The 121,896-nt window shown below is 50.1% G+C and overlaps 2 protein-coding genes across 8 annotated transcripts in view; one reads left to right on the top strand and one right to left on the bottom strand.

Annotated features, from left to right (window-relative positions):
• The first annotated feature begins 17,102 nt into the window (after positions 1 to 17,102).
• Positions 17,103 to 79,751, top strand: CERK (ceramide kinase). 4 transcript variants are annotated; one of them, XM_060188799.1, is made up of 13 exons: positions 17,103 to 17,234; positions 44,322 to 44,435; positions 45,118 to 45,240; positions 49,021 to 49,146; positions 51,760 to 51,823; positions 54,974 to 55,119; positions 60,201 to 60,275; positions 62,140 to 62,292; positions 64,593 to 64,698; positions 66,834 to 66,910; positions 69,240 to 69,445; positions 72,517 to 72,725; positions 77,383 to 79,751. In XM_060188799.1, the coding sequence occupies exons 2-13, from the start codon at positions 44,411 to 44,413 to the stop codon at positions 77,435 to 77,437; spliced, it is 1,365 nt and encodes a 454-aa protein (XP_060044782.1). In that variant the 5' UTR covers positions 17,103 to 17,234; positions 44,322 to 44,410; the 3' UTR covers positions 77,438 to 79,751. The 4 variants fall into 4 exon arrangements, with proteins under 4 accessions (XP_060044782.1, XP_060044780.1, XP_060044779.1 ...); XM_060188797.1 differs by lacking the exon at positions 17,103 to 17,234 and adding an exon at positions 19,159 to 19,413 and having other exon boundaries at positions 69,243 to 69,445; XM_060188796.1 differs by lacking the exon at positions 17,103 to 17,234 and adding an exon at positions 19,159 to 19,413.
• A 5,361-nt stretch (positions 79,752 to 85,112) lies between these two features.
• The window catches only part of GRAMD4 (GRAM domain containing 4), a 78,739-nt gene continuing 41,955 nt past the window's right edge, over positions 85,113 to 121,896 (bottom strand). For 3 of the 4 annotated variants that reach the window (XM_007522467.3, XM_060188794.1, XM_060188793.1), the window contains 17 exons: positions 120,968 to 121,088; positions 105,750 to 105,870; positions 102,281 to 102,342; positions 97,720 to 97,852; positions 97,212 to 97,237; positions 96,371 to 96,462; positions 95,577 to 95,668; positions 94,594 to 94,642; positions 93,854 to 93,925; positions 93,516 to 93,559; positions 93,333 to 93,442; positions 92,601 to 92,755; positions 90,501 to 90,645; positions 89,734 to 89,827; positions 88,406 to 88,490; positions 87,231 to 87,299; positions 85,113 to 87,138 (listed from right to left, as the gene is read on the bottom strand). In XM_007522467.3, the coding sequence (XP_007522529.2) occupies positions 87,034 to 87,138; positions 87,231 to 87,299; positions 88,406 to 88,490; positions 89,734 to 89,827; positions 90,501 to 90,645; positions 92,601 to 92,755; positions 93,333 to 93,442; positions 93,516 to 93,559; positions 93,854 to 93,925; positions 94,594 to 94,642; positions 95,577 to 95,668; positions 96,371 to 96,462; positions 97,212 to 97,237; positions 97,720 to 97,852; positions 102,281 to 102,342; positions 105,750 to 105,870; positions 120,968 to 121,088 (1,575 nt within the window). In that variant the 3' untranslated portion in view covers positions 85,113 to 87,033. Of the gene's footprint in view, positions 87,139 to 87,230; positions 87,300 to 88,405; positions 88,491 to 89,733; positions 89,828 to 90,500; positions 90,646 to 92,600; positions 92,756 to 93,332; positions 93,443 to 93,515; positions 93,560 to 93,853; positions 93,926 to 94,593; positions 94,643 to 95,576; positions 95,669 to 96,370; positions 96,463 to 97,211; positions 97,238 to 97,719; positions 97,853 to 102,280; positions 102,343 to 105,749; positions 105,942 to 120,967; positions 121,089 to 121,896 lie in introns of all 4 variants that reach the window. The other variant, XM_060188795.1, reaches the window with a different exon arrangement.

Raw genomic sequence — 121,896 nt, 5'->3', positions numbered from 1 at the left:
AAAAAAAAAAAAGAAAAGAAAAGAAAAAGGCACAATTTATCTCAGATTAAAATTGCTTCATTGGGACCAGAAAAAACAGCTCATGAGGAAAGTGCACTGCTTTGCCATGTGTACAACTCAGGTACAAGGCCAGCCTCAGTGCTGTGGTATCTTTCCTTTTCTCTCTCTCATACTCTCTCTCTGCCTTTTTGCCTCACTCTATCTGAGAAAGTTATCCTAATTTTTTTAATTAATTAAATAATTAAAATTGCTCTTTTGGCGTTCCTGAACTTTCAGTCTCATATACCCATTCATTCACTCAGCAAAACTGAATTCCCACAGTAGGAAGGGAAGAGAGTATAGTGGTTATTAAAAAAAAGATTTTCGGGAGTCCTGCGGTAGCGCAGCGGCTTAAGTGCACATGGTGCAAAGCGCAAGGACCGTCGTAAGGATCCCGGTTCAAGCCCCCAGCTCCCCACCTGCAGGAGGTCACTTCGAAAGCGGTGAAGCAGGTCTGCAGGTGTCTATCTTTCTCTCCTCCTCTCTGTCTTCCCCTCCTCTCTCCATTTCTCTCTGTCCTATCCAACAACAACAACAGCTATGACAACAATAACAACTACAACAAACACAACAACAAGGGCAACAGAAAGGGAAAAATAGCCTCCAAGAGCAGTGGATTCATGGTGCAGGCACCGAGCCCCAGCAATAACCCTGGAGGCAAGAAAAGAAAAGAAAAGAAAAGAGAAAAGAAAAAAAAAAAGATTTTCATGCAGGAGGCTTCTGTGTCCCTGGTTCAGTCACTGACACCATCTTAGCCCGAGTTAAGCTGTGCTCTAGTAAAGGGGGGGGATATAAAATGAATGCCTATGATTCACCAATGCCAGAAACATGAAAATGAATATGGTCAGTAAGACCTTGTTCTCCCATCTCATCTTTCTCATTGACATGCCTGGTGTTTTGTTTTTTTTTTTGGGGGGGGTTGTGTGTGTGTGTGTGTTTAATGAGAGAGATGCAGAGAGAAACATATACAGAGAGAGAGAGGGAGAGATAGAGTGAGAGAGGGAGAGAGGGAGAGAGAGAGAGAGTGAGAGAGGGAAAGAGAGAGAGAGGGAGAGAGAGAGTGAGAGAGGGAGAGAGAGAGAGAGGGAGAGAGAGAGTGAGAGAGGGAGAGAGAGAGAGAGGGAGAGAGAGACCAGACCACTGCTCAGCTCTGGTTTATGGTGGTGCTTGGGATCAAACCTGAAACCTGAGAGCCTCAGGCATGAAAGTCTTTTGCAGAATCTTTTTGGTCTTTTTAAGTCCATGAGTCTACTTAATACTTTAAAGTAGCTTCATTGGGGTGTAATTCACATGTACTGACATTCACTTATTTTATGTGTTCAATGTAGTCATTTTTAGTATAAGTCTCTCTGTAGGCGACATGCCTCTAAGCCTGTACTTTCCTCTCTTCTCTCTCCCTGCTTTGTCTCAATGAGTGCTCATCTCCCTGAAACACGGCTCTCTCTCTTGTGATTCTTCCATGTCGTGTCAGTCTAGTCCCAGTGGAGCCTACAGGGGACCTCTGTGCACTTTGTCCTATTCCCTCTTCCTCTCCCACTCCAAGTCCTTTCCTCCTCCAGCCCTCCACACTGCCTCCCACCTGCCTCTGCCTTGGCCTCATCTGATCTTGTTTTAGGGTGTACACGTTGGGGGAGGGGATCAGACTGAGATACAGTCTCTCTGGGAAAGGGGAAATGACGTGGCAAACGCACAGAAGGATGGAGATGGAAAGGGGCTTTTGAGGTGCAAGGGCAGTGAGAAGGGGGTGTGAGGAGGAAGACCCAGGAGAACCTTCTGCGGTGTCCTCCACTCTGACCTCAGCCCACCAAACAGAAGTTCACAAGCAGGGTGGGGCAGACAATGGCACTGCCTTTTCCACGACTTTTTTATTCCCTTTTGTTGTCTTTGTTGTTTTATTGTTGTAGTTATTATTGATGTTGTTGTTGTTGGATAAGACAGAGAGAAATGGAGAGAGGAGGGGAAGAGAAAGATAGACACCTGCAGACCTGCTTCACAGCTTTTGAAGTGACTCCCCTGCAGGTGGGGAGCTGGGGGCTCCAACTGGGATCCTTACGCCGGTCCTTGCGCTTTGAGCCACCTGCGCTTAACCCACTGCGCTACCGCCCGACTCCCTTTCCATGACTTTCAGAGTGGCCCTTGCCAGCTTTACCTCTGGGTGCTGGGTTTGGGACAACCTTGGTAAACTTCACCACACTCACCAAGATGTTTTACAGACATAAACACTGGCATCCAACCGAGAATGTGGCCCTTGGGGAACCCACACTCTGACTTGGATGATGGGCCATGAGTGAACACAGGCACATCTAGGTGAGCTGCTAGTGATAATGCTTCATGGGAAATAACGGCGGGGGTGGGGGGGGCAGCTAGGGAAGGGCTGATGGAAAAGTCACTCAGATTCCTAAACTTTTGTTTGCTTATTTATTAGAGAGAGAGAGAGAGAGGAACCAGAGCACTCTCTGGTTCATGAGAGGATAAGGGTCAAATTCAGGTATGGAAATTCTGGACTCTGCCACTTGAACAACTTCTCTGGCTACATATACATTAAGATTTATTTTACGGGAGTCGGGCTGTAGCACAGCGGGTTAAGCGTAGGTGGCGCTAAGCACAAGGACCCGCATAAGGATCCTGGTTCAAGCCCTGGCTCCCCACCTGCAGGGGTGTCGTTTCACAAGTGGTGAAACAGGTCTGCAGGTGTCTGTCTTTCTCTCACTCTGTCTTCCCCCTCCCCTCTCCATTTCTCTCTGTCCTATCCAACAACAATGACAACAATAATAACTACAACAATAAAACAATAAGGGCAACAAAAGGGAATAAATAAATAAAAATAAAAAGATTTATTTTACTTATTTCTTTTAAAAATATTTTTAAAATTTATTTTTGATAAAGAGAATGAAATTGTGAAGCATTCCTTCTGCGGGTGGGGCTTGAACCCAGGTCCTTGCACACTGTAATGTGTTAATGTGTGTGTTCAACCAGGCATGCAACCACTCCACCCAGATTCAGTTATCTCATAATCTGTAGAAAGAGAGAGGAGAGAGAGAGAGAGTGAGAGAGAGCACTATTAACAGCAGCAGGAGGAGGAGATGGGGAGAAGGAAGAGAAGGAGGCAATGGGGGAGGAGAATATAGGGGAGGAGAAGGAGGAAAAGAATGAGATGGGAGGAGAAGGAGGAGAAAGGGGAGGAAGAGCCAGAGCAGCGCTCTAGAATAAGCAATATGCTGGGATCAAATTTAGGACTTCGGGGTCCCGGCAGCAGTGCAGTGGGTTAAGCGCACATGGCACGAAGCTCAAGGCCCATGCAGGGAGCCCCCAGCTCCCAACCTGCAGGGGGATCAATTTCTCTCTGTCCTATCCAACAACAATGACAGCAAGAGCAACAACAACAATAATAACGCAGGGCAACAAAGTGGGAAAACAGCCTCCAGGAGCAGTGGATTCATAATGCTGGCACCAAGTCCCTGCAATAACCCTGGAGGGGAAAAAAAAATTAGGACTTCACACTAGCAAGCTCAGAGCTCTGCCACTGGGCCATCTCCTGGGCCACTTTTTTTTGTTGTTGTTGTTGAGGTAACCTCAGTGTACAACCCTAAGTTTTAAAAGCACGTATTTGTCCTACTGCAAGGTCACTCTCATTTGACATTTTAGCAAAACAATAGAGTGAAGGGAGATCCAGAAAGTTCCAGGAAGAGGAGTTGGCACAACCAAAGGCCCTGAAGTGAACTGGGTGTTTGGCTTGTCTGGGAGAGCTCCAGGGGGCTGGTTTGACTGGGGTGCAAGGAGGAAGGACAGGACCCTGAGGGCAGAGGGGAGAGGTTAGGAGGTAATCTGGAAGCCCCTGGGCAGTTGAGTGGAAGCAGGAAGGCCTTGTTCCAGGAGTTAGTGTTGAGATGTCTCAGTTCTCTCGAGTGTTTAACTATCTGTTCAACAGGTTCAGATGTGAATTTTAAGCTCAGCTTCTAGACCACAGCAATTTGCAGTACGGAGTTTTGGAAATAAATGCAAATCTTGTAAATTTCCCTAGACCTTTGTCTGCCAAAGGCCCCTGTCTCCCTGGAATAGAGGACAAGCAAAGCCAAGCAGCAAGGGACAACTTACTCCCCCCCACACACACACACCATGTAAACAATACCAATACTCTTTTCAGCTGAGAAGTTCTTATATGATTCTATAACAGCAGCAGCAACAGCAAAAAGATGTAAATGTTCTGCTCTGCATGCGGACATGCAGTCTGCCTGTGGAGACAAAAGGTACATTGTTTTGGCTCAGATAGAAGTGATCAGCTCAGGGCTAGGTGCAAGGAGTTGAGTGCACATGCTACAATGTGCAAGGACCTGTGTTCAACCCCCCAGCCCCCACCTGCTGGGGGAGGATCCTGACTGGTGAAGCAGTGCTGCATGTGTCTCTCTTCCTCCCTCTCCCTTTCTGCCTCCAACTTCCCCTCTCAATTTCTCTGTACTATTCATTTTGTTTTTAAACCAGAGCCCTGCTCAGCTCTGGTTTATGGTGGTCTAGGTATTGAACCTGGGAGCTCAGAGCCTCAGGCTTGAAAGTCATTTTGCAGAACCATATGCTGTCTCCCCAGTTCAATAAATAGTTTTTAAAGTAAGCTATAAAAATAAAAAAAAAAGACCTCCTCACCTACTTCCTATTACAGTTCTCTCACTCACTCCAAAGCTAATCTTAGCAAAGCAAGGACTTCTTCTTCTTCTAGCGTTTGCCAAAGCAAGGACTGAAAAATCTGAATAAGGGCAAAAGACTGGCATACTTTAACAATGACTCTTTAGTCACTATCAGGCCACCCCATCAGGTGGGGCCCTAGTAGGGAAGTCTTGAGATTCCCAGACATGATGGGCCTAGACCTCAAATAAATCCCTCTCTCCATTGTTACCAGTCATCTCTATCAGGAACAACAAAATAGACCCCTCTGAGGGCCCCCATAGGACCTTGCCCTCAACTTGGATCAATAACTGTAGAGAATATTCCATCCTCTGAAGGAAGGATGGACAACATACTCTATGTTACACCTGAGGAAGATGGGTCGATATTAGGGCAGCTTGGAATGTTCCTACTCATGACCACAGAATGTGAGTTCAGATCTAGAGGGATGCAGAGGTCATATGTCAGGGTTGCATTGCAGGAGAGAGAGAGAGACCAGGAACTCATGGCGGCATGGTAATACAATTCTTTATTGATGTGGACGTCCCAGAGTCAGGTGTGAGCATAGTGGGTTTAGGCCACATGGAGGTAGCAAAATGGCTGCCTCCTGCTATGCACGCCAGCCCTTCTCCAGGTCTTCTGCAGGTCGAGACTTGGAAGAGAAAGAGAGTGAAACCAGGAACAGCAGCGGGCTTTATAGGGTAAAAATGGAAGTGGCAAGTCGGGACAGAATTGGCTAGGGAAGAGGGTGGAGAAAAGAAAAAGGCATTGTGGGAACTTCCTTAGTTGTGGTTTCTGTAGGTTAGCTGGTGGGAGTTAGCAATACCCTGAGGAGATAACCAGGTGGGGGATATGTAAATAATACTTGAATGGAAATATAGTGGTTTGTGGGCCCTGCCAATGTTCAACCACATCTGTACAATATCCCAACAGTCACATAGGCTCCTAAGCTTAATATGGGCCCCAGGCCAAATCAAATCAGTGGAGTTTACAGTCAACAATATTTATACCCCTTCCCCATACTAGGGAGCTACTCTCTTCCCTGATCCAGCTTTCTGTTCCTTTTCCAGCCATGACATCATCTCCCCAGACAATAACTTAGATACACCTACATATCAGATTTCAGGCTCAGGGAAAAAAAAAAAAACTAGTGTAGCCACAGTCCCTTTGGAGTATAACTAAAATATGCTTATTAGTTATCTATAAAATGGAGGACACCCCCCCCCCACTCTTCATCTGCACTATTCCAGCCTTTAGGATCATGATTGGTCAACAATTCGTTTGGCTTTGTATGTTAACTCTCTTTTCAGACACCAGGTTCCAGATGCCAGCATGATGCCAACCAGACTTCCCTGAACAGACAATCCCACCAATGTGTCTTGGAGCTCCACTTCCCCGGAGCCCCACCCCACTAGGGAAAGAGAGAGGCAGGCTGGGAGTATGGATTGATCTGTCAATTCTCATGTTCACCAGGGAAGCAATTACAGAAGCCAGACCTTCCACTTTCAGCATCCCACAATGACCCTGGGTCCAACCTCCCAGAGAGTTAAAGAATAGGAAAGCTATCAGGGGAGAGGATGGGATATGTAAATCTAGTGGTGGGAATTGTGTGTAGTTGTATCCCTCTTACCCTATGGTTTTGTCAATGTTTCCTTTTTATAAATAAAATTTAAAAAAATAAATAAAAATAAAAAAGGAAGTTCTCCATGAGCAGTTCCAGCTGTTGATGCTTCTGAACCTCAAGTCCTCCTTCTGTGGAGATATTTGCTAGATGCAGAATGAGGTGTGGAGGGCACCACTCCAAGCTATTGCCCCTGAAGGGATTTACAGATTCCCTCCAGTTCCTGCTACCTGGGAGATACTTTCTTCAGGTAGAACTTTAATGATTGCCTCTGCCGAGCCCTCATATCTCTCCTTCCAGACTTCAGTTCAATTCCCTTCTCCCCAAAAGTTTTCCCTTCCCCAGGCTGGACCTCAGCTGGATGCTCTCAGAACCCAGAACCCAGAACCCAGAGAAATATTCTCTCTCTCTCTCTTGTAACTTTTTGGTATTATCTTTATTTACTTATTAATTTCTTGGTTAGAAACAGCCAGAAATCAAGAGGGAACGGGGGTGAAAGAGAGGGAGAGAGACAGACACCTGCAATACTGCTTCACCAGTCACAAAGCTTTTCTCCACAGAAAAAGGTGTGACCAGAGGCTAAAACCTGGAACCTTGCACATTATAACATGTGCACTCAGCCAAGTGGGCCACCACCCACCACATTCCTTTGTAAGATAAAAACAGAGAGGCAGAGACCACAAGACAGAAGCTTCCTTCAAGGCAGTGGGGAGGCTGGCTTGGACCTGGGTTGCACACAAGGCAGAGCAATGCACCGTCCACATGAGCTCTTACACTGGCCTCAGAGGGACACTTCTGTGTAGACATGAAAGAGACCACAGCACTGAAAGGCGCATTCTTCTAAAAGACAGATATCTTTTAAAAAACTTTATTCATGGGAGTCGGGCTGTAGCACAGCGGGTTAAGCGCAGGTAGCACAAAGCACAGGACCGGCATAAGGATCCCGGTTCGAATCCCGGCTCCCCACCTGCAGGGGAGTCGCTTCACAGGCGGTGAAGCCGGTCTGCAGGTGTCTATCTTTCTCTCCTCCTCTCTGTCTTCCCCTCCTCTCTCCATTTCTCTCTGTCCTATCCAACAACGACGACAACAACAATAACTACAACAATAAAACAACAAGGGCAACAAAAGGGAATAAATAAATAAAATAAAATATTTTTTAAAAAACTTTATTCATTTATTTATTGGATAGAGTTGTTTGTATAAATAAAGAGGGGAGAGGAGGATAGAAAGGAGGAGATCAGGTAGAGGAAGGGAGGAAGAGGAGAGGGAGGGAAGGAGGCAGAGAGTGAAAGAGACAGACAGAGAGAGAGAAAGAGAGACCTGCAGTACTGTTTCACCTCTAGTGAAGCTTTCCCTTTGCAGGTGGGAACTGGGGGCTTGAACCTGGGTCTTTTGAGGATTGTTAAATGTGTGCTTTGCCAGGTGTCTACTACTGGGCCCAAAAGGAACATTCTTTTTTTTTTTTTTTCTTTTCTTCCAGGGTTATTGCTAGGGCTCAGTGCCTGCACTAGAAATCCACTACTCCTGGAGGACATTTTTTTCCATTTTGTTGCCCTCGTTGTTATTGTTATTGTTGTTATTGCTGTTGTTGTTGGTAGAACAGAGAGAAATCGAGAGAGGAGGGGAGACAGTGAAGGGGAGAGCAAGATAGACACCTGAAGATCTGCTTCACTACTTGTGAAGTGACTCCCTCCTGCAGGTGGGGAGCCGGGGGCTCAAACCTGGGTCCTTGAGCAGCTCCTCGCACTTTGCACCATGTGTGTTTAACCCACTGCGCTACAGCCTGACCCCCAGGAACATTCTTTTTTTAATTTTTTAAAAATACTTATTTTATTTATTTATTCCCTTTTGTTGCCCTTGTTGTTTTATTGTTGTAGTTATTATTGTTGTTGTCGTTGTTGGATAGGACAGAGAGAAATGGAGAGAGGAGGGGAAGACAGAGAGGTGGAGAGAAAGATAGACACCTGCAGACCGGCTTCACCGCCTGTGAAGCGACTCCCCTGCAGGTGGGGAGCCGGGGTTCGAACCGGGATCCTTATGCCCGTCCTTGTGCTTTGCGCCACCTGCACTTAACCCGCTGCGCTACAGCCCAACTCCCCCCAGGAACATTCTTAACTGAACTAATTGATTCTGATTTCCAGGCTCTGAGGTCCCAAGTTCAATTCCCAGCACCACCATAAGACAGAGTTGAGCAGTGCTCTGGTAAAAGAGGGTGTAGAGAAAGAAAGGGAGAGAGGAGGAGAGGGAAAAGAAGAAGGAGCAGGGGAGTCAGGCGGTGGCACAGCAGGTCAAGCGCACATGGTGCAAAGTGCAAGAACTGGCATAAAGACCCCGGTTTGAGCCCCTGGGTCCCCACCAGCAGGGGGGTTGCTTCACAGGCAGTGAAGCAGGTCTGCAGGTGTCTGTCTTTCTCTCCCCTCTCTGTCTTCCCCTCTTCTCTCCATTTCTCTCTGTCCTATCCAACAATGAAGACAGACAACAATAATAGCTACAACAATAAAACAAGGGCAACAACAAGGGAACAAATGAATAAATATTTTAAAAAATTTTAAAAAGAAGGAGCAGAAGAGGAAGGAAAGGAAGAAAAGGAAGGGAGGGAGGGAGGGAGGCCTGGTTTCAGGAACATCTGCTATCTATGTCCAGCTCTGTACCTGGTCCTCGTGCCCTGCTCCTGCCTGCCAGCACCTGGCACAGTGAGGACTCAGTGAACTAGAGTCGAGTACTGACTGCATCCTGCACCTCAGAAGGCTGTCTGGTCTGTTGCCTCATGTCAGGGGCTGGGGAGCTGCCCTGGCTTCCCTGATCTGCACCTCAACAGCACTGTTCTTAGGTTTGTACCTGCCTTTCCCTCCCCTGGTTCTTGGGCTTCTTCCACAACTCCGACATCCCTTCCCCTGTCCACCCCTGCCGTCCCATGCTGGCTGGCCTTGGTTCCACGGGAGCAGGTTTCAGTGACCGGTGAGATCAGCTCATGCTTTGCATTGTTTCTACGCCTGTCTCCCCTTCTGTTGTTTTTGGACTCTACTATGTCTTTGTGCTGCAAAGGACTCAATACCCATTGCATTTGCTTTATTCTTCATCTTTAAGAATGTCTTTCTGGGAGTCGGGCGGTAGCGCAGCGGGTTAAGCGCACGTGGCGCAAAGCGCAAGGACCGCGCAGTAAGGATCCCGGTTCTAGCCCCCGGCTCCCCACCTGCAGGGGAATCACTTCACAGGCGGTGAAGCAGGTCTGCAGGTGTCTGTCTTTCTCTCCCCCTTTCAGTCTTCCCTTCCTCTCTCCATTTCTCTCTGTCCTATCCAAGAACAACGACATCAGTAACAACAAAAATAATAACTACAACAACGAAACAATAAGGGCAACAAAAGAGACTAAATAAATACAACAAAAAATAATAATAATAAATTTTAAAAAAAAAGAATGTCTTTCTGGGGCTGGGTGTGCACACATTACAATGTGCAAGGACCTGGGTCCTGGCCCCCTGTCTCCACTTATAGTGGGGGAAATCTAGCAAGCAGTGATCCCTGCTTGGTCCCTCCCCACCCCTCCTTCTCAACTTCTCTCTGTCTCTATCCAAAATGAATGAATGAATGAATGATTTTAAAAAGAAAAGATCCCCCCGGCTCCCCACCTGCAGGGGAGTCACTTCACAGGCGGTGAAGCAGGTCTGCAGGTGTCTGTCTTTCCCTCCCCTTCTCTGTCTTCCCCTCCTCTCTCCATTTCTCTCTGTCCTATCCAACAACGAACAACATCAACAATGGTAATAATGATAACCACAATGAGGCTACAACAACAAGGGCAACAAAAGGGGGGAAAACATGGCCTCCAGGAGCGATGGATTCATGGTTCGGGCACCGAACGCAGCAATAACCCTGGAGGAAAAAAAAGAAAAGAAAAGAAAAGAAAAGAAAAGAAAAGAAAAGAAAAGAAAAGAAAAGATCATCTTTCCTCCAGAGGGAATATTGCATTCTCATGGGTATGCTTGAAACAGGTTTCTCCTTCACCTGTCCCCTCTGCCCCCTTACCCAGGCCTGCCACCCTCTGCCCAGCCTTCTACAACCTAACTCAGTCAGGTGTCTGGGTCCAAGGCCTTGGTTATTTCCTCTTTCTCTCTTCTTTTTTATTGACCTCAAATATAAAAAGGCAAATAAACACACTGGGCAAGAGCCGCCCAGTCTCTCCTTATCGATCTCAAAATCACAGTTTACAGCTGCTATGCAGGGCCTGCCTCTGGCCTGGCAGGCTTCCCAGTCCTGAGGTCCCATTCCAACCTCCGGGGCATGCAATCTGACTTCTCGCAGGATCACAGATAGCATCGCCAAGGTGGGGGTGGGGGTGTCTCCTGGGACACTCCCAAACCTCCCAACCTGGACATGGTTGCACCCCTCAATCCCTGAAGGAGTCATCGTCATAATGAGTGAATGGACAATTTCCTGCACATGGCTGGGGTGGGAACAGGATCCCAGGCCTCTCACCTTATAGGTGGCCCCTCCCACAGTGTCTCCTGCTGGCCCCTTAGCGTGCTGTCCTGCATGCTTCTGCCCCCCAGACAGATGGCTCTGGAACTCACCCAACAGGCCGTTTTCTTCCAGCTGTCCGGATGAGGACTGTCCCTCCCACCCTGAGATGACCCCAATTCACTCACAGGAGCCGACTTTTCCATCCCACCACTGGTAGGCACTGCTTTCCCAAGGGCTCTGATGACCTACACAATGAGAGGGTGGCCCCCAGGTGTCACAGCCCCAAGCTCCCCCTCCTGCACTTAGATAGCCCCCGCCTAGGCCCCTGGCTTCCTCAGGGGGCTGTGTGCTCACCGGCAGAGCAGCAGCATTTGAGGAGTAAGTGAGTTAGTGCTGAGAGCACAGTGACAGACTTCCAGTTGGGACCCAAGGGACGCAGGACACCTGACAGGCCCGGGAAGCACACAGGGTCCAAGTAAATTCTGATGTAGCCTTTGGGGACCCTGCCCCTAAGTGGGATGGTCCCCCTGGCTCCCAGGCCTAGATTGTCTGCCACTTCCAGGTCATTCTGGGCTAGCTCCCTCCACTCTGCCTGAAACTCTAGCTCAGAGCCACTCTCCTCCTCTGAGGAGGTGAGCCTAGGTGGGGGCAGAGCCTTCATCCTGCAAGAGCAGGGCAGGCAGGGCGATGCAGCTTACCCAGCATGGCTTCAGCTCATGGAGGTCTCCAGTCTCATGTTTCTGATGCTACACACCCACCTGATGACTTCTCTGCATGACCTGGGCCAAGTCAGGTGATTTCCGGAAGACCTGGTCTTTCCAACTGTAAAAAAAATTAGTAAGGGGAGGCCTGGGTCATGGCACACCTGGCTGCGCACACATAGCTCAGGGGCCCGCATTGGAGCCCGACTCCCCACCTGCAAGGAGGATGCTTCACAAGCAGTGAAGCAAGTCTGTAGGTATCTATCTTTCTCCCTTTCTTTTTATTTTTCTCTTTCTTTCTTTCTTTCTTTCTTTCTTTCTTTCTTTCTTCCTCTCTTTCTTTCTTTCTTTCTTTCTTTCTTTCTTTCTTTTTGCCTCTAGGGTTATTGCTGGGGCTCAGTGCCTGTACTATGAATCCATTCCTTCTGGAGGCCACTTTTTTTTCCCATTTTTGTTGCCATTATTGTTATTGTTATTGTTGTTAATGCTGTTGTTGTTGGGTCGGACAGAGAGAAATCAAGAAAGGAGGGGAAGACAGAGAGGAGGAGAGAAAGATTGCTTAAGCCCCAGAAATAACTCTGGAGCCAAAAAAAATAAAAGAAAAGAAAAGGATTCATATGTCAGGGGCCAGGGCGGTGGTATACCTGCTTAAACACACGTTCCCATCCAGGACCCAGGTTGAAGCCCTCACTCCCCACTTGCAGGGAGGCAAATACTGCAGGTGTCTCTCTCCCTCTCTATCTCCCCTCCCCTCCCAAATTCTCTCTGTCTTATCAGAAAGAAAGACAAAAAAAAGAAGAAGAAAAATTGCCCACCAGGATCGGTGGACTCAGTGCCAGCACTGAGCTCTAGTAATAATCCTGATTAAATAAATAAAGAAAGAAATCACATGGCCAGCACCAGAAACATATATGACTTAGAGATGAGCATTTCCTAAATGAGCAGCTCACTTTCCCAATGCCTGGTCCTCTTTGGACCAAGGACCTTTCTCCGAGGCAGTTGGCCTTGCTGCAGCTGCTGGAAGGGTCCTCCAGCTAGGGAAGGAGGGAAGGTGGGGGTGCAGGGAGAGGGCCAGAGGGCAGAGGGCAGCCTTCTAGGCTGCTGTACCAGGTGCCATCCTGCTCCAGTCCCGCCCACAGCATTCAGTGTAGCTGGCTTCCTGGAAAGGATGCCTTGGGAAGATGAGTCCTTGTAAACAAGGCCAGGGAAACAGTTCAGAGGCCAGGTACTGGACGGTGCTGGAAGAGGCTGTCAGGTGCCAAAGCCCCCCAGGCAGTCATTGCTCTGTGGACAGCAAGGGCCAGTGGGCCTCTGGCATGGAGGACCTCAGGGGTGAGATCCTTGTGGATATTAGGTGACAGTGCTGTGGCCTAGACAGGAACTTCAGGGGCCAGGCACTGGCTTAGAAAACTTGTCCCAAGCCAGGCAGCAAGCCACTCAAGCCACCAGGCAGTAGTAGTCCAAGCCCACAGACTGGACATGGGAGAGTGGCAGGTGGTAATGCGTGACAAAATGGGGCACCAGGGTATTGGCTGGCGCACACTCTGGCCTACCTGGCAGCCGGGGCCTGAAGAGCTCCTGCAGGGTGAGGGCTGAGGTCAGCAGTGCACACACTAGGGCAGCTACTGGCAGGGGACCACATGGTTCTGCGGCCTCGCAGGCCATTCCTGGGGCAGCCTGGGGGACAGTCTCATGGAGGCAAGCTGCCAGGACACTCGGGGGCCCTGAAGGAGAAGGCAAGGAGGGGATTCCCAAGGCAGACCTGGTTGGGGCCAAGCTGGAAAGGAGAGAGTACCAGGATCTGGGAGGACATCCTAAACTCAAAGTGGGACGGCAGGGGTGGACAGGGGAAGGGATGTCGGAGTTGTGGAAGAGGCCCAAAAACCAGGGGAGGAAAAGGCAGGTACAAACCTAAGAACAGTGCTGTTGAGGTGCAGATCAGGGAAGCCAGGGCAGCTCCCCAGCCCCTGACATGAGGCAACAGACCAGACAGCCTTCTGAGGTGCAGGATGCAGTCAGTACTCGACTCTAGTTCACTGAGTCCTCACTGTGCCAGGTGCTGGCAGGCAGGAGCAGGGCACGAGGACCAGGTACAGAGCTGGACATAGATAGCAGATGTTCCTGAAACCAGGCCTCCCTCCCTCCCTCCCTTCCTCTTCTTCCTTTCCTTCCTCTTCTGCTCCTTCTTTTTAAAATTTTTTAAAATATTTATTCATTTGTTCCCTTGTTGTTGCCCTTGTTTTATTGTTGTAGCTATTATTGTTGTCTGTCTTCATTGTTGGATAGGACAGAGAGAAATGGAGAGAAGAGGGGAAGACAGAGAGGGGAGAGAAAGATAGACACCTGCAGACCTGCTTCACTGCCTGTGAAGCAACCCCCCTGCTGGTGGGGACCCAGGGGCTCAAACCGGGGTCTTTATGCCAGTTCTTGCACTTTGCACCATGTGCGCTTGACCTGCTGTGCCACCGCCTGACTCCCCTGCTCCTTCTTCTTTTCCCTCTCCTCCTCTCTCCCTTTCTTTCTCTATACCCTCTTTTACCAGAGCACTGCTCAACTCTGTCTTATGGTGGTGCTGGGAATTGAACTTGGGACCTCAGAGCCTGGAAATCAGAATCAATTAGTTCAGTTAAGAATGTTCCTGGGGGTCAGGCTGTAGCGCAGTGGGTTAAACACACATGGTGCAAAGTGCGAGGAGCTGCTCAAGGACCCAGGTTTGAGCCCCCGGCTCCCCACCTGCAGGAGGGAGTCACTTCACAAGTAGTGAAGCAGATCTTCAGGTGTCTATCTTGCTCTCCCCTTCACTGTCTCCCCTCCTCTCTCGATTTCTCTCTGTTCTACCAACAACAACAGCAATAACAACAATAACAATAACAACGAGGGCAACAAAATGGAAAAAAATGTCCTCCAGGAGTAGTGGATTTCTAGTGCAGGCACTGAGCCCTAGCAATAACCCTGGAAGAAAAGAAAAAAAAAAAAAAAAGAATGTTCCTTTTGGGCCCAGTAGTAGACACCTGGCAAAGCACACATTTAACAATCCTCAAAAGACCCAGGTTCAAGCCCCCAGTTCCCACCTGCAAAGGGAAAGCTTCACTAGAGGTGAAACTGCACTGCAGGTCTCTCTCTCTCTCTGTCTGTCTGTCTCTTTCACTCTCTGCCTCTTTTCCTCCCTCTCTTCTGCTCTCCCTCCCTTCCTCTACCTGATCTCCTCCTTTCTATACTCCTCTCCCCTCTTTATTTATACAGACAACTCTATCCAATAAATAAATGAATAAATTTTTTTTAAAGATATCTGTCTTTTAGAAGAATGCGCCTTTCAGTGCTGTGGTCTCTTTCATGTCTACACAGAAGTGTCCCTCTGAGGCCAGTGTAAGAGCTCATGTGGACGGTGCATTGCTCTGCCTTGTGTGCGACCCAGGTCCAAGCCAGCCTCCTCACTGCCTTGAAGGAAGCTTCTGTCTTGTGGTCTCTGCCTCTCTGTTTTTATCTTGCAAAGGAATGTGGTGGGCGGTGGCCCACTTGGCTGAGTTATAACCTTGCACATTATAACCTTGCACATGTTATAATGTGCAAGGTTCCAGGTTTTAGCCTCTGGTCCCCCCTTTTTCTGCAGGAGAAAAGCTTTGTGACTGGTGAAGCAGTATTGCAGGTATCTCTCTGTCTCTCTCCCTCTCTATCACCCCCCTTCCCTCTTGATTTCTGGCTGTTTCTATCCAAAAAACTAATAAGTAAATACAGATAATACAAAAAAGTTGCGGGGCGGGGGGGGAGAATATTTCTCTGGGTTCTGAGAGCATCAAGCTGAGGTCCAGCCTGGGGAAGGGAAGACTTTTGGGGAGAAGGGAATTGAACTGAAGTCTGGAAGGAGAGATATGAGGGCTGGGCAGAGGCAATCATTAAAGTTCTACCTGAAGAAAGTATCTCCCAGGTAGCAGGAACTGGAGGGAATCTGTAAATCCCTTCAGGGGCAATAGCTTGGAGTGGTGCCCTCCACACCTCATTCTGCATCAAGCAAGTGTCTCCACAGAAGGAGGACTTGGTTCAGAAGCATCAACAGCCGGAACTGCTCATGGAGAACTTCCTTTTTTATTTTTATTTATTTATAAAAACTTTTTTTTGTCAGTTTGTAAGTTCTTTTTAAAAATATTTTGTTTATTTATTAATGAGAATGATAGGAGAAGAGAGAGAAAGAACCAGACATCACACCAGTATATGAGCTGCCGGGGACCTCATGCTCAAGAGTTTAGTGCTTTATCCATTGCGCCACCTCCCGGATCACATATTTTTTAAAATTTTATTTACAAAAAGTAAACATTGACAAAACCGTAGGATAAGAGGGATACAACAGAGATTCATTTTCTTGTAATTGCAGTGCTCAGAGTCTGGCAGCCCAGGACTAAGGGCGGGCAGGGTGGACCTCTGATGAGGCCTCATCGTGACTGTCTTCCTGCTGCTTTTTCCTTCAGCTGCCCCTCTGTGCCTCAAAGCCCAGGCCTCTTCTCCTCCTCCTTCTCTTTCTTAGTTTAGGTCATGAGAGGAGGCAGAAACGGAGAATCACTCTAGTGAATTGAGGTCAGAGATCAAAACTGGGGCCTCCGGCATGTGGGCTGCATCATTTCCCGAGTCACCAAATTCCTTCTCCTCCTTCTCCTTCTCTTCCTTCTCCCACCCCCTCTTCTAAAATATTTATGATTGGGGGCTGGGTGGTGGTGCACCAGGTTCAGCATACATATTCCCAAGTGCATGGGCCAAAGGTTCGAGCCCCCTTTCCCCACCTGCAAGGGGGATGCTTCATGAGCAGTGAAGCAGGTCTGCAGCTATCTTTCTTTCTCTCCCTCTGTCTCCCCCTCTTCACTTAACTTCTCCCATCTAGTAAAATTTAGGAAAAAAAAACACAAAAGAGAAAATATAGCTATTGGGGAGTGATGGATTCATAATGCTGCCACTAAGCCCCAGTGATAACCCTGGTGGCAGTAATATATATGTGTAATAATATATATAATAATATATAATATATGTAATAATATATATATATTAGCATGAGAGAGAGGAGAGAGAACCAGCGCATTACTCTGGTATGTGTGATGCCAGGAATTGAACTCAAGACAGCATGCTTTTAAGTCCAGTGCTCTAGCCACTGTGCCACTTACTGGGTCACTCCCTTTTTTCTTGAGTTTTTTTTTTTTCTTCTCAAGTATTTGTCATTAAGTTGGCTAGTGAAATAGCTTGCTTGGATAGTGCACTGCTTTGCCATGTGCATGACCCAGGCTCCACGACACTGAAGAAACTTCTATGTTATGGCATCTATCTTGTCTCTATCTAAAAAAAAAAAAAAAAAAAATTAGTGAGACAGAAAGAACCAAAGTGTCCCTTTGGCATATGTGATGGCAGGGTATGAACTCAGGATTTCAGTCCTGAAGAATCCAAAGTTCTATCCACTGCTTATAGGGATGCCAGTCAGACTGGGTAGGGCCCAACCACATGGCCTTGTTCATTGGAGTTGGTGTTGTGGTCTCTGACGTTTCCCAGAGGGAAGGGCAGCATCTGAGTCCTCTCCGGGATTCCCACTCTGGCTATAGCAGCTTATGAGTTAGTGTGTGGCATTGAAAGATCACTAAATGAATGAGTGAGGTGGATAGGAGAAAGCCCAGGGAGGCCAACAAAGAGGTACCAGCAGGACCAGGCTTCCCAGAAGTCCAGCCATCCAGGGAGGAGGAAGGCTCAGCTTTGCTGGGCTGATCAGCTCACTGCTGGAAGATCAGGTACAGCTTGCCTCAGGGTGGGACCAGTACACACACTCTGCCTTGGGCCCTGACTTGCTCCTGCTGGGGCTGGGCTGGGCTAGGCGAGCAGTGAATCACAGAAGGCTGGCAAGGTAAGGCCTGGGTGTGCAGGGACCTGTGCCAGGCACAGGCGAAGAGTAGGCTCACACTTCCATGGCTTCAGGGAAGTCTCCACAGGAGAGCCCGGGGAGCAGCAAGGATTAGTAGGGAGAGTGGTGGGGAGGCAGGCTGCAGTCCTGGTCTGGTCTGGTCTGGTACTTTGGGACCTGGACCATTAGGCAAGTGACTTGACATCTCTGAGCTGCAGCTTCTGCAGTGGGGAACCTGGACAAAGCATTTGATACTTTGTGCTGAAGGTGTGAAGTGGGGGCTGTTTTCAGACTCTCAGGAAGGGGGACTCCCACCCACGATGGCCTGCAGACCCTTCCCCTCTGCTGGCACCCCAGTTCACATTCCTTGCCGGCTGGCCAGGAACTTGGACCGTAGATGTGGGTTGTAGGACCCCTAGACACTCTCTGCAGCCTTCTTACACACTCCAGGGTGGAAGTGGGGGGCAGTAAAGACTGCTCCCCCGCAGGCCCCTGAGTCACACCTTTACTACCTATCTCCATCATGTGCTCCTTCCTCAAGGGAGTCCGACCTCTGGGTGTACAGAGGCACAGAGTAGCAGGGATCCCTGTACCTTGACTGCCTAGTTCCAATGCTGGCTCCATCCCATGGCTAAATTCTCTGTTCTGGAAGTGACTCCCTACCCCAGGAACGTGGGGGTGCTCAAGCACCAGCCTCATCCTGGTCCCAGGATGGGCTCACAAGCAAAGGACAGAGTGGCCTTTCCAAGGTGTGTGTGTGATGGGGGCCAGGGCAGGCCTGTGGGTGTCTGCCCGCACTGTAGATTAAGTTCATCTCTGAAAAGAGGGCAGGGTCAGCCCAGGAGGGGGTAGAGGGTCCTGGTGCCCAAAGTCACCACATCAGATTGGCTAGGCCTCTCTCTATGTGCATACCCGTAGGACCAGGCCTGACCATCTGGTATCTGCTCACTGTCCTGGCATGCCCGCCCAGGTGGCATTGCTGCATCTCTAGCCTCCGCAGGGCTCAGACTCAGCCTGTCATTTACCACTTAGCAGGGCGGTGCCCCTGAGCTCCAGCCCACAGAGACTGGGGCCCAGCCTCAAACCAGGCTCCCACAGATATGTTCAGCAAGGGGATCTCCAGCCCAGGCCAGTCAGTTCCTCCCAATGTCCCTTTCTTAAACTCATGCCTACACTAACCAAGTCCTGGGCCTGCCCCCACTGTCTCGAGAGATGCCCACCCAACCCTTATCCCTCTCCTCACCTCTTCCCTGGCCACCCCCAGCTCTCCTACCTTGACCCCCCCCCGTTTTGTTCCCCCACTGGGTAACCCCCATTTAGGTCCCTACTCCACCGTCACCATCTCTCTCTAGGGTCCCTCCCCAGCCTTCTGTCCCACTCCCTGCACCTCCCTTCCTCAGTCCCCACTTCCCGCCTCTTAGGGTCTCCTTTGCTGCCCCCCACCGCCAGTTAGGTACGTCCCTTTCTCAGGACCCCCTCCCCGGACCTGTGTCCCCACTCTCGATCCCCAATTAGGACCTTTACTTGGCACCCCCTCCTCGAGGCCCATTCTCCCCTAGGCACCCCTCCCCCTGCGCATCCCTCTATTTCCCACCCCCTCCCCTGCCCCGCTCCCTCTCTCTGGATGCCCCCGCCTCCCTCTCTGCCTTTCTCTCCCGAGAACCCCCTCTCCCCGCTCCATGCGATGCGGGGTCCAGAGCTGCAGGAGGCGCCCGGCCCCGGTCCCCCGCCCCCTGCCCGGCCCGCCGGCCACCCGCGCAGCGCGTACGGGGTGACGCAGCCGCGCCCGCCCCGCCTGCCCCGCCCGCCCCGCCCGCCCCGCCGCCGCGCCGCGCCGCGCAGCGCCGCGCAGCGACCCTCCGGGCTCCGGGGGCCTCTAACGGTCCCGCGCCCCTGCGCCCGCGCCCCCAGCGAGGCCGAGCCTGCGGCCATGGGCGCGACCCGGGCGGCGGAGCTGCTGCGCTCCGAGCTGTGGGTGAAGCGGCAGCGCTGCGCCGTCAGCCTGGACCCCGCGCGGGCGCTGCTGAGCTGGCGGCGGAGCCCGGGGCCCGCAGCCCGAGCCGCCGCGGGTGAGTGTCCCGCAGGGGGAGGCGTTCGGCGGCCGCCTGCGGGGATCACAGCGGGGCCGCGCGGGGAGCCGGCGGGGCGGGAGGCCGGGCCGCGGGGGCGCGGGGCGCGGGGAGCCTGCGGGCCACGTCACTCAGCCCGCAGGTGTCCGCAGGGCGCCATCTGGGCGCCACTCTCGGGCTCCGGGGTGCCCGCACCTCTCCATCGGTTTCGTTTGAACCCAAGGGCAGACTTTTTTTTTTTTTTTTTTTGCTTAATTGTTGTTGCAATTTGCTGTGTTGTGGTTGTTCGCGCTGATGCGATGCAGAGAGGCACCCTTGGCGAGGGAGGGCTCCTGCGGCCAAAAGGGAGGAAGGGGTGTGGGGGAGGGTGCTTTTGGTGCAACAGGCTGGACTCGTGACCTCCGGAGGTTCTCGCCTTTGGAGAACTGTCATTTAGATAAAAATGGAAAGGACACTCCACCGCAAACTGCATGGGATGGTACTGGGCGCCCTGGCCCCGGGAGAGGGAGGCAGCACAAGCTCTTGTGCAGAGCTGTCTGGCGGCTGCTGAAGCTCTTCAAGGAGATGCCATTTGACGTGGGGGGGGAGGGGAGGGAGAGGAGGAGGAGGAGCGAGAGCAAGGAGGAAGATTGAGGGTGGCTGCTGGGCAGTGAGAGGAAGTCCAGGGCTGGCAAGTGCCGGGTGTGTTTCCATTCATTCATTCGTCTTTCGCAAGTTTTTACTGCGGGCTTGTTGGGAGGGCTGGCTGAGCCCCAGCCCTAGTTCTGTGCTTATGACAAGGTGCTGCAGCGGAGCCTTTTCCATTAGAGGGACAGGCTAGAGGGGACACAGAAGAGGGACACTGAGGACACAGACGCTGCAGGATAGAGGCCAGAATATACTACATGTGGTCTCTGCTTTCTTCATTCATAAGATGTCATTTACCAGAGATGCAGAGACCTGAGCATATGGGGAGAGATGGTTCAAGCAGGAAGACAGCAGGCATAAAGGCTCTGAGAAAAGCCCAGAGGCCTTCTTCTTCTTCTAGCTTTGCCCTTCTTCCGTAGCCAGTCAACAGCGTCAGGTTGAGCCTGATGTAAATCCTTTGAATCTGGAGAGGTGGCAGTCGTTGACTATGTGGGTCATAGTCTGTCTGTAGCCGCAGGGGCAGTTCGGGTCGTCTCTGGCTCCCCAGCGATGGAACATAGCGGCGCACCGGCCATGGCCTGTTCGATAGCGATTGAGGAGGGCCCGATCATAACGTGCTAGGCCAGAGGCCTTTGTGCTGAGGCAGGACCTGGGAGAAGGGGGAGGGGTCAGAGAGCAGGGGCTGACATTGCTACCTGACCTTTGGCGGAGCGCCATGGAGCCTCTGGAAGGCTTTGTCCTGAGTAACTTTATTTATTTATGGTAAAAATTGTTTGTTAATGAGAGAAAGAGGGAGCCAGAAAGAATATTTACATAGACATAAACACCAAATATTATCCATTGCTTAAGTGTAAGACTAAGTGTGATGCCTGTGCTTTCATGATTTACTAATCAGCAAAAATTACTTTCGTAAGCAGAATAATGACAGGAAAAAAAAAACCCATGGTTGGGTCTGGGCAGTGAAGCAACCAGTTGAGTGTACATGTCACCATATGTAAGGACCCGGCCCGAGTTCAAATTTCCATTTCTCACTGGTAGGGGTGGTGGCTGGGGGATGCTTCACAAGCAGAGAAGCAGGGCTGCAGGTGTCTGGCTCCCTTTCTCTCTCCTTCTCTATCTTCCCCTCTCCTTTTGATTTCTCTGTCTAGATCCAAATAAATAAATACACAAATGAAAATACCTATCTCTTTGGTAGTGGGTGTGGTGTGGAACTATATCCTTCTAATCTTCTAATCTTGTAAGCCACTACTAAATCACTAATACAAAATATATATATATATATTGTGGCTAGCAGCCCAGGAGATGGCACAGTGAATAAATTGTTGGTCCCTTGAGCATGACACTCCAAGTTGAATCCCCACGATGGAATATGCCAGAGTTATGTTCTGGTTCTCCCTCTCTCTGTCTCTCATAACTCAAAAAGGATCTTTGGGGCTCGGTGGTAGTACGGTGGGCTAAGTGTACATAGGGCGAAGCGCAAGTGGAAGGATCCCAGTTCAAGCCCCCAGCTCCCCACCTGTAGGGAAGTGGCTTCACAAGTGGTGAAGCAGGTCTGCAGATGTCTACCTTTCTCTCCCCCTCTCTGTCCCCTCCTCCTCGATTCTCCGTCCCGTCCAACAACAATAGAAATAGCAACAACAACGACAAGGGCAGCAAAATGGGAAAAATAGCCTTCAGGAGCAGTGGATTTGTAGTGCAGGCGCTGTGCCCCAGGGATAACCCTGGAGGCAAAAAAAAAAAAAAAAGAATCTGTGACTTAAGTGTTGCTGGGTATGTGGTAGGGAGCCTAGGGAACATGCTTTATGCATCCAGTGGTGGCCTGCCCAAGGCAGTCACCACCAGTCACACGGATGTGTATGTGTGTGTACACACACATACACACACACACACACTCCTTTCAGCCCCAGACTAAGAGGACACACTCAGAGTCCATTTCAGCACATCTGACTGCAGCCCCAGGGGGGTGAAACCCAGATCTAATTCCTGTGCTTGAAGTTCAAGCCTCGGCCAGGCTTCCTGTTCACAGGGAGCTCCCCTTTCAAGCAGCCTGGAGGCCCACAAATGCTTGCTCTGCCACAGCTCCCCCAGTACAGAAAACTCTGTGTCCCTAGAAATCTCTGTCCCTCGTGTGGCTGTGTATGGTGGGGGAATGTTACTCAGCTAACAGAATCCAATGTCCCCTGGACTGGCTCTGCTCTGCCCTGCAGACCGGGGCCATAAAGTCACCTGGTGTCTTCTGGGGTGCAGCATTATGAGGAGAACCCAGGCAAGGTGGCACATCAGGTGTTCTTGCACTGCTACCCCAAGAGGCTAAAGAGGCTCCATCCTAAGCAAACTCACTAGCAGGGCTCTGCACCCCTCATCCAAGGAGGGTTCAGATCTCTTGGCACACTTGTGGGGAGACTTAGAGGGGCCCCTCCAAAGACACCTTCCAGGTCGCCAACCTGTCCAGAAAGAATATAGGACAGGAGCTGTGGGCAGAAGCACCGGTAAGAACAAGTCCACCAAAAGGAGGTGCTGCTACATACAGCTTTTCTTGTGTGTTACAGAGTCTTGTGGGAACACACCAGTCTGTTCATTCAGTCGCTGTTGATGGGCTTCTGGGCCACCTCCAGTTTGGGCTCCTGAATATCAGTACTTTGGTCAGTTGTGTACAAGTCCTTTTGAGCACAGATACTTTGATTTCTCCTGCATATCTGTGCAGGTGTAGGAAGCTGAGCCATAGGGAAGTGTGTGTCTTATGACATGATTTCTATTGATTTGGCCTTGTTTTACAGCACAGACATTACAAATGCCTAATTAAAATTATCTGGATTAAAGATTTTCATGTAAAGGCAAATTACTACAAGAAAACTGAGGATGATTTATAGTCTTGGCAGGGGAGAGAACCTTCCTCACCAAGCTGGAATCCAGAATGAATAAAACTAGGTTGACTAAATTTTAAGAAAAATTTTGAGCAGAGGTAGCTTAATGGTTATTGCAAAAGACTTTCATGCCTGAGGCTCTGAAGTCCCAGGTTCAGTCCTCCTGAAATACGATAAGCCAGAACTGGGCAGTACTCCTGTTAAAAAAAAAAATGAAGAAGAAAGGAAAGAAGGGAGAAAGGAAGAAAAAAATGGGAGTGGGATAAGAAGGTGGAGGAGTGAGGAGGAGGGGAAAAATAAAGCAGTTCAAGAATGGAAGCTCGGGTTGAACCCTGGATTTATGTGCATATGGTCCTGAATTTGATCTGTGGCACCAGAGTCATGTACTGGTTCTGTCTTTCATAAATAAATAATTCTTTTTTTTTCCCAAAGGATTTTATTCACTTATTAATGAGAGAGACAACCAGAGCATCACCCTGGCACATGTGATTCTGGGGGTTGAATTCAGGACCTCACATTTGCAAGTCCCATGCTTTATCCACTGCACCACCTCCTGAGCCACAATAAAGCTTTTACAAAAAAATGGGTAATGACTGTGAATAGATGCCAAAACCAAAGTAGGGATCAGATGCTTGCTTGTCATCCAGTGAACTAAGAGCAAAATAGCCTGTTGATGGGAACGTGAGCTATGCAGAGATTTCGAAAATCAGCCTGGTAATATTATGGAGAACACCCTGAACATGCCTGGTCTCATGTGACCCCCTACCTCGGGTGGGGGGGTCACTTAGCAGTGGGCTAAGCGCATGTGGCACAAAGTGCGAGGACCGATGTAAGGGTCCCGGTTCGAGCCCCTGGCTCCCCACCTGCAGGGGAGTCTCTTCACAGGCGGTGAAGCAGGTCTGCAGGTGTCTCTCTTTGTCTCCCCCTCTCTGTCTTCCCCTCCTCTCTGCATTTCTCTCTGTCCTATCCTTGTCTCCCCCTCTCTGTCTTCCCCTCCTCTCTCCATTTCTCTTTGTCCTATCCAACAACAATGACATCAATAACAATGATAGTAATAACCACAACAATGGTAAAACAACCAGGATAACAAAAGGGAAAAAATGGCCTCCAGGAGCAGTGGATTCATGGTGCAGGCACCGAGCTCCAGCAATAACCCTGGAGGCAAAAAAAAAAAAAGAACTTCCTTCGACCCACCAATCCTGTTCGGTTGTCAAGTTGAAGAAAAAACAGTGACACTTAAGAGCTGTCTGTAAAACTTTGAAAGATACATCTTCCGTGTCTTTGTTAAGAGACTCCGATTTACAGTTTCCTGTCCCCTCTGCCCAATTTGCTTTTCTGCTCTAGTAGCCCAGAGTTTTGCATAGCAGACTCTCCAGAGAATGCAGTTGTCTTGTTCCTCTTGCTAATTCATGAACGTGTCCACTGGCCCTGGAGAAGGTCTGCCTCGCCTCTGTGACTTACTGCTACTCTGCTTTCAGGGATTAGCACCATGAAAGCATTCCTCTCATGCTTTCTCTGTTGCCCTGATTTCTCCTGAACTTTGCTTCCAAGTTTCTGACTATTCTTAGTTCACACTGGAGAAGCCGGCATCTCCACAACAGCTCGTAGCCTGGGTCCTTGGCATTTCCCACCAAACTCGGCTCTCTTCTGGCCATCAGCTGGTCGGCATGGCCTCTGCCCACTCCTGCCTCTGGCTTTCCCCCTTAACAGCCCATCTGACTTGCTATATCATCTCCATGGGACACTCCTGATGGAGCTGGACCTGAAGGTGTCTGGATGGGAAGTTTGGAAGAACCTCAACACACTTCTGTGGTGACCCTTATGTCTTGAACCCACCGGGGCCTCTTCACTGACGCTTGCTGACCACCTCCAGAATGTTCTTCCTCTAGCCACTTGCTAGAAAGTTCTTCCAGATGTTACTCACTGGCCCAACATGCTATCCGTCCCTGACTTGCATCCCAGGCTTCCACCGTTGGACCCTGATCCCATGGTCTAGGCTCATCCCTTGGCAGTCCAGCCCTCCTTCACCAGAACTCAGCCAGTGCTTTGCCTTCTGTTTCCTTTCTGTTTTTCCGTTTGTTGTACAGCTCTGTTTGTGCGTGTTTGCTCTGCTGGTAGTGTTCTTCTCCGGTGTGGTGTGGATCTTGCTTTTCTTCTTCCTTCCTTCCTTCCTTCCTTCCTTCCTTCCTTCCTTCCTCCCTCCCTCCCTCCCTCCCTCCCTCCCTCTCTCTCTCTCTCTCTCTTTCTTTCTGTCTTTTTCTTTGCCTCTAGGGTTATTGCTGGGGCTTGGTGCCTGCACCACAAATCTACTGCTCCTGGCAGCTAGTTTTTCCCCATTTTTATTGCCCTTGTTGCTTTTGTTCTTATTGTTATTGCTGTTGTTGTTGTTGTTGGATAAGACAGAGAAAAATCAAGAGAGGAAGGGAAGACAGAGGGGGAGAGAAAGACAAACACCTGCAGACCTGCTTCACCGCTTGTAAAGGGACTACTCTGCAGGTGGAGAGCCAGAGGCTCGAACCAGGATCCTTGCACCAGTCCTTGTGCTTCGCACCATGTGCGTTTAACCTGCTGCACTACCGCCCGCCCCTGCTTTTCTAATTTCTTACTTGTGTTGTCTTATCTTCCTGCCTTTTTGCTGAGGGGAGAATCACGGTCACCTTGTCTCTTCCCCCTCCCTGTCTGTGTACCAGTGTCACTAGATTAGCAATTGAATGGATGAGCATGTGGGGGAAGAACTAGCCTGTCCCTTGCTAAGCAGAAACGAGATAGCTTGGGTGCTCAGCTTGACCCGGCAGTTCTCCCTTAAGCTAGTGGTCAGGGGGCATGGGGGTGAGTGACAGAGTCACTTTTGTTACTGGTGTGAGACCTCTGGGAGTGTTTCCACTATCTAAGCACCTTTGTTTTCTATAAAGCCATGTGGTTGTGAGATCACAGGCACAGCTGGCATCCGGGGAGTTTGTGTGTAGGCTACTAATCCTAAAGGGTGTCAGGTATCCCCCAAGTGTGTGTGGGGGGCCAGTGAGCTGATCTGTGGCCGGGTGACTAGTTTCACCTAGTGTAGACTGTCAAACTCTGTCAGTCAAGCGACCTGTACTTTTGATACAGAGCCACCGCAGGACCTCTGACTAGGGCCAAAACGGCCCTCCCGCCTGCCCAGGCATTTTAGAAACAGTGGGATGCCTCTCCATGTTTGCATATGAGTCACTGCAGGGAGAGGTGTAGTGGCTTTTGCAGTTTCAAAAGCCAGTGTCAAGACGGTTCCTCCCATGGGGCCTCATCAGACACCTGCCCCAGTTCTTGTCACTTAACATTATTTAGCAGTAGGTCAACATGGTCATGAAATTGTAATTATTCTGAGATTGCCCCAAAGTTAACCTACCTTCCTTCTTTTCCCCCTCCTTTCTTTCTGTCCTTTTAAAAAATTTTTAAAAAAATATTAATTAATTTATTTTCCCTTTTTTGTTGCCCTTGTTTTTTTATTGCTGTTGTGGTTATTATTGTTGTTGTTATTGATATTGTCATTGTTACATAGGGCAGAGAGAAATGGAGAGAGGAGGGGAAGACAGAGGAGGAGAGAAAGACAGACACCTGCAGACCTGCTTCACCGCCTGTGAAGCGACTCTCCTGCAGGTAGGGAGCCCGGGGCTCGAACCAGGATCCTTACACCAGTCCTTGTGCTTTCCTCCATCTGTGCTTAACCCACTGTGCTACCGCCCAGTTCCCCCCCTTTTTTTATCCTTGTGCCACCAGAATTATCACTGGGGTTCAGTGCCTGTATGACTAATTTAAAGCTCCCAGTGGCCATTTTTTCCTTTCTTTTATTTGATAGAGATTGAGAGGAAAGGACAGAGAAAGAGAGATACTTGCAGCACTGCTTCACTGCTCTTGAAGTGTCCCTCTTGCAGGAAGGGAGGAGGGGCTTGAACCTAGGTCCTTTCTCATGATAACGTGTACTTAACCTATTGCTCCACCCTCCCCCACCCGACCCCTCTTTCTTTTTTCCTTTCATAATCGCATTATTGGGGAAATGTTGGTTTACAAGACTGTGTTATCACAGGTGTCCAATTTCCTATCTCCCCCATTCAAGGTTGACCTTTACTTGGCAGTGTTATGATTGGTCAGAAAAGATTCTCTTAAAGGGCCAGACAGCAAATGTCTTCAGCCTCGTGGGCCGCACTTTCTCCCATCTCTGCGGTTCTGGACCCAGCACAGCTAGAGTCAGCATGCACGTGAGTGTGCCTGGCTGTGTGTCAGGAGAACTGTATTTGCACAGGAGACGGTAGCTGTTTGGCTGCAGCTTGCCAATCCCTGGTCTAAATCGTTATTCCTGCAGCAGGAGGAACTGTGTGTGCGATGTATTAAAAAAGGAGCCACTTCAGATTTAAAGCACTCTGACCTTCAGAGTGGGCAGATGACCCAGGCTGGTCACCGGCAAGTACTTACTTAATGCTTCTGCGGCTCACCTCATCACAGACCCCTATAAGCGTCAACCCGGCTTTGACCGAGCACGTTATGATTGGGTCCTCCTCAATCGCTATCGAACAGGCCATGGCCGGTGCGCCGCTATGTTCCATCGCTGGGGAGCCAGAGACGACCCGATCTGCCCCTGCGGCTCCAGACAGACTATGACCCACATAGTCAACGACTGCCACCTCTCCAGATTCAAAGGAGGTCTCGAAACTTTACATCAGGCTCAACCTGACGCTGTTGACTGGCTACGGAAGAAGGGCAAACGCTAGAAGAAGAAGCTTGAAGAGCATCCGGGCGTGAGCTGTCTGTAGGCCGAACCCAGCCAGTGGGGGTCAGGCTCCTCTGATGGGCAGAGTGTCCATCTGCAGGCTGGCCTGAGCTGCCCACATCCCTGCAATAAGTCTACCCACATCTATCGGAGTTTGAATTAACTAGAGGAGGATAGTAGAGGCCCAAAGCCAAGGTCAGGGCCAACACACCTGTCAGGCCTGGCCAACACACCTGGAGGCTCCCCGGCCCCCAGCACCTGGCAAGGAGGACAGGATGTCCCCTCACTGCTGGTGGAAGCAGAGGGCCACTACTCTGAGCCAGAGAAGGATGTCAGGGCCCTTATCACACCCCCCAAGTGTGTGATATGAGGGGGTGGGGCAAGTGTTTCCTGTGAGCTTGCTGCAGGGGGGTGGCTGCCATCTAGCAGTTTCCTGGCCCTGAGAGGCTCTTTTTTCTGGTCCTCAGGTCCCAGAGAGCACGCCTTTGTGCTCACTGACATTTCTGGGTTTACTGCTTCTCCAGCTCCAAGCCTGAGGCGTAGGAAGCCCAAGAATAGCCAACAAACCTAACCAACCAGTCCTTCTCTGGGTCCTGAGGCCCCAGGCACACTGCCCTGTCTCCTGCCAGTCTTGCGTTGGTGTCATTTGTGACTTTGACCACCATCTCGGAATCAAAAGTTTCCTGTGCGTTTTTTTTTTTTATTGCCACCAGGGTTATCACTGGGGTTTTGGTGCCTGCATGCAGAATCCATTGCTCCTGATAGCCATTTTTTTTCATTTCATTGTATTTTACTTTATTATTTTATTTTATTTCACTTTTTCCTTTTGTTGCCCTTGTTCTTTATCATTATTGTTGTTATTATTGTTGTTGTTATTGCTGTCATCGTCACTAGATAGGACAGAGAAAAATGGAGAGAAGAGGGGAAGACAGAGAGGGGGAGAGAAAGACAGACACCTGCAGATCTGCTTCACTGCCTGTGAAGCGACTCCCCTGCAGGTGGGGAGCCGGGGGGCTTGAACCGGGATCCTTACGCCAGTTGTGTGCGCGCTTAACCTGCTGCGCTACCACCTGGCTCCCATTTTCCTTTATTTTTATTCCTATGTTTTGGATGAGACAGAAATTGGGTGAGAGAGGAGAGATAGAGACAAAGAGAAAAATCAGTGCTGTTTCTCCTGCTTCTTCTTCTCGCGTTGGCCCTGCTTCCGTAGCCAGTCAACAGCGTCAGGTTGAGCCTGATGTCAAGTTTCGAGACCTCCTTTGAATCTGGAGAGGCGGCAGTCGTTGACTATGTGGGTCATAGTCTGTCCTGCAGCTGGGGAGGACCTAAGGAAACTTCCCCTCTGTAGCTGGGGGCTGGGGCTAGAAACTAGGTCGTGCACATGGGAGCAGGTGAAGTCTTCTGGATGCATCACTGCCTGTCCTGGTTCATGTATGTGTGTATATAACACATATATATGTACATATAAAATATATGTATTAAAATTTTTTAATTATAGTTATTTTCCCTTTTGTTGCTCTTGTTGTTTTTATTGTTGCTGTTGTTATTGATGTTGTCGTTATTGAATAGGACAGAGAGAAATGGAGAGAGGAGGGGAGAGAAAGAGAGACACCTGCAGACCTGCTTCACCGCCTGTGACGCGACTCCCCTGCAGGTGGGGAGCTGGGGGCTCGAACCGGGATCCTTACGCTGGTCCTTGTGCTTTGCGCCACCTGTGCTTAACCGCTGTGCTATCACCCAACTCCCATAAATATATGTATTTATATATATATATAAAATATCCTCTCTCCCTCCCCCACCCCCCCCGGAATGATTGATTCCAGCTGACCTCTGTCTGACTTCAACCTTTGCTGTCTCTTATTTGGTCTTCTGCTGAGTTTCTTGTTTTAATTCTAGACTTTGTTTCCCTCTGGTAGTTTCTTATCACCCCTGAGAACTTCTGTCTTTCCATTTATTACATGATATAATCAGTCTCCCTGTCTGTCTGTCTGTCTATCTATCTATCTATCTATCTGTATTTTAGTTATATCTCACTGGGTCACAGTCATCGTGGCCACTTAAAGCTTCTTGCTGATTCCACCTGCTTCTAGGTCAGCTCAGATTTGACACCTGCTAATTGTTTCTTCCCCTGAGCATGTTGTTGCTTCTGGTTCCTAGTATATTGATTTCTTGATTAATTTTGGACTGTATCCTGGGAAAAATCTCAGAATTGTCAGACTCTGGGTCCTGTTAAAATCTTTCAGAGAATTTTCGGTTCTTAGGCAGGTATTGGGCCATAGTGGACACAGGTGTTAAATCTGGCTCACACCGAGTAAAGAGTCCGTATCTTCCTAGCTTTTAATGTCTTTGCCCTGCTGTTGGGGAAGGAAAGGGCTGCCCCTGGTGCTGTCATTTACAGTGAGACTGGTATTGTGGGTGGGCAGTGGATGGGGGACACCATTGAGATGTGTGCCCAGAATGAAGAAGATACGTTGTAGTTTCTACTGGTACTGTGTATAGTCTGGGGCCCAAGATCAAATAACGTTAAATGATTGGCAGGCACTTGGCATTATGAGTTTGGGGGCTACTAATCATAAAATTCCAGGTTTATTTGTGATCACTGCATTGTTAAAGCAAACCACTAAGAAAGGTAATTAATTACAAGTAGAAATTTCATTATGAAAATAGACCACTATATAGAAATAATCTCCACACCCCCCCCCCCCCAATAGAAATGGTGTCTGCTCTGGGTAGGTTTGGTAGGAATACTCCTTCTGCTTTTCTTTTGAAGATAATGGGTGGGGGGAGGCAGAAAGAAGGTGTGCCAAAGCATCATTCTATGGTATATAGTGCCAGGGATCGGAACTTAGGTCCTTGTGTTTGCATGTCCTGTGCCATTATGTTGTACCGCTCACCCCCCACTCCCCCACACACACACCTGGCCACAGACTTACTATTCTTCATTTACTCAAATAACTGATGGTAGTGACTTCGTAGACTCCTAAAAATCAATAAAGAGCTACTCTGGTCTATTCTCAGTGCTAAAAACCTAATTTCATTTCCAAGTGTTTGTGTAAGGCGAGCCTTGATAAAATGGCTGTGGTTGGGTGTGAAGGTTTCCTGTCACTATCTATCTGTCAGAAGAATTGGAATTAGTCTCACCAGGGGCACTCTGGATAAATTCAGCCTGCCGATAATTTTTCTGGCTTTTACTTTCCTCTTAAAATGGCAACCAACACTTTCGTTTACTGTTGCTGTTTGGCAGCATAATGAACCCAGGACCTCACTTTTACATGATACCACTATTGAGTGGCCTTCCCTGGCCAGTTTTTTTTTTCATTCTTTTATTAGTGGTCTATTTTTCAAAGCCAGAGAGAAGAAGAGGCCCCACAGCACTGCTTCACCACCAATGGGACTCACTCAGTGCTGTTCAAGTACTCTGGGCTTCAGCCTAGGGCTTTGGACATGGTGTAGCATGCACTCTGCTTGACGAGCTATCTCTCAGCCTTGTCACCAGCATTTTCAAACCCGGAGATTACACATGAAGACCCAGACTTTCAGAGATCTCCTCCGTGAGGATGCCTGCATGCAGTAAACAGGACCAGATGGGTGAGGCCCTCAAGGTTCCTCCCACCCCAGATCCTAAACCTGTAAGATTCATTTCCCAGCCCTATGCAACTTACTTACTCTCTGGGAGGGTAACTAGCTACACCGAGGAGAGGGCATTCCTGGGCATGCTCCGTGAGACTACCCACACCCTGGGCCTCTGTACCCTTAGGGGGATTCCCTGGGGAACAGCTGCCCTCTTGTCATCACTGTCGTCCCCGGACATTGTCCCAGATCCCAGGCCTGTGCTGAGTGCTTCAGTTAGGGATCAACCTGAGACTCGATTTCCACCAGATGTTGGGACAGTGTGGTCACGTGGTCACCGAGTGTCACTTGAGTTGATCCCTGGGCATGTGAGTGGTGTCACTGTCAGCAGGCTCTTTCCCTGGCTCTCATTCCACTCAAGACTGGAGTTGGGACAGGAGCGAGTCTAGAAACCACTGCCAACATTCACAGTCTGAGCAACAGAGAACCTCCTGACAGCATGCTAAGGCAGGCCTGCAGTGTCATGTCTGAGGAGTGGACAGCTCAACGCCAGGCTACCCTGTGTAGGGGTGGATGTGGCAGACAGGATAGGGAAAGTGGGTGAGTACTCTCCTATCTGCTATCCTCCTTGGTAGAAGTACTCTGACAGCACCTCCCTCTCAGGGCAGCTTTCCTCAAGAGATGGCAGGTATCCTTGGGGAAGGCCTGCTGCACAGGCATCACTGGGAACAGTGCTGGGTTGTGCGTTGCTGTACTAGAATGTAGGCCATGGACTGACTGCACACTCAGAACTCTTCCTTGGTGGCCTTTATACCTGGGGTCCCCAGAAGGTGGGGCTTGAGGCTCAGGTGCCTGTGGCTTCTAAGGCCTGGCCATCTTCAGGCCTCCCTGTGGACATGAGCCAGGCTTTCACACAGGGGACATGGAGCTCTGCTCTACTTAGGAATCACTAGCCAAGCCACTGCCGGAAGGTTTCTGGAACATGCTGGTCACTTGGTCACCACTGTTATTGTCTCCTTAGCTGCCCATCACAAGTCAGTCACATGGTTGTGAAAGAACGCTCTGGAGAGCCATATCTGTTGTCAGCAAAAGCCTTGAAACTTCAGTTTGAGATTTGAATACAAAATTTCAGCCCATTTTTGGAAAGAACTTTACTGTGCAGTTTTTTTTTTTATTTGTACCACTTGTACTATTTATTTGAACCTGTACTAATGAGCCCCATGATGGATTGTTTGACGAAAAGGAAAATGAATGGCCAACTGATATACTTGGAGACATGGTCAAGGTCTGACAGGGAAAGAGACGAGGGTGTTGACTCACTGTGAGTTTCAGATGCACTTGAACTTCATTCTGAAGTATTTGTTATTGTTTTTCTTTGTTTTGTTTTGTTTTAAATTATCTGTTTATTTACTGGATAGAGATAGCTAGAAAATGAGAGGGAAGGGGGTGATAGAGAGAGAAACAGAGAGACACCTGCAGACCTGCTTCACCACTCTCAAAGCTTTTCCCCTGCAGGCAGGGACTGGGGGCTCAAACCTGGGTCCTTGTGCATTGTAACATGTGTGCTCAACCAGTTGTGCCACCACCCTACCTCCTTAATCTATATTTCTTTTCCTTTTTTTTTTTTTTTGTTACTGTTGTTTTTTCAACAAAGCACTGATCTATGTTTTATGGTGGTATGAGGGATTGAACTGGGGACTTTAGAACCTCAGGCATGAGAATCTCTTTGCATAATCATTACACTATCCCCCCCCCCCCCCATGTGTCTGTATTTCTTTTAAACAGAGCACTGCTCAGCTCTGGAGATTGAACCTGGGACCTGGGAGCCTCAGGCATGTAAGTCTTTTTCTTTTTGCCTCCAGGGTTATCGCTGGGGCTTGGTACTTGCGCTAAGAAGCCACTGCTCCTAGAGGCTATTTTTTCCCTCTTGTTTTATCATTGTTGTAGTTATTATTGTTGTTGTTATTCCTGTCATTGTTGCTGGATAGGACAGAGAGAAATCGAGAGGGGAGGGGAAGACAGAGGGTGAGAGAAAGATAGACACCTGCAGATCTGCTTCACCACCTGTGAAGCGACCTCCCTACAGGTGGGGACCCGGGAGCTCGAACTAGGATCCTTATGTTGGTTGCGCTTTGCACCATGTGAGCTTAACCCGCCCGGCCCCCCAAAAGTCTTTTTAATAGCTATTGTGCTATCTCCTTGGCCTTGTTTATTTATTTATTTAATGTTTTTTTTTATTTTTTATATTTATTTTTATTTATTTATTCCCTTTTGTTGCCCTTGTTGTTTTTTATTGGTGTAGTTATTATTGTTGTCATTGTTGTTGGATAGGACAGAGAGAAATGGAGAGGGGAGGGGGAAGACAGAGAGAGGGAGAGAAAGATAGACACCTGCAGACCTGTTTCACCGCTTGTGAAGCGACACCCCTGCAGGTGGGGAGCGAGGGCTTGAACCAGGATCCTTATGCTGGTCCTTGTGCTTAGCGCCACCTGCGCTTAACCCGCTGCGCTACAGCCCGACTCCCGGCCTTGTTTATTTTTAATGAGAAAGAGAGGGAGAGGCCAGGCAGAGCTGCACTCCACTCTGCTGGATATGGTGTTGGGAATTAACTTGGCTGGGTCTGCCCTCATACTTGCAAGTCCTGTACTCCACTTGCTGAGCCAGCTCCCTGGCCACAACTTCAAAAGTACATTTATTTTATCTATTTCATATGAGATAAGAATTTTATGAGGTAGAGAGATAAGAAAGAGAGTGCTGGAGCACCACTCTGGGGCTTGCTGGGAATCAAACTAGGAGTTTCTGGTCTGAAAACCCTGTGCTCTACCAGTTGAGCTATCTCCTTGCAAAACCCAGTAAGATGACCTACCTAGGTGCATTATTATTTTAAGGTCTGGACCCCCCCCCCCAAACACACATGCAAGTCCTGTGCTCTAACATACTGAACTATCTTCCCTACCCCAGACTGATCATTCACCAAGATAGTCTTACAAGGAAAGGTCAAACCTTCTTGGTTAAAGGGATCCAAGCACAGTTTGCTACACTTGCAGTTTAATTATTATTAAGTGTAGATCTTCTTCCTTGCTGAGTCTGAGGGGTAAGTAGGCACAGCCTGTGCTGCAGTGGAGGCCCCAGAGTGGAGGCCAGGGACACAGAAGGTCCTCTGGGGAGCACTGCCTGAGTCCTGCCCTGCATGGTGCTTGGCACTGGAGCCGATGACTCTCAAATCCTAGAACTCAGGATGGGAAACTGTGATCTGACAAAAACTCTTAGAGGGCCCTGGCACTTACACAATGAAGATCTACAAAGTCTTATGCCGGTCTGGCCGGAAAGCTGGACTCATTGTACTTACCCCATGGGGATTGTTGTGAGGATGGGACACTCAGGGTGGACTGGGGGTGACCGGGACCCATGTGAGGTGAAGGATGGGGACACTCAGAGCTCTGAGTACAATGGCAGGGCTGTCCTCAGAGACACAGAGCAGTGTCCACATGCGGTGTGTGCACAGTAACTATAGGTGGGCCGGATGCACCAGCAAGGGCACGGGCACCTGAAAACCTCACTGAGCAGGAGCAGGAGAAACCTCTGGATAGGGTGGGGAGCTGCATGGGTGTGGATATGGTGTGTATATATATCGTGTGTGTGTGTGTGTGTGTGTGTGTGTATGTCTAGCTGGTGTGTAGACCATCACTGAAAGGAGCAGTGAAGTGAAAACTGGTAGGGCTTGAGGGGCAGATGTAGTCTCCGTGAGGTACAGGTTCAGAATGTATTTCACAAACCCAGCATGTTATCTGTGTCTTTTCAATCCAGTTAAACCTTCTAACGTCATTCACGCTACATTGGCATTTGTAAAATGTCAGGTAAGTGGTACACGTTATCACTGAGCAAGAGTGATCAAAGTGAGTGTCAGATCTTGCGACTGGTTTATAAGTCACATATTTATCTTGTTTACTTACATTTTGCCCTCTAGACCGGCCCTTTTGAAATAGAGACAGAGAGGAAAAGAAAGCACAGTGCTGAAGTTTCCCCAACTGCAGTGGGGACGGGGCTTGAGCCTGGGTCGCCTGTGTGACAGACCTGGTACCTTCTCAGGTACGCTGTCCTGTCAGCACTCTTGAATTTCAGGTAGGTACAGAGAGGGAGAGGGCGATAGAGAGAGAAGGAGAGACAACATGGCACCACTCCACCATTCTTGGAGCTTTCTCTGGTGCAGGTGCTCCTATGTGGGGCCAGGAGCTCAGACCCAGGATGCTGAGTATGGTAACCCCTGTGCTTGACCAGAGGGGCCATTGTCTGCCTCCTTTGTGCTGTTTAGTATAAAAGCAGGGCAAGTATTAAAATACCTATCTGTTTTTATAATTTGGTTGAAAACTTGCCTCCTCTTTGCCTTTTTTGTTTATTCATTTTGGTAAAGATTTATTTATTTCAGGGGGCCGGGCAGTGGCACACCTGGCTAAGTGCACACAGTACTAAGTGCTAGGACCTGTGCAAGGATCCAATTCAAGCCCCGCCCCCCACCCTGCAGTGAAGCAGGTCTGCAGATGTCTCTCTTCTTTTCTGTCTCCACTTTTCTCCAATTTCTGTCTGTCCTATTTAGTAAAAGAAAAAATGGCCAGGAGTGGATTTGTAATGCTGGCATTGAGCCCCAGTGATAAGCCTGAAGGCAGAGAAGAGGGAGAGAGTGGGAGGGAGAGAGAGAGGTTTATTTCATGAGCGAGAGGAACCAGAGCACCAGCCCAGCACACACAGCTCTGGGAATTCACCCAGGACCTCATGGATGCAAACTCTGTACCCTACTGCTGAGCTTCTACTGCTTAAATTTGAATTTGTTCAGTTTGTATCAACCTAATATTCTTAAATTCCTTAAATTTTAAAAAGAAAAGTCCTAAACTGGGGCTTGGTGCCTGTACTATAAATCTTAGAGGCCATTTTCCCCATTCTGTTGCCCTTGTTGTTACCCTTGTTGTTGTTAATGTTATTGTTGCCATTGCTGTTGGATAGGACAGAGAGAAATGGAGAGAAGACAGAGAGGGGGAGAGAAAGATAGACACCTGCAGATCTGCTTCACCGCTTGTGAAGCAACCCCCTGCAAGTGAGGAGCTGGGGGCTCGAACCAGGATCCTTACACCGGTCCTTGCACTTTGCGCCATGTGTGCTTAACCCATTACACTACTGCCCGGCCCCCGGAAACACACTGCTATGTTTTCCCTTGAGTTTTACTGTGTCTTTTTTTTAATATTAATTTATTTATTCCTTTTTGTTGCCCTTGTTTTTTATTGTTGTAGTTATTATTGTTATAATTACTGATGTTGTTGTTGTTGGACAGGACAGAGAGAAATGGAGAGAGGAGGGGAAGACCGAGAGGGGGAGAGAAAGACACCTGCAGACCTGCTTCACCACCTGTGAAGCGACTCCCCTGCAGGTGGGGAGCCGGGGGCTTGAACGGGGATCCTCACACCTTACTGTGTCTTTTTTAAGTTGACAGGAAAGAGAGAAATTGGGAGAAAAGAAGAGAGAAGGGAGAAAGAGAGACCTGCAGCACTGCTTCTCCATCTGTGAAGCTTCCTCTGCAGGTGGGGACTAGGGGCCTGAATTCAGGTTTTTGCACATGGTACCTCGTGCGCTTAACCAGGTGCACCACCACACGGCCCTGGTTTTGCTGTGTTTCTTTCCCTTTTAAGTGTGGCATCAGAGTGAGCCTACAGTCTCACTCATGTGTGATACCACCGAGCAGCCTCCCCGACCCAGTTTTTCATTTGTTATTTTTTGAGAGAGAGGGAGAGAGGAGAGATGCCATGGCATTGCTCCACCATCTGTGGAGCTCCCCAGGCGCTGTCCTTAGTGCTCGTATGCGGTGGTGGAGATTAGACCTCGGGCCTCACACAGGGTACGTTTGCCGGGTCAGTTATCCACTGACTCACTGAGTTTCACTGGACATTTTGCTGCCCTGGTTCTCATCCCTCCAAATGCTCTCAGGGGTCTGCTAGGCTTAATTATTTATTCTCCACATTCTTATATTTTACTGTTTGAATGCACATTGCTCTTTCAATACTTGGTCTTTTTTTTCTTTAAAAACATATTTATTTACTTAAAAAAAATTTATTTATAAAAAGGAGACATTGACAAAACCATAGAATAAGAGGGGTACAGCTTCGCACAGTTCCCACCACCAGACCTCCGTATCCCATCCCCTCTCCTGACAGCTTTCCTATTCTTTATCCTTCTGGGAGCATGGACCCAGGGTCATTATGGGATGCAGAAGATGGAAGGTCTGGCTTCTGTAATTGCTTCCCTACTAAACATAGACGTTGGCATATCGATCCATACTCCCAGCCTGTCTCTCTATTTCCCTAGTGGGTTGGGGCTCTGGGGAATTGAGACTCCAGGACACATTGGTGGGGTTATTTATTTACTTATTAACATGAGACGGCAGGAGAGAGAGCATAATGATTATGCAAACAGACTTTCATGCCTGAGGCTCTGAGGTCTCAGATATAGTTGCCCATATCACCATAGCCGGAGCTGAGCAGTGCTCTGGTAAAACAAACAAACAACAGGAGAGAGAAGGGGGGGGGGGGAGAGGACGCACACACACCAGAAGATCCCTTTGACACATGTAATGCTGGGGACCTCATGCTTTTAAGGGCAAAGCTCTAGTCACTGCACCACTTCCCTGGCCAATGTACTTTTGTCTTTTTAAATATATTTAATAGAAATCCAGACTTGACCCCAGCCCCCACTGCAATAAAGGAAGTTTCAGTGCTGTGGTCTCTATATCACTCTCTGTTTCTACCTTAAAAAAGGTTTATTGTGGAAGTAATGTTTCATGGCTGTTCCTCCTCCTCCTCTTCCTCCTCCTCCTTCTTCTTTGTCTTCTTTTTATTATTAATTAATAGTATCTCTACTGCTCTTTGTTTTATGACCACTTGTGCTTGAATCTCAGCTTCTCAAAATATAACTTTTGTGTAGAGGGTGGTAAAGTGATCTCTTTCAACTGGGTTTCAAATCAAGTCTTTTTTTTTTTTTTTTCTCTTTCCTCTAGGGTTATTGCTGGGGTTTGGTACCTGCAGTACGAATCTACTGCTCCTGGGGGCCACTTTTCCCATTTTTGTTGCCCTCATTGTTGTTATTGTTATTGCTGTTGTTATTGGATAGTTCAGAGAGAAATCGAGAGAGATGGGGAAGATAGAGATAGAGAAAGAAAAAGATAGACACCTGCAGACCTGCTGCACCGCTTGTGAAACAACCGATCCCTCCCCACCCCACCTCCAGCAGGTGGGGAGCCAGGGACTAGAACTGGATCCTTACTCCAGTCATTGCGGTTCACACCATGTGCATTTAACATGCTGCACTATCACCCGGTCCCCTCAAATCAAGTCTTTCTATAGATATATAGATATAATTTACTTTGGATAGAGACAGAGAGAAGCTGAGAAGGAAGGAGGAGTCAGAAAGGGAGAGACACCTGCAGCACTGCTTCACCACTTATGAAGCTTCCCCAAGCAGGTGGGGGTCAAGACTGGGAATCACTGAAACTGTTAGAATGAGCAGAAAGAACCTGAGTGATAGTCTCAGGGTCCCTTCATCTGGGTCTGAGAAAAAGCCCTGCTGCCCACTCAGCACCTGTAGTGCTGTGTCTGCTTGTGTGACAGAAATTTCCCTCTTATACACAATCTGTTCACTACGTTTATTGGGCCAAGCCATTCAACCGGTGGGGTGCCAGTTCTCAGAGTATCACTGTCTTGTCACAGTGGATTGCAGAATCCTTTGTAATCCTGTGCAAAGTGTAAAGTCCTGCGCAAAGTGTCCCCAGGATGAGCTCGTGCAATGAATTCTGCATTCTAGGGAAGCCCACCTAGGGACAGACCTCTTGTATGTGGCACTTGTCTTGTATCAGGACTTGCACAGAACTCAGAGACATGGAGCAAGTTCTTGGGAAGAAATCAGTGTGAAGAGAAAGGAGATGATTTTCATGGAATTTGTGTCAATATCACCTTGCAATGGGTTGGCTATCTTGGTATTGTTGTAGAACTTCTATTTATTTATTTATTTGTTTGTTTATTTATTTTTACCAGAGCACTGCTCAGCTTTGGCTTATGGAGGTGAGGTGGGGGTATTGAATCTGGGATCTAGCAGCCTGAGGCATGAGAGTCTGTCTGCATAATCACCATGCTGTCTCCCTCACCCTTGTTGTGGAACTTCCTCTCACAGCTGGTGCATAGGGGTGAAGGTGAGGCCAAAGGAAGGAGGCCTGGAAAAAATTTAGCCAGATGAGGGGGCAGTCAGGACTAGGTGGTCCAGGCTAAGCCAAATCACACACACACACACACACACACACACACACACCCCATTATATCCAGAGGAGGGAGGGAGAGAGAGAGAGAGAGAGAGAGAGACCTCCCACAACATTACTTACTGTGAGAAAAGAGAGCAGGTCATTTGTGCATTTGTACTGGAACTGGCTGACGCTTGGTATCACATGAATTTAGAACACACGATACATTCTCCTATGACACATTCTCCTGTTCTGTTTGACTCTGTGAGGTGACCCAAGTGGCATGCACACAAACCCACAACCCTCTGTGAAGGCAGGTGGGGCACTGTCAAGCATGGAAACCATCCCAAAATTCAGAGGAGCCACTCTGTGCCCACTCCCCAGATTTGTGCAGGACTCCTGCTGGGCTCTGTGAACTTCAGCATCGTCCATTCTATGTGGTCCTGCCCCAGTGTATAAGGGGGTGGTGGGGACCTGCCCCTTCTATGGTGACCCTCAGGCAGTGGGGACTTTGGATCCAGTGCAGGGAAGACCAGCATGTGGTGGTGTCACCACTAGCCAGATGGGTGGTTGGAGCGGTTTTATTATTATTATTTTATTTTAGTGAGAGAGAGACTTATCAGAACTCTGCTCGGCTCTAGTTTATGGTGATGCTGGGGATTGAACCTGGGACCTTATAGCCTCAGGCATGAAAGTCTTCCGCAAAACCATTATGCTGTCTCCCCAGCCCTGACTGGAGCTGTTTGGGCTCAACTCGGGATTCATTTCAAGACTTGGTGCTGCAGCTCAGCAGTGTTCAAAGTCACTAGCAACACTGCTGTTCCGGTTTAGTCATTCAGCACTCTGTGTGTGTGTGTGTGTGTGTGTGTGTGTGTGTGTGTGTGTGTGTGTGTGTTGGTCGGTGGGGGGGTGATAGACATGCCTGTGAAGGGCGAGGGTCCCACAAGGCTGGTTCATGATTTGCCTGAATGCATGTTTGAAAGTCCTCATGTCCCACTGTGACCCATGTACTTGCTATTCCAACAGTGTCTTTGCTTTGTGGAACAGTACGCAAGATTAGAATGGAGGCAGAGGGGACACCTCATCTCACTGGGGCCTTGGCCAGCTTTGCCCAGGTGGCAGGGGCTGGTGCGGGCCTGCCCCCTCTCTGGAGTGGTAATGAACTGCACTGAGTGAACGTGTAGCTGTGAGCACAGCCTCGAGGCTGGGATGGATGCCATGGACAGAGCCAGGCAGAGCAGGACTGTGTTCAGTCTATGTCCTCAGCCTTCAGTGGGTTGAAGTGGAGGATGACCCTTAAGCAAACTGGGGGCCACCAGAGCCAAGAAAGAAACCAGGCAGCCCCTGGGTCACAGAACCAGCATTCTTCATCAGGGGCCTGATGATGCAGGAGGAAGTTTCTGGAAAAGCATGGCAGAGGCATCAAGCTGTGAAGATTTGGATAGTTGGGTGTGAGGTGCCTGCATGACATCAGGTGTCTTGTCCTTGCCCCCCAGGGGTCTGTGCTGGAGGCTGTCTCTCCTGGTGCCTCCTAGGACCACCTCCATTAGCTCTGGTGTGTTTTATCTAAATGAAGGTTGCTAAGCACAGTAATCCTGAGGAAGTGACTCTCAGTGGACCACTTTACCTCCTATGAGTCCCTTGCCGGCACCTGCCCCTGGGACACCTGAGGAGAAGAAAGTTCGTGGGGCCGAGTCCATGCAGTGTAGGGAGGGAAGTGGCTCTGTGTGCAGGTAAGGGCCTAAGTCCCCAGGAGGTGGTGGGCCAGAACCAGGGGGTACCCCTTGGACTATGTGTAGTTGGCAAGCATTCCTCCCTTTCTTTTTAAAACAATTTATTTATTTTAAGGAGAGATACAGAAACAGAGAGACACCAGAGCACAAGCTCTGGCTTGTGGTGTGCTGGGGATTGAGCCTGGAACTTTAGAACCTGAGGTATGAAGGTCTTTTGCAGAACCATTATGCTGTCTCTCTGGCCCCACAGAGTTTACTTCCCTTTAAGGAATGTCTGCTGGCCTTCCATCTCTGTGTGACCCCTTCTCAGAATCCCTGGACTCTTATTTTTTTCTTTTTTTAAACTTTATTTATAAAATGGAGATATTGACAAAACCATAGGATAAGAAGGGTACAATTCCACACAATTTCTACCACCAGAACTCTGTATCTCATCCCCTCCCTTGAAAGCTTTCCTATTCTTTATCCCTCTGGGAGCATGAACTCAGGATCATTATAGGGTGCAGAAGGTGGAAAGTCTGGCTTCTGTAATTGCTTCCCCACTGAACATGGGTATTGGCAGGTCTATCCATACTTCCAGCCTGTTTCTCTCTTTCCTTCGTGGGCAGAGCTCTTGGGAGGTGGGCTCCAGGACATATTGGTGAGGTTGTCTTCCCAGGGAAGTCAGGTTGGTGTCATGGTAACATCTGCAAATTGGTGGCTGAAAAAGTATTAAGATATAAAGCAGAACAAATTGTTAGTTAGGAACCTAAAGGCAAGAATATAGCAGATGAGATTTGGGGTCTCGATTTTGGAAAAAAAGTAGTTTTATTTTAGGTATATTCCAAGGACCCTGTGACTTTACTAGTTTTTGCCTGTGCCTGACAGCTAACATGCAGGTGGGCCAAAGGCATTGTCTGGAGAGATGTTGTCAGAGTTGGAAATAGGACTAGAAAACTCTATCAGAGGGAGCTGGGCTATAGCGCAGCGGGTTAAGCGCAGGTGGCACAATGCACAAGGACCAGTGTAAGGATCCCAGTTCGAGCCCTGGCTCCCCACCTGCAGGGGAGTTGCTTCACAGGCGGTGAAGCAGGTCTGCAGGTGTCTATCTTTCTCTCCCCCTCTCTGTCTTCCCCCTCCTCTCTCCAATTCTCTCTGTCCTATCCAACAACAATGACATCATCATCATCAACAACAATAACTACAACAACAATAAAAAACAAAGGCAACAAAAGGGAAAATAAATAATGGTAAAAAGTTTAAAAAAGAAAAAGTACTCACAAATCCCGGCCACCAGCCCTGCAGTGGATGTGGCTCTAGTCAGCATGACCTTCAGCACCTTATCAAGTCACTACAAGTATGAGAAGGAGTTGCTTTTTGTTTGGCTGCTACAAAAATATCGTGTTCTTCCAGACACCAAGTTACAGATGCTACCATGACTCCATCCCAACTTCTCTGGGCAGATGACCTCACCGTTATGTCCTGGACCCTCACATCTCCAGAGCTCTGGTCCACTAGGGAAAGAGAGAAGAGACAGGCTGGGGGTATGGATGACCTGTCAATGCCTATGTTCAGCGGAGAAGCAATTACAGAAGCCAGATCTCCTATCCTACCTTCTGCTCTCCCAAAACAACCTCGATCCATTCTCCGAGCAGGGGAGAAGTGATAGGAGGATGAGAAGTGGTTTCTACACTCCAGCTCCATCAGCACCCAAGGAGAGAGAAGGAGAAAGAGAGGGACACATGAACGTAGTTTTGTTGTCATGAGTGGATTGGAGGGGAAGAGAGGATTGAGTCAGAAAAAAAGGGGGGCAGTCATGTTTAAACATGGTCAGATAGTTGTAAAGATGATGTCTAAAACCTTGGGGGAACTGTGGTGGCTTGCAGTGGGGAGACTGAAGATTCAGGACTGTGGTGGTGGGAATGGTGTGGATTCAAACTCCTGTTGACATATAATTTTGTAATATAAAAATAAATTTTAAAAAATATTGTGCTTCCTCTGTCTTGCTGGTCATATAGTCTGCCAAGGACTGACCCTCAAATTAGAGCATCTTCTGTGTGAAAAGAGATGTGACTTCCCCACAGTAATGCCCAAGGAAGCTGTGGGCGACAGCCTGTTCCCAAGGGGCTTCCTGTGTCCCTGTGTCCACTCGGCCTCCCCGTGTGTGTGATCCCCAGGCCAGTTCTTCCAGGACCCTGTTTCCTCCTCACCTGTCCTTTCAGCTCCCGTGCAGCTGCCTGTGTCCAGCCATACAGCAGGCTTTGTGTCCTGCCTTCCAGGTGCCTGTGAGGCACAGCAGTCAGCCCCCTGGGTGCTAGTAGACAACTGTGGGTCATCCCAACATCTGGGCCTTCTTTTTCCTCCTGCATCGGATGGGAGCCATGCAAGCCTTTCCTCTGCCCCAGGCCTCCACTCAAGTGTGTGGGCCTGACTCTCTGCATGCTCAGTGCCCTGGGATCCTGGTGGCCCTAGTTCCTACTCAGGTTTCTTTTTTTAAAAATATATATTCTTAATTTTTTGATTTTCCCTATTGTTGCCCTTGTTGTTTTTCATGGTTTTTTAGTTATTATTACTGTTATTGATGTCATTGTTGTTGGATAGGACAGTGAGAAATGGAGAGAGGCGGAGAAGACAAAGAAGGGGGAGAGAAAGACAGACACCTGCAGACCTGCTTTACCGCCTGTGAATCGACTCCCCTGCAGGTGGGGAGCCGGGGGCTCGAACCAGGATCCTTAAGCCAGTCCTTGAACTTTGCTCCATGTGCGCTTAACCCGCTGCACTACCACCTGACTCCCCCTACTCAGGTTTCTAAGCCAGGTGTGAAGCCTGTGGTGAACATTTCTCCCTGAGTCTAACCCAGCCACTGGGCTGACTAAGCTATGTGCTGTGTGAGTTATCTAGAAGTCACAACCCACACTTTGCTACTGTGGATAAAACAGCCGGCTTCTGAGAATGCCAGGCTTCCCAAGCTCATCCTTCTGAGCTTAAAGATTGCACCTGCCTTTCCCTGCTGCCTTGGGGTTTCCAAGGATAAGATGATAAAGCAGTGCATTCCCAGCACCAGGGGCAGAACTCTCCTCCTGTGACTCGGGCTCCTGTGATGTGCAAACGTGTTGTCTCCACAGATGCCTGGTCTGTGCCTGTGTCTGAGATCATCTCTGTGGAGGAGACAGATGTGCCAGGGAAACATGCCTCCAGCGGGAAGTGGCAGAAAATGGAGGCACCCTACGCCTTCACAGGTGACAGGCCCGGCTTGGGCATCTCCTCACGAGCCTCCATCAGCCCTTGTAGCTTCCATGGGAGGGGCTTTCTAGTCACTTGTTTATGAGGTTGTGGCCTCCTGGGTCTGTCTTTCTAGAACTGTTCTTGTAGCGTGCTTTTTTAACATCTGCTTTGAATTAATATTTCTGTTTTAGTTGTCTTATTCACATTGTCTTAATTTTTTAATTTTTAGTTACTTGCCACCAGGGTAATGACTGGGGCTCAGTGAATCCACTGCTCCTGATGACCATTTCCCCCCATTTTTATTGGATGGGACAGAGAGAACTTGAGAGAGGAGGGGGAGATAGAAAGGGAGAAAGAAAGACACCTGCAGATCAGCTTCACCACTTATGAAGTGTCCCCCCTGCAGGTGGGGAGCTGGGGGCTTGAACCCAGATCCTTGAGTGGGTCCTTGCACTTAGTGCTATGTGCCACTACCTGGCCCCCTGATCTTAATTATATATATGGGCTTAAAGCGAAATGTACCTGCCAGTACATCTTGGAAGTTAACTAGTCAGAGGAGAGACATCCAGTGTGTGTGTGTGTGTGTGTGTGTGTGTGTGTGTGTCCCTATGGTGTGTGTGGAGGGGGTGGGTAGGAGGTCATGCACCAATCACAGTGGCCCTACCCCAGCTACACTAACACTGCCTTCCTGTGCAGTGCACTGTGTGAAGAGAGCCCGGCGGCACCGCTGGAAGTGGGCGCAGGTGACCTTCTGCAGTGCCGAGGAGCAGCTGTGTCACCTCTGGCTGCAAACACTCCGGGATCTGCTGGAGAAGCTGAGTAAGTGACGTCGTGACACTCCTGTGTGTGCTGGCCAGGCCGGCTGAGGGGGTGCATGAGTGCTGTGAAGACTTGGCTCCTTCTCTCCCCCTCTCAGCGGTCTTCTGTCACCAAAGTGGAGAGGAAGAATCTGTACAGCCTGTCAGGAGTTTAAATCATTAGAGGGTTAGCATTGCTGCCAGAGAGCCAAATGTGCGGCCTGGAGGAGTCCTAGCCCCTTAGCGGTTTCAGCTGGGACACTGGGGGCAGGCCACTCGCTTTCTGGGAAATGGGGTATTTGCCACCTGCACTTGGGGTGCATGGAGAGTGCCCCAGTGAATATGGACAGGCTGTGTGGACATCGGAAACATAAGGCTGTCACACTTCTGTATCGGTGAAGCTGTTTTCATGGTTGTTGTTTTTTTTAACTTAGTTTATTTTATTTTTCATTGTCACCAAGGTTATCATTATCACCAGGGTTGGTGCCAGTACTAGGAAACTACCATTCTGTGTGGCCATTTGGCCATTTGTTCCTTTTTAAAAAAAAAAAAATTTTTTTCTACTTTATTTGGTAGGACAGAGAGAAATTGAGAGATGAAGGGGAGATAGAGAGGGAGAGGAAAAGATAGACATCTGCACCTGCTTCATCACTCGTGAAGCTCCCCCCGCTGCAGACAGGGAGCAGGGGATCAAACCCCGGTTCTTGCATATGGTAATCTGAGCTCTGAGCCAGGTGTGCTGCTGCCCTGTCCCCTACGTTGTTTGGTTTTGACGTTGCTGCATTCTGGTCATTTTACTACAGGCTTCAATGGTAAGGCCGCATGTGTTTAGGTCAGCTTTATATCTCTTGTAGTTAATCTGCCACCTACATACAAGAAGTATTTATTATTATTATTACTACTAATAACAATAATATTTTTATTATTATTTTGCCTCCAGGGTTATCACTGGGGCTCAGTGCCTGCACCATGAATTCACTGCTCCTGGAGGCCTTTTTTTTTTTTCTTTTTACCATTTTGTTGCCCTTGTCATTATTGTTACTGTTGCCATTGATGCCTTTGCTGGATAGGACAGAGGGAAATGGAGAGAGGAGGGAAAGACAGAGGGGGAGAGTAAGATAGACACCTGAAAGCAACCTCCCTGCAGGTGGGGAGCCAGGGACTTGAACCGGGATCCTTAGGCTGGTCTTTGGGCTTCATGCCATTTGTGCTTAACCCGCTATGCTACTGCTCGGCCCCCCTGCAGGTTTCTTTTTTTAAAAAAATATTTATTTATTTATTCCCTTTTGTTTCCCTTGGTTTTTTTTTTTTATTGCTGTAGTTATTATTGTTGTTGTTGTTGTTGGATAGGACAGAGAGAAATGGAGAGGGGAGGGGAAGACAGAGAGGGGTAGAGAAAGACAGACACCTGCAGACCTGCTTCACCACTTGTGAAGCGACTCCCCTGCAGGTGGGGAGCCAGGGGCTCGAATGGGATCCTTACACAGTCCTTGTGCTTTGCGCCACCTACGCTTTACCCGCTGCGCTACCGCCCGACTCCCCCCCCTGCAGGTGTCTGTCTTTCACTTTCCCTCTCTGTCTTTCCCTTCTCTTTCAATTTCTCTCTGTCCTATCCAACAACAACAGCAGCAGCAACTACAACAATGGGAGGAAAATGGTGGCTTCCAGGAGCAGTGGGTTCATAGTGCAGGCACCAAGCCCCAGCAATAACCCTGGAGGCAAAGACGGGAGGGGGCAAGAGTAGGGGGAGAGAACATGGGAGAGAGAAAGAGAGACACCTGCACCTGCAGCCCTGTTTCAGTGCTTGTGAAGCCCCCTCCCCCCCCCCCCCCGCCACCTACAGGTGGGGACTAGGGAATTGAACTCCGGTCTTATGCATGGTGACATTAGACTCAACTGGGTGCACCACCCAGCCCCACAAAAGGTAAATTCTAACTTATCTGGGGAAGGCATTTCCCATATGTTAGCTTCAGAAAGACATGCTTGCTAGAAAAAGTACAATTTTGAATTCTCTCTTGGGGGTCAGTCAGGTTCTGGGCTTTGATGCCATGGGGCCAGTCTGTCCCAGGTGTAGCCAGCTGGTTCCTACATCTCAGGCCTCAGAGTTTGGTCTCTGTCTTGCCCATCTTCCCAGTCAGCCTGTTCCAGGAAGTTTCCTCTATCTCTCTCCTTCATTTTTCTCTAGACTCTTTGTCTCTATACTCTTTCTCTCTCATGGCATGGGCCTTTTGTGTGTGTGTGTGTGTGTGTGTGTGTGTGTGTGTGTGTGTGTCTGGTATTTTCATTTCATTTCAGAAAGAGACAGAGATGAAGAGAGACACCACAGCACCTCACTAGGGAGCCTCCTCCCAGCCTCCCCTGTGCCACAACGCTCCCACATGGCACTGAGGCTCGAGCCTTGGGGGTTAGCCTATGGGGAGGGATATGTGCTCTACCAGATGACCTGTCCCTCGCCCTTCCGTCCCCCTCAGCATCAGCTCTCTCCCCTCCAGCTGTGCCCTGGTTGTTTTCACCAGATTCTGAGTCTTGGGTTTCAAGTGTTGTTCTGTAAGACTCTAAAAGAAAAGTCTCTGAATCCGCCTCCCATTGAATAATGAGGCTTTGGTTTTCCTTTGTAATTCACAGGAAAATGAACAGTCCTACATTTTATGTAGTCTACTTACATGTAAAACATGTGGTTATGTGGTTCCAGATATTTTGTAGTTTTACCTCCTGATTGTATTATACACATTCATGTGTAGTTAAAATGTAACATGGTTATGGATTTTCTGATTCTTTCTCTTCTATCACCAGTTAATAAATAAATCTTTAAAAACAAACAGAGGGCTGGGCAGTAGCACAGTGGGTTAAGTGCACATGGCACAAAGTGCATGGACTGACGTAAAGATCCCGGTTCTTTCCCCAGCTCAGCACCTGCAAGGGGGGTCGCTTTGCAAGCAGTGAAGCAGGTCTGAGGGTTCTTTCTCTCCCCTTCTCCGGCTTTCCCTCTCTGTTCTATCCAACAACAATGGCAACAACAACAATAATAATCTTCTTCTAGCATTTGCCCTTCTTCCGTAGCCAGTCAACAGCGTCAGGTTGAGCCTGATGTAAAGTTTTGAGACCTCCTTTGAATCTGGAGAGGTGGCAGTCATTGACTATGTGGGTCATAGTCTGTCTGGAGCCGCAGGGGCAGTTCGGGTCATCTCTGGCTCCCCAGCGATGGAACATAGCGGCGCACCGGCCATGGCCTGTTTGATAGCGATTGAGGAGGGCCCAATCATAACGTGCTAGGTCAAAGCCGGGTTGACGCTTGCAACAATAATAATAATAAACAACAAGGGCAACCAAAGAGGAAAAAAATAGCCTCCAGGAGCAATGGATTCTTTGTGCAGGCACCAAGCTCCAGTGATAACCCTGGAGGCAAACAAACAAACAAACAAACAAGCAGGTGTCAGGTGGTGGCGCACCTGGCTGAGCACACACGTTACAATGCACAAGGACCCAGGTTGGAGGCTCTGGTCCCCGCCTATAGGAGGAAAGCTTTGTGAGTGGTAAAGCAGAACTGCAGGTGTGTGTCTCTCTCTCCCTCTCTAATTCCCCCTCCCCTCTCAATTTCTGGCCATCTCTATCCAATAAATAGTTAATTTAAAAAGTTTAAAAAGAAAAACAAACAAAAAAACAAACAAAAAAAAACTTTGTTCTATCAGATAACCTGAAACAGAAGTTTAAAACCATTGTGATTTGATTTTGTTCGAGGGCTCAATTCTTACTTGTGGGAGTGGACTCCCCGTGACGTATGCCTCCTGCTCTTGTTTCGTAGCATGCAGACCAAAGCATTTGCTTGTGTTCATCAACCCATTTGGAGGCAAAGGAAAAGGCAAGCACATCTACGAGAGGAAAGTCGCCCCACTCTTCACGTTGGCTTCCATCACCACGGAAGTCATTGGTAAGCGGGAGCATCCTGATAAAAGTGCCCCAGCGAATCTGAGGGTGAGGCACATGCAGTCACCAGAGGAGGCTTGGACCTAAGAGACTGCTCTCAACAATATAGAATGCTTTTTAATATACCATCATGAGCTGACTATAAAATGAAGAATGCACATCCCACAATGACCTTGGGTCCATACTCCCAGAGGGATAAAGAATAGGACAGCTATCAAGGGAGGGGATAGGATACGGAGTTCTGGTGTTGGGAATTGTGTGGAGTTGTACCCCTCTTATCCTATAGTTTTGTCAGTGTTTTCCTTTTTATAAATAAAAAAATAAATAAATAAACAAAGAATGCAGTCCTTTCTAGTTAATTCTAAGTATAAAAAGGACTTAAAAATAAACCCACTCAGAACAAAATGACCATAAAACTACTCAGGAAATAAAAAGACAAAAATGATGGAGATGGGGGGGGAAGATAGCATAATGGTTATGCAAAGAGACTCTTAGGCTTGTGGCTTTAAAGTCCCAGGTTCATTCTCCTACACCACCATAAGCCAGAGCTGATCAGTGTTTTGATAAAAATAAAATAAGATAGGGAGTTGGGTGGTAGTGCAGCGGGTTAAGCGCACATGGCGCAAAGCATTAATGGACTGGCGTATGGATCCGGGTTCGAGCCCCTGGCTCCCCACTTGCAGGGAATCACTTCACAGGTGGTGAAGCAGGTCTGCAGGTGTCTGTCTTTCTCTCCCCCTTCTGTCTTCCCCTCCTCTCTCCATTTCTCTCTGTCCTATCCAACAATGACGACATTAATAACAACAACAATAATAACCACAACAAGGGCAACAAAAGGAATAAATAAATAAATAAATATAAAATAAAATCATTAATGGGCAAAACCCTCTATTCTTACAAATAGAGATTCAAGTAGTGAATACATCTTGGAAATGATTCCTCTAACGAGTAACATTTTTAAAAGCATAGTGTGGAAGGCTGGGTCATGGAACACCCAACTGAGCACATACATTACCATGTGCAAGGACCCAGGTTCAAGCCCCTGATCCCCATCTGCGGGGGTGTAGGACACTTTACAAGTGGTAAAGCAGATCTGCAGTTGTCTTTCTTTCTCCCCCTCTATTTCCCCCTCCCCTCTTGATTTCTGTCTGCTTATCCAATAAAAAGGAGAAGGAAAATAAAAGTAGGATAGGGTAGACACTAGGAGTGGTGAATTTGCTGTGCAGGCACTGAGCCCCAGCAGTAATACTAGTGGCAGGAAAGAGAAGGAGAAGGAGAAGGAGAAACAGAGAGCATGAAAGGGAGAGTGGGAGGGAGTGAAGGAGGAGAGGAGGGAGGGAGGAAGGAAGGGCATAATGTGATCTTTCGTTTGCATGTAGAGGCTTAGTGGGGGTAGCCAGTACTGGGGGTGAAGCAGGAAAAGTGTGAACACCCCATGCCAGGAATGGGGGATCTGGCGAAGGCCCTGTGAGTGCTTTGAGGATCTTTTGTAAATTGATTAAAGGTACTTGGTTGTGTGAGTCAGCCCATAGAAACGAAGGGTTTGCACAGTATGCCAGTCTTCTAGATCTTTCCTGGGAAAGCCATCCATTGTGCAGAGAGGTGAATGCACATAGATGTCCAGTGCCATTTATTTATTTATTTATTTATTTATTGCCACAAAAGTTACCACTGGGGCTCTGTGCCAGCACTGTGAATCCATCACTACCAGCTGCTATTTTCCTTCCCCCTTTTTATTATTTATTAGATAGGACAGAGCGAAATTGAGAGGAGAGAGTGAGATAGAAAGAGAAACACCTGCAGACCTGCTTCACTGTGTATGAAGGTGGGAGCAGGGCCTTAAACCCAGGTAACGTGAGCTCAATTGGGTGGACCACTGCCTGGCCCCCTGCCACATTTTGATAAGAGCAAAACATTGGAAACAACTTAAGGCCCTGGACAGAAAACACAAAAGATCAAGTTGTAGTGAATCTGAAGCAATAATATAGAGCATATTTTAAATTTTTTAAAAATTTATTTTAGATTGTGTGTGTGTGTGTGTGTGTGTGTGTGTGTGACAGACAGACAGACAGACAGACAGGCAGAAAGATACAGGGAGAGGGACCAGAGCAGTGCTCAGCTCTGGCTTATCATAGTACTAGGGGATTGATCCAGTATAGCAGTGGGGGTCAGGGTTGAATCTGGGGTGAACACCAAAGCTATTTTAAGGATAAAAACAGTGGTTGTATTAAATGGTGGGGGAAAGGCTACATAATTGTTTCTACAGCAGGTCTTTCTGTTACATTTGAGCATACAAGATTATATAGGTTTGAATTGCTTTTTTTCTACATTTTTGTTGTATTCTAAAATGTGCAATGTAACTTGAATCACAAGTAAAAAATATAAAACAGAAAACGTAATGTCTTTCAAAAAAAAGTCAGTATTTGTGAATTAAAGGCCATTGGATATGTTCTCTTTCTTAGCTAGTAGAAGGTAACTGAGAATGGTCAGCTTTCTCTAAAAGGAACTGAGGTAAGATTTCTAAGCAGAAAGTTCTGAAGACTTTATAAACCCCTATTAAAGAAGGATTTCACAGACTTAAATATAAACTCAGCCCTAAAATATTGTCTTTCCACAGTTACTGAATGTGCTAATCATGCCAAGGAGAGTTTATATGAGATCAATCTAGATAAGTATGACGGGTAAGTAGGCTTCTTTCATCCTGCCTTCAATAGTAAATTTGAGCCCAGTTTTACCCACTTGTCTTGTGTTCGATGCCTTTCCTTATATTTTAATCCCAGTTATATAAAAGTAAGCATGCTCCTTATAAAATTAGGGACTGGCAGAAAAGTTCAGTCACATTCTTGTGCCGCTTGGAGATAACCATTGTTTAGTAGTTTACTTCCTGCCTACGGACACAGATTTTTTTTTTCCTTCCTGAATCATTTGAAAATATGTTGTAATCATGTTCACATTTGCCCCTGAATGTTTCAGTTTGCTTCTTGCAGACATATCTGTTCTCCTACAAATCGAAATACAATGACAGGAACCAAGAAATTGCCACAGACAATCTACTGACTGTCCTTACTCAGATTCTGCCATTTGACCCTGTTATTTCTTTGTAGCCAAAGCATCTCCTGCACTGTGCCCCTCTGGTCTGTAGTCATGCAGCCCCCAGACTGTCTTATGCGGCTCAGTGTTTTACCACACCAGCCAGTTACTCTTAATGGTGTGAACCTGGGTTTGGATCTGTTTGATGCATCCTCCGTGTCAAAACCCGGTTTGCATTCAGTCACATGGGAGGGGTGGCCTACAACCCGTACAGAGGAGTCTTTGTGTATGGTTTTATTTTTATTTATTCATTTATTTTATCACTGGGACTTAGTGCCTGCACTGCGTATCCACTGCTCCTGGAGGCCATTTTTTCTATTTTGTTGCCCTTAATGTTGTTATTGCTATTGTTGTTGGATAGAACAGAGAGAAATTGAGAGGGGGGATAGAAAGACACCTGCAGACCCACTGCACTACTTGTGCAGTGACCCTCCTGCAGGTGGGGAGCTGGGGCCTCAAACTGGGGTCCTTTTACCAGTTTTTGCCATGTGCACTTAACCCGTTGTGCCACCACCTGGCCCCTTGCATCTGACTTTATATTCATGTGTGCCTCTGCTGAATGTCAGTGCCTGGTGCAAGGGCTGAAGGAGGGGCCCTGGGAAAGGTAGGTGAGCCTAGAGGAGCCAGACAACACTCTCCAGGAGGACCAGGCTTGCCTTGGGAAGGCACTTTAGAATGCCACAGGGAAGGTATGGGCCACATAGCAAGAGCTGCTGGAAGCCAGGCAGATGGTTACGGACAGTAATAGCCAGCAGGTGCACAGGGGCTGGTTTTCAGAATGAGTGGTCTCAGCAGCTGATTGCTAGGAGGGCATTGCTGGTGATGTAGTCAGTCATGAAGCAAGGAATGTGGGAGTTGGGCGGTAGCGCAGCGGGCTAAGTGCAGGTGGTGCAAAGCACAAGGACCGGCGTAAGGATCCCAGTTGGAGCCCCCGGCTACCCACTTGCAGGGGAGCTGCTTCACAAGCGGTGAAGCAGGTTTGCAGGTGTCTATCTTTCTCTCCCCCTTTCTGTCTTCCCCTCCTCTCTCCATTTCTCTCTGTCCTATCCAACAATGACATCAATAACAACTACAACAATAAAACAACAAGCGCAACAAAAGGGAATAAATAAATAAATATTTTTTTAAAAAGAAACCAGGAGTAGAAGGAAGTGGATTAAAAAAAAAATTAGGCCAGGTGGTGGCACACCTGGTTAAGTGCTCACATTACAGTGTGCAAGGACTGAGGTTCAGACCCCTGGTCCCCACCTGCAGGGGGAAAGTTTCACAAGTGGTGAAACAGGGCTTCAGTTATATCTATTTATCTATCTATCTATCTATCTATCTCTATTTCCCTCTCCTCAGTTTCTCTTTGTCTCTATCCAAAAATAAATGAATAATTTTTTAAATTGTATTTATTTTCCCTTTTGTTGCCCTTGTTTTTTATTGTTGTTGTAGTTATTGTTGTTGTTATTGATGTTGTCATTGTTGGATAGGACAGAGAGAAATGGAGAGAGGAGGGGAAGACAGAGAGGGGGAGAGAAAGATAGACACCTGCAGACCTGCTTCACCGCCTGTGAAGCGACTCCCCTGCAGGTGGGGAGCCGGGGGCTTGAACCAGGATCCTTATGCTGGTCCTTGTGCTACCGCCCAACTCCCAATAAAATATTTTTTTAAAAAAATCTATTTTATGAGAAACGGAAACCTAAAGCACTGCTTGGCTTTGGCATATGTGTTGCTGGGGATTGAACCTGGGATGCTAGGACCTCAGACATGGAAGTCTTGTGCTACCACTAGTGTTGTCTCCCAGGCCCAGGAGGCAGGTTTTGAAAGCACTGGGGCATCCAGTTTGGGAATGTCTTCAGCTGTGAGGGCAGGCCTTGCTGACCCTGCTTCCCCACTCCACCCACCTTGTGGCCTGGGGGCCTGTCCTTGCCCCCTCTATGTGCCTTACTGTAAGGCACAAAAAGTGGGATTCTAGAGTGACACCAGAATAGAGGTCCTGGTTATGTGGAAGACTAGATTTAAGAGTCACACTTTGGTGGAATGTGAGAGAAAGATCACTCAATAGAGCGTGCATATCACCATGTGCAGGGTCCTGGGTTCAGGTCTCCAGCCACCACATAGAAGCACCCACACAAGGGAAGCTTCATGAATGGTAGAGCAGTGCTGTGGTGTCTCTTTCTAGAAAAGAGGGCAGTCGCAAAGCAGGTTAAGCGCACATGGCGCAAAATGCAAGGACTGGTGTAAGGATCCTGGTTTGAGCCCCCAGCTTCCCACTTGCAGAGGGGTTGCTTCACAAGTGGTGGAGCAGGTCTGCAGGTGTCTATCTTTCTCTCCCCCTCTGTCTTCTCCTCCTCTCTCCATTTCTCTCTGTCCTACCTAACAATAATAACAACAACAAAAATGGGGGGAAATGGCCTCCAGGTGCAGTGGATTCGTAGTGCAGGCAATGAGGCCTAGCAATAATCCTGGAGGGAAAAAGAGAGAGAGGTCCCTCCAGCCCAGGCTCTTGGCTCTGGGGAGTCTCTCCTCACAGAAAGGGGGCACCATGGTGGTGAGGAGCTGGGGCAGGGAGGGCCAGCTCCCAGGGTTGTGCTCAAGGGCACATGAGTGACACCATGTGAGGGCAGGAACAGGAGCCTAAGAAACAAGCGGGCACTGAGTTGGCTTCCCCTGCAGTCCCTGACCATAGCCCCCACCAGATCCTAGGAGCTATGGGGTGTGACACCAGGAGCTCTGACGCCATGTTCTTCTCGCAGGATCATCTGTGTCGGCGGGGACGGCATGTTCAGTGAGATCCTGCAAGGTCTCATTGGCAGAACCCAGAGGGACTCGGGTGTGGACCAGAACCACCCCCGGGCTGCCCTGGTGCCCAGCCCGCTGCGCATTGGCATCATCCCCGCAGGTATGCACCCCCTCTTTCCTCAGGGACACCGGCATCTGGGGCCTTCAGCTCAGCAAGCACAGACCCTAGCCTGGGCGCTAACACCGGGGCTCCCCTTCTTGGTCGCACTCCACATTCAGTCTCAGTCCTTTCCTTAAACTGTGGCTGTGTGAGCACACAGCTCTGCACACGTGTCTTTGAGGGAGTCCGTGGCTGGTTGAAGGGCCACTGAGGTGTGCTGAGAAGAATCCTGGGGCCGGGCTGTGGCGCAGCAGGTTAAGTGCACATGATGTGAAACGCACGGACTGGTGTAAGGATCCCAGTTCGAGCCCCCGGCTCCCCACCTACTGGAGGTTTGCTTCACGGGTGGTGAAGCAGGTCTATAGGTGTCTATCTTTCTTGCTCCCTCTCTGTCTTTCCCTCTTCTCTCGATTTCTCTCTGTCCTATCCAACAATGACAGCAATAACAACAACAATAAATAACAAGGACAACAAAAGGGAAAAAATAACCTCCAGGAGCAGTGGATTCACTCCAGCAATAACCCTGGAGGCAAAAAAAAAAAGAAAAGAAAAAAGAAGAAAGAAAGAAAGAAAGAAAGAGAAAGAAAGAAAGAAAGAAAGAAAGAAAGAAAGAAAGAAAGAAAGAAAGAGGGAAGAATCTTGCCCCACTGTCCCAAATCCCTCTTTCCTGGGCATTGCCGAGTACATCTGCTTTTGAGACTGGCTGGGGGGAGATGACACAGGTGACCTGAACTGGGCCACTCAAGTTGTTGGTGGCTCCCAGCACACAGTGGAGAAGTCAGGAACTAAGGAGGAGGAGGCATTCTGGAAGGGGTGATGGCTGAACCTGGAGGGGCTGGGGGTGGAGATGGGAGAGGGCTGGGAGTATTGGAGTGTTTTCCTGTGTAAGCCAGGCCTGGAGACCCTGAAGCACAAGCCCTGCTCACAACACGGGCCCCTGGTCTCTGAGGTTCCTGACTCCTCCACTGTGCTTCTAGGTTCTTAGGCCTCACACTCTGGGTACTTTTCGCAAACACTGACTTTGAGAAAAGTGGGTCCCCTTCCACCCACTCCCCCTGGAGCATAGGTCTGCCCAAGGTACTCCAGGCTGGTGGTTCCTCCTTGCCCTGCCCTCTGCTTTACAAATAGCCTCTTCAGCTGTTTCTGAAGGACAGACGCCACCCTGGAGAGGAATCATCAGTACGGTCATCTTTGCTATGGCTGTAAAGTGATTCACTTTTTTTCTGCAGAACTACTTGAAGTTCCTTTATAAGACATTCAGCTTTCTTTCAATAATACAGAGCAATTTGATTCTAAATAGACTGGGTGTCAAAGAAGGTTTTGTAGGACTCTGCAGATTATAAGTAAACACTCAGCTGCGTTTTCATTTGAGGTCAGTCAGAATTGCTACTGACTGAGAGGTTATTAAATAGATGGGCTGTGTCTGATTCAGTGCATGGTGGGTGTGGCTGTCTGACCAGCATTTGTTCTAAGGGATGGTTTATGCAGAAAGGAAACAATGTAATAGGTTCATGAAGGAAGAAATGAATGCTGTGGAAACTCTGAAAAATTGGGCCAGGGATACAATACAGTCATAATGTATAGAACTTCTGTGCAGGAGGGCTCGGGTTTAAAAAAGCACCAGTAGGCAGAGTTAACATTTTTTTTTAATGTTGAGGCATGATACAAATAAAGGAAATGTGGGGGTCAGGTGGTGGTGCACCCAGTTAAACACACATAGTACTAAGCACAAGGACTCATGCAAGGATCTGGGTTCAAGCCCCTCGCTTCCCACCTGCAGAGGGGAAGCTTCACAAGCGGTGAAACAGTTCTGCAGGTGTCTTTCTCTCTCTCTCTATCACCTCTTCCCTCTCAATTTCTCTCTGTCCTGTCCAATAAAATGGAAAAAATGGTCACCAGAGCAGTGGATTTGTAGTGCCAGCACCCAGCCCCAGAAATAATCCTGGGAGCAGACAAACAAACAGATAAACAAACTATATATGGCTCTGGAGTCTCTTTACACTCATTATTTTGATCTAATAAAGCCAAGTGTAATAAATATATAACAAAGTATAATAATAAAGACAGAGTGAAACCTTATCACTTCTCTTAGATGCCATACATGCTGTTCTAAGAATAGTTCTGTAATCTTAAATATTTAATATTTTTTCACTTTGGGACTCATTTTTTAGAATGAGATGTCACTTATAAGGTTAGCAAAAAAGGAGGTTGGGCAGTAGCGCAGCGGGTTAAGCGTATATGGTGTGAAGCGCAAGGACTGGCATAAGGATCCAGGTTCAAGCCCCCAGTTCCCCTCCTGCAGGGGGGTCTTCACAAGCAGTGAAGCAGGTCTGCACGTGTCTCTCTTTCTCTCTCCCTCTCTGTCTTCCCTCCCTCTCCCCATTTCTCTCTGTTAACAACAATGACAGCAACAATAATAATAACAACAACAACGATAAACAACAAGGGCAACAAAAGGGAAAAAATAACCTCCAGGAGCAGTGGATTCATAGTGCAGGCCAAACCCCAGCAATAACTCTGGAGGCAAAGACAAAAACAAAAACAAACAAACAAACAAAAAGATTAGCCAAAAAAAAAAAAGGGGGGTGGTCCGGGCGGTTATGTACTGGGTTAAGTACACGTAATACAAAGTGCAAGGACCCACACGGGGATCCCGGTTCGAGCCCCTGGCTCCCCACCTGCAGGAAGGGGGTTGTTTCACAGGTGGTGAAGCAGATCTGCAGGTGTCTGTCTTTCTATCTCCTCTCTCCGTTTTCCGCGTGGGAGGTGGTGAGGTGACTAAAGTACTAGCCCCTCCATGTGAGGTCCTGAGTTCTTTCCCCAGCGACGCGGAGACTGGAGTGATGGCCCCCGTTCTCTCTCCCCCTGACTGTCTCTTTCTTTCTTTTTTAATATTTTATTTTGGATTTGGATAGAGACAGAAATTAAGAGGAAATGGAACACACACACACCTCTCAGCAGCGCTGTTTCATCACTCATGAAGCTTCCTCCTGAGTACTGGGGGTTTGAACCCAGGCCCTTCATTGTAACATTTGCTCTCTCCTTAGTCTGCTGCCACCACCCGGCCCCTATCTTTATTATTAGTCTTTTAATTTTTTTTTATGACTAGAAAAAAGAAAACAATAAATATGTTAAAAGTACATAATTGGGAGTCGGGCTGTAGCGCAGCGGGTTAAACGCAGGTGGTGCTAAGCACAAGGACCCGCATAAGGATCCTGGTTCAAGCCCTGGCTCCCCACCTGCAGGGGATTCACTTCACAGGTGGTGAAGCAGGTCTGCAGGTGTCTATCTTTCTCTCCCTCTCTCTGTCTTCCCCCTCCCCTCTCCATTTCTCTCTGTCCTATCCAACAACAATGACAACAATAATAACTACAACAATAAAACAACAAGGGCAACAAAAGGGAATAAATAAAAATAAATATTAAAAAAGTACATAATTATATCAGTCACAAATAATCAGCAGCCGTATATCAGCTTAGGTTAAATGATTAAGATCCTTCTCCGCTGATCTCAAAGAACCAGATAACTGTTAACTGAGAGACTTGTCACTCGTTCCTGGACCTGAGGCCAGGGCTCCTTTGCCTGCCTCCCCACTCAAGATGTTGAGTTACTTTTCTCAGCCTCATGCATTTTTCCTTTAGAGGGAAAGAGAGACCAGAGCACTGCTCCATTCTTTTTATTTTATTTTATTTTTTAAATATTTATTTTCCCTTTTGTTGCCTTTTTTTTTTCATTGTTGTTATAGTGATTATTGTTTGTTACTGTTGTCATCGTTGTTAGATAGGACAGAGAAAAATAGAGAGAGGAAGAGAAGACAGAGAGGGGGAGAGAAAGATAGACACCTGCAGATCTGCTTCACCACCTGTGAAGCAACTCCCCTGCTGGTGGGGAGCTGGGGGCTTGAACCAGGATCCTTAAGCCGGTCCTTGTGCTTTGTGCCACATGCACTTAACCCGCTGTGCTACCACCCGACTGCCTGCTCCATTCTTTTATGCAGTGCTGGGAATCAGACCCAGGGCTTCATGCACACAAGGTCTGAGTCCTACCATTGAGCCACCTCCCTGGCAGCTTCTGTGTCTGTTAACACCACGGGTGTCCCGCATCTTGGTCTTAGCGTCTGTGGCAACATGGTCGAAGTCTGTATACCTTCACAACTTATCCAGGAAATCTAGGCCATCCAGCAAAGCTGTTAAAATTCAAATAGCTCAGCCCCATCCCAGACCTACTGAGTCAGAACCTTGGGGGTGGGGCTGCAGCACCTCAGTTCTAAACAAGCCCCTGGGGGAGCCCTTGCCCACCGAGGCTGAGAACAGTGACCTGGGTCATGACCCAGTTAGAACAGGAACAGACCTGAGGAGGCAAGAGCAGTGCTGCCAAGCCCTTGGATTCTCTGAGATCCGCCCCCCTCCCCCTTACAGAAGAGAAGGCAGAGCTTGTCTGTAGGATGGGAGCTGTGCCCCCACACCCTGGGATGGGCCCCAGGGCACAGGGGGAGGCTGAGTGTGCATCTGCATCTGCGTCTGCGCAGTGCTGGCTCAGGTGGCCCCTGTGCTGCTCTGTGACCTTCCCACGCCCTTGCTCCGCACTTCCTCATGTCCAGGCACTCTCAGGGGTGGGGGGCACACACCCTGCAAGACGCTGAGCCTTCACCCCATTCCAGCAGGTATTTCTCAGGAGGCTCTGCTCTCCACAAGACGTTTCAAAAATAGTTTCTTTATTATTTATTGGATAGAGAGAAGTTGAGAGGAAAGGGGGGAGGGAAAAAGAGAGAGAGACCGACCGACAGACAGACAGACCCACAGCACTACTTTATGGCTTGTGAAGCTTCTGCCCTGATGGTGGAGATTGGGGGTTTGAACCTGGGTCCTTGTAATTTTGCCTTCGACCACGTGTGCCACCACCTGGTCCCCCCAAGGCTTTGTAAGGAGCCAGCTGATAGCACAACAGTAGACTGTTCATGCCTTCTTACTGAGCCCATGGCTGCAGAAGAGGAAGCAGAGCTTACCACTTACTTCATTCAAAACGTCTGGCGGGTCCATGTGATTATAAGGGCACTAAGGTCTTCTTTCCTGTTTTTTAAGGGTCAACAGATTGTGTGTGTTACTCGACTATTGGCATAAACGATGCGCAAACGTCGGCTCTACACATCATCGTGGGTAAGTCCCGTTCTTGGCAGTCATCAGCTTGCATGAGCTCTGTGCAGGGTGCTAGGTAGCTAGACTCCCTGGGGACCCCTCAAGGTGCTGTGGCCGCTCATAGTCCTCTGGTGGACTCCTCCCTGTGTCTGCCGTGACTTCCCCGGCACCTTCCCTCCCAGCCTGTCTCACCAGAATTTCAAAGGGGCCCTTCCAAAAAAAAAAAATTAACTCTACCTGGGGCCTTCTACTCCTTGACTAGAGTCTGGAGAGAAATCTGTGGTCCGCCCTGTGGGCCACTCCATTGTCTCATGCACATCCTATGCTCCTTGGTGCTGGGGACTCAGCCCCCTGTCACCTGTCAGGTGGACAGGCCTTCCTTTCCAGGCTGGGGTCCTGGACGCTCCTCTAGAACGCATGTCCCGGGACAGGACACCACCTAAGCCACTTGCCATAGGACTGGGTGGCAGGGGTGCCTGCCAGAGCTGCCCAGACCTGGGAGGCAGCTCTGTGACTCCCTCTGTCGTCTTTGTCCCTAACAAGGGTGCCTGATGTCACAGAGGTGTCATGTTTAAAAACTTTGGTCTGGGTCTGTGCATCTAGGTCTGCCGCCCTCTCACTTTGATGAGGCCCTATTCTTTTTACCAACTTACTTGAAAAAGATGATGCAGCCTGTCTATTTGCTGTTTCAAGCCTATGATATATTTTCGTGGTGGTTTGGTTCTAAAAAAAAATAAATACAGTTTAATGTTTCCTCCAAAAAGAAAGAAAGAAAAAAAAAAAAAAACCACCCGTTAGGGCTGCTGAGGCAGCTTAGGACAGTGCTTCTGCATTGCACAGCCCAGTCCGCTTTGGTGCTGTGGTGGCTCTCATTCTCTCACCACCCCCCATCATCTATCTAAAAGAAAGAAAAAGGAAAAAAGGGGGGGGGAGGGAGTGGAGCCAGGTGGTAGCTCACCCAGTTGAGCTCACATATTACCAAGCACAAGGACCTGGGTTCAAGGCCCCACTCCCCACCTTTAGCAGGGGATGCTTCACCAGTGGTGAAACAGATCTGCAGGCGTCTCTTTCTCTATCTCACCCTCCTCTCTCAATTTCTCTCTGTCCTAGCTAATAAAAATTAGAAAGGGGGGAGGGAGGAAAAAGTGGCCACCAGGAGCAGTGGATTCATAGTGGTGGCACTGAGCCCCAGCAATAAATCCTGGTGGCTAATAAGAATAATAACAACAATAATAATAATAGGAGGAGGAGCAGAAGAAGTAAAAATAAATTTAAGAAGGAAAGAAAAACTGTTCATCACAGCTGGATATTTCAAAATGCCACATACCTTTTCTATTTTTACTTTATTTTTTACATAAAGACAGAGAAGTTGAAAGAGAAATATATATATATATGTATATATATATATATATATATATACATACATATATATATATAGAGAGAGAGAGAGAGAGAGAGAGGGGAGAGGGAGAGAGAGGGGGAGAGAGACTTGCAGCACTGTTTCACCACTTGTGAAACTTCCCCCTTGCAGGTGGGGACCAGGTGCTTGAGCCTGGCTCCTTGCTCACTGTAATGTGCGCACTCAACCAGGTGCACTGCTCAGCCCTGCCACACAGCTTTTCTTCCTTGTCAAATCCACCTTCCTTTCAGTTAGTGACACTAACAAGTTTCCTGGGGACATTCCCCTTCATCCCTCCAGAGCGGCTTTCCAACCCCACGTGTTGCCTGAATGTTACATGCTTTCACAATGTTCACGCATTCGTTCGTTAGTTGTGGACTGTTAGTGGCCTCCGCAGTGCTGGAAGTGCTGCAGGGGACAGAGGTGAAGCTTGGGGTTCAGGAGCAGAACTGGATGCCCCCCACACCCCCCGCCTCTCTCCTGCAGGCGACTCGCTGGCCATGGACGTGTCTGCTGTGCATCGTAACAACACGCTGCTAGGGTACTCGGTGTCCCTGCTGGGGTACGGCTTCTACGGGGACATCATCAGGGACAGCGAGAAGAAACGGTGGATGGGCCATGCCAGATACGACTTTTCAGGTAACTTGGCGTCAAAGGCGTAGAATAAGGGCTTTGTGTGTAGACAGTGCCTCACTCCACCTGTGTGGGGCGGGCGGGGGGTGGGGGGGCTCACTGGGCGTGAGTATTATCTCCACCTGGACTCATACACAGGTGACCGCAGGCGAGACTATAGATGTCACAGGTCTGAAGAGTTGGGAGGCCCACACAAGTCACTCACTGTCACATCAGCTGGGTGCTGGGCAGCTGAAGAAAGCAGGAGTTAGTAAGGGGAGGTTGTGGACCCCGGAGCAGACAGAAAACCACAGCCTGAGTGTCTGAGGCAGTGTGGTCTGCTCTCCCCTTAACCCGAGTACTTGCAAAGCTCGGAGCTGACCCTCCTGGCTCACAGATAAGCTTCCTGGCTTGGGTCAGTGAAGCGCACTTATCTGGGTGCTGCCCCCTAGGGTTTGCTTTTGGGGAAACTTGCATTAAATTAGTTTCCAGAAACTAAAATCTAAACCCTTCTCTCTTGAGAAAAAGCCATAGTAAGTAACACGAAGAACTGAACACATTAAAATGGTCCACTTAGGGGGCTGGGAGGTAGCGCAGTAGGTTAAGCACACATGGCGTGAAGCGCAAGGACCAGCATAAGGATCCCGGTTCAAGCCTCTGACTTCCCACCTGCAGGGGAGTCACTTCACAGGCGGTGAAGCAGGTCTGCAGGTGTGTCTGTCTTTCTCTCCTCTTCTCTGTCTTCCCCTCCTCTCCATTTCTCTCTGTCCTATCCAACAACAACAGCAGCAGTAACAATAATAACAAGAGCAACAGAGAGGCAAAAAAAAAAACCACTTAAAGCTGCAGTGTGGGGGAAAAAAAAAGGAATGGCCAAAGTTCTATCTTTATTAAAACCTTAAGTAAGAAAAGAATGAGGGCTGGGGAGACAGCATAATGGTTCTGCAAAAGACTCACATGCCTGAGGCTCTGAGGTCTCAAGTTCAACCCCCAGCACCACCATAAGCCAGAGCTGAAGTTTGCTCTATGGAGGGGCTGGGGAGGAAAGAAGTTAGCAAATTAGAAGAGTCACAAGAGCTGTTGGTGCCACTTACTCCACATTTCCCGGGGTGGGGGGTGCCTGTATCTGCTAGCTCCTCAGGACCTCCACCCCACTCCCACCCCTTCACCTCCCATGGCCACCCTGAGTTCCTAAACCTTCCTGCAACACGTCCCGCTGCTGGGAAGGAGCAGTTGCTCCATCTGCATCCCCACCTGGTATCTGACAGGCTGTGTGTGCACCTGGCCTGGTGCCTTTCCTCCTGAAGCCGTGTCACATGAGAGGGAGAAAGGCTGAGTGTGGGGGCATGCTGCGTGCTGATGCCTTATTCCTCAGTGTCCCAGGGGACAGTGACACTATCAGACATGAGAGACACCAAGTGGTCTGGCTGTGCCCAGGGTGCCCTCCATCCACCATCCTGCTGGGGGATTTCTCCAAACACAGGCAGGTTCACAAGACAAAGCCAAGGCAGCAGTCCACCAGAGGTACCAACCACCATCTTGGTGCCAGTGCAGCCCTGGCCAGGTGACATAGCCCAGTCTAGAGAAAGCAGGTGTTCCTGTCCGGTGCCTTGTTGTTGTTAAAATTCGGAGGCTCCAGCTGGCCGGGCTAGCTTCACGGGCAGGTAACAGAGACGACCAGAGACGTACGGCTGGGCAGGGAAGCTGTATTTCTTTATTCAGGAACAACGATTCATAAACTAAGACAAACTAATCACCAAACAGAACTCTGTTGCCTCTTTCCCCCGTGGCGGCACTCAGCACTCTCTCTAACTCTGCAACTCTCTAACTCTGCAACTCTGGAACCCTCTCGGGGTTCCTTGGGGCGGGGCCAAGCGGGCCCGCAAAACTAGCAGGACTGATCCAATTTTCTTGGCGGGGGAGAGCTAGAACAACCCAATGTAAAGCATACAACACCTTGTAATGTGTCTCCTTTGGTTGTTTGGACTTTGGGTGTCACAGGCCACAACCTGCAGGACCCCTTAGAAGAATCAGGTCAGAGCACCAGGGCCACCCAGGGTCACCGGTGACTGGGGTGTCCACTTTGCCAGTGTTGGTGACCCAGTCCTGCTGCTACCACATGGGGACTTGGATTGCACCTGCAACGGGGCTGACACCTGGAGGTCGCTTCCCTAGCCATCACCTGCAGCCCTTGGGCTTCAAGCAACTCCCACCTTCTCGCGTTTTAGACAGACTTGCCTTTGACCACGTCTCTGGAGCTGATGATCATTGTGTCACCTGCCAGAGACGACCCTCTGGGTGTTTTTCTCTTTCGTCTCCATTCTCAGGTTTCAAGACCTTCCTCTCACATCACTGCTATGAGGGGACTGTGTCTTTCCTGCCAGCACGTCATACCGTGGGGTCTCCGAGGGATGAGAAGCCCTGCCAGGCTGGGTGAGTACATTTCTATTTCTGTTTCTGTTGCGAACTCCATGGCATCACATAGGACTGTTGGGGGGCATGGGGAGAGAGGGGTGCTCTGAGGGTGACAGTGACAACCTTGGGTTGGAGCTGTCAGATCTAGCAGCTTAGTAAGAGTGGGGGTTTGTGGACTCACAGCCCACAGAGTGGGCCCACGCCACACAGGAGACACCCAAGGAGATCAGACGCCCAAGGAGATCACTGTCCAGCTGGGAGAAGTCTTGTATCATACTGCGTGGTCTTCTTGGCTCTCTTTGGGGGTCTAATGGGTGAAACCCACATGCAAGAAATGATGAGACAGAACCTGCTTATTGTCAGCTCTGTGTGCTGGACATGATGGGGGAGAGTCAATGGAGGGCAGCCTCCTTCCCCCACTTGAGGCCTTGCCCATGGTAGCCCTCCCTGCAGCTAACAAGTTCCCCTGAGCTTCCAGAGAGGGAGCAGGACAGCAGGTTGGGCTAGGGTACAGAGAAGGTGGCCCTACCAGGGGACGATGAATGTGAAGGCAAAATATTTGCCCCATCTCTCCCTGTTCTCCGCAAGCTGTGGATCTGGACACTTCAGCTGACAATCACCTCTTTCCTCCTTCAAGTGAAGAGTTTGAGGTCATCAAATCAGCATATTCACAACTGACATTGTTTGGACTTCACTGAACTCAGTTGTTGATGAGTTAACTTTACCAGATAAACATCTAAGTCCAGCATGTCCAAGCCTGCAAATATTTTCTAGCTAAGAAATCTGTTCTGAGCTCACTGTCCTGCGTGATTTATTGGCTGGTTGTTGACTAGAATAAATAGTTTTCCTCTTATCTATAGTGGGAAAGTGAGTGAATTTTCAGCTCCATTGGTGGAATTTTGTAGCTCTCTTATCAAACACAGAGCCAGTAGAGCTGATTCCCAGCATTGTTTTAACTGAAAATGCTAGAGAATAATTCATGTACATGAGATTTGTAATTGTAGGTTTAATTTTGTAAATTCAAATCCATATGTCAATGAGTATCTTTTTAAATTCTGAATCTGATCATCTTCTTATATGAAAACAATTGGGAATACGTGTACATATGTCAAGCATATGCATTTTTTGGTAGAGTAACAAACTTCTATTTATTGTTTATTAATGATTTACAAAATAACAGGGTTATAATTCTACATCGTTGCCACCACCTGAGTTCTGTGTCCCTAGTCCCTCTATTAGGAACTGCTGTGGTTCTCCCAAGGTTACAGATACGGGTTAACTATCATTTCATATGTATATATATATAATTTTTATTTTTTATTATTTTTATAAATATTTTCCTTTTTGTTGCCCTTGTTTTATATTGTTGTTGTAGTTATTATTGTTGTTGATATTGATGTCCTCTTTGTTAGATAGGACAGAGAGAAATGGAGAGAGGAGGGGAAGACAGGGAGGTGGAGAGAAAGATAGACACTTGCTGACCTGTTTCACTGCCTGTGAAGCAACACCCCTGCAGGTGGGGAGCCGGGGGCTTGAACCGGAATCCTTATGCCATTCCTTGCACTTCACGCCACCTGCACTTAATCCGCTGCGCTACCGCCCAACTGCCATAATTTTTATTTATAAAAAGGAAACACTGACAAAAACCATAGGATAAGAGGAGTACGACTCCATGCATTTTTTAAAACTTACTTATTTTAATGAGAGAGATACAGAGAGAGAGACCAGAGCACTGCTCAGCTCTGGCTTATGGTGATGCTGGGAAGTGATCCTGGGCCTGGCCTTCGAACCTCAGGCATGAAAGTCTTTTGCAGGGAGTCGGGCTGTAGCGCAGTGGGTTAAGCGCAGGTGGCGCAAAGCACAAGGACCGGCATAAGGATCCCGGTTCAAACCCCGGCTCCCCACCTGCAGGGGAGTCGCTTCACAGGCGGTGAAGCAGGTCTGCAGGTGTCTATCTTTCTCTCCTCCATCTTCCCTTCCTCTCTCCATTTCTCTCTGTCCTATCCAACAATAAAACAACAAGGGCAACAAAAGGGAATAAATAAATAAAATAAATATTAAAAAAAAGAAAGTCTTTTGCATAACCGGTATGCTGTTTCCAGTGCCTTCAAGCATATGCATATTGAAGAGAAGGTGGTGACCTTGTCTTTCAGATGCTTTGTTTGCAGGCAAAGCAAACAACAGCTGGAGGAAGAACAGAAGAAGTCTTTATATGGCCTGGAGAATGCTGGTGAGTCCTGGCGTAATCTCAGGTTTCTTTACCTCTTAGATAGCACCTCAAGTCCACCTTTCCCTTCCTCTGCATCTTCTGACTTCAAGAGGCAACAGTTGGTTGCCATTTGTCAGATTTTTTTTTTTTAGCTTTCAATTTCTTTGTATTATTTTCTTTTTTTTTAAATTTATTTTTTATTTAAGAAAGGATAAATTAACAAAACCATAGGGTAGGAGGGGTACAACTCCACACAATTCCCACCACCCAATCTCCATATCCCATCCCCTCCCCTGATAGCTTTCCCATTCTCTATCCCTCTGGGAGCATGGACCCCAGGTCGTTGTGGGTTGTAGAAGGTGGAAGGTCTGGCTTCTGTAATTGCTTCCCCCGCTGAACATGGACGTTGACTGGTCGATCCATATTCCCAGTCTGCCTCTCTCTTTCCCTAGAAGGGTGGGTCTCTGGGGAAGCGGAGCTCCAGGACACATTGGTGGGGTCTTCAGTCCAGGGAAGCCTGACCGGCATCCTGATGGCATCTGGAACCTGGTGGCTGAAAAGAGAGTTAACATACAAAGCCAAACAAATTGTTGAGCAATCGTGGACCCAAAGGATGGAATAGTGGAGAGGAAATGTTAGGGGGATACTCACTGCAAACTCTAGTGTACTTCTGCTTTCAGGTATATATTTTGCACTAGTTTATGGATACATGTGAACATATGCTCTCTCACACAGAACCTGGTCTATATCTAGGTTTTGGAACTTTGTTAGAAAGTGAACCACTTGGGATGGAATTAGAGAATACTATGAAAGGAAAGGTCTCACCCGAATAAAGAAGCTGAAGGGTTGTCATTCCACACGTGAAGTCTCTGGACACAGTCTGAGCTGAAGCATGTTGAGGTGGCAATTGTTGCGTTGATTGGGTTGCAATCGGCAGATGCAATGTTATTTAATATGGATTGGGAGAGGCATGCGGGAAAGTGGGCCCTATCCTAAGGTTCCAGGACTGGGGGAAATATAGGCTCTGTAGTGGAGATGTGAGGTCCCTGCTGTCTTAGGGTTCCAAAAGACAAAAGTAGGTTTTGTGGGAAGGCTGTTGTGTGCCTTCTTCATCTGAATTGCCCTTGTGGCACCAGCCAGAGCCCCCTCTTTGTTGACTCTTCTAAAAGGGGAATCAGTCAGTGTCTGGATTATAGCAAAATCTTTGAACCTGCCTGGCATTCACTCTCTGTTATGACCACTCAGCTCTGTGACAGCAACCACAGAGCACAGAAAGGAAAGGACACACTTTCTTTTCTTACTCGCTTTCATTGCAACCAGGGCTATTGCTGGGCTCGGGGCTACACTAGGAATCCACCTCTCCCAGTGGCCATTATATATGTATGATTAGATAGGACAGAGAAATTGAGAGAGGACTGGGAGATCGAGAGGAGAGAAAGACACCTGCAGACCTACTTCAATTCTCATGAAGCATCCCCTCCTGAAGGTGGGGGTTTGGGGGCTTGAACCTGGGTCTTTGAGTTTGGTGATATGTACACTTAACTGGGTGTGCCACTGCCCAGACCTCACACTATGTTTCCAAAACCCTGTTTATGGACAGTATGATTTCCAAATGTCACAAGATCTTTTTTATTCAGCCATTTTTTAAATATGAAAATAATGGTTTGCTTACAGGCTGTATGAAAACTGATGGTGGGTCAGATTTGGTGACCAACCTCATCTAAACCACAGACCACAGTCCCCGTGTGAGGAGGATCAGTGGCTCAGCTCTGCCTTCAGGAGGTGGTTAGGAAAAACCCCGCAACATTACTGTCCAGTGTTGCAGCTCAAAAGTGATCAAACAACAAGACCGAGGCTGCATGGAGGGCAGGGAGTTAACGTTTATTTTCTGTGAAGGGTAATAGGTCGATTCCCACCAGACCTACACACCCTTGTACTTCAGCACCCAGATTTTACCTGTTTTCAAGCTGGGTGAACGAGGCACAAGCTTATTGGTTACAAACAGCATCTGTCAAGGTGCTGACAGTGAAGGTGAGAGCAGGTTGGCTGTAATCAGAGCCCGCCACTTGGGATACTGGAACGCAGAAGTGAGAGACCATCTACCGCAGTTTCTCTCACTCTTTTGCCTATGGATGCTTGATTTCAAGGTGACCCTCCTGAGGTCCCGTAGGGGTTGTGGACTGGTGCAGAATTTGTACGAAAGGTCGCCTCAGAATGACACCCCTGAGTATCCACAGCAGAGGGTCATTCAGGGAAGATCTTTCTCTCATCTCAGGACTCCCCCCCCCCCCAACACACACACCTTGGCTCCCTGCTTATTACAATATCCCTGTGGTTCTCTCTACCTCAGAAGAAGTGGAGGAGTGGAAGGTGATCTGTGGGAAGTTCCTGGCTATCAATGCCACCAACATGTCCTGTGCTTGTCCCCGGAGCCCCAGGGGACTGTCCCCAGCTGCCCACTTGGGAGACGGGTCTTCTGACCTCATCCTCATCCGTAAATGCTCCCGGCTCAACTTCCTGCGCTTTCTTGTCAGGCACACCAACCAGCACGACCAGGTAAGGGGCCAGGTAAGCGGGGTGCCTTTCGCACGTGCTGTGAACCAGAAAGCAATCTCTTTTGTTTGGGCAACCACCCACTATTTAACAGAAGGGGAAAGAAGGAAAGATTTTTCTTTTTGTTGGTTTGTTTCTTGACCAGGGGGATAGCGCCAACTGTATGTAGCACAATAGACTTTCTTGCCTGAGGCAGGTCCCAGGTTCAGTCCTTGGCACCACCATAAGCCAGAGCTGAGCAGCATTTTGGTAAAAAACAAACAAAAAACTTCTTGTTCTTGGGAGTCGGGCGGTAGTGCAGTGGGTTAAGAGTAGGTGGTGCAGCAGGTTAAGCGCAGGTGGCACAAAGCACAAGGACCAGAGTAAAGATCCTGGTTTGAGCCCCCAGCTTCCCACCTGCAGGGAAGTCACTTCACAAGCAGTGAAGCAGGTCTGCAGGTGTCTATCTTTCTCTCCCCCTCTCTGTCTTCCCCTCCTCTCTCCATTTCGCTCTGTCCTATCCAACAATGACGACATCAACAACAACAATAATAACTAAAACAATAAAACAAGGGCAACCAAAGGGAATAAATAAATATTTAAAAAATGTTCAAATCTATTTTAAAAAGACTTCTTGTTCTTCGACCTCATTAAATGGTGTAAAATCTTAGAGCCCTAAAACTAGGAAGCATGCACGTGTTTATAAATATCCACCTCTTAGTCGATTGCCTTTTTAAAACAACAAAATGACACAAGAAATTTCATGTTGCAGGGCCAGGCAGTGGCGCACCTGACTGAGCGCACATGTTACTGTTGAGGGACAGGAGGTACCTGGAGGGGAACACCCAGGAAATGGGGGTGGTGATGACAGGTGTGGCTTGGAAAGGTGGAGGCGGGGCTTAGGTGTTAAGAGGGAGACCTGTGGGCATGGCTCTGTCTGCTTGGTCACCACTTGAGTACAAGCTCTGCTCTTTTTTCTCTTTCTGTCTGAAGTCCCCCTTGTGAATAGGAGCTCTCAGGGGCTTCTCTCCCCTTCTTTCTTTCTCTCTCTACCTACGTGGGTGTCCTCACACTCTCCACCGGGCTCTCGGCCCTAGGTGAGCGTCCCATGAACATGTGAGTAAGAGAGCTCGGAGCCCCCCCCCACTCCCTTAACGTAAATGTTCTCAATTTTCCTGAATAAAATTTAAAATTCCTGACAATCATGTTCTCAATTCCTTGTTGAGATAATGTGTGACGAACTTTTTAAATGTTGGGGAAACAAGTGCTGGTCCCTCTTCCCCCAATACATTACCATGCACGAGGACTTGGGTTCAAGCCCCTGGTCGCCACCTACAGGCTTCACAATGGGTGGAGCAGCGCTGCAGGTGTTTCTCTTCCTCTCCTTCCTCCTCTCAATTTTCCTGCGTCCTGTCAAATAAAAGAAAAAAAAAAGTGGAAAAAGAAATGGCCACCAGAAGCGGTGGATTCATCATACAGGAACCAAGCCCCAGTGATAACTCTGATGACAATAAAAATTAAATTAAATTAAATTGAAAAGGGTCATGTTGCCCTTGAAACCGCTGATGATGAAATCTCTAGGATCCAGAACCTGCCTCTAGCAGTCTTCCTGAAGCCTGTGGCAACTTGCAACAAGCCACAGAGGGAAAAAGACTCAAGGCTGGTAATATCCAGAGACTGGAGTGTTAGTCAGTCTTGGAGAGTATCCAATTTGGAGGGCTTTGTTTCTTCCTAAATCATATATATACTGGTCTTCAGGCATATCACTGGGGCTTGGTGCCAGCACTATGAATCCACTGCTCCTGGAGGGTATTTTTCCCATTTTTGTCGCCCTTGTTGTGGTTGTTATTGTTGTTATAGCTGTTGTTGGATAGGACAGAGAGAAATGGAGAGAGGAGGGGAAGACAGAGAAGAGGACAGACAGACACCTGCACACCTGCTTCAGCACTTGTGAAGCGACCCTCCCCCTGCAGGTGGGGAGTTGGGGGGCTCGAACTGGGATCCTTACGCTGGTCCTTGGGGTTTGAGCCATGTGCGCTTAACACTGTGCTACCACCCAGCCCCCCTTAAATCATATTTAAGATAAAATCCAAGCACAAGTAAGTGCTTGTTCAGCACAGTGCTGGGGTATGCTACCCTGATGGGAGAGCAGTGTTTTGGTATCAGTTCCTCTCTCTGAAAAAAAAAAAAAAGATAAATTTGGGGCCGGGCAGTAGCACAGTGGGTTAAGCGCACATGGTGCAAAGCCCAATGACGGGCTTAAGGATCCTGGTTTAAGCCTCCAGCTCCCCACCTGCAGGGATGTCGCTTCACAAGCAGTGAAGCACGTCTGCAGGTGTCTTTTTCCCCCCTCTGTCTTCCCCTCCTCTCTCCATTTCTCTCTGTTCTATCCAGCAACAGCAACAGCAATAACAGTAACAACAACGATGATAAACAACAAGGGCTACAAAAGGGAAAAAATAGTCTCCAGGAGTAGTGGATTCATAGTGCAGGCACCGAGCCTCAGCAATAACTCTGAAGGCAAATAATAATAATAATAAATTTTTTTAAAGTCAGCCTGAAAGCAGTGACCTCTTGAATGCATGAAGACCAAACACCACCACAAGCAAATAATGCTTGTTAAAAAAAAAAATAAGAGAACTACTGCAGCTTTTTAAGAAGTGTTCACCATAGATGAGCCAAAATTTCCAAAAATTTTCTCTTTGTCTTTTTTAAATTTTTGTTTTGAGAGAGAGAGAGTGAAAAAGACCATAGCACCAAAGCTTCCTTCAAAGTATTGGGGGCCGGGCTTGAACCTGTGTGTCACATGGTAAAGCAGCACAGTGTCCATGGGAGCTATTTGGCTGGCTTTCCAAAAGCCTCAAGAGTGGTTTACCCAGGGCTGGGATGTCCCCTCCTCCTCCATGTTGTCCTTAGGAGCTGAAGGGGGGCAGCTGGGAGGCACTGCAGGGGGTTGTGTTGTGTCCTGAAGGTCATAGCCCTTGAAGTGAGGAGAACCCCCTTCCCCCCCAGGCAGAAGGGCTGTCCCTCCCCCACCATGACTTTAAAGAAATAGCCTCTTTTCCTTCCTCTATCTCTCCCTCTTCCCCCTGTAGTTTGACTTCACTTTTGTTGAAGTTTACCGAGTGAAGAGATTCCAGTTCACATCGAAGCCTCTGGAGGAGGAAGACAGCGACTTGCAGGAGAGGGGCAAGAAGCGCTTTGGGCAGATCTGCAGTGACCACCCCCCATGCTGCTGCCCTGTCACCCACAGCTCCTGGAACTGTGACGGGGAGGTTCTGAACAGTGCTGCTCTGGAAGTCAGGTGAGCGAGCAGCAGGCAGCCCATCCATCAGCTCTGTGCCTCCCTTACAGTTTGAACTGGAAAAAGGCACCAGTGCAAAGCTAAAGGTGCTTTCCAACAGCCGTTTCTCTAGAAGAGATGATCTTCATTTCAGGAAATGCTGATATGTGGCCATTCACACAGGATTTAGAAGTCTGCTCCTCCTTTTCTTTCACACCTGCACTCCAATCCTGGCCCCTCTCTGCCCTGGCGTGCTCTCCTCCTGACCAATAGGAGGAATAAGTCCTCCTCTTAGGTAGCTGCTGCTGCTCCTTTGTTTTTTAGATAGAAGGAGAGAGAGAGACAGAGACAGAGAGACAGACCACAGCATCAGAACTTCCTCTAATGTGGTGGAGTCAGGCTTGAATCCGGGCTGCCCGTATGTCATATGGCAAAGCAACATGCTGTCCAAGTGCATTATTTCCCAGCATACCTGTGGGCAGTTTCTTTTTTAAACTTTTTACTTTTTTTTTTTTTTTTAGTAGAGCACTGTTCAGTTCTGGCTTATGGTGGTGTGTGAGAGATTGTACTTGGGACCATGGAGCCTCAGGCATGAGTCTCTTTGTATAACCACTATGTTATCTACCCCTGCCCGTGTGGGCATTTTCTAAGCCCTGGCCTCACTGAGTCCACAAGAGTCTCTGTCTCCACCAGAGTTTAAGTTCTGTCCAGAAGCTCATGTCCCCTGCAGCTACCCAGTGGGGTCCTGGCTTGGTTTGGTCCCCCTCAGAGTGGCCTCCTGGGGGAATGTTAGTGACAGCCTAACACCTTTGTATCTTGTCTGTGGTATTAGAAATCTGTAATATGATAATACCCATTATATATATGACCGGGTGAAATAGAGTCTAGGGAAAGTGCTTTTCTCCATGAGGAGACTAAAAAGAAGTTGTTTTGGGGGATACTGTTGAATGAGATGTGGGCATTAAAGCTGCTGTGAGGACAGGGGAGAAGGGTAAAGTTGTTTGGGGGATACTGTTGAATGAGATGTGGGCATTAAGGCTGCTCTGAGGACAGGGGAGAAGGGTAAAGTTGTTTGGGGGATACTGTCGAATGAGATGTGGGCATTAAGGCTGCTGTGAGGACAGGGGAGAAGGGTAAAGTTGTTTGGGGGATACTGTCGAATGAGATGTGGGCATTAAGGCTGCTGTGAGGACAGGGGAGAAGGGTGAAGTTTGAAAATGACTCTGCGCCATTGGCAGATGTCCTTGACAGCTTGGTTTGCTTCAGGGAAGCCCACTGACAACCAGGAGCCAGCCCACGGGCCAGCATGCCCAGTGTGTGTGTGTGTGTGTGTGTGTGTGTGTGTGTGTGTGTGTGTGTGTGTGTGAAAGAGAGAGAGAGAGAGTAGAGAGCACGGACCCTCCATGTTCCCAGGGACAGTCTTCTGGGGAGCACGCACAGGGCTGTCTGGATTCCCCCTCAAATACCTTTGGCCCCCAGCTGCTGGTCCGAGGACAGTTCTGAACCCTGTACCACAGCATCCAAATGGCCACCAGAGAGAGGCAGCCTCACAAGCCTCCCCAAGGCCATTCTGTGTCCCTGTCCTGTCAGCCAGGATGGGCAATGTGGCCCTGGGAGTCATTCATGGCCATGCAGGGCCAAGGACCAGACTCTGCAGTCTCTCTTCTCAAGTGAAGGAGGTGCTACTGGTTTTCCTTTTATTGGAGGTGCTGGGGAATGAACCCAGGGTCTCATGCACGGGTGATACCACCGGGCTGCCCTCCTGGCCCAGGTTGTTGTTATTGGCTTTTGTTTGTTACTGGTTTTGTCACAGCTGGGGGCTTTTCCAAGCTAGAAAAAGACAGAGGGAGAGAGTTAGAAAGACACTCCACAACACCTCAGTTTCCTTCCAGTACAATGACAAAGCAGGCTCACTACCCATGTGAGCTATCTTGCCAGCCCCTGGCTCAGTTTTCATTCTGTATTTGTGTGTGTGTGTGTGTGTGAGAGAGAGAGAGGGAGAGGGAGAGGGAGAGGGAGAGAGAGAGGAAGAGGGGGAGCATGTAGGCTGAAAAAGAGGGACCCCCAAAGCACTGCCCATCATTTGTGGGGTCCCCTTGTTTCTGCCATATGCTGCCAGGAACCAAACTCTGGACACCACACGTGTCCTATCTGCCAAACCATCTTCTAGGCCCCAGGAAGTCGAATATTTATTTATTAATGTAGGTATGTATGTATGTATTTACCACCCGGATTATTGCTGGGGCTCAGTGCCAGTGCACTGTGAATCCACTGCTCCCAGCAGCCATTTTGTCCTCTCCCTATTTTATTTTATTTTATTTTATTTTATTTTATTTTATTTTATTTTATTTTATTTGACAGGACAGAGAGGAACTGAGTGAGAGGAGAGGGAAAAAAGAAAGATGCATAACTATAGACCTGCTTCACCACTCGTGAAGCAACCCCTCTGCAAGGGGGGTTGGAGAGGTGCTTGAACCCGGGCCCTTGCTCATGGTTGATATGTGTACTTAACTGGGTATGCCACTGCCTAGCCCCCTATTTATTTATTTTTTGTCGTCATTGGGAAGTCACTTCTGGGTCAACTTTTTCAGTTAGAAAGACACCAAATCTTCCTACAGTGCAGTAAGGGCTGGGCTCCATCCTGGGTTGTGTTCATGATAAAAGCTTGAAGTGTATATGTGAGCTGTCTTGCCAGACCTTGAGCTATTATTTTTAAAAGAGTTATTTAGGGGAGTCAGGCGGTAGCACAGTGGGTTAAGTGCAGGTGGCGCAAAACGCAAGGACCGGGGTAGGGATCCTGGTTTGAGCCCCCGGCTCCCCACCTGCAGGGGAGTCGCTTCACAGGCGGTGAAGCAGGTCTGCAGGTGTCTATCTTTCTCGCCCCCCTCTCTGTCTTCCCCTCTTCTCTCCATTTCTCTCTGTCTTATCCAACAACAACATCGATAATAACTATAACAATAAAACAACAAGGACAACAAAAGGGAATAAATATATTAAACAGTTAAAAGTTATTTATCTATTTTTAATTTATTTTGCTTTTTAACTTTCTTTTTGTTTGACAGGACAGAGAGAATTTTAGAGAGAAGAGGGAGATAGGGAGGGTGAGAGCCAGACAGACACCTGCAGCCCTGTGTCACAACTCGTGAAGCTCTTCCCCTGCAAGTGGGGACCAGGTCTCTCCAGGTGAGATATCTTGCCAGACCTTGAGTTATTTTTTAAGACTTACTTATTTATGTATTACATATTTTCTTTATTATTGGCTACAGACAGAAATTGAGAGGGAAGAGGGAGAGAGAAATTGAGAAGGGAGAGGGAGATAGAGAAGGAGAGAGGCAGAGACACCTGCAGCCCTGCTTCACCACTCATGAAGCTTCCCCCCTGCAGGTGGGGACCAGGGGCTCGAACCTGGGTCCTTGTGCACTGTAATGTGTGTGATTAACCAGGTGCTCCACTGCCTGGCCACAACTTATTTATTAACACAAGAGAGTTGGGGAAGAGAGAGAAACAAGGCATCACTTTGGCATGTGCAATGCTGGGGATAATCTATTACTTCCAACTCTCTTGTCACTGCACCCCCTCCCAGACTGCTCCTGGGAGGTTTGTTTATTTATTTATTTATTTATTTATGAGAAAGATAAGGGAGAGAAAGAACCAGACATCACTCTGCTACACGTGCTTGCGTGGATTGAACTCAGGACCTCATAGTTGAGAATCCAATGTTTTATCCACTGTGCCACCTCCCGGACTACATCCTGGGAATATATTTTAATACTTATGCTTTTAAGAAGTAGGACTTTTTTAAGAAGTAGGACTTCTTAAAGGACTTTGAAAACTAGTTACATAGGACCAGCCTTTGCATAGCAGGCCACTTTATTACTGGGTTTGATTGCCAGACCTCTTCTATTATTATTATTTATTTATTTGCCTTCAGGGTTATTGCTCAGACTTGGTGCCTGCCCTATGAATCCACTGCTCCTGGTGGCCTTTTTTTCCCCACTATTGTTGTTGCTGTTGTTATTACTGTTATTGCTGTTGTTGTTGGGTAGGACAGAGAGAAACTGAGAGAGGAGAGGGAGAGAAAGACAGACACCTGCAGACGCTTGACCGCTTGTGAAGCGACCCCCCCCACACAGGTGAGGATCTGGGGGCTCGAACCCAGATCCCTGCGTGGGTCCTTGCCGCTTTGTACTATGTGTGCTTAACTTGGTGCACCACCGCCCAGTTCCCTACCAAACTTCCTTTAAGGAGGCCAGGGCGTCACAGATAAACTGGGAACAAGGCACTGTAGCGGGAGCCTGGGGACCTGGGATGACTGAGTCCTCCGGGTTAGGTCCTGGAGCCCCTTGAAGGGGGCCGGGTAAGCTTTGCTGCACCTCCCATGGCTCTGGATGCTTAATGTGATGAGGAAGCCATGGGGCGAGTGGATTCCTGTGCAGTGGCCTACTAGCCAGCAAGTGAGGGCTCAGAAGTCCAGCCAGGCCTACTAATGCCCCAGTCTCCCCGCTGGCCACCCCCCCCCCCCCGCCCCTCCTGTGAAGCCAGCCATCACTCTGTGGCCCCAACCTGAGGCCAGACTCAAAGGCAGCCAATGTGCTGTGATGGGGCCTCACTTTTGCCCTGAACGAGCGGGAGTGTGAGGACACCCACTGGATCTCAGCGGGTCTCTCTGTCCCTGCAGGGTCCACTGCCAGCTGGTCCAACTCTTTGCTCGCGGAATTGAAGAGACTGAGTAACACAGCTGAGACGCTGCCGCCACCACCGCCTTCCCGCCTTCCCGCCTCCCTGCTGTGCCTGGGACCCGTGAGCCTTCTCCCAGACGTGACTACAGACCAATCATGTTGACATAGACATTTCCATTTAGAACTTTATTTTTGATAGTTAGAACTAGGTTTTAGAGAAAGAAACAAAACGAAAACCTGTTTGTCAGCAATTCTGTGAACATATCTGGCATTTCCAGATCCAGGTGGAATCTTAAGGTTTCAGGTCACAGGACTTATTCTCAGCAAATGGCACTTGAGATTTGGGGGGTGCTGCCTTCTTAGGTTTTAACAACCCCCCACAGCATAGATTCTAAAACAGCTGTTTATCGGCTCTCATGGCAATAATTTTAGGAACACAGTGAGGACTTTCCCATCCAGGTCCCAGTACCTGCCGGGTCACTCTGATCCACTTTGCAAGGCGACTTAGTCCTGTGGTTGTTTTGTGACTGAGTTTTGGAAGGTAACTCATCCTCTCTGCCTTCACTTGCCCAACCTCATCGTCATTTGTGACCAGGGCATTACTGCTTGGCCCTCCTTGTACCTGCAACCACCATGCAGCCTCTCCTGCTTCAAGTGATACTGCAGAGTTAGACCATTTTAGTGAGTGAGAAGACACCCAGATAATAATTGTTTGCCATCCAAATCTGAATTCTTGCTTTCATCATAGAAGCTCTAAGACAATTCATAAAGACATCCGGAGCTCGAGCGCTGGCAGTGAGTAGCATACAAAGCATTAGCAAGAGTTGATGCTCTCGAATGCTAGAATTTCATAGTATAGATGCTTTCTAAAGCCAATGCCAAGTGGGTAGCATCACTGGGCTTCAGGAGGGACAGGGAGAGACTGGCATACCCTTGATAAAGCCTGCTTTGTGAATCTCGGGGTAACTTAGGGGAGAGGAGGGCCAGGGGATCACTTTGGTGCAGGCCCTGAGTCTATACTCATGGTCCAGATGTGTTCTTTTCATCACACTTCTTTTTATATATTTATTTGAGTTTTGTCCTTTTGAACCAGAACCGTATATGTGATGTCTTCACTGTTTGCATTTGGTGTGTTTCAGTACTGGGGCTGCACACCCAGAACCTCCCTGCAGACATTCCTCCCACCCCTGGAGTCCTCAGTGACTCCTGCCTAGGTTTTCTTTGTCCCACGGGCAGGTGTGACAAGATGGTCTAGGAGAGCTTCATGTCAAGAAATAGATGCAGCTTAGATTTTGATTTGCAAAGAGAAGGAAGCTTGACTGTTACAAGAACAGACTGTATAATGTCACGTGTTCAGAGTGGATTTTACTCTGTGTAGGACCCATGAGTCACCGTAGCATTTAACAGATCCTCCTCTATTTTTAGAGTTCATTTGCAGCGATTTCTATTTTGACGGCGGACCCATGAAATTTCTTATTTCATTGTTCGGTCAGACACAGGGCAGCTCGAACAGTAGTTCTTAATCAAACATGTGATTTCGGTCATTGTACGAGGCACACAGTTCAACGACTGGTGGCTAGAGGAGTCTGGGTAGACAGTAAGCACGCTGGCTGCCAAGTTTCTAATGTGGACCACCTGGTTGGGAAGAGACCAAAAAGGTGATGCTGGCAGCTGTGTGAGGGAATGGTGGTGACACCCTCAGACTTCAGGGGAGAGAGAGGAACCCAGAGTGGCTCCACTAGCAGGACCCTGGGGTAGTAGCATACTGCGTGAGGTTCCTCAGAAACAGGCTTCAGTCCTCCCCATCCCTGGTGAATGTTTCCGTTAGATGACTAGGTCTGCCTTGCAGTCCACCACCAGCTTCAGAAAGCCAGGCCCCCAGACAGCACTGTGTGTTCAGCAAGAGCCCAGCCAGGGCTGCGGGGACGGGCATACTTACCTCAAGAGGACTGCGGGACCCTGTGCCCACCCAGCACGCAAGTACCCAGCAGACATTCCTACATGAGGGCCTGCTCTCCCTTGCAGATGGTGGAGGGAGCAACTAGAGCACTTTACTTTGGGGCTTAAAATTTTAAAAAATCTTGGAAAAAAAATTTTTTTTGGAAGGGTTGGTTTGTTTTAATTACCTTTGTGGTTTGTTGGTGTAAGGCCACTAGGGGGCAGCCATGCGCCGCACCCAGCTTGTTCTGCTGACTGGGTGCTGGGCCTCTGCTCCATGGGCTGGTTCCGTTTAGTTCCTCACTGCCATCATCTTGCTTAACTGGGAAGTCCGGGTGGAGAAGGTGACTTCATTTCTGTCCTAATCTTGCTGGTTTCAAGATTAGATCTGTGATGTTTGAAAAGACTAAAATAAAGTTACTTCAGGCAACATTTGACTGGACTTTTATTTTACCCCCTTTCATGAATGGCTGTCACTTCAAAGCAGAATATTTTGAGGGAAATGTAAACAGATATTTAATTACCACCAGGGTTGCTGCTGGGGCTCGGTGCCAACACTACAAATTCACCACTCCTGGCAACCATTCCCCCTCCCCCCCACACACACACACACACACTGTTTTTCCTTTCTATTTTAATTGATCGGACAAAAAGAAATTGAGAGGGGGAGGGAGAGATAGGGAGTGAGACAGACACCTGCAGACCTGTCGTGAAGGGTGCTCTCCCCCGCCACCGCCCAGCCCCCCGCAGGTGGGGAGTGAAAACCTGGGTCTTTGTGCAAGGTGATGTGTGCACTCGAACAGGGGTGCCACCACCCAGCCCCCAACGTTTTAAAGAACAGGAATGAAAACAACAGTGCACCTACCTCCATGCTGTGACCGCACCCCAAAGCTCTGGTGCCCCAGGGCAGAGTCTCCCCACACTCCTCTCCGCAGCAGTGACCCTTTCCTTGGTTTGTACACATGAGGGGCAGCCCCGAGATACACCTCTTTGTGTAGGTTTGTTTTGCTCTGGAGACAGTTTAGAAACTGCAAAAGGGAAAAGGAACCCTCTGCCCTTCCCCCTGTGCCCCAGAGCAACTGTGCACTGCCCCGTCTCCCAGCAGCCTTTATCACCGGAGACAGGAAGTCATTGCCCAGGTGGTCTGCACAAACTAACCTCCTAAAATAGTCCCTCTCTTCTAAGGACTGTCCCATATTTAAAATCCCTTATAAATTAGGGTGATTTTACCCTAGGAGACCAAATCCTTTTATTTATTATTTTTTACCTTAACAAATTTACTGGCCTTTATTAAACTGGTATTTACCAAGTCTCTGGGATTAAGCCCATCTTTGAGTTTTTTATTTAATTTCTTAAATTTGGTTTATTTTTTTTATTTATTTATTGTGCTTCCAGGGTTATCGCTGGGGTTCGGTGCCTACACTACGAACCCACTGCTCCTGGAGGCCATTTATTCCCATTTTGTTGCCCTTGTTGTTGTTGTTATTATTGCTGTCACTGCTATTGTTGTTGGATAGGACAGAGAGAAATTGAGAGAGGAGGGGAAGACAGAGAGGAGGAGAGAAACCTGCAGACCTGCTTTACTGCCTGTGAAGTGACCCGGGGGCTCAAACTGGGATCCTTAAGCTGGTCCTTGGCCTTTGCGCCATGTGCACTTAACCCGCTGTGCTACTGCCCGACTCCTGAGTCTTCTTTTCAATCAGTGATTTAATAATGATTAACAACACTGTGGATAAGAGGGGTATAATTCCATACAGTTCCCACCACCAGAATTCTGTCCCACCCCCTCCATTGAAAGCTTCCCTATTTAATCCCTCAGGGAGTATGGACCACAATTCTTTATGGGGAGTAGAAGGCGGAAGTTCTGGCTTCTATAACTGCTTCTCTGCTGAACATGGACGTTGGCAGGTGGATCCCTACCCCCAGCCTGTTTCTGTCTTTCCCTAGTGAGGCAGGGCTCTGGAGAGCTGAGGTTCCAGGACACACTGGTGAGGTCATCTGCCCAGGGAAGTCAGGATGGTGTCATGGTAGTGTCTGCAACTTTGTGACTGAAAGGTGGTAAGATATAAAGCAGGACAATTTGCTTAATAAACATGAACCCAAAGGTAGGAATAGAGCAGATGAAATTAGGGGTCATCTTCTTTAAGTCTTTATAAAGATATTTAAAAAAAATATTTATTTCCTTTTTGTTGTCTTTGTTTTTATTGTTGTTGTAGTTATTGTTGTTGCTATTGATGTCATTGTTTTTGGATAGGACAGAGAGAAATGGAGAGAGGAAGGGAAGACAGAGAGGGGGAAAGACACCTGCAGATCTGCTTCACCGCCTCTGAAGCGACTCCCCTGCAGGTGGGGAGCTGGGAGCTCGAACCGGGATCCTTAGCCGGTCCTTGTGCTTCGTGCCACATGCGTTTAACCCACTGTGTTACCACCTGACTCCCCTTTAAGTCTTTTTTGTAATGCCTACGTGCACATAAGGATAGAAAGTATTGTCGTCCACAGGGCCGGGTGGTGGCGCACCTGGTTGAGCCCCCGGTCCTCATCTGCAGGAGGAATGCTTTGTGAGTGGTGAAGACAGGGAGACTGTCTTTTTTTTTTTTTTTTAAATTTTTTATTTAAGAAAGGATTAATGAACAAAAACATAAGGTAGGAGGGGTACAACTCCACACAATTCCCACCACCCAATCCCCATAACCCACCCCCTCCCATGATAGCTTTCCCATTCTCTAGCCCTCTGGGAGCATAGACCCAGGGTCGTTGAGGGTTGCAGAAGGTAGAAGGTCTGGCTTCTGTAATTGCTTCCCCGCTGAACATGGGCGTTGACTGATTGGTCCATACTCCCAGTCTGCCTCTCTCTTTCCCTAGTAAGGTGTGTCTCTGGGGAAGCTGAGCTCCAGGACACATTGGTGGGGTCTTCAATCTAGGGAAGCCTAGCCAGCATCCTGGTGGCATCTGGAACCTGGTGATTGAAAAGAGAGTTAACATATGAAGTCAAACAATTTGTTGAGCAATCATGGATCCCAAGCTTGGAATAGTGGAGAGGAAGTGTTAGGGAGGTACTCACTGCAAACTCTAGTGTACTTCTGCTTTCAGGTATATATTTTGCAGTAGTTTATGGATACGTGTGCACATAAGCTCTCTCTCACAGAAACTGGTGTATATCTAGGTTATGGGACTTTGTTAGAAAGTGAACTACCTGAGATGAAATTAGAGTGTACTATAAAAGGAAAGGTCTCACCCGAGTAATGAAGCTGAAGGGTTGTCATTCCACACGTGAAGTCTCTGGATACAGCCTGAGGTGAAGCATGTTGATGTGGCAATTGTTGCTTTGGTTAGGTTGTGATCGGCGGATGCAATATTATTTGGTTTGGATTGGGAGATGCATACGGGAAAGTGGGCCCTATCCAAGGGTTCCAGGACTGGGGGAAGTAGGGGCTCTATAGTGAAGATGTGAGGTTCCTGCTGTCTTAGGGTTCAAAAAGACAATCGATAGTTAATATTATCATCACATTATTTGGTAATTGGGTTAACTTTGAAAAGTCCTTTTTTTTTTTTTTTTTTTTAATCCGTACTGAATGACCATCTTCTGGGAAGTACAGGTTTTGAACCTGAAAACTCTGTCTGTCTGTCTGTTTCCTAGTCCACAGAAAGAGCCACTAGCCCAGCCAGATGTCGTGCGAAAAGTCCTTTTGTTATGGTTTGCTGTACAGTATCCAGTATCTTGTATATAGCTGTGCTATTGGAAGCTTCTGATCTACTTGGTCTAGGCTTTTGAGAGAGTCCGCATATCAAATACACAGCCTATATATTAAAAAGATTCAGTTTGTCTTTTGAGAAACTTTGAGACATACAATTGATTGCCCCCTCTCATATTAATTAGCTACTGATTTATATGTCTACATTTTGCTAGGAGTGTACATAAACACCATTCCCACCACCAAAGGACTGTGACCCATCCCTCCCGTCCACTCCCACCCCCACTGGCCCAGGAAGCTGCATGTCTACCCCTCACCACTGGGTTTTTGAGACTGTCTTTTTGTATCCCCACACTCTCAATTTCTGGCTGTCTCTATCCAATAAATAAAGATAATAAAAAAATTGTTTTTTTTAATTTTCCCTTTTGTTGCCCTTGTTGTCTTTTTTTCATTGTTGTAGTTCTTATTGTTGTTGTTATTGATGTCATCGTTGTTGGATAGGACAGAGAGAAATGGAGAGAGGAGGGGAAGACAGAGAGGGGGAGAGAAAGACAGACACCTGCAGACCTGCTTCACCGCCTGTGAAGCGACTCCCCTGCAGGTGGGGAGCCGGGGGCTCGAACCGTGATCCTTACTCTGGTCCTTGTGCTTTGCACCACATGCGCTTTACCCACTGCGCTACTGCCCGACTCCCAAAAATTTTTTAATTAAAATAAAAGAAAGTATTTAGGTCCACTAAAAGCTCTATACTTTTCTTCTTGCTACTCTGTGTTTTGTCACTTGGTTCAAGTTCCAACTACTCAGCCAAAGAGGGTAGAACAAAGGGTTTTCCCTTCCCCTGCACAAACAGTATCTATTTTGTGCTTCAAGTTTTGCTCACTATACAAAAGGTCTCCTATTATCTGTCAGTATTTTTAACTTGCTTCTTTCAATTTGTATGCTGAAAAGACATCAAGTAGCTGAATTTCTCAGCCTATGAACGTGGCCTCCATCTCTTTTTACATACATCTTTACTCATCATGTCTTTCAGCATGGCTTTATAATTTTTCAGCTTTTGACTGATTCTTTCTTAATTAATTTTCTTTTTCTTTTTCCTGGAGCACTCCTCGGTTCTGGTTCATGGTGGTGCTGGGGATTGAACCCGGCAGTGCAGAGCCTCAGCCAGTTCAACGACTGGTTGGCTAGAGGAGTCTGGGTAGACAGTAAGCACACTGGCTGCCTAGTTTCTAATGTGGACTCCTGGTTGGGAAGAGACCAAAAAGGTGATGCTGGCTCCCCGACTCATGATTGATCCTTTACAACTCCATACACTAAGTGAGACTTTAGAGTTTTTGTTTTCACACAGAAATGCAATTTTTTTGGTTAGTGTATCAGGTTGCATCACAATTTTGGGAGGCTCTCCAGAGACTGTTTTCCTCTTCACTGCTTGGCCCCAGCGCTAGGGCAGTAGGGGCAGATGGAGGGGTGGGCAGTCAGGTGGTGGACAGACAGATGCAGGGGCAGATGGATGGATGCGGTTAAAGCCCACTTTCCCGGGAGTGGTGCAGGCTGTGGCCCATTCCCTGGGCAGGCCTCTCTGTGCCTCCTGGGAGGCTCCTGTGGGTTCAAGTGCAAGAGGCTGGGCCCCCAGCACAGGTGGGAGTGTGATCTAGTGGTTTCAGAAGCAGGGAGGAACCTTGTGTTCATCATGTGACCAATAAGACCAGCTAAGCCACAAGGGCCACTGGGAAACCTCTAGGTAGGGCCAGGAACTAGGCTCTAAACCTTGTTGCATCTGTGCCTACTCTGGAGGGGGTGGCCCTGTCCCTGAGGCCTGCACAGTGCCAGCCTCTGGACACAGAATTCTGTCATTTTCTGGATCCCAGATCCCCTGCCTCCTGGCTCCTAGGCTTTACATGTCATCCCCTCCCCACTGCCCAGGCACCTACCTGCCCTCTGGACTCACCAGGTGACCTTGTACCCCCAAGCTTTCCCCATCCTGGTGGTGACAGAGACCCAAGGTCACCTCCCCCCCCCAAGGACACAGCTGTCAGCATGCTCCCTCCAGCTGCCCCCCACCACAACTACAGAGCCTCCACAGGAAAGACAAGTGCCTCACCTTAGCACAAAGCATTTCAGGTTTATTTAAATAAAAATTATAATTTATACAAGACTTTTCCTTTAAACAAACGAGTGTTTTTTTTCTTTAAAAATGTTACAGAGGATTGTTTCATTGGTTCCTCATACAGTACAATCCTTTTGTTGGACAAATTACATGGGGAACAATTATTTACAGATCCAAAATAGAGTCAAGCTTCAGACATAGAAAATGTGACATTCACTCTAGTTCAGTGATTAGTTGTAGACATTAAATATTCACTCGGGCTTTCATAGGCCAATAAAAACTGTGGATTCTTGCCCACAGACAGCCCTGGCCTGCAAGCCATACTTCCCAGCTGGGACCCGGGGCTTCTATAAGGCCCTTGTGCCGGGGGGGGGGGGGGGTAGCCCGGCCTAGACCCTCACAGCCCCTGGGGAAGGCGCGGCAGACACATCCCTGCAATATGGCCAGTTTTCATCTCCCTTCTCAAAAGGGACTCAAACTGAGCACCCAATCCACTGCAGGCGACAGCCCCCACCCCACCACTGTGCTTAAGCGACCTTCTCCAGGGCCCCCCGGAAGGGGTCTCAGTAGCCTCCACAGTCTGTCTGGGAAGCTATTCAGGGCCAACCCTCTCTTGCTACAGAAGCTCTGGGAGGGTCCCCTCAGGGCTCCCCTGGGTGTGCCAAGGCCTCCACGGCCCATGAGGGCTGACGGGCTGGCCACACTTGCTGTGCCGAGCCCCGACTGCACCCACGGGTGGGTATGTGCTTCATCTGACTGGTTGGCACGGTCCCCCCCAGTGTCCCCCAGGGGATGACAGGAACCAAGGCCAGCCACTGGCTCTCTCACCCAAACCAGCAAATTAGGATCAGAGCAAAGGTAAAAATTACATCTGAAAAATGATACAAAAATAAGAAAAACAGCTTGCTCTCTGTAAAAAATATAATCATCTGTTTCTTCAAAAAACAACAATCTCACGGACACCCAAAGGATTCAGGACAAGCCAAGGGACCAGGAGGAGCTGGTGGAGGGGGGCCTGCTCTCGCCCCGCACCCACCCTCCTCGGGGCCATTGCACACAGAAGCCTCCTCTAGCTGTCCTCTTGGCTTGAGGTGGGGGGACCAGAGATGCCCTCCCGTGGGCGCACTGTCAGATGCTGAGGTGCAGATCCCACGGCCACTCCCTGCAGCCGGGACCCTCCCAGGCATCCCCGCACAGCCCACACAGGTCGGCCACTACAAGCTGGAGGGAGGGGTGCTGTTCCTAAGCACCTCCATCCCGAGTCCCAGGGCCCTGTCATCTCCAGCCGGGTAGCCAAGTACCTTGGTGTTTCCATCTGAGAGCAACCAGAGCTCCCAGGCCTCCCCCAAAGCCTCGTGGGGTGATTCCAAAGAGCAAAGTGTTTAAAAGATGTGCTTCTACCTACATGCCACTCTGCAGCCTCGTCAGCTGGCAATCACAGGCCCCAGACAGCAGGGGGGGAACCCCTCGGTGGAGGGGCCAGGCCCTCCTGGGGCCCAGGTACACCCACCAGGCCTTGCTGCCCCTCTCAGCACACGCCGCGGTGGTCTCCCTGGAGGGGAACCTCCATCACTGGCTTCTCTCCTGCTCAGCTATGGCTTTGGTGTGGGAGAGCTGCTGGCTGTGGCGGCCGGCCGGGTGCCGGGTGGCCACGTCCTACCATGGTCCTTCCCCAGCCTCTGCCCTCCTGCCCACGGCCATCCTCACCCACTGGGCGGTGGGCCCCTCGGTGACGCTGGGTCAGCACATCAGATGCCACAGCTCCCGGGGCGGGGGGGTGGGGGGTTATTGCAAAGGATCTTGAGGCCGTCCTGGTTTTTTTTTTTTTCTTTCTCTTTTTCCTCCCCCATTACCAAATTGCTAGAAACAAAAAATGCAAACAAAAAGCTTCCAGCAGCATCCTGGGAGAGTGGCCGCTAGCTGTCGCTACCAGATGCTGCTGCGGCCGTGATCTTCATGTACTGGCCGGAGATGGTCTCGAAGGCCTCGTCCCTGTGCACCATGGCGCCAAACACCAGCGGCTGGGGTGGGGGGGACACACAGCCATGAGCGGGGGTGCAGCCGGGCCTCCCTCCTGAGAGCCTCCCAGGACCCTGCAACCCACAGCACTTACTTTCTGGGTGGACGGCGTGGACACAGCGATCCCCATGCCCGAGCCCGGGAGGACAGAGAGGACTTTGTACTGAAAGACAACAGCACACCTGTCACATGGTCTGTCCAGGGACAGAGCCACTCCCACTGGAAACCACAGGAGCAGACCTGCCAGTGGTCCATCCCTCCCGGCCCAACCCTGGTCCAGTGAGACTGGGTGTGCCACGGGACGTGCCTGTGGAGAATGGGCTCATAGGGTCAGGTGGGGAGAAGGGGGGGACAGGGCTGCTCCTGCTCTTTTCGATCCCAGAGACAGCACAAGCTCCCCCTGTGGGAAGGAAGGAGTCTAACAGCTGAGAGGTGCTGACCAAGGGGGCCAGCCCAGGGGTGGGGGTGGGGTTGGATCCTAGGGATGTGGTGTGGAGGCCCAGCAGCCTGGCCACCTGGGCATAACTCATACACTGCCCTTTCCTATCTGTGTGAGGACAGGAGACTTAGCATGGACCCTTCTAGAAGTCCCCTTCTAGAAGGGGAGCCCTAATGTGGACATTAGGAATGCCTGTAGGGTGGTCTGGGGAGTAGCACAGTAAATAAAATGTTGGACTCTCCGGTAGTGCAGCGGGTTAAGCGCACATGGCACAAAGCACAAGGACCAGCTCAAGGATCCTGGTTCCAGCCCCCAGCTCCCCACCTGCAGGGAGGTGGCTTCACAAGTGGTGAAGCAGGTCTGCAGGTGTCTATCTTTCTCTCTCCTTCTCTGTCTTCCCCTCCTCTCTCCATTTCTCTCTGTCCTATCCAACAGCAATGACAGCAACAACAACAATATTAATAACAATAACCAACAAGGGCAACAAAAGGGGAAAAAAATAGCCTCCAGGGGCAGTGGATTCATAGCATAAGGTCCTGGGTTCAATCCCTGGCAGCACATGTACAAGAGTGACATCTGGTTCTTTCTCTCTCTCTCCTCCTAGCTTTCTCATTAATAAATAAATTAAAAAAGAGAAAATGAATTGTTCAAAAAAAAGGAATGCCTGTCGAAAGTCTCCAGATAGCACTCCCCACCCACACTGTAAATGTGCCTCACTTCCGGCTAAAACCAGCTAGGAACCCCCGGCCCCCCCCCCAAGACTTCTCCCTGGCTTGAACCTAAGGGGGTGGTGGGTGAGTAGGGAAGTCCCAGGAAGGGGCCACACAGACCTTTTGGATGTCGGTGATATCTACCAGTTTGATGACCTTGTTCCTCTTGGAAGACCCAGATTTAGAGCTTTCGAAGCACAAGTAACTGCCAGGAGAGAAAGGAAGAGAGGCATAATTCAGCCTGAGAACCAGAGGAGTCCCATCTGGTGTTGTCACCACAGCCCCAGGGATGGCAGGTGGCCCTAGACAGAGAGCCCCTTTCCTCCCTGTTACACTGTGTGGCCTTCCGTGAAGACTCTGCTTCTGGAAAGAGCCTCATAGTTCCCTCTGACCAGAGCCCTGCCCAGCTCTGGCTTCTGATGGTTGAACTGGGGACCTCAGAGGCTCAGGCATGGAAGTCTATTGCATAAACAGTTGTGTTATCTCCCTGGCTCAGAGCTTCAAAGCTCTTTTTTAAAAATACTTTTTATTGGGAGTCGGGTGGTAGCACAGCGGGTTAAGCGCAGGTGGCACAAAGTGCAAGGACCGGCATGAGGATCCCGGTTCGAGCCCCTGGCTCCCCACCTGCAGGGGAGTCGCTTCATAGGCGGTGAAGCAGGTCTGCAGGTGTCTGTCTTTCTCTCCCCCTCTCTGTCTTCCACTTCCTCTCTCCATTTCTCTCTGTCCTTTCCAACAACGAACAACATCAATAACAACAATAATAACTACACAACAATAAAACAACAAGGGCAACAAAAGGGAATAAATAAGTAAATATTTTTAAAAATATTTTTTATTTGTTTATTTGATAGAGTCAGAGAAAAACTGAGAGAGAGAGAGAGAGAAAGGGAGAAAGAGAGAGAGACTTACAGCATTGCTTCACTGCTTGTGAAGGTTTCCCCCTACAGGTAGGGACCAGGAGCTTGAACCCAGATCCTTAAGCATCATAATAGGTGCTTTCAACCAGGTGTGCCACTGCCTGGCCTTGAGCTTCAAAGCTCTTAAAGACAGCCCCCTGAACCTGACTCATTTTCCACATCAGTCTTTGGGACACACCCAAGAGAAAGGAAGGTGTGTCTCCCAGGGCTAGTCAGGGCCCCCTCTCCAGACCCTCTGGTGAAGGGGTGCAGACGGAGGTCCCTGAGGTGAGCATGTGGGACCAGGTGACAGGAGCCCCTGGACTGCTCTTCATCCTTGGACCTGCTCTCTACGCCCCGCCCTGGCAGCCTTCAGGACACGCTCTGCACATCTCCTTAGGGAGAAAAGCAAAGCTGCACCCCAAATGGAGGGTGGGGCTGCGGTTCAAGCACGGCCCCCCCAGCTGGAGGTCTGAGTCCTGGGCAGCAGCATTTCTCCCATCTCGAGCGCCCAGGCCCGGGAGTCCCCGGGCACGTTAGGGCCACACTCACTTTTCTGTGACATACAGCACCCCGTTCCTGATGTAGTCGGTTGGCATCTTGCGGTCCCTGTTGATCAGGCAGCAGCGCCAGCCGTTCTCACACACTGTGGGAGAGAAAGCCCACCTCACTGCTCTCGAAGGCGGCCCCGCGGTCACCCCATCTGCAGACGAAGCTGCCAAGAGCAGGACGGCCCAGCAGGAGCTGCTCTGCCTGTGGGACCTATGTGCTCCCGGGGGGAGGCGCACACGTGCGTGAACAGCGCAGGCAAGGAAACAGCCTGGCCGGGGCACTCAGGGTGCGTGTTTCCATGTCATCAGTCAGCAGGAAGAGGGTTTAGGAGAAGGGCAAGATGTCAGATTCCAGAGTTTTCTTTCTGTGGCTGGTTACCACACACTACAGCCCACCTGGGACTTATAAGAGTTCGAGTCACTGAAAGCCAGTGTGTATGGGGGGTGTGGGATACTTATGAAGGGGGGGGGTCCTGGAGGGTTACCTGGGGAGGAGGACCCCTGAGTCCCTCACACCAGACAGGCCACAACCAGGGCCTGCCCCGGCTGGGAGTGGGTCCTGAGAGCAGCACTCTGTGACAGCGAGCCCAGGTGAGGCTGAGCAGCCCATCTGATTCTCTGCCGGAAACTTCACTGCAGGAAAGGTCAGCTCTCCATGCCCTCTGTCCCTCTGTGGCCTGTGCCGGCCGCCAGTCCCCCAACCCCAGCCCTCAGCACAGGGTGGGGTCACCTAACATGGCCAGGCCAGGTCCTGGGCTTGTTACTCACCCGCCAGCGGACGCTCGTTCTCTGTCAAGTTGAAGATTTCATGGAAGTTGCCCTTCTTGGTGCCATGGAAGCGGCCAGTGTCCTCGTCCTTGCTCAAGCCAGTGGGTGTGCTAGACACGTAGCTCCGTGAGGACGTCGTCTGCAGCTGCCAAGAGCAGACCGGAAGCCTGTCACCCCAGGTGTGGTGTATGGGCTGGAGGGCCTGAACACACACACTGCTTCCCACACCCCGTGGCAAGCCTGCTTCCTCAAGCTACAGCCCAGATGTGGGGTGCAGTCTCCCCCCAGGCCCTGCAGTACATGATCCTCATCCCCTGAGCCTACCTATCCCCAGGGGGAGAAGCCCCATTATCCCCCGTCACGCCTGCCACCCAAGCTGCGCTAGCCTGCACCCCACACGCGGCACTGGAAGAGCTCAAAGTCGAGCAACACCAGGAAGTCACAGTCACAGCACAGCACGCACGGAGTCAGCACAGCGGGACAGGCTTCCACATGGACACTGTACCTTCTCATGCCCTGACGGCTGGCCAGAAAGGGAACAACAGACACGTGTGACCATGACAAAAGAGGCGGTTCTATGTGACACCGGTCAGACGTACAGCTATGGGCCACCTCTTGGGGGCTGCCTTCCACCCTGTTCCCCTCACCCTCTCCTGGGACCAAGGGCAAGAAGGCCATGTCTCAACAACCCCAGAGTTGGCACAAGTCTGCTCCTCCCATGCCCAGTGGAGTCACACTTCCTATCTGTCTGTCACCTCAGGCCACATCCACTTCTGTGGCCTGAGTCTACCTCCCTGGGACGTAGGCCTCTCATGCAAATAGTTTTTTTAATTAATTAATTTATTTATTTATTTATTTTCCCTTTTGTTGGCCTTTTTTATTATTGTTGTAGTTATCATTGTTGTTATTGATGTCATTGTTGTTAGATAGGACAGAGAGAAATGGAGAGAGGAGGTGGAAGACAGAGAGGGGGAGAGAAAGACAGACACCTGCAGACCTGCTTCACTGCCTGTGAAGGGACTCCCCTGCAGGTGGGGAGCCGGGGGCTCAAACCGGGATCCTTACGCCGGTCCTTCCACTTCACGCCACGTGCTGCGCTACCGCCCAATTCCCACATCTAGTTTTATAAGAGAATGAAGAGGCTGGTCCAAGAATAGTGGGGTCACACATGGGTGAGGCCCTGGTGCTGTAAAAACCAACCCACCCAGGGTCAGAGAAACGGCTCACCAGCTTAGACACCTGCCATGCCATTACTCAGCTCAGGTTTGAGCCCTGGCAACACTTTACATGGCACTGGGGAAAGCTCCAATGCTGGGGTGCCACTCACGCCCCCCCCCCCCGACACACACACAAGAACATCATCCAAAGCAGTGAGCTGACACATGCACAGGGGTCAGAGACACCAACAAAACAAGCCAGAAGCAGTCACAGACACCCTCTCACCAGGACACATACACAACACACTTGGATCTGAAATCCACCTCCTCAGGAAAGCTCTCTTATTAGACTTTCCCAGGAGTCCTGCTGAGCCCAGAACCTCCCTAGGCTCTGGTTCTGTGTCTTGACTCAGCAGGAGATACCCAACACCCCCATATCCTTCCATGAATGAAATATGGGTCCAGTACCAGCCTGTGAACATGAGGTGGGCCCAGCGCCTGGCCTTGCTGCCTGTATCTCAGAGCTGGGGACAGCAAGGTGTGGGGAGTGGTCAGAGCTTGAAGACCCACCCAAAAGGGGGTCACTTTCAGTGCCCCCTCCTCCCAAGGCCCTCTGACATGTCTTAGCCTGGGCACCAGCCTGTCTCAGCAGGGTCAGTCACCTGTCCAGCCTCTGCAGAAGGCTCCCCCAGGGCCCCTCAGTCAAGTGGGGGCCTCCAGCCAATCTCTAGGGTCACACAGCCTCCCTTAGCAGTCACCCAGCCCTGGGCTGGCTGGACCTTGCTGAGCCAGTCTTGAAGAGCAGAGATGACCAGTGCTCTGAGTTGGAACAACTCAGCCTTCTTCCCAGTGAGCCAGGTGTTGCTGGAGCTGGAGCGTGTGTATGTGGGCCCCACAGCTTCCCCAGACGCGCCCCTCATGTTGCAGCACGTGGCCGGCTCACCCTTCGAGACACAGCAGTGCTGGAACGCTCTTTGAGCTGGGGGTCCGTGGGGAGGCTCTTCCAGATGATGTAGGGGGTGTCGTATTTGGCTCGGAGTCTCGGGCAGCGTTTGAAGATGAAATCGATGAGGAAGAACTTGATTCCAGCGTAGAGTCCTGCAGGGAGTGTGTGGTTCTGTTAGTGCCGTTGGTGTGGCAAAGCCCATTTCGCCGGATGCTGCGGTCACCCCATCTGCTTGGGAGCCAAGGTCTGGACTGGTCCCCAGTGGAGTGACAAAGGGCAAGGGAGCCAAAATGGCCAAGTGACCCCAGTGAAAGAGGGAACCACCTTTGGCTTCATGGCCTCAAACCCGGATGGGGCTGAGAATAAAAGAACAAACCTGGAGTTAGTAATCTTGAGTCTAACAGCCTGTCCCCTGCTCCCCACCCCCCCAAGTGGGCTGCAGTCCTCAAGGTCAAGGGTGCTCCCTCCCCTCCTCTGGGCCCTGTGCACCAACCCAGCTCCCAGGGAAAAGACAATGACACCACATGGGCACCCCAAGGCATTGGTCACTTGTGGGTACCTGTGGCCACACCAAGGTTGGTCAAACCTGGTATATGGGGGGCGGGGGAGGGGCGCGGGGGCGCAGATACCTTCCAGAGGCAAGATAAAGCCTCCTGGGAGGCGGGAGCTGGGTGTGAGGAGGGGTGCTGGCTTCCTGGGAGTCAGCTCTGTGGAGATGGGGCTGCTTACCCAGGGCCAGTCCCACCAGGCGGTAAGGGAAGAAACAGGAGGTGAGGAAGGCGGCCCACAGCGCCACATACAGCTTCTGCGTGATCTCAGGCTGCACCCACATGAACAGGCTGCAAGGGAGAGGAGGACTCTCAAAGGGGGGGCCCACCAGACTCTCATGTGGCTGGGAGGCTGAGGACTTACTTCTTGATCTTCTCCAGTATGTCGGCCATCTTCCCAAAGAGGTTCTGTGTGGAAGAGAGGCTGTGCTTACAACCAGGCTGTACGCACAGACGTCAGAGGCCGTGACACCCAGGCCGCTCCCCATCACTCAGAAGCCGGGGGAACAGGCAGTAGGGGCCAGGTCTCAGCTGCCCATTAATGTGCTCCCAGGAACAAGGGCCCTGAGTCCTGGGCAAGCAGGGTCCCTGCCAGGGAGCACTGTCTACCAGATCAAAGCAGGCAGAACCTTCCCACCAGGTCTAGGGCTCCAGGGGATACACCCAACCAAGATGCCCTGGCTTGCGGTCCAAGAGCATCACCTGGGCTTTCTGGGCAACATCCAGAACCAGCTGGAACTTCTCAGACACAGTCAGGTCTTCCTTTGGAGGCTCCTTCAGTCAAAGAAAGAGAATTTCCACTGAAATTTAATGGTTCAAAGGAATTACAACAAAAACAGGACAAAGAACCCCCAGCCCCAGAAACTGGCTCTTTCTGCTACTCGCACAGCCAGCAGGTGGCCTGGGGGCCAGGTAGCGGGCAGAAAGAGACTCCCACCCACTCAACAGATCACCTTCAACGGTACATCTGATACCCCATGCAGCCCACTCCTCACTCAACAAGCAGGGAAACTGAGGGAGGCAAACAAAGGTGGAGCCTGGTCCTACTTGTCTGTATTCATTCCATAAGAACCTCCCAGGGTTTTCTGGGTACCCGGCTCCATGGGCACAGGCTGCCTCCTCTGAAACCAGTCCTCAGACTGTGTCCCACAAGCACTAAGCAAATCAGCCTGGCCCGCGTCCACCTCAATTCACAGAAGGCTGTCAACTGTGCTGCAGCCAGTGGGGCTGCCTGGGTAGGGCCATCCGCTTCCCTTGCAGCCAGGCCGAGGCCAGATCCAGGCACGAGGGGCACTGGCTGGAAAGGGGTCAGTGTGGCTACCCAGGGCCTCAGGGGCGTCCACACAGCTGAGTCTGGAGGCCTCGGGGCACCTGCAGTCTCTGATGTGCTCACGAGCCAAGCTTGCCTGGCCAGCAGGAGGCCTTCGCCCCGCAGGACTTACCACTGCCTCGGACACCTCAGGCACAATGCTCCACTGGATCCGCCAGCCCCTGAGAGCAGGAGACACGCAACCCTCAGCACGGTGGCACCTGCAGCCGCGCAACTGGGGGAACCCTGTGCTCCCCACAAAGAGGGAGAACCTTTGCTTCTGAGATCACCCGAGTCACACACAAGCTCGTGGAGGGGACAGTTCAGGCCGCCCTTGCAGGGCCCTCCCGTGGGAAGGGCAGCAAACTGAAAAACAGCCGGAGGGGAGGGGCCCTGCAAAACAGTTGGGGAAGCAGCCAGAGCAAGTCCTTTAGCTGAGGATACCAGACTGGGGCCTGAGCCTTCCCCCTGCACAAGTGATCTCTCCCGCAGAGATTATTTCCAACTGCAGCGGCCTGGGAAGCGCCGGGGCCATCAGCATGGACACATGAGGGCAAGTCAGGGCCTCAGGGTCTTTGCTCCTTGGTTCGGAGGAACACAAAGGCTCAGATGCTGGGGGGCCACATCAAACAGACCCAGGGGCATGGGGTGCCCTTCCAGGAGTGAACACTTGCAACACACCCAAACACAGGCTGGAGAGGGCAAAGCAGGTGTCGGGGGCGGGGGTGGGAGTGTGGCCACAGCCACTCTGAGCACCGGCTCCTCCTCAGCACGAGACTCTGAATGAGCAGAGACCTCCTGGGCTGCCCACCATGGAGTCTCTGCAGCTCCATCACCCTCCCATCAGATGTCACAGCTCAGGTCTGGGGAGATCTTTCCTGCCAACACTGTGGGGGCCCAGAGGGACCTCACGGTTGGTAGCTGCTGGCCACTGGAGGAGAAGAATGCCTGGTTTGGGGTTATCCTCTGCTGGCTCCAACCCCGGGGGGCTGGGTAACCTTTTGGGGATCAGGTCAACCACCCCCCCCCAAAAAAAAAGCCCACTTGTGTGCCTTGGCTGTGTGTCATGAGGTGAGACAGCGCAGTCACCCCCGTCTGGCATGCCTGCCCACCTACCTGGCGATGAGGTAATTGAGGGACAACCTCAGAATTGCAAGGAACAGGAACATGGGGATGGCCCAGCCGTGCCACACGGCGTTCATGTACACCTGCGGGTTTGGGAGACAGCAGGAGGGAAGGGAAGGGAAGGGTCAGGCCGCCCCACAGTGGGGTTTGGGCTACACCCCCCCCCCCCCACACACACACACAGCAGCAGCATTCCAGAGTTGGGAGCTGGGGGTATGAATGAAGAGGGAGCCAAGAAAAGGGGTGTCCTGGGGAAGCAGCCTCAGGTCAGGACCTGAGCAGAAGGCAGCACTGGCCCTGCCTATGCCCCCACCCCACCTCCCACACTGGAGCTGGGCACCACCACGCTCAGCAAAGCACTGCGTGGCATGCAGCCATGGCCATGGGCTGAGGAGTGGGGACACTGGGGTTCAGGCAGAGGCCTGGAAGGTGAGCCTGGGAGGAGCCAGTGTCTTTTGGCAAGAAGGGACACAAGGAAGGCATCAGTGACCCTCAGGGAGAAGGCCTCAGAGCAAAGTGTGCGCATAGAGGGGAAGCTTCCCACCATCTTCCCCCAAACTGTCCAGGAAAACAGACTAAAGAGATCTCTGCTGAAGGACTCTTCCGGGCTGATAAGGAGCCCTGCAGAGGCCCCGTCTGTTCTCAAAAGATGACCTCCTCACCCCACAGTCAGGCAGCTTCAGGCAGAGAAGCAGGCTGCACAGTTCTCTGGGGGCTGACCCTTGGGGCAGGGGTGCCACCTTGGGGAAGGTCCCCTCGCCCACCCCACCCATGAGAGCACTCACGGTGAAGGCAATGGCAGATGTATAGACGGAGTACCAGTCAGATAAGGCAGAGAGGTTCTTCACAAAGCTGGTGACAGGCTTGGCACCACGCTCTGGGGACAGAGCGAGCAGTCAGGTCAGGGTGGCCCAGTCTCAGGACACATGGGGGAGGCGTGGATGGCCACACCAGCTTAGGGAGAACCAAAAGGAACAAGGCGAGCCTGGTGCCCAGGTCCCAGGGGCCTTTAGCCCTCGCCAGCTCCCATTTCTTCCAATGCTGCCTCCACCACCTCCCCCCATGCTACAGAAAGGAGAAAGTGAGGGGACTCGCACCCCTGGGAGATGTCTGGAGAAATACCAGCTCTATCCAAGGCTCCTGGGTATGGAATGAAATTCCTGCTACTGGAGGGGCACAGGGACAACTGGCTGCACCCCCTCTCATCTCACATGACACCCCACAGATGGGCTGGGAGATGCTTCAAGAGGAGCTTTCTAAGAAATGTCTGTGAGGCTGGGAGTATGGATCGACTGCCAACAGTCACGTTCAGCGGAGAAGCAATTACAGAAGCCAGACCTTCCACCTTCTGTGCCCCAGAAAGAATTTTGGTCCAGACTCCCAGGAATAAAGTATAAGGAAGCTTTCAATGGAGGGAATATGATATGGCACTCTGGGGGTGGGCACTGTGTGGAAATGTACCCCTCTTATCCTACAATCTTATCAATATTTCCATTTTACAAATGAAAATTCAAAAAAAACTGTCCGTGAAAGGTCTTCTGGAAAGAGGTCCCATTCTGTGTGAGACAGTGGGGTCCCTGGCCCAGCCACCCAGGCCCCCAGGGCCACACACAGGTGCCTACTTACTGAGCCGCCTCATGTTTTCAGTCAACCTAAGAGAGGAAGAGAGAAGCGGGTGAGCACAGATCCTCACTCACCTATACAGCTCTGCCGAGCCTGGCCCGGCCCCGGCCTCACGGCTGCTCCCTCAGTAAAGAAGGGGCATCACCTCTGTGGACTGGGCAGCCATCCCTGGTCCCTGTCCACACCATCTCTGTCCAATGGACCAGAGTTTTTGAGCCTTGTCTATCTGACACACCCTGGGAGGGCAGAGGGGTTTGCTAAAGTGCCTGCCCCCAAGGCTCAATATGCACTGAGCTGGGCCAGAAGCCCAGAGCAAGGCCCGTGCAGCAGGCACTTGGGCTGAGCCCACAGGCCCTGCTGGCCTCTCTCCAGGAAGGCAGCACAGTAAGCCCAGTGAGCCTGTGATGTCAGGGGAGTCCCAACTATCACCACACTTGAACCCAACCCTGCGGTCTCCATGGAGGTTCTGGGACACTTGCAGGGTTGGTCCACACTTCTGTGAGACTCCTACCTCCGGGCGCTGAGGGGTTCCTCTGTCTCCACGGTGCTCTCCTCAGGCTGAAACCGAAAGTCCTCCACATACTCCCCGAACTTCTCATAGAACCACTTCTGGACTCGGGAGCATAGTCCCTGGCTCCGCCGGTCTGTGGGAGTGAGGTGGAACCCCGGTGAGAATGCAGGGCTGGCTGTGAGGGCCCACGCAACCAAGTCCCAAAAGGAAGCCTGCCCTCCCCTCCGCTGGGTGCAGCCCCACACAGACCACAAGTCTCTGTGTCCAGAAGGGTTAGTGTACCCAGTATCCCCTCTCTCAGGGATAGACAGTATACCAGGGAAGGGGCTTCTGGGCTCACTCTGGGGCCCTGCAGACCCTGGGTGGGACAGTGGGGGCAGAGAGGGGGACTGCCTCCAGCCAGGCCTCGGACCGGGGAACAACAGGCTTGACAAATTAAGCTCAAAGACATACGCTGGCGACTGAGCCTCTCCACACTCTAGCTGGGGCCTCAGAAAACCACTCACAGGACAGACTGAGCCGGGAGCAAGGAGCTAGAGAGAGAGCTCATTCAGTGGTATACGTGCTGTGACGTAAGACAGCACAGAGGCTGAGGCTCCAGTACCACGTAGAAAGTGGCACTGTGGGAAGCTCTGGAGATGTGGTCTGTCTTTCTCTCTCTCTCTCTCCCCCTATCTATCTATCTTAATGAGAAATTCAGCTCAGGAAGGTAAAATAGCACACACCCAAGTTCCTAGTTCGACAGAAACAAACAAAAAAAAATTAATAAAACAAAACCCAAACAAACCAAGAAATAAAATAATAAAAATAAACAAATAGGAGGCCGGGCGGTAGCACAGCAGGATAAGCGCACATGGCAGGAAGTATAAGAACCGGCACAAGGATCCCAGTTCAAGTCCCCCAGCTCCCCATCTGCAAGGGGGTTGCTTCATAAGCAGCTAAGCAGGTCTGCAGGTGTCTGTCTTTCTCTCCCCTCCCTGTCTTCCCCTCCTCTCTCCATTTCTCTCTGTCCTATCCAACAATAATGACAATAGCTATAACAACAACAATAGTAACAAGGGCAACAACAAAAAAGGGGGAAATGGCCTCCAGGAGCAGTGGATTCATGGTGAAGGTATCAAGCCCCATCAATAACCCTGGAGGCAAGCAATAACATAAAATAAAAATAAAAATAATAAATAAAACCAGGAGAAATCTGCAGAACTCAGGATGCAGTTCAAGGTGCACCTGGCAGGAAGCAGGTTGTATGTGTCCTGCAGGTGGCGCTGTTTCACAATTAAACAGCAAGTGGCAGGAGGGGGGTCAAGTGTTAAGGGCTGAAGTGTGTGCGGCCATGCACAGAGGTGATGGCATTTGGAGGGTGAGAGACCGCTGCCCGGCACCAGAGCAGTCGTGGGTGGTCTGTAATTGGGGGTGGTGTGGCTGTGTTCATAGGAAACCCTTCTGACAGACACCGATGTGTGAAGTTCACAGGCTTCTAACTTTTCACTATTAGAAACTGGTAATAAGCTGGGGCCCTAATTGGGAAGTCCTGAGATTCCCAAACAGACATGATGGGCCCAGACCTCGAATAAATCCCTCTCTCCATTGTTACAGGAACACAATAGACCCCTTTGTGGACCCACATAGGACCTTGCCCTCAACTTGGATCAATGGTAGATAATGTTCCATCCTCCGAAGGGAGGCTGGACAACATACTCTATGCTACACCTGAGGAAGATGGGTCCTGAGACTGGGGCAGCTTGGAACATTCCTACTCATGACCACAGAATGTGAGCTTGGATCTACAGGGATGCAGAGGTCACATAGGCTCCTAGCTGAATATAGGCCCCAGATCACATCAAATTGATGGGGTTTACAATCAACAATATTTATACATCTTTCCCATATTTGGGAGCTACTCTCTTCCCTGATCCAGCTTTCTGGTCCTTCCTCCAGCCATGACATCATCTCCCCAGACAATAATTAGGATCCACCTGCATATCATATTTCAGGCTCAGGGAAAAAAAAAAAAAAAAAAAGACTAGTATAGCCACAGGCCCTTTGGAATAGAAAGAAAATAGGCCTACTAGCTATCTACAAAACATTCTACTATTCATACTATTCTACATTCATACTATTCCAGCCCTTAGGTCCATGATTGGTCAATAATGTGTTTGGCTTTGTATGTTAACTCTCTTTTCAGCCACCAGGTTACAGATGCTAGCATGATGTCTGACCAGACTTCCCTGGACAGATAACCCCACCAATATGTCCTGGAGCTCCACTTCCCCAGAGCCCCACCCTACTAGAGAAAGAGAGAGACAGGCTGGGAGTATGGATCGATCTGTCAACACCCATGTTCAGCAGGGAAGCAATTACAGAAGCCAGACCTTCCACCTTCTGCATCCCACAATGACCTTGGGCCTATACTCCCAGACGGTTAAAGAATAGGAAAGCTATCAGGGGAGGGGATGGGATACGAAGTTCTGGTGGTGGGAATTGTGTAAAGTTGTACCCCTCTTATCCTATGGTTTAGTCAATGTTTCCTTTTTATAAATAAAAAATTTAAAAAAAAAAAAAGAAAGAAACTGGTAATGGGACCGAGGAGATAGCTCAATGGTAGAGTGCATGCCTTGCATGAGTGATACCCTAGGCTTGACCCCAGAAGCAAAACTTGAATCAAACTAAAGTTTAAACTATTTTAAAAATGTGAGACTGACTCATCAGGTGTGGAATGTCAACCCTTCAGCTTCATTATTCGAGTAAGACCTTTCCTAGCTTGTAGGACTTTTTTTTTTTTTGGAATTTTTTTTTTAATATTTATTTATTCCCTTTTGTTGCCCTTGTTTTATTGTTGTTGGATAGGACAGAGAGAAATGGAGAGAGATGGGGAAGACAGAGAGGGGGAGAGACAGACACCTGCAGACCTGCTTCACTGCTTGTGAAGCAACTCACCTGCAGGTGGGGAACTGGGGGCTCGAACTGGCATCCTTATGCCGGTCCTTGCGCTTCGTGCCACATGAGGACTTAATTCCATTTTGGGTGGTGCACTTTCTATTAAAGCCTCAAAACCTAGATATAGACCAGGGCCCCTGAGATAGGGCATACGAACACATGTATCCATAAGTTAGGGTGAAATATACACCTGAAAGCAATAGTTTGCATGATAGTTTGCAGTGAGTCAATAAATGCAGCAAGTAGAAAGACCTAAAAAAACACCTTTAAGTACCTAATGAAACAGTTTCTACTTAGACCCAGATACCCTCCTTACCTACTTCCTACTACACTTCCCTCAGTCACTCCAAAGCTAACCTTGTCAGACAAAGTAAGGATGTCAAAAGCTGATAAGGGCAAGAGACTGGCAGACTTTAATGATGACTCTTTAGTCACTATCAGGCCACCCCATCATCTGGGGCCCTAGTCAGGGAGTCCTGGGATTCCCACACAGACATGATGGGCCTAGACCTCGAACAGATCCCTCTGTCCATTGTCACTGGTCATCTCCATCAGGAACAACATAATGGACCCCTCTGTGGGCCTCTATAGTACCTGGCCCTCAGTGAGCAGTGAGGAAGGTCTGCGGGTATCTTTCTCCCTGTTTCCCCCTGCCCTCTCAATTTTTCTCTGTCCTATCAAACAAAATAGGAAAAAAAAAAAAAAAAAAGGCTGTCAGGAGCAGTGGATTCATAGTGCTGGCACTGAGCCTCAGTGATAACTATGGTGGCAATTAATAATAATAATAATGATGATGATTATGATAAAGCAGGAGGACCATGGGGTCTCTTGAGGTGCTCCCAGACTTGCCCCAAGGTCTAATGGCTGAGGGTTTAGGTGCAAGCCTGGGCTACAGGCCTTGGGGCCCAGGACCACCTGCACTGTGGACACAGCATAGCAGCTGCCTCCACACCTGGGCCAGCCTGCCTGACCCACCTGCTTCCTCAGAAAAGACTGAGCAGAGGAGGCTGAGGACGGCTCTGATTCTAGCATGGCCACCACTCAGCAGCATCCCCGGGGAAAGGAGAGGCCTCCTTTTCCTTGCTTTATACGGGCAGCACTGATACCTGAGGCCCTGCCAGCATAACAGCTCCTACACAGGCAAGGGGGGCCTGCGGGCCACCAACAACCCCAAAGTCAGATGGAAAACCCAGTTTCTTCCCATAACAACCTCTGAATGACATTTCAGAAAGTGTGAAGTGGGGACTAGGATGAGGAACATGAGCTAGGGATGGGGGGAGAGAAGGGCTCTATGGCCTGACCCCGGGCGGGTTTGGGACACATCCTGACCACAGACATAGCCACAGCCAACGCAGTCAGGCCCCGAGTCAGAGGCCAAGAATCCGGCGTGATAGCAGCGTCACTTTCCCTGAGGGACAAGCAGACATGGATACCGGGATGGCTTCACAGAACAAAAGCCAGCCAGGTTTCAGGGAAACGCCCCACGTTCGCCAGGACGACAGGTTGGTTGATTACAAAATCAGAGCCGCTAACACAGTTTGGAGGGGAGTCACCACCCAGCAGGAGTGAGTAAAATGGGCAGACCCCGCTCACCACCCAGCCCTGGGCTACCTGTGGGGCCTACCTGCTCCATTACTGACTGGGGGTGGCCCCTTCGGAGGCTGCTGCATGGCCTGCTCCTCGGTTCTTGAAAGAGAGGGGGGAGAAGATGGTGACTTCGGTCAGTGTGACTCTAGGTGCCAGTCCTGGCCCGTGAGAAGCTCCAGCCCGTGGGGCTGTGCCCTGTGGTCAGCTCACCTGCTTTGCAACCACACGCCCGGCTCAGTCATGGTGGCTGCCAGCAGGCCCACAGCTGTATTTGCAACAGGCCCCTGTTCCAGTAGGCTCAGTGGTAGAGTGCATGCCTTGTGTGTATGAAGCCCTAGGTTTGACCCCTTTCACTTTCCTATTCCATTTTTGACAAACCTGCTTATTACTGGGCCCAGAATAAATTGCTCTGATGCTGCTGATTAACTAGCCTACTAATGAAAAGATGCTTAATAGAATCTTAGGACCAGAATATGGCACATCTGCTGGAGTGCTCACATGACAGTGTGTAAGGTCCTGGATTCAAGCCCCTAGTCCACACCTGCAGGGGGGAGCTTCAGGAGTGGTGAAGCAGTGCTATAGGTGTCTCCTCTCTCTCTCTACCCTTCTACCTCCCCGTTACTTCTCAATTTCTCTCGGTTTCTATCCAAAATAAATAAATAAATATACAATTAAAAAAATTAAGTACAGGTTGTTAGCCAACACCATTATGGCTGAGCCCAGGTCCCAGCTCAGCAAGGCCATCAGCTGCAGGTCACAGCAGTCCCCCAATCTCTGAGTCCTCTCCTGGAGTCTGCTCACCTGCATGGGCCTAACCAACGGCCTGACTTAAGCTGCAAGCCCAGATGAAATTGCCTCCCACCTCTGGGATGGTGGCCCCGTTCCCATGCCCTGGCAACACCCTCTTCCATGCTGGGGGAAGATGAGTCAGAGGGAATGCCTGAGGAGGAGCCATGGAAAAGGCAGAGGAGGCTGGCCACAATGGCACTCTCTTCCAGACAGGCCTCCATATCCAGGTTACTGCCCAGCCAAGTGGGGGTTCACTGGGAATGGGGGTGGCACACAGCAGCTCCCAGGGCCTGGTGTGTGTAGTTGACTGGCCAGAGAGGGTGGGTTCTCTGGACCAGGAAATTCCTGAGCAGCCTGGGGGCAGGGCAGAAGAGTTTTATCCCAGAAACATTTTTTTTTGCTTTATTTATATACTTAAAATATTTTATGTATTTATTGGATAGAGTCAGAGAAATTGAGAGGGAAGGGAAAGAGGGGAAGGGAGAGATCCCTCCAGCACTGTTCCACTGTTCATGACGCTTCCCCCCTGTAGGTAGGGACCAGGGGCTTGAACCAGGTCTTTACACATTGTAGCATGTACACTCAACCAGGTGTACCACTACCCAGCCCCATTTATTTTTCTTATATTTGATATGACCGAGAGAAATGGAGAGGAGGGAGAAGAGTTAGGGGGAGGGAGAGAGGAAAGGGGAGAGGGGGAGAGAGACAGACAGATACCTGCGGCACTGCTTCGGCCACTTGCAAAGCTTCCCCTGCAGGTGGGGCCTGTAGGTTTGAACCTAGGACCTTGCACATGGTAATGTGTGTGCTCACTGAAGTGCACCACTGCCCAGTCCCCCAGCTCTGAAACTCTAACAAACTGGCTCTGTCAAAGGTGGAGCCCAGGGGAGGATGGGGACATAGCTGCTCACACCCTGCTCACGCCCCCGCAGGGTGACCACTTTGTAGCTGTCCTGTTCAGCACGGTGACCTGGTGACCTGCCAGAAACACACAGGGATGTGGGTGTGAACTCGCCGTGCCCTGCTGGGAAAGGAGGCTGGGGACTCAGGGCAGCTGCTCCAGGTGTCAGACGCCACCACCAGAGTGCCCGTGAAGTTCCATGGCGGCACTGTGGCACCACAGGAAATGTTTTTGGCGCCTCCCGCTGACAGTTCTTGGGGGTGGCCCTGGGAGCAATGCATGCACCACTGAGCTCACTGATTTGGCAGAAGGGGGTGTTGTGTTTCCAACTGTGGGCTCTTCAAATCGCTTCCAGCCCCCTGCAGTAATGCTCAGTGCTCAGCCTCCAGCGTCTGGAGCAGAGCATTTGCAGTACCACTTTAAGTGGCAGGGCTCAGCCAGGCGCCTGGGGACCTACCCAGGCCTCCCAGTGGGCGGATGGGCTGGGGTGCCGCTGTGGCTCACTGCATAATCAAACCTAAGAATCTCCCCACCGTGTGGATTTTCACGTGAAGGTGCAACAGCAAGCAAAGCACTGGCTGAGGTCCACACACCAATTTCTGGTGGGGAAAGGGGGGTGGCAGCAAAGTGGGGCTTCTCCTCTTCTAGGAAACTCAGGGCACCCACGGCAAGCCCCACAGAACCCTAGATGGGATCACACAGGCCTGGGGGTGGGGTGGTAGCAGGCTTTATTCAAAGCATCCTGAAGCATAGAAAAAGGGTTTTTTTTCCTTCCTCTTTAGATAAAGAGAGGCAGAGAGTGTAAGAGAGACCACAGCACTGAAGCTTCCTTCAGTGTGGTGGGGGGCCGGGCTTGAACCTGGGTCATGCACGTGGCAAAGCAGCGCACTATCCCAGTGAGCTATTTCACCCACCCGGACTCATTATTAATGATGGCAGAGCAGGAAGCAAAAAGGTCGTTCCTCAGTGAGAAGACAACACCCTCTCAGAGCTGAGAGGCAGTTGATAAGGCCTGACAGGAAGTCAGTGTCTGCCCTCCAAATGCACAGTGGCATTTCCTTCCCACCAACTAAACTCCAATGGCCCCTGTGGCGTGTGGGCTTCCTGGGGTCCACTGAGGGGCAGTGCAGCTCTGCACCCTGCACACAAGACAGAGTGGGAGTCCCTGCAGAAGCAGCTTTCACTCCCACTGGGGACAGAGGCATGGCTGGCGGTGGTACGGGGCCAACAGAAGAGGTGAGAAGGGTGGGGTGCGGGGGTGGAGGTGAATGTGAGGCAGAAGTGAGGGAGCTGACAGAGGAGGCAGGTTGGAGTGGTGGAGGTGACGTGAGAGGTTGAGGGGAAACTAGAACAGACCTCATGGGCAAACGAGGGTCTGAAACTGGGGGTGGGGGCGCACTGCCATGCCAAGAAGGGGTTCTGATGGAGGGGGTGGCCAGCCAAGTCGGTGAAGACCAAGGTTGTTGTATTCAAGGGGTAAGGGCAGCATGGGGGCGTGACAATGTTGTGGGGACTTGGGGGTATGGGGAGGGGGCAGGATCCCAGCCCTCAGGACCCCTTGCTCTAGCACCCCAGCCTGGATGCTTGTGAGAAGTATGATCCCCAGACATTTCAGCTCAAGAGTCCAGAGGATGAGGGAACCGCACTCCTGGCTGAGGCCAGAATAAAGGGGCGAGGGGGAGACAGGGGGAGCCAGGCTGACCTGCCCCCTCAGTGGGGGGAGGGTGGGCCCACCGTCTGCCCTGACAATGGTGTCCCTGCCCTTCAAGCCATTCTGGCCTGTCCCCCAGCTGCCACCCGTCGGTGCACCCCTCACCTGGCCTTCAGCACTTCCTGGACCTTCTGCTCCAGCTCGATCCGCCGCTGCCGTTCCCGGTCCAACTCCTGCCGCAGCATCTCTGAGTTGGTTTCTTCTCGAAGCTTCCGGAGCTCCTCCTCTGTGGGGAAGACACCAGCCAGGTGGTCGTCGATCTGTCTGTCCCTCCAACACAGATGTACCACTGGGAGGCTGGGTTTGGAGCCAGAGACAGATGCTGGACACCTACTGGGGAGACTGGATCCTCCCTTTTCAGGGGTCACACCCCCAGGCAAGCCATTACTCACACTCACTCAGGGTGAGATCTGGGGCATCAGGCCTCGGAGCTGCTAATGACACATCTCAGAGCAGCTGGGACGCCCCAGAGCACAGCACCTGCAGACGGTCACTTGTGCCCCTTGGGGTGTGACAACCACCCAGACACTGGCAGGCCCATCAGCCAGGGAAGTGGGATCAGGTGGGATCCGGAGGGAAGCAGATGGAAATCCCTGGGGAGAGTTGGGGGGGTAGAAGCCATGGCCCCCTGTGGAGCTGAGGGCAGTCAAAGATGAAAGGGGGGAGCCCCAGGAGAGTCAGGTCCTGGATTTCTTTCCAGGAGGAATGGTGTGAGTGCTGATCTGGGCTGCTGTCACTGGAGTGTGTGTCGGGCTATGTAATGACAATACCTCTAGATGTCCCATCCAGGATGAGAGAGGGAGGCTCACGCCTCCCACGTACGTATGCATGCCAAGTCCAGGCTCAAGCCCTGACACCACATGGGAGGTGCTATGGCACCAGGGGAAGCTTAGAGCACCATGGCATCTCTCTCTCCTGACCTTTCTGTCTGGGTTAAAGAAAAAAAAACCTGAAGTGGTGAATTCACACCCTCTGGGGCTATGTCACCTCACGTTGTGTGTGACAAAGGGAGACTTTGTTGCTGTGATTAAGGTAAGGGCTTCAAGACTACCCTGAACTATCTTGGTGGGCTGAATGCCATCACAATCATAATCAGTCTTCAAGAGACAGGAAGGCTAGGGTTAGTACCCCTGTCATCTTATAATCTTGTTAATCATTATTGAATCACTTTTTTTTTTTAATTTATGGGAAAAAGAGAGAGATAGGGAAGTGAGAGGTCAGAGAGAGGCTGGGAGATGCCACCTGCTGACTCCATGGAAGGAAGGAAGTACAGAAGCCCAGTCAAGGATCCAGGCACCTGGTGGAGCTGGAAGAGGCAGGAAGTGGATTTCCCACTAGGGCCTCGGAGGCACCGGCCCCACTGACACTGGGCCTGGTCCCATGACACTCACTCAGACTCTGATCTTCTGCGCTGTCAGAGAACACAGCGTTCTTTTCAGTTACCCAGTTTGGGGGTATCTGCTGCAGCAGAGACCGTGAGATGCCAGGTGCACAGGTCTCTGGGGGGCCAGGGGGTGGCAGCCATCTGCACTGACTGAACACCCACGTGACCCACCCAGAACTGACCCAGCACACCCAGGCACCTAGGATGCCCTTGCTGCCCTCCCTCCTGTCCTGTCCCTGCCCCACTGCACAGGGGACCACTGCATGGCTGCCCTGCCGGTGGCCCCCCTCCCATATCTCGGGCTGACGTGACGACATGGCAGATCCCATGCCTGGGGCCTCAATGGCAGGCATCTACTCCTCCCGGCCCTGGAGCTTGGTGTCCGAGTCAGTACGCACTGCTGAGGTGGCTGATGCCTCCCCTGCGTCCTCACCTCCTCTTGTAAGCACACTGACCCACACCTGACCCACACACTGACCCACACACTGACCCACACCACACTGACCCACACCTCCACGACCTCATAATCTAACCCTGATCGCCTTCCCGAGGCCTCCTCCCCACACCATCACATGGGCGCTGGTCTGTGACCACCCCTTGTTTTACGCATGAGGATCCAAGGCTCCGTAAAAACAAACTGAGGGGCTGAGCGGCAGCACAACTGTGAGTGCACACATTACCGTGCTGGAGGACCTGGGTTCGAGTCTCTGCTCCCCACTTGTAGGGGGGGGGGAAGCTTCAAGAGTGATGAAGCAAGTCTGCAGGTGTCTCTCTGTCCTCCCATTCTATCTGCCCTTTTCTTCTCAATTTCTCTCTGTCCTATCAAACAAAATAAAAGGAAAAAATGGCCTCCAGGAGCAGTGGACTAGTAATGCCAGTACCAAGCGTCAGCAATAAATAACCCTGGAGGCAATAAACAAATGAACAAATAAATAATCATAATAAAAGGCAAAACTGGGGGGCCAGTGGTCACAGGGGGCCTGTCCCAGGCTCTCTGTTTCCAAGAAATGTGAAGCTTCAGTGAGACAGACAGAGAGAGAAACACACACACAGAGAGATACACCATTAGGGCCCGCGCCCTGCCACAGAGTTGATTTGATGGAGATTTTGTTTGTCTGTCTGTTTTGTCATCACCGGGTCTTCACCACTCAGGGCCGACTTTTTCAGAAAGAGACAAAGATAGAGAGAAGGACACTGCATCTCTGAATCTCCCTCCAGTGAGGTAGGGACTGGGCTTGAACTTGGGTAGTGAGGACAGCAAAGAGGTTCACCCTCCTGGTGAGCTACTTTGCCAGCCCTGGGTTTAAATAGAGAGGGACCACCAGAGTCCCTGAGATGGACCAGGACACCCCCACCTGGTGCCTGTGCCCCCTGATACCACCTACCACCAGCCATGGTGCCCCCTCCCCCAGAACAACCCCCCTAGTGGCTCCGTGACCGTGAAACAGCTCTGCGCACCTGTGAGCACTGGGCCAGCTGGCCCTGAACCTGTAGCCCCGGGTTCCCATGCTGGGCCATGGTGCCTGAGGCCCCAACACCAAACCAGCCCACACCAGCTGGTGGCTCAGATGGCGGGGTGGGTCCCAGACAGCCTGTCACTACCCAACCAGTTACTTCCAAGGTAGGGGGTTCACTAAGGAAACAAGTTTGGGGGGATTAGCTAGAGGAGTCCCCCAGAACAGAAGCCATCAGCTTTGACCACTGTGACAGAAGGACTACAGCCAGCCGTACACCACGATACCCCAAGGTCAAGGGCTGCCGGGCGGGTGGGGGAGCAAGGTTGTTTCACAAGGCAGTGGCTGAGGGTCATCTAGATGGGCTCCGGGGGGAGCGGGGAGGTTGGAGGTTACAGGCCTGGGTGACAGTCACTGAGCATCCCAATCATGGATTTGAAGAGAGACTCGGAACCAGCAGAGCAGGGCTCCCAGAGGAAAACCATGACTGCTGCTCCAGACAGCATCCCTGTGGCCTCAGGATGTGACCAAAGATTCACCAGAGTCGGGGGCAAGATGGGACTCAGTACAGCCCACACTGCCCCTTGCTGCCAGACAAGGAGAGCTTCTCACTGGCCTAGATCCTTCCATCTGGGTAGGAGAGACAGATGCTCAGGGAAATTCAACAGCACCCATTCCTGCACCTCCCTTCCCCCTGGAGCCCTCACCACACCTGGGGACACAGAGCTGACTGAGCCCAAGTGTCCAAACTTGAGGCCAAAGTCAGCACAGCAGCCCCAGATGAGAACCATGTGCTGAAGTAGTGGACAGGCGGCTGGGCCCTTAGGTGCTGAGGGTGCCTGGGCAGATGGGAGAGGCTAGAGGTCAGCGACCCTCATGCCTCATGGGTAGTTGAGGGTACAGACAGAGGAACCCACAATTCCCAGGCCCAGGTCCACCTAGGGGGTGCCTGACTGGCTGGAAGCTTTCACTAACCAGTGCGCACTGGGCCTGCTGACAGCAGGGTCCCTTCGCTGGGGAAACCTCTGGAAAGCTGACCCCCTCAGTCTCCCCCGTGACCTGTCAATGCTGGCACCTTCCTCTGCCCCCTGCCAATGCCTCCATGTCCCTCTCCTGAGGTGCTATGGTTAGGAAGACACTAGGCCAGTCCGCAGGCAGCCTCGCAAAGGGGTACGCAGTGTGGGACTCACACTGCCCAGGGTCATCTAAGTGGGGACTCCTGACCACTGAACTCACCCCCCCCCCCAAGATTCATGAAGCAGGATCCACAGGAGTTGAACAAAGTGAAGGGGCTTTCAGAGGAGGGGTGCTTCTGAGCTAGCTGCACAGGCAGATCCAGGGCGAGACCCACCAGGTATTAGCAGTGTGTAAAACTGTGCTCACACCCACGGAGGGTGCAAAGGGGCTCCCAGGGTGCCGTGCTGAAGCTCCCGCGTGGGAATCAGCCTGCCCCAGACTGTCAGGGCTATACAGCCATGGTGAACATTCTTCCCCAGCACCCCTAAAGCCCTGTACTCCTCATCCCTCGAGTCCTCCCCAATTGTACCCCCATCCCAGGCTGCAGGGCAGGACATCCTGGCTCCAGTGTGGGAACAGCCCTCGGGGAGAGCAGCACAGGCCTAGCGACTCAGCCTAGCAAGTCTGCTCATCCTGGCTCCTGGCAGTCACAGAAGACTTCCTGCCTTTTCCAGGTGCCTTCTATCCTAGCTACAGGACGACAGCTCAGCCTGCACTTCTCCCCAAGTCCTTTCTGTCTGAGCAGTCAGCTCCCTGCACGGAGGGAACTTCTCCCTCCCCAGGCCCAGATAACGATCAGAACTGAGGACTGTGGGCCTCATGGGCCGGCTTCCTTGCAATGTGACACATTTAGGTCAGTTGTGGCACACAGAGCACAGCTGCTTCTGCACAGGACAAAGGCGATTTCTCCCCTCTTAGAGGAAGAAAAGAGGAGAGGCCTGGCTTCCTGCCAAGGGGAAAGTGCTGAGCTGGTCACTCAAATGTGGATGCCTCTTACCCAGCATCCCGAGTGTACCCATGTCCTCCAGGGGCTGCCTGAGCATCAGAACCCCCAAACCATCTCCAATCCAAAGGTGTATGAGAGAGGAAATCTGTGCTGGGATTGTAAATTCCCTCCTGGGTGCCCATTCACCTGGATGCCCAGGTGAGCTCTGTGAGGTGGCCAGGCACGTGAGGGAGGCCAGGCATGCTCCTTGAGGCACGTGCTCTTTCCCTCACTGCCTACAAAGAACAGCGGGGGCAGCAAAATGGGGCTGCAGATGGGGGTAAAGGCAAGGCCCAGGGTGGGTGTGGGCCAAGAAGGAGCCCCTCGTCCTCAGAGGCACCCGGACTTCCTAAACTTGGCTTTAGTGATGATGCCCCTTTCCTGCTGCCAGACCTAACAAGCCAGGTGTCTCCTAACAGGCGTCTGCAGGGACCCTGATAAGGAAAAGGAAGTTCAGGCAGGCTGCAGCCCATTTCTTCAGAGACTGCAGGCTCCTGCTTTCAACAGGAGGCGAGTGGCTCCAAAACCAGAAAACAGAACCACGGAAGAGCATTTCACACAGCCTCACTCCTAAGGGAATAGCAGGCCCCCACTTGGTCCAGCTGTCACATCTCCCTTTCTCTGGGATGGGGGCTGGGAGAGGAAAGGGTAGGCACAGCAAGCTGAATGGTGACTCTGGGTACCCAGTTCATGGCCAGACTGACTCAGGGGATGGCAGAGGCAGCAGCTCAGCATGGACCACAGTTCGACCCCCACCACCAGTCCCCGTAAGTCACTGGGTGGGAAGGAGCACAGTTGGAGGCTATTTTTAAACCTGTAAAAGTAGAGCTTGCAATCAGGAGCCCTCTTGGCACACAACTCAACAAGCCCAGTGGCAGCCAAAAATAAGAAGTGGCAATCCTTAAATAAAACTCCTCCCCACCTGCCATGAGCATAGGGCAGGGACCACTGAAAAGTCACTTCTACCACCTGGCCAGGTGGGAGGCCTGCACACCTGGAGGCCCCAGGGCCCTGGTCTCCCAGGAAAGCCCTCCTCCCCTCTCCTCATCTGGACCTTTCTAGAAGCCAGAGCCCTGCCCTGCCAAGTTCAGTTCTTCCAGACTGACCAGAGGTTGGTGGTTTCTGAACTGGGTGAAGAAGCTCTCATACTTTCCATTGCTTCACCCTGTGGTCCAGGAGGTGGTGCAGTGGATAAACCATTGGATTCTCAACCATTGCTTCACCCTCTCCTCCCCTGGAGAAACGGCTCCTCATAGGAAATGCCTTGCTAAACCGGAAATGGTCCTCCACATCTCTCTCTGGCGGTGGTTATATGCTGCCAACTGTGGAGGTCACTCATGAAGGCTGCACAAACCACCAACAGCTGTGGGAGTCGGGTGGTAGCGCAGCGGCTAAGCGCAGGTGGCGCAAAGCACAAGGACCGGCGTAAGGATCCCGGTTCGAGCCCCCAGCTCCCCACCTGCAGGGGAGTCACTTCACAGGCGGTGAAGCAGGTCTGCAGGTGTCTATCTTTCTCTCCTCTCTGTCTTCCCCTCCTCTCTCCATTTCTCTCTGTCCTATGCAACAACGATGACATCAGTAACAAGAACAATAATAATAACACAACAATAAAACAACAAGGGCAACAAAAAGGGAAAATGAATAAATATTTAAAAAATTAAAAAAGGAAAGAAATAGAATCCCACCTGAGTTCCCACCCTGAACAGCTATTTTCAGGAACTGAGGATGGCCTTTGGGTACAAGGAGGAGAGCATTCTCTCACTGGCCCACTCTGATCTGTGCTCAGCCCCCATCGGCTGGCCTTCTCTGTCTAGCCCACACACTCAGGAACAGGTAGGGCGGGGAGCCAGCTCCCTTCTGTGCTCAAAGGTTGGACCTGGACCAGGAGGAGTCAGGGCTAAACACTCCAGTGAATAGATTTTCACCAGGCAGTGAATGTGAAATAGGAAATTCAAAGCTGGCCCAGTAGGTCAGGGATTTAACTGTTTTAGGAGTTGTCAATTTTATTTACTTTTTTTTTTTCAGACAAGTTTTCTAAAGTCTAAGGTGTCCAGTCTCATCTCAGCTGTCTTTCTTCATCTTCTGCTCACCCAATCTGTTTGTCCCTTTCCTGTCAGTCTGAGTCACCCATATGCTGGCCTCATGAGAAGGCAGGAACCGCTTCATAAGCACATCGCCGTGGACAGCTCTGCCCAGCCCAAACAGGGCAGAGCAAATTAGGCACCGGGCACATATCTTCTCAGCCCCACACAGCCCGACAAACCAGAGGCGCATAGTTTCAGTTCTCCGGAGGGAACTTTGTGGGTCCCAGGGGTGCCTGATCACCCTACTCCTTCCTGTCTCCTCTGGGACTTCCTGTCTCTTCTGGATGTTTCTAGCTGTGGGCTGCAGGCAGCCCTCCAGGTCTTTATGTTTTCAGAAGCCGTTGCTGGTGACAAAGGTCTCCCAGACCCTGCATCACTCAGAAGCTTCCCCCCTCCCCTGGGCCCCCTCTGTAAGTCTCAGCAGCCAGGGGCCCCTTCAGAACACCTTCTGCCTAGGTGCCTTCCCTCAGGAGGGAGAGAAGTAGCTCCTGGGCATTAGAGAACCACTGCCCACTGCCCACCACCACCACTTGCATCCACAGGGAAGCCACATGGGCCTAGAGACCCGGGGGGCTGCACAGCACATTCCTGCCACAATTCAGAGCCCACACTAAGTGGTCTTTGGACAGAGCCAAGATGCCCACACGCCCACTGTGGAGAATCCCACTCCCCCCCATGCGGCAGGTGAGCGTGAGCACCAGCCAACCTCACAGAGGCTGCGGCGGCCTGCGCTTGTGCTCAGGAGACAGTCACTCCGAAACACATCCGGGGCCAAGTGAAGATGAATGATGCTTTTGACTTACTGATGTGCTTCTCTAACAAACCTAAGAGCCTGGCCTCCATCATGAGCTGGAAGGTGTTCCAGGTTCACATTCTCCATCCCATGTCCTTTCTTTCTGAGCGCATTTGTCCTTGTCACTATTTAATAAATGAGGAGAGCCGCTGTGTACCAGCTATTCGAGAGGAATAACTGTCATCCACTTTCTGAAAGTACTGTGAGTAATTGAATGGGGCTTCACCACCGCCCACTTAGGCCCCTTACACATGGAGGAGCTCAGGCCCCAAATGGTAAAATGCCCCCAGTCTCTGGCTGAGTCTGGAAACAGAGTCTGTTCCAAACCTCGACCAAAGTCCCCCCACGCCCTCACCCCCTCGGCAATGCTTCATGCAGACCAGGGGGTGAAGCCAGCCCTCAGGCACAGGTAGAGAGGCGACCTGAATATTACTGTGGGTCCTGGGAGTGTGTTACATCTTTTCTTATGTACCAGGGTCCCTAGGTAGCGAGATGGGAGGGAGGGTGGAGGAAGAGGCAGGCTTTCCTTTGCAAATTCCCCATCCTAGCCACGCTTTCTGCAATCTCTTCCTCCATCTGCCAAGCTCTGACCACACTCAGCACTGTGCTTGGTGATCAGGATGTGAGTGAGGCCATGCAGAAATCTGGAGAGAACCACTTGCAACTACAGGGAGCAAACGGCAACTGGCGGGTTAGACCCAGCGACAAGGAGCTGAAGGGAACATGAAGCGCAGGCCTCTCCACTGCTGTTCTGGACAGGCTGGTAGACTCGGAGAAAGTGAGAATAAGTCATACTCATGGAAGCGGGGGGTCGGCAGAAAGAACATACACGCATGCTCTATAAAGCTTCAGTGAAAGGGTAGAGTGTGCACTGAACAGACCACTGGTCCTCTATAGGGATAAGCTGGGGGGAATGGAAAGAGAAACTCAATTTCTGTGAAAATACCCTGACTTTGAAACCATGTGAACATTTTTTTTTTTTTTGCTTCCAGGGTTTACTGCTGGGGCTCAATGCCTGCACAATGAATCCACTACTCCTGGAGACCATTTTTCCCACTTTGTTGCCCTTGTTGTGATTGCTGTTGTTGGGTAGGACAGAGAAGTGGAAAGAGGAGGGAAAGACAGAGAGAGAGGGGGAAAGAAAGACAAGACACCTGCAGACCTGTTTCATAGCTTGTGAAGTGACCCCCCGCCCCCACGCAGGTGGGGAGCTGGGGGCTCAAACCAGGACCCCTATGCTGACCCCTGCACTTTGCACTATGTGCGCTTAACCCACTGCACTACCATCTAGCCCCCACCATGTGAACAAAATTTTAGCTAACCGTAAAAACTTATTTGATTTTTGTTTTTAGTACCAGAGCAATGCATAGCTCTGGCTTATGGTGGTATAAGGGATTGAAGCTGGGAACTCAGAGCCTCGGGCATGAATGACTTTTTTCATAACCAATATGTTGTCTTCCCCTCTGGTTCGATTTGTGAAAGAACTCTACAGCACACACAGAGGACACAGTGACACCAGGGACCAAGGGCTATGACCTGCTAAGAACACAGCATTGCACCTGGGATGCTCCTCGGCAGAATCTCACCAGGAGGAGACGCCACCGCTGAGCTGCACTCTTCAGGAACCTCAAAGTCAGGATCACAAAGAAAGACTGAGCTGTCTTCGAGATTAAAGGGAGGTGGCAACTGAGTGTCACACGTGGTGTGGGACTTTCTTCTGCTACACAGGACATCAGTGGAACAAACAGTGAAACTTGGATGGTCTTAGATTAGATAAGTGTTGTAATAAAGCTGAAGTTCTAGCTGTGCTGTGGTTAGATAAGAGAAGACTCTTGCTTTAAGAAATATATACCGGGAGTCGGGCGGTAGCGCAGCGGGCTAAGCACATGTGGTGCAAAGCACAATGACCGGCGTAAGGATCCCGGTTCGAGCCCCCTGCTCCCCACCTGCAGGGGAGTCGCTTCACAGGCAGGGAAACAGGTCTGCAGGTGTCTTTCTCTCCTCATCTCTGTCTTCCGCTCCTCTCTCCATTTCTCCCTGTCCCATCCAGCAACGACGACATCAATAACAACAACAATAATTACAACAAGAAAAGAAGGGCAACAAAAGGGAATAAATAAATAAATATAAAAAAAAAAAAGGACATATATACCAAGGGTCAAGCTCAACCCCTGAAGCCACCAAAAGCCACCTGAACAGTGCCCTGGTAAAATGATAATAGTAGTAGTAGTAATAATAATGATGATGATGACTAGGGCCAGGACCTAGCTCACCTGATAGAAAGCTCAACTCACTAAGTGCAAGGACCCAGGTGTGAGTCCCAACCACCGTGGCAGAGCATCGTGCAAAGGGTACAGCTCATGAATAGTGGAGCAGTGCTTTGTCGCCTCTCTTTCCCCCTGTCCCTTTCTCTCTCACCCTCTATCTGGAGAAAAAAACAAACAAGAGTACACTGGGGGCAGCGGAATTGTGCAGGCATGGAGTCCAACAAGGCCCTAGACAGCACCGTGCCTACACATGACATCTCATAGCACAGAAAATAAGCAGCACAGGTGGGTGCAGGGCACGTGGGCGTGTTAGGCAGACAAGTACGGTTACATGTTAACCTTTGGGGAATATCTTGGCCAAAAATGATACAGGAATTCTTTGTAAAATTCTTGTAACTTCCGTGTAGGTCTGAAATTATGTCCAAACCAATTCCGAAAAACCAACAACAAAAAAGAAAAGAGATAAATTCAGTCTGTATGGAGCTGATGTCACGGCCATGAAGAGGCAAAGCCGCTTCCAGGTGACTGGATGCAGGTCCCTCCAGACACAGGCCCCGAAGACACGACTAGAAATGAGCCCAGGTGCGGTGGTTTCAGTATTTTTTTCTGAGACTGCTGTGCATATTGCTGGGGAATAAAACAAATGAGTAACTGCTGATGTTACTCATTTTTGCAGCGGGAAAGAGAGATTCAGGGATAAGTCTGATGAGCATAAGTTAAAGCCTCATGCTTGAGAGCAGAAACTTGAGCTACTTGTCTACCTGTGTCCACAGGAGCAAGGTCTACAATAGCCAGAAGGTGGAAGAAAACCAAGTGTCCCTGGCAGAGTGCTCCACACCCTCCATGAAGTGTGAGCCTGTCTTCACAGCAAAGGCGACTATGACAGCTGCTGCAATGCGGACGGGTCTTGAGGGCACTGTGCTCGGTGACAGGAGCCAGTCACCAAAGGACCCTCGCAGGAGGCTGCGAGAGAAGCCATCTTCACGGACACAAAGTGAACGGCAGACGCCGGGGGCTGGGGAGGGTGCAGGGCGGTGTTTTCTGACGGAAATATAACTTCAGTTGACAAGATGAAAGGAATGGTGAAGATTGATGGTGGTGATGACTACCCAGCATTAGCAATGTACTAAGCCCCACTTAACTGGACCCTTAAAAACAGTTATAATGCCAACTTTTATGTGTCTCATTACGATTTTCTTTTTTTCAAAAGAGCAGTTGTCCTGGATATGGATTTGAAATTATCTGAATATGAACTCCTGATGTCCTGGCCCTGCCCACTGGAAGGATCTAGGAACTACTACCAGGGGACAGCACCTGAGAATCTTATTCGGGCTCCGCACATTACCTTCCTCCCAAGGAGCAGCATGGGGGAAGAAGATGGTGGTGCACCTGGTTACGTGCACACATTACAGTGCTCAAGGACCTGGGTTCAAGCCCCTGGTCCCCACCTGTAGGGGGGAAGTTTCATAAGCGGTGAAGCAGTGCTGCAGGACTCTTTCACTCTCTCTCTCTCTCCCCCCCTCTCCCCCCCCCCTCTCCCCCTATCTCCCCCGTCTCCCTCCATTTTTCTCTCTCTATTCCACGTGTAGCGTGGTGGTCTGATGTCCTCGGTGAAGGACAGATGTGGACAGAACCCACAGGGAGACATAGGGGCAGCCACAAGTCAGAGAGTATGGACCTGGGTGGCTGATTCAAAGAATTACAAAAGAAAGGGGGGGGGTGGGGAGAGGGCCAGGCAGAGGCACACCCAGCTAAACACACATATCACCATGCACAAGGAGCCAGATTTGAACGACTGCTCCACACCTACAAGGGGGACAATTCACAAGCATTGAAGCAGGTCTGCAGGTGTCTCTTTCTCTCTTTCTACCTCCCCCTCCTCTCTTGATTTCTCTTTGTCCTATCAAATAAAACAAAGAAAAAGAAAAAAAATGGCTTATAGGAGCAGTGGGTTCCTAGTGCTGGCACTGAGCCCCAGTGGTAACCCTAGTGGAAATAAAAAAATTAAATTAAAATAATATATAATAATAATAATAATAGAGAGAGAGGAGGGGGCAGATGGACTACTAGGGGATCTGAGCTTCATTTAACTGCTATATGACGATACTCGGGGTGGGGGGGTATGATTTGCTTTTTAATTCTGACACCAGACTTGTGGCTTTTGTTTTAAAAACATAACTGGCTACCTATTGAAATATTTACAAATGAAACAAAAGGCTGTTTGCTGGAATTGGCTTCCAGAGACCCATGGGGGTCAGTGGGGGGTAGGAGGTGGAGGAGGGACTGTGGGGAAACCAGCAGGAAGTGGGCGCTTAAAGCTGACCGTGGCGCAGAAGAGGCTCGGGCGCTATGTGCCTGTTTCGGCATCTATTTGATATTTCCCATAGTTGAAAAGGAAGGCTCGTAACTGCCAACCCCAGGTTGTGGGAGCTGAACTCTGCACTTACACATGTGCTCCTGGGAGTAAGAGACGTGTCCTTATGGCAGATGCTGAGTGAGAACAGATGCTGAACATGGTTCCGAGGACCCAGAGCTGAGATGCCAAGCCAGGAGGTCTCTTCCCTGTTTCGCTTCTTTCTTTCTTTCTTTCTTTCTTTCTTTCTTTCTTTCTTTCTTTCTTTCTTTCTTTTATTTATTTTTATTTATTTATTTATTTATTTATTTATTGCCTCCAGGGTTATTGCTGGGGCTCAGTGCCTGCACCAGGAATCCACTGCTCCTGGAGGCCATTTTTTTCCCTTTTGTTGCCCTTGTTGTTTTATTGTTGTTGTGGTTATTACTATTGTTGTTGGATAGGACAGAGAGAAATGGAGAGAAGAGGGGAAGACAGAGAGGGGGAGAGAAAGATAGACACCTGCAGACCTGCTTCACTGTTCCTGAAGCGACCCCCCTGCAGGTGGGGAGCCAGGGACTCAAACCAGGATCCTTAAGCCAGTCCTTGCACTTTTGCGCCATGTGCACTTAACCTGCTGTGCTATCACCCGACACCTCCCCCTTTTTTGCCCCCAGGGTTATCTCTGGGGCTCGGTGCCTGCACTATGAATCCACTGCTCCTGGAGGCCAATTTTTTCCTTTGTTGCCCTTGCTGTTTATTGTTCCAGTTATTATTGTTGTTACTGCTGTCGTTACTGAATAGGACAGAGAGAAATCGAGAGAAACCAGGAAGACAGAGAGGGGGAGAGAAAGACAGACACCTGCAAACCTGCTTCACCACCTGTGAAGTGACCTTCTGCAGGTGGGAAGCCAGGGCTCGAACCAGGATCCTTACGTCGGTCCTTTCGCTTTCCGCCAAGTGCACTTAATCTACTGCGCTATCGCCAGGCCCCTTCTTCCCCATTTCTACACAGATCTGTGGGCCTTGGGGGAGGCACTGAGCATCCTGGCTGTCTCACCACACTGGCTAACAGGAGGCCTCATGGCTCCTATTCAATGCCCCTGCCAACCCCATCCCCTTTCATTCAACAAGTGGCTGCCCAATTCACAAGGTGCCACCTGCTGAGCCGAGGGCACGTTCATGGTGGAGGCCTTGAGCAGGGCCTACCCAAACAAAGGCACCTCTCTCTGCACAGAAGATCTGACCAGAGCTGGCCAAGCACCCACGGGACCCCTGCCACCCCATCTGGAAAAGCTTCTGAGGGAGGGCCGAGCAAGGACCAAGACTGCATGCACAGAGGGCTAGGACCTGCCCTGTGGCTGAGTGACCACCTGGGACTGGGTGAGGGGACCATGTTCCCCCGAGGTCAGCCAAGTGCCATTCCTCCAGGAAGGCTCTGGGCACACAAAGGGCGTTGTTTCTGGGTTCCTGTATTTATACCCCCAGAAGGGCCACTCACACCCTGGTGCGAGGTGTAACCATGCTGTCACACGTGGGGCAGTGCGTGTTGGGGGGGAGGGGGTAGGTTAATCTGCCTGATTTATACCCCTTACTCATCAGGGGCTGTGCTGGTCTAGTGACGTCCCCTAGCCCTTCAGGCCTCAGTTTCCTCCCCTATAGAGCAGAGAGGATATTGCGGGGAGGGGGGAGGCAGAGGGTATCAAAGGCAACATATCTAAATGAGTTTAAAGCAGTAAGATCTACGAAGCACAGTCCAATACCGGCTCCTCTGCTGTCGGTCCCCAGAGGGCAAAGCCCCAGCTGCAGAGGGCAGGTGCCGTGAGTGTGGCCCGTGGACAAACAGTGAGAGCCGCTTCCCTCCCTCCCTGAGGCAAAACTAACAAAGGAACAAAGATAACGTTTCAGATTCCTTTAAAAAGTCACCTAGTAAGTTCTGAGTGAACTTTTTTTTTTAATTTTTTTTAATATTTATTTATTTACTTCCTTTTGTTCCCCTTGCTGTTTTATTGTTGTAGTCATTATTGACGTCGTTGTTGTTGGGTAGTACAGAGAGAAATGGAGAGAGGAGGGGAAGACAGAGGGGGGAGAGAAAGACAGACACCTGCAGACCTGCTTCACTGCCTGTGAAGGGACTCCCCTGCAGGTGGGGAGCCGGGGGCTCGAACCGGGATCCTTATGCCGGTCCTTGTGCTTCGCGCCACCTACGCTTAACCCGCTGAGCCACTACCCGGCTCCCCTGAGTGAACTTTTTGTGTGTGTGTGTGTGTGTTAGTTGCTGAAAATTTACTGCTCAGGACCAACATTTTCAGAGAGAGAAAGACAGACACAGAGAAACAGGAGGAGACAGGGAAAGACACCAAAGCTGGTGGCGCAGCGGGTTAAGCGCAGGTGGCGCAAAGTGCAAGGACCGGCTTAAGGATCCCAGTTCGAGCCCCCGGCTCCCCACCTGCAGTGGAGTCACTTCACAGGTGGTGAAGCAGGTCTGCAGGTGTCTATCTTTCTCTCCCCCTCTGTCTTCCCCTCCTCTCTCCATTTCTCTCTGTCCTATCCAACAACAACATCAATAATAACTACAAAAATAAAACAAGGGCAACAAAAGGGAATAAATAAATAAATATACAAAAATTAAAAAAAGACACCAAAGCTGCCCCAGAGCAGTGGGTGCTGGGCACTAATCTAGGTCAGCTCAGCAGCATGGCAGAGCAGCCCCACCCCCAGCCATACCGCCAGCCCCCTGAATTATCTTTCAGAAACATACTAGCGTAGCAGAGTCACCCTAGTAATCAGGATGTTTGAGAACATTTGTTCTTCCCTGGGTGACATTCTTTTTGTAAGGCTACCACGTAGACCCAAGCTGCGTTTAGAACAGCAGCAGGAGAGTCACACCTGGGGGCCATGTGCTGGCTCCACCACGAGTCCAGTGAGGGCCATCACGGGTCCACCTGCCTGAGCTCCCAGCTGTACCTGTGCAAGCAGCAGCTCCTCCTCCCCTGCCGATACTCACGTAAAAAGTGTTTTTCCAATAACGCGATTTCCAGGTGACCTTTAATCTCATTTAATCGATCAAACTCTGTCCGGTTGAAGTCCTGGACTCCTGCAGCCATGATGAGGGTCCCTGGACCAGCCTGGAAGACAACCAGCAAGGGCTCAGAGGAGCATCGAGTGTCTACCTGACAGTCCTCTGAGGGGCCACATCTGGAAGGGCTGTCTTAAAACCCAGAGCAGCTCACCCTGGCTCCGCCTGCCAGTGGAAGGGACGTCTTAAACAGCACGGACATGCTTGGAGGCCCACTTTTATAAACAGTCAAGATAGCTGAGACCAGAAGCATGGCGCTACACCTCTTGGTGGTGACAGTACCCACCTTGGGCTGCAAAGGGAGGGGACCTTCCATGGGCACCTCTCAGTCACCCTTAGTTAGGACCTGCAGCAACAGGACACCCAGGAGGTAGGAAGTGTGGTGGGGGTCATGTGTAAGGCCAACAGGAACTGGTTCCTGAGGTGGGTGCATGCCAAACACAGGCCATCTGCTGTTCCACAGAGGGCCGATCAAAGCCATGGCCTGCCACCCCAGCACTCTGAGGGAAGGCTTGGGTTACGGCGGCTGTTGCTGCCAGGAGCCCAGGGGCTTGGCACAGTTAGAGCGTGGTGTCCTGCTGCCCAGGGAGAAAGGAGCGTGGTGTACCAGGCACAGCCAGCCTGGCACAGCAGCACCCGTGACCTCCACAACTCCCAAAGGGCAGGTCAGACCTGCTAGCCAGCGCCCAGGGCTGACTATACATGGCTGGGTAAGGCTCTAAGCCAGGAAAGTTACAGAGATACCCCCACCCCAGTCCTGGTGCCCATCCCCTCAGAGGAAGCCTCGTCTCAACAGACAAAGTCTCCACCAAGACAGTGGTTGAATAGCTACAATGGCCAGTCAGACAGATGCATGC

The sequence above is a fragment of the Erinaceus europaeus genome, chromosome 4 (assembly GCF_950295315.1).
Source record: "Erinaceus europaeus chromosome 4, mEriEur2.1, whole genome shotgun sequence".
NCBI lineage: Eukaryota > Metazoa > Chordata > Mammalia > Eulipotyphla > Erinaceidae > Erinaceus > Erinaceus europaeus.
Note: the sequence above shows the minus strand (reverse complement) of the source record. Positions and strands in the feature narration are given on the sequence as shown.

Bases quoted from the DNA above. Each gene is read 5' to 3' on its own strand.
- CERK (XM_060188796.1), top strand. From the start codon at position 19,275: ATGGGCGCGACCCGGGCGGCGGAGCTGCTGCGCTCCGAGCTGTGGGTG. The intron at 49,147-51,759 runs GTAAGCGGGAGC...GTCTTTCCACAG, and splicing joins CATCACCACGGAAGTCATTG to TTACTGAATGTGCTAATCAT. The intron at 72,726-77,382 runs GTGAGCGAGCAG...CTGTCCCTGCAG, and splicing joins AGTGCTGCTCTGGAAGTCAG to GGTCCACTGCCAGCTGGTCC.